General features: G+C 37.5%; 1 protein-coding gene across 5 annotated transcripts; it reads right to left on the bottom strand.

The window, feature by feature from the left end:
• Positions 1–19925: 19925 nt before the first annotated feature.
• Positions 19926–112562, bottom strand: TDRD3 (tudor domain containing 3). 5 transcript variants are annotated; one of them, XM_005516409.3, is made up of 14 exons: positions 112352–112562; positions 71504–71588; positions 67723–67788; positions 64292–64452; positions 62040–62181; positions 56811–56882; positions 56188–56337; positions 55354–55494; positions 54269–54425; positions 53513–53638; positions 44599–45437; positions 42530–42655; positions 23574–23710; positions 19926–20176 (listed from the first exon to the last, which is right to left on the bottom strand). In XM_005516409.3, exons 1-13 carry the CDS (start codon positions 112390–112392, stop codon positions 23591–23593), a joined length of 2226 nt encoding a protein of 741 aa, XP_005516466.1. In that variant the 5' UTR covers positions 112393–112562; the 3' UTR covers positions 19926–20176; positions 23574–23590. The 5 variants fall into 5 exon arrangements, with proteins under 5 accessions (XP_005516466.1, XP_014104827.1, XP_014104837.1 ...); XM_014249352.2 differs by having other exon boundaries at positions 19926–20193; XM_014249362.2 differs by having other exon boundaries at positions 23563–23710.
• Between the last annotated feature and the right edge of the window lie 31617 nt (positions 112563–144179).

Genomic DNA, 144179 nt, shown 5'->3' on the forward strand with positions numbered 1-144179 from the left:
TGTATACTTCTATATTCTGAAGAAGATGGAATCTGGGTGCACATTAAACATCCATACAAAGGTGAAGCCTATGTTGCTGTGAAGAAAGAAGGTCTGGGTGCTGATCTGAAACTCTGAAGTCCAAAGCCTCACATCTTCAGTGCAGCCAAGGACGCCGTGTACATTTTCCTTCTCCCTGCCCCATTCCTGGAAGTGTTCAAGGCCAGGCTAGATCGGGCTTTGACCAACCTGACCTAGTGGAAAGTGTCCTGACTCATTGCTGGGGGGTTGGATCTGGAGGATCTTTAAGGTCCTTCCCACCCCAAACCATTGTATGACTCTATACGCTCATGGCTACCTCATAATTCAAACTCTAGCCTTACACAGAAACTCTTAACAGCTTGGGACAGGAGGAACTGGAGATCTGTTATGGATTTGTAAGATATACACATCAGAGAGAATAGAGAATCCCTTACTTTTGAAAAAAACAGTTTTTATCCTGATCCTTGCCAAGAAAACATGAGATTGTTTGTCTGAGAGCTTGGGTTTTTATAAGGCTGGAATGAAAGAAATCCATTTCCTAATCAATCATTCACAGCACACAGAGCTAAAATGACTTACAACACCAACAGGGACAAGTAACTCTGGGACAGATCAGTCTCTCCAGTCATAGCAATTGTACTCAAGGAACTGATTTACAAAATCAGGATATTCAAATTATGGTCAGAGTTGTGATTAGGATTTGTGTTTGAAAGAACAAGGGGAAACCTAAACTTCCAACACATTGTTAATCTGGGTCAGGGAGCAATCAGGGGTCTGTGTAATAAGACAGGTGGTCTAGCCAGCAGTCTACCTACAATTAAATAAAATTTGCGTTAGGAATTGGACACCTGGGAAGTACAAAAATGTTAGATCCTCCAAGACCAACATGGCTAGGATTAAAGAACGTGCTGGTAGAAACAAGGCTATGGTTACCATGTCCTCATCTGACACCCAGGGGTTCAGCTGAATCAAGACAAGGCATGGAGACTGAATAGCCAGCAGGGGTTATACTGCAGACCTTGAGGCTAAAATCCACTGCCAGGAAGGGAGAGTGACTAGAAAACTCCTGAGATAGGAAAGGCACAATAGACTGTAAAGTTGTAGAATCAAGATTAAGTGTATCCATAACCTTCAAGACATTTAGGGGTCTGTGGTAGCCCTTGGCAAATTTCCCAGGGTTCAGAACGAACTTGAGAAGAGTATTTTGCTGGGCTGTTTCAAATAATTTAGGCAACTCCTGATTTTCCACCTACATGTATTCATAACCAATTTATATTAATTTGTTGTTGCATTCAGCTAATGATCCAATAACAAAGGAATCACTATGTCCATGTTCAAATTATTATGCAATTAAAATCAGCTTCTCACACAAATCCTGCTGAACTCTTCAAATCAGATGTCTGAGCGGGCTTTACTTACAGCCTGGAAAGGTTGTTTTGCAGCTGAGCCAGACAGCCGTGCACCAGAGAACAGCTCACTGGTCACTGCCAAGGGCTGCAGGCAGCAGCCCATGGCCAGCAGCACAGGTCTGCTTTGCCTTCTCTGGCTGTCTTCATTCCATAGGTAACACAGAAGATGAAAAGACCTGACTCTGAAGAGATGGGTGAAGAGTAATGAATTTCCCTTCACTTTCAGATCATCAGCAAAGAGGAAAGAGAGCTCAGATTCAGCAACTGTGTATTTCTCCTAGCACAGAAGAGAACCCCTTAGGCATCATTCAGAGAGGTGGATCTTTCTTAAAAATAAAAAAAACAAAAACCCACAAAATGCAGTTCTTCAGTTCTTCTAAATTCCAACACAAGAAATAAAAAATATAGGGGTGAGTACCCACAAGCAAGAACAGCTTCAGGGATAGTTCATGGAAAATGAAGCCCTCTCTGAGAAATGGAATGCAGAACAAAGACCAGAACAGCTGGAAGATAAATGCAGTTTTTGCCCAAACACTAGAGGCTGAATTTGAGCTTGTATATGAGACTGATTCCTTGTTGAAAACTCTTTTTTTCTTTCCTAAATGGATGATTGAAATTTGTCAAATAAGTATTTAGACATCCATACTCTCAATCTATTGTCAATTAAGCCTATTTGTGTTACTCAGCAATTTCAGACATTTTCTTTGATATTTAAAGGATTTCTATGATTCAGTCTCAAATATGTAAAAATTTCCCTTCCTACAAGTGAAACACCTTAGAGACTTCTGGTGCTCTGTTGTGTAGTTTCAGCTGAATTTCTACCACTACTGATGCCATCCTTAGATCCAGCATCCAACTGAAACAATCTCATTTCCAGACTCCCTTTGGGAACACCCAGAGGGATTTTCTAAGGTCAGTTGTCCTAAGGTCACTTGTATCTCTTTCAGAGAAAATTCTCCTCTATCTTCAGACACAGGGTTCAGGAGCTCTCCTTAGTAACTCCTTAGTCACTCCTGCAGGGCTAAAATCCAAGACGTAGTTACCTTGTGCTTAATCATCTCCAGCTTTCACAAAGGCTTCTTATCTTAATTCAAACCAAACTAGAATAGTTATATCGTTTTAGGAATCTCATTAGTTAATGATGTATCCCTAAATGGATAATCCGTTTCAGGGCTAGTTATAGATATCACAGCAAGAAGATTTTAATTTATCCACTGCTGTGAACACTCTCCTGTATATTGCAGATTCCTGTCCTTGCACCCACTTAAGGGCTCCCTTTCCCAGGAGCTGTTAGGCAGAACAAGAACTGCTGCTATAATTGTTACATAGGTCAAGGGCTGCTGCTATTCCTGTCATCACACACTCATTATTCATTACTCTGGCCACTGTGATTGCATTTCAGTCTGTATAAATGGCTTCTATTTCCTATTAACCACCAGAGTAAGAAAAAATTCAAGGGTTTGTTGTTTTTTTCCCACTCTAACAAAGGAGTGGGGGAGAGAAGGGGGAAAAAAGGGCATTTCTATACCAATTACATCTCCAAAGAAAATCACAGAATTACAAAGTAGTTGAGGTTGAAAGGGACCTCTGGAAGTCATCTGGCCCAACATCCCTACTCAATCAGGGCCACTTAGAGCTGGTTGCCCAGGACATGGTCCAGGAAGCTTTTGAATATCTCCAAGAACGGAGACTCCACAACTCCCTGGACAACCTGTGCTAGTGATCAGTCATCCGCATATTTCCAGATGTTCAGGGAAAGCCTCCTGTGCTTCATTTTGTGCCCATTGCCTCTGGTTCTGCCACTGGACTTCACTGAAAAGAGCCTGGCATTCTCTTTGCCTCCTCCCTGCAGGTATTTTGTACACAGTGGCAAGATCATCCTGAGCCTTCTCTGTTCCAGACTCAACGGTCACAGCTCTCTCAGCCTTTCCTCATATGTGAGTTATCCCAGTCCCTTCACCAGCTTCTTTGCCCTTGCCTGCCATCTCCCCAGTATATCTATGCTGGTCTTCTAACTGGGAGCCCACAGGAGGATGGAGATGTGGCCTCTTCTGTGCTGAGCACAGGGGCAGGATCACCTCCCTTGACATGCTGGCAGCCCAGGATACCCCCAGTCACCTCTGCAACAAGGGGACACTGCTCCGCTTTAAATGATAAATGCAGATCCCCTTTCTTGACTAATAACACCCTTTAACTCAAGGATTATTTTATCCAAAGCTTTCCTCACCTAATGTGGAGAAGTCTGAAACCTCTAAACTGAACTCCTGGGCTAACTTCTGTCAGCTGTACCTATTTGTTAGTCAACAGAGCCATTCCCCTTTCTGAGACTCACACAATGCATTCATACACTCTGTTCCATAACCCTAATTCCTTTCTGTCATCCCTGATAGGAACAGACCTATAACCATTTCCTACCCATCATCATCGCATTCTTAATAAATTTCTGAGTGATTTGACAAGAATGCATTTTCCTCTTCAATAGGCTGTTCCACTCATTACTATTTGCCATAATTACATTCAATCTGTCCTCATTTCTCCATTAGAATTGGAAAACTTGTCAAACTGGAAAATTATAGCTGGAAGAGAGCTAAATCCTGCCGTACACCCAAAGCAAAAAAACAAACAAACAAAAATCCCAAAAAAACCAGCAGCAGCACGGAGCTCCTGGCTTGCACCTAGTTTACTGACTCACAAGCACATTGGCTGAAACTGAAGGTCAGATCCATGGGTTACACACCAGGTTAGGTTCTGCCCAGCCATGTCTAAGGGCATGCTCAGCCAGCAGCTGTTAGCAATAATGAAGAGTAGATGGACTTGATCAGAGGTCAATCTCATCACCTTCTGTATCAAATGGATGCTGTCTGTTATCAGCTCAGGAAGGGCAATACCAGAGATGGACCTGGAATGAGAAGGCATGATCATGCAATTCTCCTTCAAGGCATGATGTTGTACCCTCAGTCTGTGGACAACTGCCAGAACACAGAAGGAGATAGCAAGAGCTAGTAGCTCTTGATGATCCAGCCCTGGAAAAAAATTCCAAGATAATGGGAAAACCTCCCTTTTTCCTTTTTTTTTTTCTCCCCCAAGGGGAAGAAGCTATATGCCACTCTCCTGATTCAACCCAGAATTGTCTTTTTCACTCTTCTGGTACTGTCCCAAACACAGCTTTCAGGTAAAGAGCCCTTTTTAGCACAGTTAAATCTGACAAGGCTCCATACAAATCAGGGGGTTTTCACATAAATATGAAGTCTGCACATAGCAAAAGGGTCTGGAGAGGGAGAGAGAGAAGCAGACAAAAAGATGGAAAGCAAGCAGTCCAAGCCCAGTACCAGGGACCTTGACCCCACTCACAGACAGACACTAAGGACAGGGGTAATCCTCACTTTATTCATATGAGGAAGTGAACCTGCCTCTCACACAGACTTCACCCTAATTCTTTCTTCCTAACGCTCTTAGAAACTTCCACCTTTAGTAGTAATCCTTGCTATAAGGCTCTTTAAATTGTAATGGCATCATCTACCAGTTCTGGGGGACTTTTTGTTCACAGGAATTTCTGGGAATTTTACTCCTATCTGATGAAATTCTTTGTACACTAATGTTACTGTATTTTATTTTCTGTCAAATTAAACTCCAAATTTATTAATAATGTGATCTCTGTGTGTGTCACTTTAGGAACTGGATCTTGACCTCCACATTTGCCACCCTAAACCTCATAGATATCAATGTTTATGTACCGTTCAAACTAAGTTCCAAAATCAATGTATTTTTTTCACTCTCTCTGTGTGTACACATGACCCTTACACACAAAAGCCCTACAACAAGATACTGCTGAAGCCACCAGCACAGGATGAATCCACATAGTTTCTAACCAGCATTGCTTCATGGAGGAAATACAATTGTACATTTGGCAGCACAATGATCCAAATGAAACTGTACATCTCAATTTTCTGTTCTAACCACAGAACTCTGTATCCTGTGTTCCCCAGACTAACAAGCATTGCCGTGTGCAGATTTATATACCTGCTGGTTGCCCTGCTCCCCAAAGGGCTGTGTTTCCAAAAAGAAATCAAATTATCTGCAAAGGCAGAACCCTGGTGAGAAAGAGAGGAGCTGGAGTTGAGCTTCACCTCTTAAGCATTGAAGTAGCTATGGATATTTTGAAGAGCAGAAAACAATACCTAAAGCTGAAGAGTATGCTGCCAGAGGTAGTAATTAAATGTATGGAAACTCATAGCAACTTGGATAGTCACATTAATACAATCAACTTAGCAAATCTTCTCTTAGGATTACTCAATTCCATTTGCGTGACTTGATTCTAACTCTAAAATTTATTAAATTATCTCCCTTCAAATGCAGACAAGAAAAGGAATATTAAACAAACAGGCAAGGTTTTCCCTGCAATATAGAAGAAAATTGGAACAGAGAAACAATTTTAAGATGAAAACAAGAGAGACAATGGGAAAAGTAGTCCTTTGTATTTGAATTTCTCTCTATTTAATAGATTCCTTGTGCAATAAAAATGGAAATAGGACAAATAGATTTCATCCTTGCAATCCATTTAACCAGAAACTTCTGCAATGTTCTGCAAGAAGTGCCTTCTCTCTAAGACCAGAAAGAGAAGGGATATAGAGAAAGACAAAATTCTGTGTAACAGAAAACCTGCAAATTATCCAAACTATATCTGGTTCCTGGAACTAACAATACCAAAGCAAAATAAACACACTCACAGTAAGACTTACTGCTCTATTACTAGAAAAGACAACAATCTTAAATACAGGATTGAAAAAGCAACTAGCAATTACATTCTATTAAACTTTCTTTAAATCACATCACAAATAGAATCAGTGTAAAAAAACAAATAAAAAAAAAAAAAAACACAGCAAGGAAAAGAAAATGTTCTATGAAAATACTGATCAAACTGACACCCCAAGGCAATAATGCAGTAATATACACCTCAGCTGGACATAAATACATTTATCATGTGTATTTATTCATGTGATGACATTTTGTCCATTACTGCCCACTGCTACAGTCTTGCTTTTCGCAGTAAGCTACCTCACTTTAGGAGGGTGAACCACTCTGCAAAGCCAGTCAGCCTCCCCTGCTTCCTCTGGGCTTTCAGGCTAACAAGTCCAGCAACACAAACATGGAGAGTGCGAAGCAGAAACTTCACAGAAATCTCTTGTAAGACCTGCCTTGGGGCCATCCACCAGGACCTTCTGCCCCACAGCAGGAACATCCAGGGAATGTACACCCCCCAAACACAACCCACTGCTGAGTTCCCATGGTAGGGGCTGTACTAACAGCAGGAGTCACAAACCACCTTGCACTTGTATGGCCCCTGGCTGGGCAGCCAATGCCAGCCACATTGCCAGAGCTGCTTCCACCTGGCAATTCATAGAACTCTCTTCCAGAAGTTCAAGCGCTTCACTCAGTACCAGCTTACGCTAAAACCTCCCTGTGAAAAGTCAGTGTCTTCTCCCCAGAACTGCACACCCTACAACAAATAAGCTCCACGTGGATTTGAGGATTGTTTCTTTGTTGTCAGACTATCCAAAATGCTGGCTTGCACTATTAATTTTCTATCCCTGGGATAGGAGGCAGGACAGAAGAAGGGATGGCCCTCAAGGTAGCCTTGTGGTTATATTCTGTTATATGTTATAGATTATATATTTCCAACTCATGTTTCCAAAGAAACTGTTAAATTTGCTACCAAAATCCAGGTCTATTAATCAACAACAATCTGTTATCAATGATGGCAAAGGACACAAAATGTCCTTGAAATATAAGCCAATTAAAAAAGGCAACTACTGTATTTTAACTGATACAATGACAACAATGACTATTTTTAGATGAGGCATAAACCATAGAATACACAAGGATTTGGAAGGAGCTTTCTAATATAGCAACAGACACAAACATACCGAGGCTGCAGACTGAACCATGGGCACCCCTGGTTGAAACATAATGCAATGCAATTTTAGCCAGTATGGACAGAGGTATAACGTACTGCATTTATTTAAAAAGGCAAATATAACTGAAATTTGAAATAAATAAAATTGAATTTTTTATCATGTTTTTGTTTCTTTGTTTTCACCTTCTATTTCAAAGAAGTTTTTTTCTGGAAGTGAGATGCCTTTACAAAACCATTACAGAAACAAATCATCTGAGGCAAAAAGGAAATTGCAGTTGCCAGACATATTCCTCTCCATCGCTTTAAGTAGCATCTGCTTGAAATTATCCCTAATGAACAAGCTGTATTCTTAAATTTCTGCACAATCTGATTCACTTTGGTTTAGACATTTTTCATTTAGAACTGGAGGGACTCAGTTTGAAAGATTGCCTGAATGTTTCTCAAAGTAATTACCAGGGAATAACAAAACTGTAAAGAGGTGCTGAAAATTCAAGTAATCAACATAAGCACTTTGAAGAACACACATCAGAGACAGCAGCTTAGATATTCTTAACACGAATACCACTGAAGAAAAGGATCAATTTTTTACTGACTTCAGAAAGTCCATTATTTCCCCTTCCCTTAAAGATGGAAAAGTGAAGCATACTGTGTTGAGAAGTTTGAGGCAGAATCTATGTATTTGCCTGACTATAAGTGCTTTCTGTCCAAATGAACATGACTACCCCTTTCTTCTAACCCTCAAAACACAGACTATCATGAGAAACATTTTGTCAATTTTCCATGTATCTTGGGAGAAAAAGAAAGGAATTTTGTAGGTTTAGATTAAGCACTTCCTAATTAAACGTTTAAAAATATTCTCATACATTGCTTCTCATACGCGCAGTCATTTTGCAAGTAAAAGATCAGAGGAAAAATATTTCTGGTTTTATAAGCTTATATAGTGGATCTATCAATATTCATTACCAGTGACACCTTTTTACTGTGTTTTGAGCACAGCACAAACAGAAAGGTAATTTCAAATGTTTTATTAGAACATATATTTTAAAAGTCATAAAATCAAGAAGAAGCCACAAAATGACATTACAGAAAATTGGAGTGGTTTCATTTCGGGTTTTTGGGGGTTGACTTGTTTCTTTGCTTGCTTTAGGGAAAAAAAAAAGTTGCTTACCTTTTTATCTACTTTTCTAGCTTGCACCACAGAAATGTGAGTTTTGCACTAATCGAGATCAACATATAAATTCCATGAGTTTCCTACATAAATTCCATGAGTTTCCTGTCATTCAAGTTGACCTCTTAAGCTGAGGAGTACAAAAGCCATTCAGATCTCCTTTCAGAATTTTTTACTATATAGATTAGAAACTTTCTAATCCATATTTCTGTATATCCTGGACAAACCTAAATTTCAGCTACCTTTAACAGATCCAAGTCTGAAACTTAGGGATATCAGCAGTAAGAGAAATCTTATACCCTAGAAAGAAGAAAATTATCCTGTAAATCATAGTGAACATCAGAATTACCAAAACAAAGTATCAGAGAAGCCATAATTCAAGACCATAGGTATGAAACTGGAGTATAACCAGTGTTAAAACTGATGCTAGAATCCAAAATCCCAAGTAAATGCTATTTCTGAAAGAAAAAGTTTTATTGTCATGTAAGAAGTGACGATTTCAACAATGTACTTGCAGAGTTCATAAACCATTTTTGAGACAGATGTTTATTTGCAATGGTGGCGTTCTTTTTTTGGTATGTTTTTTCTATCACACCATATAGCCTAATCCAGTAGTTTTCCTGCACTATGAAAAACAGTCTTTAGGACTTAGAGGGATGCAAAAGGAATTGTCTGTACTGCAGAGTAGCACACAGCCTTGTCCTTCCACAGGCAGAGGCACCCACCACCTGGGACTGGGTATCTTCTAACACTCCCTGAAGCTAGTGAGCCAGCCTGTTTCAAACATCACCCAACACACTCTCAAGAGACCCAGGTGCCCATATGACAGAGGACACGGACACATGTCACAAGGACACAAATAAAAATCACTCTGCTTTGGCTACACTGGTAGAGTCATAGTGTTTATACTACTGTAATCTGTTTCCATAAGGGAAAGAGAATTACTCTTGAAATTATGATAAGACTTTGCAGTAGGAGGATTTCTACCAATGTAACTACTCAGGAAGGAGGAGTTTATTAGGCAGAGAACATATTTCATTGTAGTCCAGGCTCATGTTTACCTGTGCTAAGATATTCATAAGGAACTATGATCTAGAAATAGATCTTCTTCGAAAAGGTAAGCATCACTAGGCTCCAAGTTGTGCATTTCTCCAACAATTTAAGTATTAAACAACTCTTAGGTGAATGAACAATGATCTTAATCAAATGTGTCCAATGAACCATAGCATTATAATTTGATCTTGTTCATTTCATATTATGTGCCATTAGATAAACTGGAAGTAATTTTTGAACTTGCCATGCACAGCTGAGTCTCTCCTCCAAAATTCCTTCCATAATTAAACTCATATAGATGTTGACTTTCAGATAGTATTTTGGGTTATTTATCTCCACAGCATATCACAGCTCACAATAAATGAACACACAGTATAAACCTCCATGCAAAGTAAAGTTTTAAATATGTTAACAACTTTCATACTTGGAGCACTCAAATAAGCTGCTGGAGGAAATGGACTAAAAAAGGTTCAATAAATGTAGGCTCTTAAAAATTTATTTTCACATAAATCCTCAGGTAATGCTTTAATTCTGCAGGCCACAGGCAAATATAGAGTAAGAGATGTACATAAAGTGATGTGGTAAACTCATAACAAATTATATATTCCAATCTTTGAGGTTACCCTGTGACTAGCACAGTCTATTCCAAGTTTTAAGGGATAAACAGATATATATGTTACAGTGCCTGCTAGTAACTGCTGGCAATAAAACATACCCATTGAGAGCAAATCCTGGAGGAATCAAGCATTTATTTTTCATTAAATGGGTACTTCAGGATATGCCTACCCTTATGATTTGTACAACTCTCTTTGGAGGCAGTTTGGAGCTCCCTGTTCCTCAGGTCCCACTGCTGGGAATAGACACATTAGCCCAGCTTCTCTGCTGCCAAGTCAATGCTCATCAGACTTTGTTAAACTTGTGCCCAAGGCTATCCCTGATCCTGACATTGTCCAAGACACTCATTTCTATTCCACATTGGAAACAAAAGTGGCTAGCTGAGAGATTTTATTCTGAACATTACAGTACTTTGCTTCTGGGTCCTACCATATCACATTACATATCCCCGTCAGTGGATGTCTTCCTTGTCCTACTTCAAACCATTCCAAACCATACCTAAGAGTATATTTAGGATTTTATAAGTTGCTTCATACTGACAACATCAACAACAGAATAAGTAACCTCTTCTACCCTAGGCTCAGTTGCTACTGTCTGAGTTTTTGTGTCAGGTGTGCTCACTCTTTCAAGGTGGAGTTTAACCACCACTCAGGTCAACACCTCATCAAGAAACATCAGCAGATTGACACAGAACTCCGATATCTGCCAGGAGAGAACGGTTTTGTTCTGTTGAGTGACAGCCACCTGGAATACATGCAGTATGAGTCAAAGTACTTTAGAAACATGTCAGAACAAATTCACAGTAGCAGCAAGATCAGCCAGGCTTAGAGACTGGCAATCCAAGTAATTCTTTCCATCACAATTACACCCTTATCTTTCCTTACTTTGAATAATTTTTAAAATAGCCTGGGTTTGGATACTCCTAATATTTTACAAGAAGACAAGACATTTTAAGATAGGACAAAATCCTTATAGAAACTGTAATTAGAATAGAAAATAGCATATAGTTTGCTGTAGTAGCACATAGTCCCTGCCACAGAGTCTTACTGCAGATCTGTTATATTGAGCAAAGGTTTCACTTGGATTCTCTAGCACAGATTACTACAGACTGAGACCCCAACTACTTGATTACCTCTTGTTAGTACATCAGCTAAGCTTTGTCCTACCAATGCTCCTTTGTGATCTCTGGTCACCGAGTGCTGATATGCAATATGTCTGCAGAAGGACAACAAACCTGCTGGCCTGGATGCCACTATCAACCGCAGTACCACAGGGGACTGCCCTGGAATCTGTCCCATTCAACAACTTTGCCAGTGACCTGAAAGAGGCAGTGAAGTGGTTGCTGTTCAAGTTTCCAAAATACCAAACTGAAGGCAGGCTGAGAGGAGAACAAAATAATATGCTCAAGGACAAAGCTACCATTTGGATGGACCTAGATGGGCTTGAGGAACGGACTGACAGGCATCTCACTAAACAAAGGACAAATGAAAGGTCCAATACCTGGCAAGGAGGAACCTCTTTCAATTGTACAGGCTGGGGGAGGACTCTGAAAAAGAAGACCTGTGGATCTCGGTAGACACTAAGTTGAACATGAGCCAAGTACAAGGAAGACATCAATAACTTGGGAAGAGTTTAGTGGAGGCCTACTGCAGTGATCAGAGCAGGGGCCTGTTCAGCCTACAGAAGACAGCTGTTGGGAGACATATTCCCATAGGGAGATTTATCAGGCTAGAGCCAGGCTCTCCACAGTGGTGCACAGCAGGAGGACAAAAGACAACCACCACATACTGAAGTAGGACAGACTCGTATGCGAAGACTTTCCCCTGAGGACAGCGAGTCAAGCATTGGAGCAGGTTGCACAGAAAGCTGTGCCTCCACACGCCTGAATGTTTCTGAGGCCTGACTGGATGAAGCCCTGAGCAATGAGCCCTATTTGATCTTATAGCTGACATGGAGTAGGAGTTTGACCTAGACAGTCACTTCCTAGAGGTCCCATCTAATCTGATGTAACACCACAGAGGCTTTTTCCCTGCCCACTAGAAGAAGGGCACAAAAGACTATAAGTTCAAAGAATTAATCAATTCAGTGAAGATATACACAAGTGAACAGAAATTGTTGCACACATTATAAGCATGAAGAACCATGTGAATCACAAAGCCTCCTGCAACAGCGTGGTACCACATTGCAAATGGCTACTGAGCATGATTCACAGAATATTGTTCTTCCACACCATTATTCAGCACAGTTCAGAAAAACACCTCAAGGGTCAGATAAGAGCTCTCATCATGTGAAGGTCAACAGTGACACAAGCTCAAGTGTGTATAACTGAATATTTTTAGGTCGTAATTAGAATATTCTTAGCCTTCTGGGGAAATAAATTCTGGAACAATCTGGTAATAGAAGTAATAGGAAAGTAGAGTTAAGTGCTTTCAAGAGCTAAGGACCTTTATCAAAGGCCTAAGTTAATCAATGTCCATTAAAAAAAAATTAACAAGGACCTTATATGCAGAGAACTCAGGAGAGTGCTATTTGCTATGCTGAAAAAATATCTGGATAAAGGTCTACATCCTATGTGATCAAAGTCAAATTTGCTTTAAAATTATGAAACTAAAATGCAAAGTAGCAGTGATAAGCAGCCTTTGATGAAAGGATCTGAGACAAAAGTACACAGTAGTATTGCTTCTGCACAGTCCATCCCAAATCAGAATATCTTCCCTGTGAAACAGTAGATTTTCTTTTGTCAAGAAAAAGAACAACATACCAAATCTAATCCAAGTATCATTCATATTCTGTACATCGGACTAAAGTCATAAGTGTTATGTCCCTTAGGGAAAAGTTTAAAAAATTACTAAATGCAGTGGTTAACAGCTTACAGATTGCAGAGCAGAAATGGCCCAAGTGAACATTGTGGTCCAAACACTTCAGACTGACATTTTCTTGAGAGATACATGGACTCCAAGGGAACTTGTTGCCTAAACAGACCATAATTGTACATAACAAAGACACAGTGTGACTCATCACTCATTAATGTTTTCTCCACTGCAGGTGGTGCAAAAATTACAGAAGGAGACGTCAAGGTTTTGGTCAGATGAGCACAAAAATTCAGATTGGCTGGCCTTCAACATAAGACCCACACTTCCTCCGAAAGAGACCACATGGTCTGCCTTTACTAGAGTGGGAAGAGTGGTCTCCAGTTGTATCAAGGGAACAACAATATATAGCTACTGTTATCTCTAACCACCAATGAAAAGGGAAAATAAATAATCTAGTGGCAGACTGGTTTTATTGGCCTACTAGAAAGCAACAGCAATTCACCTACATCTCAGGCAAACAGTTTTAACACCTGCCTCAAAAGAATCACATTGCTGCAAAAAAATGGTGCTGATATGGATGACAAATTCAATATTAAATCTGAGGTTCTTTCTATAAATACTGTACATTCTGCCCATTAGTATCTGCATTTCAAGATGCCAAGTACTTTTTAGATAGCAAATTCTATTTGTAAAAAATTGTTACCATATCAATTAAAGTTCTTTTTCCACCTGTCTTGTCCTTGTTCCAGTATGCACAACTGCACTTTGCAACACATTAATGATGCATTAAAGATACAACATTCACCTTCTACAGCTATTTAACCACAGTGTCACAGCTTCTTTCACATCTTCCAGAGTACAGCTTCTCACATTAAGTTTGGAGGAACTCACACACCAACATCAGTATCTTAACTTCTCTATCAGTCTGATACTCATGATCATCGTCTGGCTTCTTGCAAAGTGTGTCAGTGCCAGGGGCAATGAAAGCCAGGTTCCTCACAGGGTACAGAGACTGAATGAAATACAGGAATAAATTGGTTTCAAATAAAAGTATTCTATATAGGAATTGTCCAGATCTTCATTATTTTGGAAAAAACTGCCCAATTCCACATACACAAAGCATAGAGGTTTTTGGCTGATATGCGTGGCAAGTTTTCACATTTCACAACTCTTATAATTTTCCATTTCTTTTTAAAGAAGTAATAGACATCAGCTTCTTGTTTTAAATTCAGTCCATTTTCAGTAGTTTATGCACAGCTGTAAGAATTTCTTTTCTTTTTGAAAATGAGAGATCAAAGTTAAAGCAACAAAGCAAAATGGAGCAGCACAAGTGCATTCTATTGTCATTTCTGCAGCTGGAGTACACTACAACTGAGTTGTAGCTTCTACTTGTGATGAAAGTCAGTATAACATGTCTCATCTTTGCCATGTACAAAGTTAATTCAAGTCCTGATGAACATTTTAATGCAATAAATTGGAATAAAAACCACACTTAGTACCTGGCCATCAAGAATATCTATTATTTCAAGCATTTGATCACAAAACTTAAATGGCAAGAGCGGTGAAATGTCAGAGTAGATCACCTGTCTTATCCCATGAATTACACTGCGCTAAATTTTTTTTTAATTAGCAGACTGGGGAAAAATACTTTAAAATATCAGTTTTGAAGAAAGCTATTTTGCATTCAGATAGCACATGGAAAATGGACTTTGTATATGCTACTCTAGTCCCCCAGTGAAAAACCCCCCATGGTTTCCTTCATGGCTGATCAAAATGATAAGCATTCCTTCTTTATTCTGCTTTTCACTTTTATTATTATTTTAAACAAGTTCCTTTGCTAAATAGCTACAGAAAAATATCCAGCACAAATACAGTTAGACTGAGACTTAAATCTGTGCACAGTCAATTTAGATTATAGCTGTTTTAGCAGAGGCACAGCCATTCATCAAGTGACTAACAAAATATGCCTGGGATTATTTTGACTATAAACCAAATATAAAGTATTATTTATTTTCTTTAACCTTTGTAGTTTAGAAACACATTGTATAAATGCAAAGCATTCAAGATCCCATGACAAACTAAACTGTCTGAAAATTACATTAATATCTTCTGCACAAAACTTACCTATGCACTCATTTTATGATAGAAATAGTCAAGTTGCATGAAAAATTGCAAGGCACTATGAAATTACTATAATAATTTTCCATAGAAGCAGCTGCCAAATTTTTTTAGACATTCTATAGCTACTCTGTTGATCTTATACACCTAATCATTTGCCTCCCCACAGTTCCTGTTTATTTGAATACATGTAAGATTTTTTTCAATATATACTAGATTTTTGTTTCACTCATAACATCATAATATCCAGGATACAATTATGTCCATCAACAGGCCCATGTGCTTGTCCTGGGTTGATTATGATGTTAAATTGTATCCCCATTCGTCCACCTAACCCAGACACAGGTTTTGTATTCTTAAAATTCCATCTAAGAGTAAAAGTGAGTGGAAAAGAAGCACCGAGTCTGTTATCAGAGACTGTACTTGCTCCCCCCGCATCGGGAGTTTTGACTACAGCACAGACAGACAACAAGACACAGATCGCCTTGGCTTTCCAACTAGCCGGAGCAGAGAGGTCTTCCTGGACTGTTTTCTTTCCCTTTTTTGAAACGAATCGAACCTGCTCTGGACTGGGGACTCGGGGGAGCACCGGGAGCTTGCACCCGTGGACTACCGGGAGCCCAGCCTGGGCAGCGGCATTTTCCAGCGCCAGAGGGACTGATAACATAGCGAACACCCACAGGAAAGAGACCCTCTGAAGTTTGTCATCTCTTCTGAAGGGCGAGAGGTTTTGTAATGTGATATCATTCATTTTTGTGCTGGGTAGTGCTGTGCCTGTGAAATAAACAGGTTTTTTCCACTTCTCTCAGAGAAATCTCTTCCCGAACCGGTTGGGGGGTGGGAGAAAAGGGCCACGTGGGTTTGCTTCCCGGGGGGAGCCCCACTGGAGGTTTTCTCCCAAATTTTGCCCTAAACCAGGACAGTGCTTGAATGGTAACTGACTTTTTATGGCCTCTCTTGCGGGAAAATTAAGTACTGATATAATTTCTATCCCTTTACATTATTTTTAATCATTCTCAGAACAAAATTGCAATTTAAAGCAAGAACAGGCCAACATAAGTAACTGATGTGAAGTAAATACTGAAATTAAGAGTAATTATGAGTCTTTACCATTGTTTATAAGGATAGCACCGAAAAGCTTTCCACATGCATACCATGCTATAAGAAGGTCAGTGCCTACAAGTTTGGAGTATCTTCCCTGGTTTAGCTGCTCTACTACAGTAAGCTGCTCAAAAACATTCCATAAAGAAAAAAAAAAAAAACAACAAGATAATACCCCAAGAGTTGTATAGCAAGCACAAAGCTAAAGTGAACTTAATAGTGCAATTGGTCATTCTTCAGGCTTATACTCCTCTCAAGAAAGTTGCAGCATTTTACAGAGTTGGATCAAGTCATGTGATGAAAAGACAGGTGAAATAGAATTGTTCTTCAAGAAAGCATCTATAGAGAATCACTCCAAATGATATATTCCTGTGTCTCACTGGAGATTTCTCCTGCATGAAGCTCCTTCCAACCATAATGCTAAAAAGTGACTGTACACTCTACACTACCAGTTTATTTCAGCTACCAATGTTCATTAGCTACTTTGGCTGTTTGGGAGTTCTCTTGCAAATATCCCTTCAGATTTACCTCAAGCCAAATCTTCATGTTTTAAATTCATCTAATGACAAAGTACATCTTACAGATAAGATCTGTCTTTCTTGTGATACCAACATTTTGCATCCCAATGAAAATATGTTTTGCTAATACTGCCTTGGAAAGACATATTCCCAACAAGTTTCACCTGTATAAGGCTCAAGCCAAGAGATTCTGCAGAGAAAATTCCAGCAGTGTTTCTAGGAAAAGTGACCTTAACAAGTAGTCCTCAAAATGCTTTGCACAGTTGTTGCCAAAGACTTAAAAAAGGAGTACCTGCTAGTGACAAAAAGAAAAGCTAAATTAAAATACACATGTAAGTATCTATCAGAAGATGTTAGATCAAGGAAAATTTTAAATGCAAACATGACAATTTCAAACAGATTTTAATACAAAATTCTGAAAACCTGTAAGATAAAACCACAACATTTCCATTTCAACTTTTTGTTTGAAAATGATTTTATCTCTCAAGGATATAAAGGAGGGAAAAAATCCTAGTCAATGATAGCATTACCAACTTGGTATATACCTTTTAGAATAATTTAAACAAGAAATTCTGATTTTATTTTTCATTTGGTAAAAATATTTTACACGAGTCCAAGGCAAGAAAAACAACTCATTCGAATTGCACTCCTAATTTCAACACAGAAATTCTCAAAAGCTCTGTCTATAATCCTAGCAAAGGAAAGCCATGAACCAGGGACCTACTGGTACATAGGTCAGGAAGCACAGGTTGGCTCACGTCCACCTTGCAAAGGGCAAGCTTCCTCTGTGACAGGTTTGTCTCAGCAACAGCTAGCCAAGAACATTCCAATAGAGTCACAAATCAAGCTAGTAAATAAATAGTGTGCATGACCAGGATCCAGTGCTCCTGATCAGCTTTTTCCCTTTAACCACACAGATGTGGCCACACCAAGTTCAGGAGCTTGCTTTTGCTGTTGCTTTTGATGAACTAGAAGTTAACTTTCACATCAGTTTTGAAGATCCATCTAGACACAGTAATTTCTTCTGAACACAAAAGCTAAATAAATTAAGGTTGTTCTTGTGCATGCAAACTTCACTACAGTATGACTGGCAAATTATTGTCTTTTTGGTTTTGATGGACTATGCTAGTCAAGAATATAATTTATATATGTACCTACTTTATTGTCATGTTTGGAGTTTCCAGATACAGAAATCAATAAGCATGAATATATGAATTCTTGCTTTTCAAAACAGGTTGATGCAATAAGTTTTTAACTATTCCAACAACAGTTCTTCAGATACTGAAAGGCAGAACTTTCAGCATATATTATTTCAATTGAAACCAAAGCAGAAAATAATCATAAAACATACTAAGACTACATGACTTTTTAAGAAGACTCTGGAGCTGTTTGCTTACTCTGGCTTTCTAGATTCACAGCCCCAGTGAAAAGACCAGGAAATGGTCTTTACTGTTTCACAAAGAAAAACAACATTCTCTAGGATATTTCATTTGCCTACAGCTGCACATACATGTTGAATTCTCAGAATGCAACAGCCACTACAGAGGAATACTGCTTTGTATTTGTAGAGTCTTAAAATTTCACAACTTGGCATTATTTTTTGAAGCTCACTAAATCAGACTGTAGTTTTCTTTATTTTATGATTTACTTCACAGCAAGAATGAAAGCTCAAAAGAACATAAAAGTTATTTTAATTTCAGTAGTTGCTTTGGTACACTGACTGCAGGGCTTGTTTAATGCACACCCCATTTAATGCAAAGAAAAGTCAAAACGGCTTTTTTAAATGATGCTATGGCTGCATCTCTTAATGAAGCTGAATAGCTGCTGTTAGTGATCTTAGCAATAATTCTGGAAGTAAAGCATCCAACATGCAATGGATTAGAGCTACAGTTTATTTATTCGCTGGTACAATTTAGTAGAACTGACCAGGATGTTTCATACTATTTGGAAAGTGGTTTCTAATGTAAATCTAACAAACTTCATAAAATTGGTTGTGTATGAATTGATCATGAAGAACTTCAACATTGTACAGCTCATGTTTAAAACTTCCAAAATTCTTTAGAATTATTAGTAAGGTTCACTATAATTATGAAGAAGCTGCTTAGGATCCATTAAGACAGCAAAACAGCAAAACATCTGGCTCCTTACTATTCTGCAGAAATTTATGTGATTGGTAAGATTTTACTGCATTCAGACAATAATCCACATTCTGTACTGCAGATACATTCACTTACATCCTCAATATAAAAATTCTTATCATCCAAATAAACAAAGTTCTATTCAAACAGCTTTGTATGAGCACTCAGAGAGAAATTCAGCAGAATTAACTGTACAATTTATACTATCAATACATCTCTCAGGTATAATTCTATCTTTACAAAACTACCTCAAAACGTGTGCTATTTCAGTCTTAAATGATCTGCATAAAGCTTAGAAGGGATTTGCATGTTACCTAGATTTTGAGTGCTCCTCAGCCAAAGAAATAGTGAAATTTCAACTATTTGTCATAATCACATAAGACTCAAAGATACAGCTCAGAATGAAAAGTAGATTGACATAGATTCTTTCAAACATCAATGACAATTGAAAAAATTTTAGTAATATGAAGCAATAAAAGCATAGTTTAAAACTACAAGAAAGTTAGTACCGACTATCCAACAGCTTGCATATGTGCATGTATACACGTATTTATTCTTAAAATACCAATGTGCATATTTCAGTATTTTTTGTTTAAACAACTTTTCTCTACCCTTTAGAAATGTTTCTATTTCTTTAATATAAATATTCCTATAAAGAAAATATTTTCCTAAAATTATCTAGAAAATGACTATTGCAACTGATGATTTTTCTTTCATTCTCCCCTTTGACCCTCTGGTCACAGATCACGGAAATAATAAGCAAATTTGTAATTTATCTTCCAGCAACTCTGGAAAATAAACAGAGAAAACATAGTCAAAAACATATTCAGAATTTTACTGTACAATTAGCTGAATTTTTTTTAACATGTTTTCCTAATGCTAACCAAAAATCTAAATTAAATGCCCAACCCTGTCAGCTTTTGAGAAAATATGTTTTAATTTTACTTTACTAGAAGCATATTAGAAGCAAAATCAGTTCAAAATTAAGAAAAAATCACAATACATTATTATGTTAATTAACAGCAGAGGCTCAGTAAAAAGAATACAAGGCAAAGAATAGAATAGTGCACTGTGGTTTTATTGATGGCAGCAATGACAATTTGCCTCTTTCATATGTAAAAAGTATTCAGCTTCATTTAACTAAGAACTTTAAAAAAGTCTTTTGTGGTGTCAGGTCCAAATTCCTTCTGCTCACATGAGCATTCTTTGTTCCATCCTGCTGCTCGGAAAACCCCAGAATTTCTTCTAGAAGAAGTGTTCAGCAAGTTGGGAGCTGCCAGTGAATTCCCCCCGACTCCAAGAAGGTTTCTAAATGAAAAAAAAAACTAAAATAGAACAAATAAGAACAAAAAACATTGGCATTCAATAAACTGTTAAGTACTGCCCCCCCCACCTCATCCCTGGGCTTTTTGTGCAACATAGGCATCACTGTCACTTCATTTCCTTCCTCCAAAAGAGTGGATATCTGCTTTTCAGTACTTATGGAGACATAATTCTTTAAAAGAATAAATCAGAAGGCTGCACTTCAGTGCAATAAATATGATCAGTCTAATACAAAGAACACTTTCTGGTAAAGACTTCTTTCTCACAAAACCACAATTTCTCCACTGTTAAGGACTTCAATACAGATTTTATAGCAAATGTGACAAGGTGTACATTAGCTCTGTCACAAAGCAAAGGAAGACCCAAAAAGCATATAAGGGCCAAGCACTTACAGATTCATACTCATACGTTCTTTCACTCTCCTCCAAAAGGCCTGACTTCAAAATACTCATTTCTGATTATTAGCTCCCCTTTGATTTCAGACTATTAAGACATTCTATACAGAAAATGTAACCTGAGGATGTATTTTTATTACTGTTAGATTCTAATTCTTGTATCTTGACTCTCTAGGAGGAGTATCTTATCTTACAGACCTGCTAAACCTAGTATTTGACACATATCCACATAAAATTCCCTCTGATAAAATGTCCACCTCACACTGCTGGATAACAATACATAATAATTTCTATGTCAACTGCAACCACAGTGAGGTACTGACTATCCCATACTTCCACTTTATCTCTCTGTCTTTATAAAAATCACCAGGTCAAGACTTCCTGCAAGTCTGCAGTGTTTGTCCCTCTCCATGTTTTTTAGAAGTCCCCTTTTCAAATACTGAAATACTGCAATAAGATCCCTTTAGAGACTTCTCTTCCCCAGACTGAACAGCTCCATTGATCCAAATTCCACTTTTAAAAACAAACTTGGAATTTTAAAATCTTGAACCTCCTCCCATTTAAGAGCCCTTACAGTACAAAGACTTTGAACTGATTATTTGGTAATACTAATTCCAGCTGTGCATGCCTAAATTCAGCACCTGACTGAGTGTGCTGAACACTAATCCCGGAACCAGTACAGCCTCATTTGTGCATTGCTGCACCACTGCATTACAAAGTCCTCTTTGGCAAGTGATATAAGATTATACAGATAGATCTAAAAGGTTTTGGGTATGAGTTGATACTTTGACTGTATGGATCTCATGCTTCATCTTTGATACATCCCTATCATACCCAATACAAACATGGCCAGCAAACTCCAGTTTTAGTATTGTTTAAGTTGTGAACAAGATATCTTGGAATTTTAAATGTTACAAACTACAACATTAAGATTCTATGGAATTTACACATTTATAATATAAAATAATCATCATCAATGGTTTTCCATCTCTTCAGGAAAAAGACATGAAGTTACTTAATATAATAGAGAGATACCCCCTTTCAGTAAGTAAAGATGTCACTAATAAATGATCTGTTGAAGAAGTAAAGCACCCTGCAGCAGTAAGTTGTGGTAAAATTATATCTCACTGGATTCCTTAAAACTTCCCCGATAAATCTTGTTTTCATTTAACAGCTTATTAAAAACTTTAAATAAGAACAGTATGTCTTGATCTCAAAAGATCTAAGAAATGATAAGGAGGCAGAATCTATACAGAAATCCACTTCTAGGAACTGACATTTAATATTCCTGAACTTTTACATGTCAAGACATTAAAGCCATGTTGTTGTACAAGTCCAGGTAAGCTGAAAACAATATAGAAAAGGACTGTTTGATTCTCTGCCTCCTTTTAAAATCCTTAACTGATTAAGAATTGATTACACCAACCACTAATTTTTGGCAAAGCCCAATAGAAAGGAAAAGCTGTGAAGGCTTATTTTCTCTGCCAGATAAGTTTTGATAGCAGATCTGCTGACAATTTAAATCCAGATCCCATTATAATCTTTAAACTAAAGTATAGGAACACCTTCAAGGAAAAATCACCTGTGCCTTAGAAAGGTTGTTCCTTATCCACCAAGTAACTTGCTCTTGAGATACAGGAGTTACTATCACTCTTCCTGGTACCTCATAGCTGACCAAAGCTAAGTAGGGTTTTCCAGATTTATGTAAGATCAGAGAAATACCAAAAATATTACCTAAGATACAAAAAAATTTCCTGGCTTTGACTGCTGTGTACACTTCACATCTCTCATTCAACTGATCACCCCGACACTGCTCAGGGGCAACTGTGCTGGTTAAAATTCCGCTCAGTGCATATTCCAGAATAATTTCTGCATGAACAACCTTAGGACATGTTTACTAATAGTGATTGATACCTGTACTTAAAATAGAAATTCAAATTATATTGGCAAAATCAGAACAATTGTCACTTCTCTTACATTGCCAGTACTGCCATAAATGAAAAATACTTTTTAACATATACTCTAAAAAGTAGAATCATATGTTATTGTATGTCAGAAATATCAAAAGGTACAGAGAGCAGCAGCACATGTTAAGCCAAGAACATGTGGAGGACTGGAGTAATGAAAAGAACAAAAAAAGAAATTGGTAAAAATAAACTGGCTAGTAAAAAAAAAATCAGATTCAAGATAAAGACACACTGCAGGTGTACATCAAATATTATGACTTACCAAAGCTTTCTTTAGTTAGGACAGACTTTTGACCATCTTTTGTAAATGAAGGATTTAGAAGATCAACCAGTGAAATGAAAGCAGAAGAGCTTATGAGATTTGTTCAGTAAAATTACTATAACTGTTTTATCTGGTTGGCCTTTTAAACTTTCTGAATGTATGTAGCAGGTGTCCTTTCTAAGGATAATATATAATCCCTTAATTTCTGGTAATTAATAAAGTATAGGTGCAAGTATATCCTCGAGATTCATAAATATTCTTTGTCTTGGCACCTCCCTATTTAATGATGAGCTCACAAATTTTATATTTCTCTTTTTCATGCAAGAAAAACAACAGAAAGGATATTTATTCACATAAATGGCTTATAAAAAGTAGCATATGGGACCTTGGACAGAGCTAGACAGTCCTGCATTCAGCAGGGACTGCAACTGTATGTCTCAAATAAGCGGGTCTAATGTATGTGAACCAGAGAATCTTGGTGCTGCTCCCAGGTGGAAAAGCACCAGGAAAAAGCTTGCTGAGATGACATGAGTCTTGACATAAAGCAAAAGTCAAAAGCTATTTTTTGAAGTGCTTTTATTGCTTTCCCTTTTCCCACAAATATATTAAGTCCTTCTAAGCCACAAAATCCAGAGAAACAGAGATATCCAGCTTCTATCATCAATATATCAATATTCCTAAGAAAAGTATAGAACAACACAGATTTGTTTATCTTGAAATCTAAACCAATACATAAAGCACCATTACCTTATATTTACCTTTCTTTCCTTATTAATCAGTTTCTAGCTCGGGGGGGTTGATAAAATTGCTGAGTGGGTCGTGTGGACCGCCGTGGCTGACCATCACCTCCTCTGCGAAATTCTAGAGTTTGCTCATAGGTTTCTTCTTCCTCCTCCTGCGGGTAAATAGCATTGTTTTAAACAAAAGAGGTGGAAAATACATTATACATGAGTTGGTATATGCACACATACATACACACAGCACATACAGACAGACACATGAAAGGGTGAATCCATGCACACATAGCAGCTGCTGCTTCTGTGTTGATGACCACTTAATAAAATAAGTGAGGTATGGGGGTGGGCTTTTCAAACCTAGGAAAGCTAACAAAATCAAACTGGCAAATCTCAAAACTCAATCCCCAGGGCAACAGAAGTTTTTAAATATTTGCAGAGAAGAAAAAAAAAATCATATGCTTTAAATAAAAATTATTCCCCAAGAGTCATACAGGCAACAAACTCAAGAAACAAGATAACCTCAATAACCTGCCAGAGCAAGAGAAATATCAGCTTTCAGGAGTTCACAAATGTGTGTGGAAATAAAAGAACTTGGAAACAGAATTACAAGGAATCGCATCTGGAAATATGCATGCTAAATACATACATCTGAAACACTACATAAAAATCTGTGATGCAGTAATAATGAAAAAAGCCTAAAAGTAGAGTGAACAATTTAGAGATGTATTTTCTATGTGCAGCAATAACAAATACATGCTTTGAATAATGAGAAGGGAAGTAAATGTATTTGTAATATTCAGTCACTCCTAGGCATCTTCATACCAGAAAGATATTCACAAAGTATATAGAATACGAAGGTGAAAAAAGAATACATTTTAAAATAATCAAGATACTGGAGAATGACTTACAAAGATTAAAATAACTATGTATTTATTTTGGTCAAGAAATATCTAATGGAAAAACATTAATCTAGTGGAACATTTGGAGGTACTACACATTGAAGAGAGAGAAAAATTGTAAGAGTGTAAGACTTTAAATCAAAGAAAAAATTATAGGCTGAAAAAAAAAAAAGCTCCTGAGAATGAGTATGATTGTCAAACACTGTCTCAGAAAAACAGGTTTGATCTCTTTTCTTTAATATCTTTATACTGTAGCAGACACCAGGTCTAGTGGGAACTTGCTGGAAGAAATTCACTTTTGGGAAAAAGTAACTCTCAATCCCTTTTATTCACAACATAAGAATTTAAAGCAACACAAAGCAAGAGCATTGAATCATTCATTAGAAGTTCATCAACAATTCCAACACCCAGGAACTGTCAGAGTGCAGCATGCACATAACAGATTAAGCAAGTCAAAGCAGTAGAATATTTCACTCTAAACAACAGAAAGGAAAACCTTCTTTCTGTTGTGAAAAGTGAGATCTTACTCAAGAAACCTCTCTTTCTGAATTAGCATGAATGTCAATAAACATGCATTTTTAAAGCAACAGTTACAAACAACCACATTCCTCATGGTAAGGTTTCCTATTTACAGGGCACATCTGTGGTCACAGCTATGTTTCCAGATTAAGCATTACTACAGAGAGGCTGAAACAACTGTGGAAGAGAACAGATTTTTCAGCACTGAATACAGCATAACTGATTTATATCTCTTAGTTTCACTGTAGCTGAAGGCTGAGAAACAGAGTTCTGCCATAAAACTTTTCTCAATGTACTTCTTTTTACTACCTGTAGTACTATATATTCTGTCATATAAAGAGGTTCAGAGACACTGATTATCCAAATAAAAATCAATAGAGCATTAGATGTCTAACACAAAAGTCCACACAGTTTGTAATATTCCTAGTCCTAGAACAAACACTCAGTATAAGAGATCATCTCCCATCACTGACAATGCTAGCTGCGCTAGCAGCAGATGTTAAAAAGCAAGTTAAATGCCTGAAGTGGTCTAAATACCTTTAGCTCTTTCAGTATACTCTAAGCAACATGAATAGTTGAAAACAGCACAGAAATTAAATAGTTCAGTGTATAGCATCTCAACTATAATAGCCAACCTCTTTCTGAAGGTAAGCACATCAGAGTAAATTTCTACAGCAGCAAATCTTCATCAAATCTCAAAGTTAATGTTGTCGATCCTTTGAACTCAGTAAAGCCAAATTAAAACCAGAATTTATCCTACGCATTTCTATTTTGGTGTAATTGTCCTTACACAGTGAATGAAAAGCTTCACATGCATGCATTCCAAATTCAGAAATTTTACTGCAATAGGCAAGAGTGAAATGTGAAATCACATTCACTTTCTTGAGGCTCTGAATAATGTGGATGTGAGCAATGCAGCAAGTAATAACAAATGATTAACAGAACACGTTTCAAGCATTCCCTCATTCCTTTTTATGCACAGTGGCTCCACACACAGTTACTGACTGTCCTGTTGAATTCTGCCATCTTCTTGTCAGATGACACATTGATCCTAAATGGATCTAATGTTCTCCAAAATACCAATTTGCCAAGTCATATCTTTATTAAAAACGTCTTATATTACAAGTAAGTGAATTTCTTTTCTGTCATCATTTAGTAATCATTGACCCTCAATTCACTACTGCTGATCTTTCACTATTTATCGCCATTTTATTTCCACAGAATCACAGAACACATAAAGGTTGGAAGGGACCGCTCACTAGTGGTCATCTGGTCCAGCCTCTTGCTCAGGCAGGGTCATCCCAGCACACATGGCACAGGATTGTGTCCACACAGTTCTCGAATATCTCCAGTGAGGGAGAGTCCACAACCTCTCTGGACAATATGACCAGTGTGTGGTCACCTGCACAATAATGAAGTACTTTCTCATATTCAAGTGGAACTTCCTATGCATCAATTTCTGCCCATTGCCTCTTGTTCTATTGGCTGGACCACCAAGAATAGCCTGGCTCCATCCTCTGGACACCCTCCCTATGATGTTAAGATTTCACTCTCAGTCTTCTTCAAGCAAAACAGGCACAACCTCTTTATCCTTATTTCTATTTTAAGGAAATTTCTTACTACCTTAAAGAAACAATTAAATTTGATGGACTTTCATCTCAATTTATTTTAAAATTTCTCCACCCTACACTAAAAACTGCCATTTTCTGGAACAGCATGCACTCTTTGTAGGCAAAACTATGTGTATCTTATGTTCACTTCCTTGTTTTTCCTGTTCTTCAACCAAAAAAACTTTATCTGTCTATACTTCTTCCAATATAACTGCAGTCAGTTAGGTCACACATCTTGCCATCAATTCTACTTTTCCAATCTTTCTCACTGCTTACTTTCAATTTATCAGTTGCTTGTGACTCATTCTAAATTATTTTTATCCATATAAGATCTAGATTAGATTTTATAAAGCAAAGGTGACCAAAAATCTCTCTTAGAACATCTTCATTCTCCTTCGATTATCGGTAGAGGCTTTATATTAGTACACTGCTCTAAAAATTTATGTATTTTATTACCTCCATACTTCAGCTTATTTTTCATTATTTATCTAAAATTCCAGGATCCAGGACTCCATTAGTACTTACACAATGCCAACCTCAGACTATGAACACTGAGATTAAATGATAGCACTAAGCACAACTGCAAAAGACAAGAAAAAACTGGCAAATACATAGGAAAAAGCAAGGAAAAGTTCACAACGCAAACAATGAAATGCACAAAGAAATTTCTGCACCAACAGATTAGAATGAAGAGAGAGAGGGTGGAACATGCCAGCATTCCTTAGGTATTTAAAAAAAGAGGACAAACAGGGAAGGATAAGTAATTTGAAAATTCATCTTCCATTCAAAGTTTTGCTGTAAAAATCTACTGTTATCTTTGATGGCTTTTTTCTACTCATAAGAAAAATGAGAACTAAGCAAGGATAAAATGGTTGGACCCATATACTCTGAAGAGGTTCTACCACCACCATATTTGACCTGCTCAGCTTAATGAATTAGCAAGTAACTTCAGTCCAGACAGGTGACTACCAGCCTGCTTTACAATAAAAAATTCAACGGATTTCATAGCTGCAGAATACAGTTATAAATCCAGCATTTTAAACGTCACCAAACAATTTATTCTTCAAATGAACACTATTAGAATAAATTTATTCTTCATTAAAAGCTTAAATTAAAAAAGATTAAATTTATTCATTCTGAATTTCAACTGCAAGACTTCTATAATTGTATTCAAAAGAATTGTTTAGAGACTTTTTTTTAAAAACACAATCATTTGAAGTGAATACTTACAGCATAACTTCTGAGAATGAACAGGTGGATTACAGTAAAGAACCGGACAGAACTTATGCATTGACACAAAAGCTTTGCTGAATGATGTGCTCACATAAATTTAAGAAGCAGTTGCAAGTCACAGCTGATCAGCTCCTGCACTTTTGCCACTTACAAAGTAGTTAGCTCTGTCTATTACTGCTTACGGACAGAAAATTCTGCTCCATTCACTGGGCCCTTCTGCTGAAGCTTTTCAATTATAGCTCTCTGTGGGCTATTAAGGGATGAACACCCAAGCCTGTGCAGAGAGGCATAAAGAAGCAGCATGTAGAAGCAGTGTGGGGCCAGGGACTGTGGGACAAAGATGAGACAGAAGGCAAAGAAAGCAGAAGATATTTTCCATTTAGGTAGTGTCAAACCTCTGTTTCAGTTAAGCTGCAGTTTTAACTTCACCCACACTCTGAAGGCATGGGGAACTTGCTGGTTCAGTACAAAGAGACTGTTGGCTTGCAAAATGATGTTTTCTTTCATGTGCATTTCAAATTCTATTTCCTGATCCAGATTTAATGCCTCCTTGCATTGCCCACTCTGCAGGCAACAGCTGTCTCCTGCTGTTAAAACACCAAGTGATCTCTTTTTTCCTGGTTAAATTACTTTCTCAGATTTTGCTTCTTTTGCCTAATCATCCAGTGTTGAGCTCCTTGAGTACTTGTTTCGGTTTTTGCATTTTCTACTTACCAGTGCTTGGATCAATCAAAAACAGACTGCAAGATTATCCAGATGAATCAAAAAAAGAAAGCAGAGAAAACTCAAACTGTGTCCACACTTAGAAATTCACAAGTATTCTAGAAATAGCTAAATGTAATTATTTTTAAATTACTTTATATGCAATATATTATATATCCAATATTTGCAAGGGAAAAATAATTTGCTGAACTGTCTACAGAATTCTCTGGAACTTCTCCTTTATCTGAATACTTAAATGGATTCTTTGAACTCCATAAAAATTAAGAATTAAGCAGGATTTTGTGGGGGGTGAGGGGTAGAAACAGGTTTGTTATACAACTTCAGAGTGGCTTTACGCCACAATTTCAAAAATTACTATCAAATGAGGTGTAAAAATTTTAAATAAAAGAAGTATGGTTGATGTAGATTTTTCAAGGATCTTAACCAAGTACTGATTTTTTTGAAGTGTCTATTAGAGAATAATTCAACATATTTGTTCTTCATCAATTTTCTTTGCAAGATAGGCTTCTTACCTAAAATATCAGTTCCTTTCACAGAGCAATCTTCTCCCAGAATAAGCTCTGTAAGCCTGCAGATGCTCACTTTTTTTTTTTCCGCAGTGCACAACACATCTATATTAGATTGGGCCTATGGGCATTCAAATTCCTGGGTTAAATCATGATGAGAGAAGCAAGTAGAGTTCGAGGTTATACTGCAAGATCTGCATATGGCTGACCTCTCACTGATATCAGATCATTAATATAAACTCTTAGCCCTATTAATGTCTTATCTTCTACCTGTAAAGAACATGTAGGATAAGCAATTGTAAAGCACCTATAGGGTATACAAGTTCTTCTACTTGAACTTCAAGACCCAGTAAGAACCTCGCTGCTTATAGGACTTGGCAAGCATTAGGTAATTAGTGCAGATACATGAGTATAAACCCATATATGCTGCATATATAGTCCTCCATAGGTAACCCTGTTTTGACTTTCATGTCTAAACCATCAATAGCTTTGCTGAAGTTTTTAGCCCTAGCTTCACTCTGGTAAAATAGTTTATTAGGTAAAACAGTGTGACAGAAATTGAAATGTCAAATGTATTATGGCAACTATTAGAAAATTTGATTGTCCTCAAAGGGATAAAAATGACTTGATACTGTATGATTTACTAAAAAAAGCCTGTGATTTTGAAATGTAACTGCGCAAATATTGTTTGTTGCCATTCCATACGCAGGCAGAATAACCCCTACCCATTAACAAAATATTTTAATCTGCTATACTTGTGGTATCTTTCTCCTTCACTGTTTCTCAAATTTTATGAGATTTTGATGTACTATACAAATAAAATTCTATATTGTACTTTCAAGCTCTGTACAAAGCCTTTTATCCAAGAGAGAAAATCAGTTAATATTTTCCTAATGTAGAAGCAGTCGATTTCAACAGCCACATTACAACAAACTTACTGTAACAGCATTACAAAAGAAAAATAGAAAAACAATAAAACATATACCCATTGTTTCCCTTATTTACACTTAGAAAAAGAAAATTATCTTTCTGAGGATATGTCTTTTTCTCCATTGAACACAGATGGGCCACAAGCAAATATGCTCCTAACTATGGTATGTAAAGCTAAGTGGCATGGAACTATCCCATAATAACTGTTGCTTTCCCATGTTCCAAATAATATCTTCAAGACGACCCTTCCTTGAGTAGTCTTCTCTATAGCATCTGAAATAAATTAATGGTAATAAATATTTTCTGTTGACTTTAATTAACCAAACCTCAGAAAAATTTACATTTTCTTGGCAAGTTTTTGTAAAAATTTTATAAAGTACTCTCAGAACCAGCAATTTTTCAACTAATGCCTTATTACACATCACATAAAGATACTAGATTTATAATAAAATTATTTGGTAACCCTGAAAAATTTAATATACACTGTCAATTTTAATTAGACTTATCTCATTTTCCCTCTGCTGAAAATATAAAGAACCTGCGCTTCAAAACCAGCTAATTTTTAAATGATTCTGCTAGAATCATACACATCCTGAGTTTCAAGTGAAGCAATAAACATTGAAGAAGGCAGCAGAAAATTAGTAGATTTTTCAGAAAAAAAAAAAAAAGTCAAAAAATGGAAAATAAATGGATGGGCAAGGAAAAGAATTACATACTTAATCTGAGACAACTAAAAGCAACACAACAGTTAACTTGGAATCAGACATTTCTTTGTATTTCATTGTTTCAGCTGTGGAAACACAGCAGTCATTCATTTTCTAAATAGACAATTTTTCTATTACATTTCCATAAAACTAGGATAATGTAAACCTGGGGCATGATTATCCCACAGACATTGCTGACTTACTGGTTTCCCTTAAGGGAAATTCAGTTTATTCATACTTGCAGTCATTCCCTCTGGCACATGTGGAAATAAACATGTAACTCTTACTGTGCAGTTTGTGTCGAAATAGATGTACTGTCCTGCAAATTTGTCACTGTGTTCTCAATACAGCAAAAAGGAATGAATTAAAAAAATTCCTTACAAGTACATCTTTAAGCCATTCAGACCATACCCCTTTCACCTGTGAAAAGCTTCTTCACTGAGCAGTATCAATATCAAACAATAAATACTTAAAGGTTTATTTTTAATTTCTAAAAGAAAAGTTGATGCACTAAAGTGAGATATTCTATACAAATTAACACAGAACCAATGGACACATCAGGTTTTCTCCATTCATTCAGAAAAAAAAACACAAACTGGAAGTGTTTTTGCCTGGCAGGTAATATGACAGTCCTAAACTACTGCAAAAAAGAATACTTGCAGACTGGGAAAAAAAAATCAGCATTCAGTTTCTCTGAATGAAGTGCACTGGTGAGAAAAGCCTTACAAGTCCATAGAAGGGTGGGGGAGAGGGTAAGTATTTCCTGCATTGCTGAATCTGCTTTAGCACGTAAACAGAAAATCCTGACAACATAAATTTCAGAAAGAAAACATTCAGTGATGCCATGAGAATTTATCTAATGCTTTCCTGTTAGGACACTAAAAAGAAGGCTGTGTGCACAACCTCACCCATGACAGAATTTGACATATGAATCCCCCAAGTCCCACACAGAGGTGTATATTTAGTAAACAAACACCTATGTGAATTTATTTGTGAATGACTGACCGCACACAAAAAAATTAAGTAAAACATAGCAAAATTTATTTCCATAAATATACAGAAAAATTCTAAAGAAATATTAATTAATTAAACCAAAACACAACACATAGGTAGTGCAGGGACACAGTCAGTTAAAAGAGTCTTGAAACAGAATCTGCCCATGAGAGAACACAGAACAGCTCCATAAAAAAAGAGTTAACTTGAAAGTCAAGACCTCTACATTACTTATACCTTGTATGCTTTATATTTTAAAATAAAATTTGCCTAATTGCACCTATATTTTATCTAATAACCATGACTTAAAGAAAATAAGACCATGTCATCCTGCAATTTCTGCAACAGGTTCAAAAGACAATGATGGGCAAAATATGCTTAAAAACATTAGGAACTTTTTATACTGGTACAGGATAGAAAAGTTAGTGCCTGGTCACAAATGGTGTTCCCCAGGGCTCAGTACTGGGACCAGTTCTGCTTTTATATATTTATCAGAGATCTGGACAAGGGGATCAAGTGCACCCTCAATAAATCCGCAGATGACACCAAGTTAGGTGGGGCTGTTGATCTGCTGGAGGGCAGGAGGACTCTACAAAGGATCCTGGACAGGCCAGATCCAATGGGGTGAGGCCAATTGTAAGAGGTTCAACAAGGCCGAGTGCCAGGTCCTGCACTTGGGTTACAACAGCCCTAGGCAGCTCCACAGACTTGGGGCAGAGTGGCTGGAAAGCTGCCCAGTGGAAGAGGCCCTGGGGGTGCTGGTTATAGTGGCTGAACATGATCCAGCATGTGCCCAGGTGGCCAAGAGGGCCAATGGCATCCTGACCTGTATCAGCAATTGTGTGGCCAGCAGGACCAGGGCAGGGATGTCCCCCTATACTCAGCCTGTACTGGTGAAGCCACACACTGAGTGCTGTGTCCAAGAAAGACATGGCGCTGGAGCATGTTCAGAGAAGGGCAAAAGGGCTGGTGAAAGCTCTAGAGCACAAGCCCTATGAGGAGCAGCTGAGGAAGCTGGGGTTGTGCTTAGCCTGAAAAAAATGAGGCTGAGGGGAGACCTTATCCCATCCACAGTTACTCTGAAGGAGATCGTAGAAAGGTGGGGGCCAGGCTCCTCTCCCAAGTAATGAGTAAGACAAGAGGAAATCACCTCAAATTGTGCCAAGGGAGGTTTAGATTGGATATAAGGAAAAATGCCTTCACAGAAACCTTGGTTAGGCCTTGGAGCAGGCTGTCCAGGGAAGTAAGTGGTTGAGCCATCTCTATAATTTAAAAGATCTGTAGATGTGGAATTCAGGTTTAGTGGTGGACTTGACAGTGCTAGACTAATGATTTTACTCAATGATCTTCAAGGTCTTTTCCAACCTAAGCAATTATCCTAAAACTGTAATATCCAATCTTCAATAATTTTTACATCTACAGAAAAAGTTAGGAACAAAGTAAAAAAAAAGAAAAAAAAACCAAAAAAAACAAATATACAAATTTTTCTATGTGTAAAACCAATGCAAAATAACCCTGTAGCACCAATTTACTCACATTCACAAGTATTTCCCTTCCCACTTTGAAATGGAAGGAAGTCCACTTCCAGGTAGAGTGATGAACTTTTGTTGAGTAGCTCCCTCCTTCAGCTGGCCTGAACTTGTGGAAGATTGAGCTCTCAGTGGGGACTCAGCTTCACTCCTCTCCCTGGACACTGATGAAACTCTGTGATATATGGTGTGATTTCCACCAGCTGGGCCTCAAAATGCCCAGCTGTGAGGATTGCTGATGTAACCTAACGTGTGTCTGACATCACCAAAAAGAGGCTGATTATCCATACAAGGCAAAGAAGCAAGAGTGGAATGGGCCAGGAATGAATGCAAACAAGAGAAACCTCACAAGTCTGCATCCAACATCTTGTAAAATTTTACTGTCAGTTGTAGAACAATCAAAAACATTCAAACATTCATCAGCAGTGTCCTACATTGAAATGGGCCACTGGGGGACCTCTGTCAAGAAAGGAACAAAGAGTATGACAAAAACTAAACACCACTGCTTTCATTTGCTCCTATAAGCCTTGTGACCCACAGGGGATGAGAACAAATAGTCTAGAGGAAGAACAAAAATGACCACATTAGAAAAGATACGAAGAGAAGGAATAAATTCAAATATGAAGCTATTACATAACTATGCAAACCTTTTCTGCAAAAGATTCTATCACCATGAGCCTCCATGAAATAAGCTCTCAGGATTTTCACTAAGTAGTCAGAAGCAACACTCCTAATTAGGTACCAAAGGAAAAAAAACAAACAAAACAAAACACCAAAAACAAAAAAGCCCCACAAAAAAGAAAAGACAATTATAAAAGGGCTTCATAAGCATAGGAAAATCTGAACTGAGCAATGAGATAGTCCCTGATATCCACCTGCATAACCAAATTTTCCAAGTTGGAAAGTTAGAAGATTCTATCATGTTGGATATTCAATACATGTGACATACACATTAAATACATAAAACATGGATAAAAAGTCCCTCTGTATAGCCATCATATATTTATTGCTTTCTTATTAACCAACTCTCACTCTCATTAGAGAAACATATATTCCCCTTTGGCAAAGATCTCCTCAACACTAAAAAATAGAACCCACAGAAACATACAACAACCCAACTCCCCCAGCCTCCCTCCTTCTCCCCTTATCCTTCAAAAAATCAGCTCAAAAGAGTAATTTCCTACGTTCTAACATTTATGAAGAAAAACAAATCACCTTGCTAAAAAACATCTGCCTTCATGGTAAACTATTTTAAGTTATTATGTTATGAAACACTTCTTTTTTACATATTATTACTTATAATACCTGCAGGTCATCAAACAAGGAAGAAAAATGCTCAAGCAGTCCAGATATTAACTATCCCTGTACAAGGAAACTTCAGTACATCAAATAACGTATCTATTGAACATGTGCTGTGTACATAAGAATGAGTAAGATCTGGGATCACACACACATACCCCACATACTCCACAGATTTCATTATCACTTCTATTCTGCAATACTAAACCAACACTATCATGTTTCCCTTCCTTAGAAAGCAACCAGTTAGGAATACTACACCAATTCCTCTAATTTCCTCTTTAATTACAATCCTTTGAATTAATCTATGAAATATGGACAAACTCAGAACACGGAAAGTGAAGACAGGGAAATCAGGAGAGAAATAGTGATGCAAGAACAGTCCAGATATTTTTACACAAATATCTTCTTTTACTCAACATATTCAATATCAACATGGGCAATATAGAAAAATCCAAGCATAAAATCTTTCAGAATTCTCAAAATGAGATTCTGAAGAACTTTAATCACACCTGAGCACAATCAAAAACAATACTTTTACCAGGTAAAGCTATGCTATCTCAAAACAAAATTGCAACTGAGTTGAAAGGATGAGGAACAGTCTGAAAATAAACAAGGAAGGAGCCCATTGCAGCCTCCAAATAATGAATTGCCGTTATAAGCAATTACAACTGATAACAAGGGGAGAAGGAGAAAAACAGCATAATGTTCCAAGTGTGCTGCTCTGTCACGACTATTTTCAATAATTGTAAACCGCAAGAATATGTTCTTAATCTGATTTGTACAGCTGGTAATAATTTCTAACAATATTTCATAGTCTGATTAATATGAAATGCTCAAGGTGAAGACTCGAATATATTTCATAATGCCTAATGATACAAGCAGAAAATTGAAAGCTCCTAGTTTATGCACAACTGGTACAAATGACGTCCTCAATTGAAATTTGACTGCTTTTAGTTTATTAAGTAGAAGTACAGAAGTAAAGAATTAAGAAGTAAAATGCTTTAACCACCTCTCAATGTCAGTTACCACGTTTCAGCTAAGGGCTAGTAACTTTCAGAGGAATAGCTAAATTGTGAACATCTGTCTACACGGATACAAGTTAAAGTCTGAAAAAATATGTAGTTTCTCAGAGAATAAAGGTGCTAAAGAAAAACATCTACTAGAAGTTGATCAGAGTAAGTAATTTCCAAAAAGTTTGTCTCTAAAAAACTCAGCTTAATAGAAGGCTAGGGAAATAAATAATTACATAAAAAATTATCCTGAGAGAACCTGAAGGTTAACTGTGTGTAGGGCATGTATGGTGCTGTACTGTAAAAGATGTAATGGAATTTAAGACAATATTTACAGTCAGTACAAAAAGTCTCCAGTAAGAAAAAAAAAAGTTTAAGACAGATAATGGAAAGCAATTTTTCATTATCTTAAGAGGACAGGGGGGACTGAAATCACCACATCTTGACAAGACAGAAAATAAGGCACATCCCAACAAAATTACTGCCTACATCTCAAGTGCTTTGATAAAGCCAAAAAATAGCCTTTTGTGGAAACTAAATTGACACTAATAATGTTTTAGATTAATTTCAACAAATGCCTACCACCACTCTGGAAAATAAGTAGTCCAAAACACTCAGCCTTAATTTAATGAATTGAGTCACTGAATTATTTTGAACTGTAAAATTATTCTAGAGATTTTCCTAACAGTACAGAAGCCGAAGAATTAAAGACATGGAAGTCTTCTCTGATGCAACACTCAGGGATACTTTTTCTATGAGAATCTTAGATCCAATTAAGTAAACTGTACCATTCTCTTTCACCAGCCTTGGTTTTTTGTGTAGTCAATGAGGACAGAAACTAGATAAGAGATCCAACCAGGAGACATTTATCTACTGCACCTACTTAGTTATTCAGTGGGAAAGATTTCCTGCTTGACATACAACACTGAAAGACCACAGTGTGACACCAAGGGCATCCAGGCCTAAGAGCCATAAAGAAATAGCATCCAATCCTTCAAGCAGTTATTAGCCTGTCATAAAGACATTTGAATGGGTTTAAAACCTCCATAAAACAGGTAGGCAAAAGTCTTCTCCAGCTTAAAGAAGCAGCTGTAACCCTTTACCACTTAGCGGTTTTCAGCGCTGCTCTTTATACTGCTGGGGAGAGGTTCAAACACCTTCAGAAAACTAACAGGAGTTTACCTCTTCACTTACCTGAAATGGGACAGGTGTGATCCATCCCTGAATTACAGTTTAAGGTAATTCAACACACACAGAAGCTCTTAAAGCTCTGTGACAAGACACAATGTTATCAAACTTGAACTCTGAACTGTCTGCCAGCAAGAATTAACTGTAGTCCAAGATCCTGTTATTTTCTTTCCTCAGCTCACTCCTCACTGAAGAAACAAGTTGAGAAAACCTGCAAAGTGGATTTTCAGTCTCCACAGAACAAAACAAACTATACAACAACCAGGAATATGTATATTTATGCCTTAATAATAATTTTTGCCTTCTTATATCTTTATGCAGAAATACAGTGCAAGATACTGTAGAAAGAGGGAACTAAGCTAAACTATAGGCTTTACTTCATAATTTGAATTCTTAAGGAATTAGAATAATTGTAAGCAAAGAATCTGTAAGAATTCCAGCTTGTTTAGAGAACAATCAGTTAAGGCCATGACATATGTAAGTGAAACTACATACATACATAGGGAACACTAGAATCTTTATTTCCTTCATACAGCAGCAGAAAACCATAAAAGGTAACTGTAGTGTAACTCAGGTGGAAAAAGGCCTATGACATTACTAAGGAAATAGAGAATGGAAAACAAACCAAAGACTTACTTGGCTTTGGGGGAAAATGTCACAAGATAAACACTTAGACTACACATTTTCATAATTTATTAAGGTAAAAATATCCTACAGATTAGAGAATAAAATTAAGACTTAAGAGTTTAAAGTATTATCTTGACTTTATTTTTTTTTCCACAGAACAAATTAAGTGACTCAGGAAGGTCCTTTCAATGCTTTTCAGTTGTTAGTATGATTTTACATCGTTTACAAGAAAAAACAAGCAGTTCTTGTACAATGGTATTTCGGTGACTTTTTTTTTATTTGGATTAAAATACTTTAATTAAGTGACCCCTACTACATTGAGGGAACTAGTGGAATACAGTATTGTAGTGTTACATACAGGACATTTATAAGAACTCTAGAATAGTGGAATCCAAATGCAGTTTTATTATTAAAAATATTTATGACTTGCATACCAAGGACATATTTTTCAGGCACTAAGAAAAACAATAAACAGTTCTAGTGTTCTTAAATGCATTTATATTGGTATTGTATATGATTATTGAAAAAAATTCCCCACTACCTTTTGGTTTACCTAATGTAAAACTCAGCTTTATCTTCTAGCCATCAGAAAGATATATTGCTGCATGTCAGACAGACCGAAAACCAAAAATCACTTATAAAGGTTGCCAAAAGCAGAACAGAAGCTCAGATGCTTAAATAATATGTAACATCATTAAACATCAAAATAAGGTCACTGTGGTACTTCGGCTGTTCTTTAAAGTGACAAGCCAAGCAATGTTTTGCTTTGTTTTTTTTTTCCTCCCAGTGGTATACTTTCATCTGTTTCTATTTTTTGGGCAAAAAATTAAATTCAACATGAGTACTAAACAAACAATACTAAGTATTAAGGCTAAATTTATGCCTTAATAGAGTTCACTAAATCTTCTCTCAATATCAGCAACTCTTTCAAAATGGAGTGTGAATTAGACATCAGGACTCACATACAGCATATTTCTACAAGTTTTCAGTACAGATAGAGAAGAAAGATTAAGAATCTTGTAATCACAGAATATACTGAATGGAAGGGACTGACAATGATCATCAAGTCCAGCTCCTGGCCCTGCACAGGACATCCCAAGAATCATGCGCATGATAGCATTGTGCAAATGTTCCTTGAATTCTTTCAGGCTTGGTGCTGTGACACTTCCCCTGAGAGCCTGTTCTAGTGTTCAACTATCCTCTGGGTGTAAAATCTTTTCCTGATATCCTCCCCTGACTCATGCCATTTCATGCCACTTCCTTGGGTCTTGTTGTCCTTGCTCCTTCTCTTCCCCTCACAAAGATGTTGAAGACCCCAACAAGGTCTGTCTTTAGTCTCCTCCAGGCTGAACAAACCAACCTACCTCAGCCATTCTCCACAAATCTTCCCCTCAAGGCCCTTCACTATGTATTGTTTCCCTCCTCTGAATGCTCTCTAATAGCATAATGTCTTGCCCATACTGTGGTGTCCATAACTGCAGACAGGTGAGGCCAAAACACCTCGAGGTGAGGCCACACCAGTGCAGAGCAGAGCAGGACAATCACCTCCTCTGAGTGGATGATGATGCCTGATGCCTCCCCAGGACATGGTTGGCCCTCCTGGCTGCCAGGGAACAGTGATGACTCAACTTGCCGTTGACCAGGAACCCCAGGTCCCTTTCTGAAGCACTGCCTTCCAGCCTCTCTTTACCCTTTCTAGCCTAGTGTATACACTCAATCAGGATTGCCCCATCCCAGGTGGAAAATTCAGCACTTGTCCTTGTTAAACCTGATACATTTGGTGAGGGCCCAGCACTCTGATTTGTCTGGGTCTCTCTGAAGACCGTCTCTACCCTCGAGGGAGTTTACAGCTCCTCCCTATTTGGTGTCATTGGCAAACTTATTCCTTTGAGACTTATGTCTAAGTTGTTAATGAACACAGGGCTGAGTATGAAGCCTGCAGAACCCCACTAGTGACAGGTCACCAAAACTCAGATGTCACCCTATTCATTACAACCCTTTGCACCAGATCTGAAAGCCGGCTGTTCACCCAGCACATGATGTGTTTATCCAGCTGTGGGCTGGACATTTTGTCCAGGAGGATACTGTGAAAGACAGCATCAAAAGCTTTACTGAAAGTCAAAAAAATTACATCAACTGGCTTTCCTAGGTCAGCTAGGTAGGTTACTCTCTCATAGACGGAAATCAGATTTGACAAGCAGGACTTTCCTCACACAAAGCTGTGCTGTGACTGATAAGTGCATCGTCCTCCAGGTGTTTTTCAATACCTCCCAGAATAATCTTTACCAGGCTTTTACAAGGCACTGAAGTGAGACTGAAAGATCTGTATTTTCCACGGTCCTCCTTGCCCTTCTTGAAAACTCAGACAGCACTGGCCAGCTTCCAGTCAGCTGAGACCTCTCTAGATTCCCAAGACCACTCAAACATCATTGAGAGAGGTTCTGCGATTCCATCAGCCAGTTCTTTGAGGATTCTTGGATGAATCCCATCAGGCTCCATAGATTTGTAGGGATCCAGCTGGACCAGCAGATCCCACACAATTCCAGTGTCAGTTGGGAGTTGATGATTCTTACAGCCATGGTTCTCCAGTTCAGGACACTGAGACTCCCTTGGCCCATCATCCATGTTGAAGATGGAGGCAAAGAATGTGCTAAACCCCTGTGCCTCATCCCTGTCCCTGTTTGTGAGGTGACCATCCTCATCCTGTAATGGGCTGATGTCATTTATACACTGCCTATTTCCATTAATATATTGAAAAAAAACTTTTTTTTTTATTGCTCCCCACATTTCTGGCAGCTTCAACTCCAACTGAGTTTCAGCCACATGAATTTTCTCCCTACAGTGGCAAGCAGCATCTCTGTATTCCTCTCATGCCACCTGATCCTGCTTCCACTGCACATAGACCTTCCTTTTTTGCTTATTTCCAAGAGAAGATTGCTGTTCAGCCAAGCCAGCCTGCTTGACTTTGGACTTTAGGGAAATGCTTGCTCCTGTGCCCTTAGGAGCAGGTGATGTTTAAAAAGTGACCAGCACTGATGAACCCAAACACTTGCAAAAGGGACTTTACACTTAGCTAATCTGAAAATTATCTGGAACAATTGAAATAAAAATCAGCATACTATTTCCAGTAATACATGTTCCTTGGAGCCAATAGCATTGATCAGTGAAAGAAAAGTAATTACTGAAGTCAGTTTAAAATCTGTTTACTTCTCTTGTAAAGAGAAAATACAACCAAGTTACTTGAATCTTAAGTCAAAGAACTAAGCAGCATGATTTTACATTTTACATTTTACATTCATGCATGCTATCTAGACTTATATACTAATAAGAACACTGAGACAAAGAAAATTGACCAACAGTGTTCAGATTAAAAGACAAACCTGTGTATCAATGGGTGATAAAGAACTGCAAATGCATAATGAGGATTATGCTTAGCACCCAAACACAAAGAAGCAAAGAGGTAGGTCCTAATCAACTTTCTTCTGCAAAAATCCTATAGCTGCAAGGACCTTCTAGCAACAAAAGAGTAATTTGTCAGAAAACAACCCATTAAAATGATGTTCACTATGAAAATGTTGATTGGCATTTATTTTGTGTAACTGTAACGATCTGAAATTTCTTTGTTTGAATCTATATAATTCAATCAGGCTACAATGAGAGAAAAAAAGAACCTTGAAAAAGGTATTTTTCACTTCTGAATGGACTGAAAGTCCTTGGAGATTCCTCTTTTGTCTCCAGTAACAACAGAGGAAGCCTCAATGACTTGATCAGGATGCAGCATGATGTCAGGACTATGGTATTTACTGTCAGAATCACCTCTCCACAGTTTGTCCCACCCTTGTATCAGCTTTAACAAACTAACTCTGAAATAAAATAAGCCAACCTAGGTGAACAAAAATGTGATCTATTTCATTCAACTCATCCTGTGGCTATGTGACTGACAATCCAACATGACAGGAGAGGGATGAGGAGGAACACATGATTAAACATAGGCAGGAGAGGCAGGGAAAATGATTACCTTGCTACTAGGATCAAGTAGGAAATGGCACCTCACTACCAGGATCAACTTAGTCTTAATACTAGGCCAAGTTCTTAGACTGTGAATGCTAACACTCAGTGGTTTAAAGTAAAATAAAAGCCACTCCTCAAAACTGTAATCAAATGAAGAAAAGTATGATTATTAACCCAGAAAAAGGGTTTAAAAATTACAGTCATACAGTAAGTAACTAGCACCTTACAGGTCAGCTAGTAGGAAAAAAAAAGGGGGGAAAGAAAAATTTTCATACAAACAGCAATGCATCAGCTGGGAAGAGTTTCAAGTATCTTTTTAAGCACAAAAAGGCCATCTTAGAGACATCTGAGAGCTACAGGCAACAATACATGTTAAAAGACCACTGGGAAAAAACAGGAGTTGACTGTTCAGCCTCTGCAGCAGAGGCAACACGGTTCTATGACCCGAAAGCTAGAACTTAAAGCACAGCCAACTCATCATTAAGGAATCAATATGCAGATGTATATTTTTTGTGCAGCCTTTTATAGTAAGAGTAAACAGCAAATAATTGTGCATTCCTGATATATTTTTTTTAATCAAAATGTATCTCTGCTTCCATGATATTCACTGGTACAGCCTTTTGAAATTTCCAACTTCCATAAGGCTAATACATTCTAAACTTCACAAAACAGATTTTGATGCATACATGACCACTACAGTATTTGGCAAAGAATCATTGAAACAAGAATAAAATCATGATACAAAATAAAGGGATACAGATGTCTATTTTCAGTCATACATACACATGTAGTGAAAAGCCTCAGAACATATGTTTTAAATGACTGTTTCCTAATCCTTACAGAACAACATACAATGTACATGAAATAAAACAAAAAATTGGGTTGAATAGAGTAAGTAACAACTTTTAAGAGAGAAAACATGCACAAAACTGTTTGGCTGACAGATCAATTATTCATTTTCAAACAATACAATTGAAATTTATTATACAGGAAGAATACCACATTGTAATACATGTCTATCAGGTTTCATATAGACAACTAAAATCTGAGATTTTGATCATGTATTTGCGCAACTATTTTTCTACACATGTAGGTAGCATTCTCTGCACGAGTAGGCATTAATTGCTTAAGAGTTACATATTTTGTACAGACTATGTAGTTTATACTTTTTAATACAATTTGTTATCACATACCCATGTGTCTGCATGAACAGGCCTGATGTTGCTGAGAAGCACCTCCTCATAATTTCCATAATCACTGAATTTAACCACTGCAGTTGTCCCAGAAGAATGGAGCGCTTCAATTTCTGCCCGGTAGAACTTAAAAGAGAAATTTTCAAAGGTCATAAAATACACCCAGAAATACCACAAATACTTAACAATTTCCTTTTCATATATGTCTCTGTGTGTGTGTGTGTGTGTGTGTGTGTGTGTGTGTAATTAGTCTTAGTATTATATTTTGTTTTAAACTTGTACCAGATATGAAACCAGATATCTTAAAATTCTCATGGCAGACTCCAAGGACATGGCAGAATGTATTTAGAATACTCAATGAGAAAATACACAGCTTGTGTAAGTAGACCGTGCATTTAAAAGACCTGTTTTCATCTCTCTAAAAGCAGAACAAATTCATCACTAACACAAATGCTGCTGTATATAGAGAAATGGTATTGTAAGATGCTTACTCAAAATATACATCTATAAGTGCTTATCAGCCATATACTGATATGGCTTGTATGTATGTACTTGTATACCTACCTTATCATATAATAAAACATGCCAAAAATGTGATGAAAATATGATAAAACTGTCCATTCATAAAGTCCTTTTTCTAAACACAATACTTGGTTTTTTTTTACATTTATGCAAATATAGTTTTCTTGAAGGTATGCAATCATTTCTATCTGACTGAACACAAAGAAATCACTGCCTCCTAATATGGTTAAGCTCAGTACTGCATTTTATCATCACATTTCAAAATTGTCCGAAGTGAGCAGCAGCATTTACTTTAACTACCAAGAAATCAGTTACTTCCCAAAGCATATCTTCTAATTTGCTGAATACGTAAGAGTCTGGGATTATCTCATATGTATTTCTCTTGCAAGGTTTGTACTTTCCAAAATTTCAAGACTTCATTTCACAGTAATGCAAGTATGCTTCTCAAAACAGGAAACAATTCAGTAGTATGCCATTACACTTCATACTAATCCATCCACTCAAGCTACATATTCCTATTTAAGAAAGTCAACTGACTATATGCTGCCACTACCAAAAATCCTGCATGGCCTATCATTGGTTCAAGTCATAACAGCAAAAAAGAGAAAAATAAAGTTATGCTGCTGAGCTAGTACAGACAAAAAAAAAATGAGGAAAATGCTTCTAGTAAATGACAAAGTAAACAAAAAATTATCAAAAAGGAAAAAAAGGTGTGAATAAAACATACTTAAAAGAATAACAATATTTAAGGTAGTTCTCAGTTTATCAGAAAGGGTCAAAACCCAAAGAAGAGTGGCAGACAACTCTTGAACAGATGACAACAAATCAAAGAAAACAGTCTAAAACTTCCTTAGTAAAGGAGCAGAAAACAAAACGTCCTGCTGCAGGAGAAATCTTATTAATGGGAAAAAGAGCTGAATATAAAGTATTTAAACTTTTAAAAAATCAGTAATATAAAACTGTCATGCAACATAATTAATTTGTCCACAAATTCTTTAGTTAATAGCATACAAGTGCTAATCAAAATTAAGCCTTTTGTTGTTTCTGTTCTGAAATGATTAAAAGAAGACCAGCAGGTTTTTACAGCCCCATTCCTGCAAACTTTATTCTTCCTTTGTACTGCTAAAGGTTGTGTGCTGACTTGTTCCAGAAAAAGGTATTACACATTTACCATTATAGATATTCTAGACAGCACAGCATCCTGGTTTTGTTCCTCAGCAAAGAATATGGGCACCTAGATTCATATTCATCCCTTCAAATTTTTGGCACCTAAGTCAAATGCTTCAGTGAGGAGCTTAAGTCACCCTAAACTCCACCTACATGAGACAAACAAGGACTGGATTTAAGCACTCAAAAACTTTCGTGCAATGAATATAAGTGACGTATCATAGATATAAAAAACAGAGCATGAAGCTAGGCAAGAAGCACACTACACACCTATGAACAAAGGCCATGTCTCTGTATCAGTGTGCTAAATATCTCCCACATGTGCATAAGGGAACATTAGAGGTACAACTTGAGATAATTCTCATTTGTCAAAGGCATACCTTATTGTCTTCCCAATAAAGAGCAAAACATTCATCCCCTGGTCTCCAACTTTTTCCATACTCCATGTGAATCGATGGTTCCACTACTTTCTCTGGTTTAATGGGCCCAGTTCTCCTTTTGGGACCGGTGTTGTAATACAACATTTTGTCATCAAAAGATGGGATCGCAGTGGGTCCTGATGATTTGATAGGTCCTACTCGTCTTCCTTTCTGATGATGCTCAGTATCTCCATTTGGTACAGCACTAAAATTATCAGTCCTACTGGGATTTTGGTAATCATTATTAACACCAAAATGTTGCTCACTTTTTACCATAAAGGCTTCACTACTTATTGTTCGTGCCCTCCTATCACAAAAAATTTCAGAATTGTGTGTTTGGTTTTCCCTTTTCCCACGTTTCTGGTTATTGTTGTCTGTCACATCTTGAGCAGCAGAATTTTCCTTGAATTCTGTGAAAGACACTCCTTTTCCTACTCTGTTTTGCATGTTGTTATCCCTTTTTTTGAAAGTAATATCACTCTGGTGAGTGGTTGTGGGATAACCCAAATCCTTTGACCTATCATTTCTAGGATAATGTCTGTCACTTTTATTTTTTTCATCTGTCCAGTGTTCTAAAGAGCTATGCCTTTCAGGACCTCTGTTCCTTGGTAACCCACCACTTTCCAAAGCCTGCCTTGAATTCTGAAAATCCTTTTGAAAACGAGGGGGTTTCTCATTCCTTGGTTGTCTCATGTCATTGCGAGAAACGTGTCTTGAATGATTCTCTTTGATGCCATTCTGTTCTGTATTCATAACTTTGTGCTGTACTTGATGTGTTGGCTGAAATTGCAATTTTGGTTCTACAAAGAAAAAAATTATTTCAATTAACATATTTCACACAAATACATTTTAGAAATACTGTTTCAAACTCTGATAAAGCAACAGTATTCTTTAAAAATATATGCATCTTTGTGACATGAAATGGAATGGTACACACAGAGAATTTAGCAGACACATTTGAAATGCAATTCCTAGTTATTGGAAAAGATACAGTACTCTGGGCTGTACTTAGAACCAAACCACCTATGAGCAAGAGAAAAGCCAGGCATAAATTTCCAGGAGATTACTCGTTCCTCCCCATGGACATGAATAACCCACTTGAGTAAGAGCCATTTAAGACAGAAAAATAGAATTCCAAGATGGAGAAAGGAGAAGAGAAGAAAATGAGGAGGAAAAGGGAATACTTCTAATCTGAATTGAAACTTTCTCTGAAAGTACCTTGCTAACAGCTATTCAGGATGAAAGAGAAAAGGCAAGAAACAGAAGCAATAAAATTAACACTGCTGGCATAATGTAGATAACAAGAATAGCAGCAAAACCCAGGACTCTGGAGACTCTGATCAGTGAGCCATAACAGCACCTGCTCACACGTCACCTTTAAGAGCTTCAGCTCTTAACTGATAAGAATAAAGACAAGATTTTCATGAATATGACTAAAAAGAGGAAACATGCCATGGCCTGCTGGAGAGGAAGAGAGCTGTGGGTATCTGTGAAACTTTTTATGGAATTACGAGGTTTTTAGGCAAACATGGTTGTTTAGATGAAGAGCAAAAGGAGGGCAGAAATGAAGATTAACTCAGGGGAACATGAAGAATAAATGAGATTAAACAGGAGAGCTGCAAGAAAGTAGATTCCTGGTCAATACAGTCCTGCGTGTCATCACTGTAACCTGTCTCACCTCCTTATTAAATTCTCTCTCTCAGTTCTCTGTTATGTATGTGAGGGGACATGTTTTTAAACCTACCAGCGAATTTGAGGTAGGATAAGCTGGTAATTGGGACAAGGAAGACCTGGCAGCTAAATACTGGAGAGACCACGGGTCTTGAAGGCCATCTACCAGGAAGGCCCCAGGTCTGGGCTCACTTAGTGACCAGATCTATATAAAGGACATATATGTACTGGCCTGCACCAGCCAACAAGCTGGACCAGGGGTGTCTGAGATGGGTACCAGAGGTCAGGGGTCTCTGTGTGCTGGAGGCTGGGTATGACATCTGCTAGCAGACTTCCCTGATGGGAAAGGAAAACATAAACCCATTGAAGGGATTCATGTCTACATGAGCAATTTTGTGCCATGTGGGCAGCTGCAAAGGTGTCATTCTCTTGCTTGTGTCCATGAGCCTGAGCCTGCATGGGCCTGGTGGGGCTGTGTACTCAGGCTCTTTTACACTCCCATGAAAAGGAATGTTACCACTAGAAACAATGAATGCTGATACCCGACAGCAAATGTATCAACTTTCACAATTACATACTAGATGATAAGTTAAAATTAAAATGTAAATTTTACCTGTTTTTTTTTTAAAGAAAAATACTTCCAAGCATCACATTACTTCTAGTAGTTCACAGAATTTTTATCAATTTAATTTACTAAATTGCCCAATAAGCATCTAGCTCAATTTTTACATATACTTGACATAGCATAACTTTTAGAAGTCATATTTGTTTTACAAAAATGATCTAATGTTTTTGGTTTTTAACATGACACAAGCTTAAATAAGGCTTAGCTTGAACATGATCTTGGTAAAAATACATCTTACTCTATAATTTGTTACTTTGAAACCCATCACATTTTTAATGCATTAATATGTAAATATATACTACTCAGAAAGATACAAGAGGGTCATAAATATGCATTTTCTTTTTAAAAATGCAAAGATGACTTTAAATCTTGTATAATTCATTTTTTGTTGTTAGAGTAAAAGCTTAAAAGACAGAAGTACCTCCTTATTTCTTCTTTACAAATGAGACATGAAAATACTGTTTTTCATTATTTTATATCTGTAACTTTTTACTAAATATCTTCATTCCACTTTTCCACTTCTGTATAATACCAATTTTACAGACTTCCTATCATCTAGAAAGATTTAACTTCCTAATTAATTAACAGCCTTTGATCACAACATTCTTAATTTATACCTCTTCTCTTCTGGTAGTAAAATGCTCAGGCTTCCACTCCTCCTATGCCCAACCTAAGCTCTTAGGTCTATTCCTAATGTTAATTACACACGAAATGACTTAACAGTTCGATGACCCTTGAATGTTTTCTCCCTTGTACATACCATTACAGAAAAATGCATATAAAACTCTAACTTAATTCACTATAAACCATCTTATTTAATATTCTGTAACATTAAATCCATTAAATTAAATTTCTAAAAAGTCTCTGTTCCAACAGAAAAAAAACCAGGAATGGGTTCATGACTAGATTGGGCATGGCAATACTCTCCTAGGTGTCAGGATATTAGGTTTGGCTCAAAACATTTCCTCTTAAGGGCTGTTCTTTGCCCTTTTTATAAATGAATAAACATTTCCTGAGCTGAGATGGGTAGTGACAGCACTTGGTACATGCAAGGTACAAGGACTCTATACAACACAAATGCATCCAAAGCAGTTAAAGTTTAGTTAAAGCCTCAAGGAAAAAGCAAAACATAGACATATTGTTCTATAATGCAAAAAAAGTTTACTGAAATTTCTGTTCAATTTCTTAGCATGTAACGAGTAATTTTAGTTATTGTCTACACAATATAATGTGATCATAACATAAAAGCTGCAAGCTGATTTAGAAGTGTGTTGCATCCTTTGATTACAGATTTTTTTTAAATATTAGTGGAAAGTTATAATAATACTACATGTTAGACAGCAGGTAAAGTGACTAGAGAATTTCAAAACAGTGAGCACGTTATTTTTTTCTGTGTTTCTTTACTGTGACATACAAAGGCTGACACAAAACACCTGACTTATTTTAGTTTAACCTTAAGGTAGGCAAAATCCAATAAACTTATGTTTTCTACAGAGGTGCAGTTCTTGTGCTGAAAGTTTCCCTGGGGACCACATCATACAGGGCAGCCTTGAATGAGCAGGACACATTAACTGATTGGCTGACATTCAAGCACAAATCACTCACAAATGGAAACGGCCAAGTAACAGCAACTGTTACTTTATAAACAGTAGTCAACAAAAAAAGCCAGAAGATGAGAATAGTACTGGTTCTTCATGTATTTGTGCCATCTGGCCTGATCACCACAAAAATGAAGGGATTCTAAAGTTTCTTTATGAGAAATAGGGATCAAGAAAAGCATCAAGGGATCCCATTCACAAGTTGTCTACCACAACTGCTTCTATTTCCTGCCCCAACTCCAAGAAAACATTAGCAACTGTCCCCAGAAAAGTAATGCTTCCTACAGGGCTATAACAAATATTAATTTGGACTTTAACAAGCAGATTTAGTAAGCTACTCTCAAAGAGCAGGGTTAACTCAGTCATAATCATTGTAACCAGAGGTTTGGGAAGATAGTCTGGAAAAAATACACTTAAAAATTAATGATAATGTTCTTGTCATCTACTCGGAGGTTTAGAGATGATGGGTAGCATTTTGTCAGAAAAAACACACACACTCGCTCACTCACTCACTCATGTTACCCATTTTGGCTTTTGTATGTGATGACGCAAGAGAACCATACAGGACAAATCACATTCCCCTGATTACAAGAAACCAGCAGGACCTGCTGCACTTGGAAATTCCAGCCAACACAATTTATAAAGCACTGCTCAACACACAATAGAATTTAAAGAGTATGGTTTCCCGTGGTCCTCTCCTGTGGATTGTATCATATTTAATAATGCGGCTAAATTCAATGACCATGGCCCTTCCCACACTGGTGGCAATGTTTTGGGTTTCTCCTCTCAAACTGAATAATACTTTTATGTAACTGTATGGAAGTACATCTTTGAGACAGCTACCTCCAGGGCATGTTCTATCTTGTACTGGCCAAAAGATTAAAAAACTAGAAGAGAATTAGCAATACGTTTGCAAATACTTTGTGTCACGAAGCAAAATTCCCATTACTCAATAGCATTGTCAAGTTAAATAAATATCAATATAATTCTTTCTAAAATGTAGCAACACTGAGGAACAGGGATGAGTGCATGTTTCTGTTGAAACAAAACAAACACAAGCTGAGAAGAGTGATAATAAACAAGTGGACAAAAAATCTAAAACATTCTGCATTGTATTCACTACAAATTTTAACTGAATGGATTAAAGGACTTGAGCAAAAACTGATAGTTTTTTATTATTCTTTAAAATGTATGAACTTTATTATATTTGTCTCCTTTATATTTAAAGACAAAATGAAATTACAAGCTTTGTAACATATATCATCAATGCCAACATACCAATACAACAAATATAAGCCATTTTCTTGATAGTCACAATTAGCTCTGACTGAAGTTGAATTTTTAGAATTAAGGCTGAATGAGAAATATGACTATTATTCAACTTGGATCTCTTGTCAGTATCCATACTTGTTGAAAACATGGCTACTTCATGGCAAAATTCAAATGTTACAAATTTCTTTTAACTCCAAAGAGTCAGACTATTTTTTCCCCCTCCAAGCAGCCTCCAAGATATTCAAACAAATTTTGTGACTACAAAATGAAACAAATATTCTTTAATTACATTGTATTGTATTACCATTTCAAACCTTTAATTTATTTGGGACTAGATAAATGATAATGTTCATTATTCCTTAATACAATAGCCAGAGCTCTCGGTATCATCTTATTCTCTCTGATAATCATTGTGTTTACTTATTTAAGCTGGCAAAGATAGATAGCTGTTTCTCAAAACAAAAGATAACAATAAGGAGATTAATGGAAAAAATCTTTTGGGTTCAGAAGCAGAATTTAACCAAGTGCAAGCATAGGCAGCTAATTGAAAGCAATTTTGTCTATTTGTGTTATCTCTTGCAGTCAGGAGGTTTCTCTTGCCAAAATTCAAACTACTTAATTCCAATACAGAAATACTTCTGTAGGTGCCACCAACCATTCACATAAATAAATAAATAAATAAATAAATAAATAAATAAGCAAGCGGTTTAAAGCTAAGGATATGTTTGTTTTAATTCTTTGCATTTCATTTGAATAAAGCATGTTTGAAGTATGCTGTGGTTTACAGTTAAAGAGCTGGCAGATCATGGAGTCATATATTTAATACTTTTGATAGCTGTAATTATTTAAAACAGTATTTCCTTAACTGAAAAAAGAAGATGAAACACAAAAAACCAATCACAAGATAACACTTACAGGGCAAAACACTAACATGCTTTCTTATAACTAATATGTACTTCTTTAATAAAAAAAATCAAACAACAAGAAACTTAATGTGCTGTCTTAACTTTTAAAAGGAATGTAAGTACCTACTAAAAAATACAAAGGTATTTAAATGTTTTTCTACTTGTTCCAAACACAAGTATGAAAAGGTACCAAGTCAAAGAAAAAAATTCAACAGTTCTGCAGTTCCTGTTCAGCAATAGAACCACCCAGCCAGAAGTGAATTTAGAAATTCTCCACACTACTAAGGTTTAAGGTACAATCAGAAACAGTAGATAAGAAAAACAAGGAGGGATGCACAAAGCATATCAATCTTCTGTGTACTTGAAAAGAGAAATAATTCTTTTTTTCAGACACTTTCTCTCCCCACATAAGGATCACCTAAGATTTTGAAGAAAATTTGGAATAGTACAGCATTAAAAAAATATTTAGCTCAGTTCAGCAAAATCGCCTTTTGTTTTCTGGATATCACATCAACTCCCCGTCATTTAGAAGGAATTACACTCTGTCTGAAATGTATAGGACTTTAATGCTTGCAATAATGATAAATATGGCCATTCCAGGTAATTATCTGCTCCCGGTCATATACAAACATACAACAATAGGGGCGTGCTCATTTATTCAAAACTACTGTCCCTGCACAAACCCCTTTCTTTCTGAATACCTAAAAAACAGTATGAGATTTCAGAGACCACACAGGACAGCAAGGTGCCAGAAATACTGCAGAACAATTTATCTTCTTTTTTATGTAGTATAACACAGTGTTTGGTGAATATAAATGGAGAAAAACCTGCCAGCCTGGGAGCTCCTTAGTGTATTACTGTGCAGGAAAATCAATGAAGAGACATTTTTGGCTTTGTAACATTATATATTTGAGTTGTTTCCATCAGTTTGTCCAACGTGCCTTTCATTTCTGACCAATACTTTTCTAATTCTAAGTGAAACTACATGTCTCTACTGCTCACAGATGACAGAAACAAATTAAATTTAAGAGGTACTAGTAATACATATATCCTGTTGTCTGCAGACATTTGGATGCAGACTTAGTGACTGAAGAGTTCACAGTGCTAAGTATGGTCAATGCAGATAGATCACTCAGCAAATACTTTTAAAACTCCTGTCATCTCAGTTTGAAAGGAGCTTAAGACAAGTAATAATCAAGAATTTAACTGAAATTATTTTCAAAGGCTGAGGCAATAAAATTGCAGAAAATTAACTTTCTATATATGATTTTAAGGATGTGTTTGAATTCATCAGACTGCAGAGTTTTTCTCAAATTTGGCAAGGAAAAAATCACTTTTGAAAGGAAAAAATAAATACGCCTATGTATTTCTTGAAATATCTGTTTAAAAGTCTCTGCAAGAAAAAGTAAAACCTGGCATAGAAACAGAGATGTAATCCTATGGGCTATAAACTCCCAGTAAGGAAAATAAAAACTAAGAACATGAAACTAAGCAACCGCTTCAAAGCCTTGCAAACCACAACGTTTACTTTTTTTCAGAAAAAAAAAAGGTAAAAAGATTGAAAAGAATTTCACAAAATAATCAGAAAACTTTCTGAACTCTTCAAAAATGCTAACAAGTTGGGTTTGGGTTCTTTTCAGGAAAGCATGGTTCAGGAATAGTATGCTAGATTACATATTGATTACTCAGATAAAGCGAGAAAAACCAACATAGTGGTAAAAAACATAAAAGCAAAAACCCTGTGTGTCATGCTATGAAATATGCCAGAACCTTTGACAACTGAAGGAGTATAAAAGCTTTAAAAAGTTTTAATAGAATTATGTTTTCCTTATGATATTAATGGAATCTTTTTATATTTATTTAAGAGAAAAAAAAAACTCATAAAAGCTATATGTATTTATCTTTAAAAGACAATATTCAAGATTATAAACTGAAGTAAATAATATAACTGAAGTAATAAATATATCTATTTTTTTACTCACATAAAACTATGCTTTATTGTCTGCATACATGTACTAAATCCAAAGGATCATATAAGTCCCCCTAAGCAATCAGTAGTATCATTTTAAAAAAGCAATTCATTCATTCAGAAGTCTTGATAAACTACTATTACCTACTTACTTCAAAATCACTGACAATAAGAAATTTATATAACCTGCAGGGATTATTTCTTTTATTTTCCTTTAAATGTCTTTCAGTCAAACATAAAAGCCTTCTGTAATATCTCAATATAAACAGAAAATGGATCCAAAGAAAAATCAATGTCAGCAGTGTAAGCCAAAAACACTACCACTGTTTTCATTTCTGTTCACTGTAAAAAACCTAATGCATCTTTGGTAAGTAAAATGAGTTGCCAAGAAATATTTCAAATATCATTCCCTATATCTGCTTTCTGAAAATGTGGTTATACTCATTATCTGACCAGTTTACAAAATTTTATCAGCTAATGCAGAATGCTGGTGTATTTAAAAGTTATTTTCTTTGAATATTTAGATTTTTGATAAATACAGTGAAGAGTTATGATATCATGAATGAAAAATCCTGATTCAGGAATAATCCAATCATTAACAAATTGTGATTTATGTCATCTTATTTCAAATTACTGACTTTTAGACATCTAACCACCACAGAGCAACTTATGTGACCTTTCCTGAGAGGAATAATTCTCCAAGCACTCTTTTCTTTTTTAATGACTGGCTGTGGAGGAAATTCTAACAATTAACTTTTAGATGACAACTAGAAAAAAAGAATTCTACCTACATTATCCAACATTTGTTCCAGACACATTAGTTTCAGTAACTCACCCTCTACTGTTAGAGTACCCATTTTGGATTCCAAGAAATCAAACAGTGTACTTGGTGCAGATGGTCTGGCATTTCCTAGCTCTTCTTCATCTTCTGGTCTTATTCGGCCTCGGCCTTTCCCCTTACCTGTAAGCATCAAAGCCTTTTTGTGAATGAGTAATAAAATAATAAAAAAGCACACACATGTTTTCATTTGATTTAGAAAATGTTTGTATTTTCTGTCTTTAAAAAATTCTGTCACAGAAAGGCACTGACAGGACAAGGGAGAACAATTTTAAACTAAAAACTGGAGAGATTTAGATTAGATGTGAGGAAGAAATTCTTTACTATGAGGGTAATGAAGCACTAGAACAGGTTGTCCATAGAAGCTGTGGATGCTCTATCCTTGGAAGTGTTCAAGGCCAGACTGGATGGGGTCCTGAGCAACCTGATCTAATGGGTAGCCTCTCTGTCTGGGAGATGGAACAAGATGATCTATCTTTATGGTCCCTTCCAACCCATGTTCCTCTGTGATTCTGGAATACACATTTCCCATTTAAGGCTAATTAAGTATCTGACTTCCAATTCAAAAATTTTGACAAGAACATAATACGCAGAAACCTTTCTTAGGGATTTGCTTTCAGGTCTGCAATGCATTCTAACTTGCAGGAAAGAAACATGCAAATATACCCTTCTATAACTACATTAATAATCCACCATACACAAATTCTTTGACTTGTAAACAGTTTTAAAGCATCTCTTTAAAGCAAGTTTTACCTCTAGGTGGTGGTCCCTGAATAGGTTTCTGTTTACTATTGTTCAGAAGAAAATTTAATGCTGCCTCTAGGCTGTTACTGTTATCCATAAGTGCCTGTCTTGCTGCTTCTTTGCTAAAACCCATCTCTGTTATGTGTTTCAGAGCCTTTTCATCAACCTGAAATAAAAGGTACACACAAAAGTAATAAATACAACAATCTATAAACCCATCAGATTTTACATTAATTATTAATTGAAACAATATTTCTTGTTTAATTGATTATAAATATTCCCATTTTATATAAAATCTTTGCATACAATTTCAAAAGAACCTGGAAAATCAAGGGATATTTTTATTAGTAGTATGGTTTTTCATCCATTAGTTTACAGTTCTACTATGACAGGCTTTCAAGCACAAATTCTCCTCATTTCTATGAAAACTAAAAAGAAATATTTCAAAAAAATATGGATATTAAAACTAGCCATCTGTTCCAGTTTGAAACCTTTCACAACTTTTACAGACAATGCAAAACCCAGTTACTTCTTAAAATACAGAGTAAATATAATAGAGGCTAGAGGTTTTGCAGAAGAAAGCAAAGAAATGCAAAGAATTTGCTTCTGCAGAAATGCAGGCTCCGTTATTCCAAACTGTATACAGCATGATGACAAAAAGCCAAAACAGGAATCACAAAGCATTAAGTACAGAAAATAACACTGCACCTGCATCCAAGTCATACCATTTACCCATCTACTTCAATAGCTGCAATCAAAACCATTCTTAACTGGAACCCCATGAATATAACATTCTGTCTACAAGTTCAAATATAGCCATATCAAGACCCTACAAAAAGCCCAAACCTAATGGAATCTAACCTCTGAGATAAATATTTAACTTTTACTAAATAAATGTTTAGCCTAGAATCACAATCAAACTCGTAACTATCTCAGTAAGGTACAAAAGCAGCATAAGCATTCTAAGCAGACCTCAAAATTAATTGAAAGGAAAGTCGTAATTCCTCAAGGTATTTTGATTTTATTCTTGTTATATTTGGGCTTTTGTTTTTAATATTACATATTTAAGACTCCATTAAAGTCTTCTATCTTACCAATTCTCGGTAGACACCTTCATTCTTCCCCTCTGGTTTTGCTATCTTCTCTTTCTGGAACAGTTCCCTGTTTCGATTCCCTCCAGCACTCACACTGAGATTGCTTCTGCTACTACCACCACCTCCTCCAAATGTCTTGGTCTTTAGATAAGCACAAAATAACATTTCAGCAAACAGAAATAATGAAAATAAATCTGAATATTTAGCTGGTAGAAAAAGTGCAGTTCTTTTGTTGTTGTGGGTTTGTTGTTTTTTTTTTATTATACTATGGGTCAACAAATAAACCACTAATTTACACACACACAGAAAAAGATTAATTTATTAGTTAGGATTTTCTTTCCCCTGTGCCCAAATGAGGCTGTAAAAAGGGTATATAATTCCAGCTGTTGCAACTTACTAAGCAATTTGAGAAAGAAACTAAAAAGAAGAACAAAGGAGAACATATAAACCTGACACATTAGAACTAAATTTCCTAGCTACTTTTTCAGACTAAGTTCAGGGAATCATGGGGGCTTTGAGAATTAAAAAGAGCAGATTAAAATTGATAACCTGCATTTATTACTTAAATCTTATTAGCAAAATTGTAAACTCCTCATTTTTTATTAGTGATAGCAAAATCATATCTACAATAAAACATTATGATACATTTATTAGCTTTATTAAAATAAGAACATAGCCATCAATTCAAAAGGACTCTGATTAATCTTTTTAAAGATACAGGAACAGAATTATAAGCAGGCAAATATCAGAAAGCATTTGTCATTTAGGAGAGAAATACTTAACAAGAAAAAATCAATCACAGTAAGTAAAATGCTGCAACACATGCATTCTAACCTCTTTGCTCTTTGCTACTTCTGCAATAGCAGCTGTTCTCTGCTTTTCAAATTCATCATTGTCCGCAACAGTTTTTACAGTATTTGTCATTTGCAGAGTCTTTCTGCGATCAAGGTCTCTGCTATCCACTTGCACATAAGATGCACATTTCTGAAAATGCAAAAGAAATTTTTAATTAACTCTTCTGCCTGCTCTCCTTTGAAAAAAGACCCACACAAGTTTTATTCCATTAGAGTAGCAGACTCATAGATAAAAAATATGATAATGGAGCTAAGACATCGTGATTTAATCATGATGATTCTTGGAAATTTGCTGATCCTTGCCAAATTCCCTGGCATTTAAGAAGGGACTGAATTAATGCCTACATGATCTGACTAACAAAATCAAAGGCTCCAAACACTAAAAAAAGTTAAGTTTGAAATCGAGAAGAAAAATGTTACTGGAGACTGTCACAAGAAAGAGACAGGATTAACACAGTTTTGGGGTTTTTTTTAACAGGCATTTTTTATATCCAAGTTATCAAGATCTAAGGTGTTTTGATAGCCTTTACTTAACTGGAACAAGATACCTAGATATCATAATACAGGTACTTTTATGAAGTGATAAAGAGAAGTACACTATACCTGCCCAAAAGGTACAAAAGGAGGAGGGCCACCTTCTGTTCCAATGTTACTCCTATTGTGTTTTGCCAAACTCTGTAAAAGAAAACTGATAATTAATAAATTGCAAACAGAAACCAGATTATATGATACATGTCTCTATTTCAGGAAGAATATGAAATTTGCAAGATTAATATTTTAAGCAGAAAAGAAATTTGTATTTTTAAATCTTGGGTCACCTAAGGTACGAAGAGGGTTGGAGGAGAGGCAGAGAAACAAAGAAAAGTATGGAATTTTGCATAATCACTATGGCAATACATAGAATAAATGTAGAAAACTCAATTTTATACCAAAATCTACACTAATAGAAGAAAGCACACAAATAGGCAGCAGATGTTTCTTCATATAATGTCCAATGAACCCGCTGCCAGTAGAGATTGTAAAGGCACACAGTACCTTTAAAAAGGGTTCAGCCTAGAGAAGGGAAGGTTCAGGGGACCTTATTGATCTGTATGATGGAGACAGGCTCTTTTCAGTGGTGCCCAATAAAATGACAAAGACAGTGGACAGAAACTGAAATACAGGAGATTCCCTCCATCTCAAAAGACATTTTTGACTGTGAGAGTGACTGAGACAGGGAGACTGGAGAGTCCCCATCCTTAGCAATACTCAAAAGCTGCCAGGGCACTGTCCTGGACAATTGGCTCTAGGTGGCCTTAATTGAGTCAGATGACCTCCATCCTCACCCATTCTGTGAAATTCATGATCCCATACATAAGCAAACACAGAAACGATGAATCAGAATTGTATCCTCTGATATATAGTAATTCTGTATGTCAAGTCTGTATAAGTGCTCAGACTGTGATCTCTCCCTAAAATTAATCTCCTTTTGCCACTGCTGGAAACAAAATGCTGTGCTACTAGGAAAAAAAAAGAGCAGATCCTTAATGCAGCAAAAATGCATAAAAATTGCATTTCCTATAATGTATCTTTTTATTATCTTCATTTCTTACCATCCTTTTCACCCACTGGACATTCATGCATGACTACATACACTCTGTTGCCAGATACAGCCTTAATTACTTAAGGCTATATATGACATTTACCTATCTATTTATTACCCTGATGTAGAATTGATTTAAATCCATCATGTTAGAAATGGAGTATAAACATGAATAAGCTTTAAGCCACTATGTCGTTAGAGAATTTCTTAAACTAAGTAATAGATTAATTTAGTCAATACATACCCAAATTAAAACTTTTGGTCCACTCCTTTCAAGTTAACTACTTTTATTCAGGAGCCAAAGACTGTTTTCTAAATCATTTATAGTTATTAATTCCTTTCAAGGTGGGAAAAAAGAAGAATAATCCTTTTTCTCATGCCTTGGAGCAAAAAACACTGATAAAGTATTCAATAAATTATTAAAAAAAGCACTTAGAAGTGCAGAAATAATGAATTTTTTTTGCTTTTGTTTCAATCAGTTCACTTAGAAATATGAGCTAACCAAGGACTTATCACTGCAGCATGCTCACACCCCCCTGTACCTATTAACTGGAGCAGCACAGTACAACAGTGATTTCATGGCCAGGCCACTTCACTTCCCCAGAGCAGGCACTCCAGGTGCAATAAACCCTGCACTTATTCTGCCATTTCTATTTGTTTGCTTGTTTGTTTGTACCTAGAGAAATGCAGGCAATTTTGGAATGAACTCCCATGCTGAATCAAATTATAATTTAAAGAAAAAAAATTATACGCTACACAAGAACTCAAGCATCAGATTAATTCCTCATGTCCTATAATCAGGAAGAGCATGCTGAATTTACACTTTTTTCTTTCTTTCCCAAATCAGAACCAAGAAACCACATAGAAGAAAAAAATTGTTCCAATCTACTGCTCAAACGTGCAATTGGGCAAATGGCAAAAAAGCCCTTAAAAACTGACTGCCCAATTACCAACATTTACCTACATAAATTTTGAATCATAACAAATTATTGCATAAAACTGTTATCCATAATGAAAGAATTCTAATGATCTAATGGTAAATAAGAGCCCTGAAACCTTCTTCTCAAGGAACACTCTCTACTGAGAAGTGAGAGCAGCTGCTTTAGAAACCAAGTTTCACACTACACTGAATAAAAAGCAAACTGCCAACACACACAATCGTTTTTTAACTTACAAGTAAATTTCCTCATAACCCAGCAGTAACTATAATTTACAATAAACTTTGCTTTAAATACATTTAGTGTACTTCTTTTACCCTTTTTGCTCTATTTGCATCATGACATTAAAACTGTATTTCCTAGAGTATCTTTTAAAAAACTATGGTTTACAATATGAGATTGCTAGGCATTACGTACCATTGTACCCTTGCCGTTCTTTATACATATATTTTGAAGTATACATAAAACTACTCCCTTTTCCCATGAGGTAATCTCAACATTTAGCCTCACCTTCACCAGAAGAGAAAAGTCTTAGTATACTAAGTATACTTAGTATACTAAGAGTTTTACTTTTAGATGATCTGTAATTCTTAGTGTTAAAAATTTAAGAACCTAACAAACAGTCTCACCAATCGTCTCAGTAGATTTGCTTCAGACTTCTTTTACATATTGTCTGGTGTTTTGTTTAATAGCAATACAAAGTACTCTTCCCTCATAAGAGGGGTACCAGCAATATCTTACAGATACTGATCCTTCATGTTTGGAACATCAGTCACCATCAGAACACACCACAAAGCAATAATTATTTGTAATTGCATTTTTCCTAAAGATGTCCAAGACACTTTATCTTATATTTCCAAATAGTCTAGAAAAAAAAAATCTCACAACAACAGTCTCATTTATTCCTTCCTTATTTATTTACTATTGCTTAAATAGGGACACTTAATAAGACCTGAAATTTCCAGGCAAGAATTTACCTTATGATAAAATTGAATGCTACAAGGAAGAGCATATTTACTCTTCATCCAGTGTGATTATGCTGGTCACATTGCTGTGATATTTGTTTAATGATGTTCAATGCTGTGATAATTCATTCCACATATGCTACAGTATGAGTCTTTTATTACTGAAACTTGATTCTTCCTGAGAGCAATTTCAAAAACTGTTCTGAATGGAACAAACAGTAATACAACTGAACAAGCAGAAGCTGACAAGCAGGTGCAAGGGCAATACTTTAAGAAAGGAAAAACAACTTTTATTCTAAAGTTTCATAATATCATTTGGCTTAATAATACTAACTTTATATTAAGTACAACATCCCCTTATTTCATCATCTACACAGGATGATCTACAAACTAACACATCTCAGACTTTCTAGTGGAGAGAAAATATAAAACTGCCTTTAAAAATAAAAAAACTAGCTTCAGAACAATTAATTTGAAATAGTTACACAAATAAAAGTTTTATGTCTTTTTATGCGAATACAATTCAGCATTTTATTTACGCCTTCGTGGCAAGATTAGACAAGGAGTGGCAATGTCCTTATCACCTCTCAGATATTTTAGCAATTATGCTTATTTGTCAGCTGTATACTTCTACAAAACCTTTCTGAGCAGAATAGAACCATCAGGCTCTTAGGGAAACTGCTACCATGTAGCATCTGGCTTCTAGAGCCCTATCTGTCTACCTGTCAGTGTGGATATAGAACTGGAACTAGAATTTCCAGTGGCCATGGTTCATCTGTCCAAAATGATTCCTTGTCACCCACAGTTTTTCTGACATGGTCACATTCATGTGCTGTTAGCTAGTCAACAAGAAAAAGAAAACAATACTCTGGCAAACTCCAAAAGTTTGAGAACCAGTGCACTGAGGGTATAGCAGCAGGCAATAGTTAACTTTCTGTACCATACCAGAGCAAATCAGTGACAGCTACCACTCTGTTAAATGTATTGCATACAGCCAAGAGAACTGGCTAACAAGTGCTGAAAGTTGCAGTCAGCAGCATGCCTTTGGTTATTAAATGCTTTGCTTTCTTTATTTATGTAAATAGAGCCTGTTGCAAGTTATTTCTTCATAGTGATTTTAAAAACCAATTATTATTTATAAAGCAAAACTTATCTGTTGACATCCAGGTAGAAGAAATATGAAAACAAACTGTCCAAAATATCACCAAGAAAGCGAACTAGTTCTATTCTTGTCTTGTGAGTTGCACAACATTCTTAAGAATGTGTTAGCTCTATGTTCTCTCTTCTGCCCCATCTACCTTAAAACTCAGCATTTTTTAACTGAAGAGAGAACTCACAAGACTTAATACTAAGTAAGAATAAAAATCATAAAATGGGATGTTTCTGCTGTTGGCCCCAGAACCTTTTTTATTTAAAAGCTCCATTTAAAACCAGGAATGCTTTTGTGTCCTAAAAAAACCTTTATTTTCAGCTGTAAAAGCTGAAGGATGCCAAACAGAATCTACTAGAATGCGTACCTCTAAAATTCAAATTAATCTTGGTCCAGTTTGCCAAAATCTACTAAGTGCAACCAAACACCAAAGAAGTCCAGTTCTTATAAAAATTACTGAGCCCAGCTTAGCAGGAGCAGCAATAAAATGAGTACTTCATACAGAACTAACCATCATGTTCATAAGCAGCTACTCTGTTTCAGAGATGTGGTTGTAGCAGCAATAGTTAATCTGGCAAGTATTTCAGAATATTGGCAGTAGGGTCACAACTCCTGCCTTAGGAAATTCCACCTGTTTGTGAGAAAATGTATGGAAAAATATTCCTGCAGCCACTTTTGTTTTAATGGGACAGGAACCAAAGTAAAGGAGCTTACATGTATTTATGCCTTGCTGGAAGAATTTTATATTTCCAGTTTGACTTTGTAACCACAATTTATCTACACTACTGATGAAATGTGGAATACAGGGCTCATACCAAAGGTTACCAACTTCAATGTTTTCTGTACATTTATTCAATTATTTTTGCCTCAAAAAGACACAGTCTGCAGACAGTAATGGTAAAAGGCAGAACTCCATAGTATTTTGGTACCAAACACACTGTTTAAGAAAGCAACCACCCATGACTACCAAAATAAATTTACTGTGTTTGATTAATGTTTTCAATCCCCGCAGAAATGAATCAGTTCCCATGAAAAGATCACTTACTGCCATACATTTAGCTGCAGCCCTAAAACTATTTGGACAGTACAGTTCTAAAAGCTTATCATACCAAAGTTCACAGTCAACAGAATAAGCTTGACATTTTTAAATGTAATATGCAACTTGTAAGACAAGCATTGCCAGTGGTGTTACCTCACCCTTTGTAATTCCCACTTTTCTATAAGATGCTCCACTTCACCTCCAAGAACTGCTGTGTTACTGTCATCCAACAGCAAGAATCCATTTCTCACTTCAACAGTTCCTGAAAGCTTAATTTTTGTTCCAGGTGGAGTGTTCAGGCTAGAGGTAGAAACAAAGTCAAAAAATTAAAATACATTTATTGATATTCTGCCACAAAGAAACATATAAAAACCACTCTTATGATAATTCCATTATATTTTTATACAATATAATTATTCCATAATTATTACAATTATCATATGCCATAATAAAAAAATAGCATCAAAAAGCACAGTACTTTTCAATAGCTTTATTGGAACACTTCCCACCCATTATACAAAAATGCCATACTTCAAATTTGATTCTAACAGAGATGAATATTGGCAAATTGTCTGTTTGGTTAATACCCAATTTCATAATACCAAACTAAAGAAACTATTTGGTTTGACCATCAGATGATATTCTTAGACAACTGACTTTGAGGCAGCTTCCTCATATTTACAGTTAAGAGTGGATTTCCAAATAGTTAATTGTCTCTTTTGTTTTTGACATTAAACTTAGTAGACACATAGAGTGGTTAGAAAGGAACATTGCTAAGAGGCAGGACTGCATAAATAAATATAAAAAAACATGCAACTCGTAGTGCTTCTTCTCTTACTACTCTGTAATTTAAAAACATATAAATACTTTCTGTCATCAGCTCTCACAAGGAGCCAGCTTATCTTCTTCTCACATGAATCTACCCTAGGAAAAGCAACAGCAGAAGCATAAAAGAATCACATATTTCCAACATGTAATTGAAAGACATGACAAGCAGTGCAATTTGGAAACTGCTTCTTTTTGTGAGAAGCAGGACACAGCCAGTTAAAACCTTTCAACTGAGAGACAATCTCTTTAAAATATACTAAAGCTACTGTTGCAATCACATGCCCATACCACATGGTGAGGAACATTCATAGTAGAGTCATCCAATTACAGTACCACCATACAGTGGCATTTAACCTTAGCAATGTTAATGGATTTTTGGATTATTCTGATAAAGGCAAAGAAAATGAGATCAAAAAATAGACATGAAATAAATACAGAAAAAATTAGGCAAGAGGAAAGGGGTAAATGGAAACCATAGTAATGAAAAACCTATAATTTAAAAGAAAATTGTGATTTTTATTTATGTAAAATAACACTATGTACAGAAACAGCAAATTATTGCAATTTAATAGTCCAACATCAAACCTGAAACAATTACATATTACACAAATTAAATCTTCAAATGTTACGTAAAAAGAATAGCTCACAACATTACTAAAGTGGTGAGTTCTCTAACATTTTTGAGATTTTATCAAAAAGTTTTCAAATTATGTCTTGTACTGGGTGTTCATCATTAAACATTTTGTGATCTAGAATCTACTAACACAGGAGTCTGTTTGCCTTTCTTTATTGCTCTCTTTATATTCGCATTGGAATATGATATTCCAAGTTCTGCTGGCTCAAGCTAAAATTAAAATATCATTAAATGTTCTGACAGCATCACTCTAAACTGCAAGCTGGCTCCTGCTCAGAAGGAACAATTTAACAGTAAAAGATGATGTTCAAAAATTAAGTATCTATGTATATCTAACAGTTGCAGCTAGCTGAGAAAGAAGAAGGGTTTTTTTTTAAACCCAAGTTATCTGAACTAGTAGAGTGCAGATCACACCTTGACTCTGCACACTAAACACCAGAGATTGTTTTTAGCACCTCCATAATCAAACACACAAAACATCTCCATGTTCAGCAGTAATCAGCTCTCTTACCCTTCACTTTTAACTGAAGAAATACCCAAGTTAAAGGCCAGCTCATGGTTAAGTAGCATTAGTTGCACTGGCTTAGGAGTGTCAAGTCTGTGGCATTCCTGCTACAAAGGCAAGGCAAAAGATCTGCTACTACTAAAAATTGGGAATTTCGCCCAAGTTTACACTCACCCCCAAAATGCTGTGTGTTGTGAAACTACAACTCAGTAGATGGCTCCAAAAATCCACTTTCTTCCATTATGTAGTTCAGCAGAAACAGAACTGTAAATCACATTCATGTATACCTTTGCATGCTGAATTTAAATTTCTCCTTTATATACAAATCCAAGATGAAAGCCTCTTTTGTCAAGCAATTTTTTTTCATGAATTACTAAGGACACTTCCATTATTTCAAGGACAGTTAAGTATCAAAGGAAAACATGGAAAATAAAGTTGTTCACCTTATTTTTGACATGCTACTGTATTCTATAGCTGTGCAGCTTGTGTGTCCATCAGTCATCTGTAAACGTAACATTCTGGGAGCAGCCTGAGATTCTTCATTATCCTTTGGTGCAGCAACATTGCGAATTTTCTGTATTTGCAGGACACACGGCCCTTCCAGCTAGATAAGTCAAACAGAAAAGACAAAATTGTTAGCACTGTTAAGCAAACACACTGCAATATCTAGACACACCAACAGATGCCCCCAGGCAAGGAAAAGTGTAATTTGATCAGGCAGTCATGTTGAATTTCTATCACTCATGTAGTCTATGTTCTAAAGCATGATAAAAATGGCTTTTTCAGAGAAAGAGTTGTGATGCTTCACACATCTCTGAGATACCAATTATAAAATAAAAGTGAATGAGAACAGTTGAGGAGGCAAACAAACAAAAATACAGATACTGTCACTTCGAACATAGCATGGAGTCCAGATAAGATTTCACTGCAGGGTATCACTGACAAAGTCTTCTAAAGAACAGAAAACACAGCTGATAAGACTACCTGGATCAAGAGGAAATTTCAAGTACAAGTGCTTTGTAAACATCAACTATCAACATAGCTTCTTTGAACAATGGTACAATCAAAATATAACAAACTGAAGGGACATCACTTGTCTATATTGATTATGTTAACATTGGTACCCTACTAACCACACCACAATCTGTGTTAGAAAAAACAAAATAACTGAAAAAAAACCAAAAAACAAACAAAAAACACACAAAAAGAAGCACCAAAAAAACCCCACCATAAACAAAAAACACCAAAATAAAGCAAAACAAACCCACCTGAAAAATCCAAGCCCCAGTCAACCATCTGAATAATTTATCACATTTATTATATATAATTTATTACATTTCAGCTATGGCTAAGTCATTTTAATTTCTCTGAAAAAAAAGTTGTCTGTGGCTGTTCAACTGATCTCTAGCTCCTAAATGACAGCAAAAATAGGAAAAAGTGCACAGTTCACCAGCTTCTAACCTTGAAGAACAGGTAGCCAGAAGAATACAAAATGAGAGCAGATAACCAGTAGGTGAGTGTATATATAAAAAGAGAAATTAATAAATAAGAGAACAGGAGCACAGTAGCTTTGCTGTGATGGCAGTAAAAGATCTGATGTGGCAATCACTCTCACTGACAGAGGCTTTTTTAAATGCAGATCAATTTTAACTGGAACAACAAATCTGATCATCATTTTGACAAAAAAAAAAAAATAGGCTGTAGGAAACAAAAATCCACAATCAAATAACCAATGAAATAGAAATTGGGAAGCATATGATTAACCTTTAACAGGAATTAAATTGCTGGCACCTTATGTTTTCAACTGCTTACCATCAATTTGCCAGTACTCAGAAAGGAACTCTCAGATCACAAATCCTTTCTGAATGCTACTTCTGCAATTAATGTTTCCATTGTAATGACAGAAGTTCTCAAAAGAAAACCAGTAACACCTTAAATGTAACAGCTTTAAAATTATACATTTTAATTTTATACTTGTTTTTGCGCTTTAATTCCTTCAAAAATACTTAAAGTATCTTTATGGTATATAGTCCTCTAGATAGAAATGGGAGGATTCAGTTCTCCCAAATGCTATGCAAATGTGGCCATCTTGTGGTTAATGCTGGTAATATAGATTTTTTTTTTTAAACCCCTACAAAACACAGATATTAAATGAGACAGCTCTTTGTACTGACTGAAGTTGATAACCATCTATAATGGTCAAATACCCATGTTTCATACTAGGACTCTCACAGCTTTTATGCAACTATTTGCCTATTATAACTGGCAAATAGTTGAATAAAAAGTTATTTTTTAAATAAATAAAGTTATTTTCTATGCAAGGTGGAAATACATCATAGGTTCTTAAGATACAGATAGATAATACCGATATTAGTCTTGGCTGAGAGGAACAATAGTAGCAGATATTTTCTATTTTTCACTGAAACATTTTTGAACAACATATTACTACTTTCTACTGAGAGATTAAGACTAGTAAATTGTTCCTCTCCCATAAAGCAAATATTCTTTTTTTTTGTAAACACATAGCTCTATAACATAATGTATTTGCAGACATTAAAAGCTAAACAGCAGCACTAATTAAGGAGTCAGATTTGCCTTATGCTACTCAAAAAAAAAGGAAATTACAGTTAAGAAAGCAAGGATTCAGCACAGTATCTAATACCTTGAGCTAAAAATTATAAATAGGAGTCCTTCTCAAGCAGATTTTTTTTCTGTGCAATTTTTTCCAAATCCTGAAGGATTATCCTCCAGGAAATTATTTGCAAATGTCAGGTTTGGGTGTTTTAGAATAATTTTCTGAAGATCTATGAATATAGATAAAGTTAATAAAACTCTTCCCATAAAGTTAGTTTATGGGGTAATATGCTGCATGCATAGACTGCTGCCTAGCTAAAATCTATGATCCTGAAATGGACTCTCTAGGAAGTGTACTTTGCATAAACGGCAATAATGTTTGTGCTTTTTTTCTTGTAGAAGTCTGTGCTTGCAGCAGCAACAACTCCATTTAGACAACAGAATAAACAAATCCAAACAGTTCTTAACAGCCTCTCTCATCAGTCAATCTCACCTTCTTAAAACAAACCCACCTTAACTTAGCACTATCTGAATTTGAACAGTAAAGAAATATGTTTCTCCCAGAACTTTCACATCAGTGATAGATTGTCAATATTTGAAACAAGGGATAAAGAATGGAAGTGAGAACCACTGCTAGGTTTAAAATAAAATTATTTAATTTATCCACTCTCTGAATTGCATGTATGGAAAAAACCAGGAAGGGTATATAGAAGGGGACAAACTTCATTTTTACCTAAACACACAACACACATTAAAATCTAGCACACCAAGTTAGTATAATAATACTCTTCTCCAGCACATAAAGCGTCACATCATCTAACATATTTTTTCCACATAACCTGTAGGATACACAGCCATAGGAAAATTACATAAAGTGCACAGCTATAGCCATGGATGTCAGTAGGTAGGTAACACAGCATTAACATGTATCGTGTATCAGAATCAAAGGGCTACTTCCATTTATTTCTGGCCTGCTTTGTTGCTCTCTCAGGATAATGAGGGGGATAAAAAATGGAGTTCTGATAAAATGTCAAGCCCAAATAAGTTAAATGACTTTTCAGAAAAAAATGAAGATGCCAGGATTGTTCAGATTTTTATTTAAGCATTTCAAAGTTGTGAACTAAAAATCAAAAAGCCCTCTTTTCTGAAGCTTATGTTCATATATTTACACTGTAATATATTCAAATGTTGGGGGTTTTTGTATATGAAGTAATGACAAAACCACACTAATGTGCCATAGAAGGCTGCCATCACAAAGAAATCACAGAATACAGAAAAGTGAAGTAAAAATATTGTCTACCTTTTCCACCTTTCCACCATTGATGTCACTGGGGAGGAATTTCTTGCCAATCGTTCTTAAATCTGTCTGAAATTATTACAGAAGACAAGAAAATATTAACTTAAAATATGCACTTAAAAAAACCCCAAAACATAAAATAGGAAAAAAGAGTAGCTTTTTTTTCCATAATGACAACTATTTATAAAAGAAATCCATTCCTGTGTGTGATAAAAAATTCAACTCAAGAGTTTACAAAAGAATTCCTTTTGCTTTTTAAATTATATTCTTGTTTTAAGTGCATTTTCAACATTGATTAAAATGCTTTAAAATAGAAAAAACCAAATGACTATGCAGTATTTAATGGTTAAACATAACTGTGAGGTTTAATAGAGGTGAAACACCTTTCTTTGCTCTCCATCTGGCACTTAGAGAAAAGTATTTTTAGTTCTTGTCTTTTTACATGCACAAATCCTTACTTATTATGATCATAAACAGCTCATTCAAAAGAAAATTGTGTTAAATGTAATTACTACAAGAACTTAACCAATATTTTGCCATTAATATATGTCAAGGGCCTACTGTTCTGGCACCCTGATCTAGAATTGAGCAGGACTGTATTTTAGTATCTGAAATATTGTAAACAATTGATTTATTCTGGTTTTGAGTGAGAAACACTGATACATTACAAATAAAAGAACAACCATAAGAATGTACTTTTAGTATATTTACTGAGTATCTATAGAGGGAATAAATGCCCAATCTTCCCTCTATTGCACAAGATAGCCAGGTAATGATACAGAAGCACATTCAGTTTTTCAATCTGAGCATATCAGAGGAAACTCATCTGTTGGTTGTGTGTCTCTGAATAGCACACAGGCTCCTATAAACTGTTCCTGTGTGTTCCATACCCATATCATAGAATCATCATAGAATGTTTTGGGTTGAAAGGGACCTTAAAGAACATCTAATTCCAACTCCTCTCCTATGGGCAGCATACACATTCCACCAAGACATATTGCTCAGAGCCAATCCAACTCAGCCTTAAACACTTCCAAGGATGGGGCATCCACTCTCGGAGACTTCTCTGAGCAATCTGTTCCAGTGCCTCACCACCCACACAGTAAAGAATTTCCTCCTAATACCTAGCTTAAACCTACTCTCAGATTGAAGCCATTCCCCCTTGTCCTTTCAGATCCTTGTAAATAGTTTTTCTCTCCATCTTTTTTATAAGCTTCCTTCAGGCACTGAAAGGCCGCAATTAGGTCACCCCTAAACCTTCTCTTTTCCAGGCTTAACCATCCCAATTCTCCCAGCCTTTCCTCACAGGAGAGCTGCTCTGTCTGATCATCTTGGTGTCCCTCCTCTGGACATGCTTCAACAGGTCCATGTCCTTCCTGCACTGGGGTCCCCAGAGCTGGATGCAGTGTTCCAGGTGGGGTCTCACCAGAGCAGAGCAGAGGAACAGAATCCCTTCCCTGACCCTGCTGCCCATGGTGCTCTGGATGCAGTCCAGGACAGGTTTGGCTTTCTGGTCTGAGTGTCCATGGCTGGGTCATGTGCAGCCTCTCATCCAGCAGCACCACGAAGTCCTCAGCACTGCTGTTCTCCATTTGTTCATTCCCCAGCCTGTGCTGATATCCCCAACGGAGATGCAGCATATCGCACTTGGTCCTGTTAAACCTCACAAGATTCCCATGCACCCACATCTTGAGCTTGTCCAGGTCCCTTTGGATGGCATCCTGTCCTTCAGATGTCAACATGTCTGCTCAGCTTGCTGTTACCTGAAAATTTGCTGAGGGTGCACTTGGTCCCTTCATCTGCGTCATTAATGAAGCTATTTAGCGACACTGGTCCCCATACATATCCCTGAGGGACACCAGTCCCTACTGATGTCCATTGGGACTCAGCCATTGACCATTACCCTCTGGATGGGATTGTCCATCTACTTTCTCATGCCTCTAACAGTCCATTCATTATATCCATCTTTCTCCAGTTCAGAAAGAAGGATATTCTTAGGGACTGTGTCAAATGCTTTACAGAAGACCAGATAAATGACATCTGTAGCCCTTCACTCACCCACCAATGCAGCCACCCCATCACAGAAGGTCACTGCGTTGCTCAGGCAGGACTTGCCCTTGCTGAAGTCTCCAGCTTTGCAATCAGAGCAGCAGGAATGGGACATAACTTTTACAAATTCTTTTTAAGTTCTCAGACAAAATAAAAACATTTATTTTTTCATGAAGGACTGAAGATATATTTATGTGTACTTTATACTTATTTAAGCAATTCACACACACGCACACACAAAAAAGGTAAAAAGGGTCAGCTGATTCCTTGATTTCTTCTGCCTGAAACGTGCCTCTAGCAGTCAAGAAAGAATTTTTAAGAAGTGGAATATAAATTCACTGTTATCTTGCCGCTGCAACTCTCTACTTACTCAACAGACAAGTTAATCTTCTGGGCACAAAAACAACTGACTTAATAATAAAAAGTGATAAGCCATTAATTCTGGCTTTGGAGTACTTGTGCAATATTTCTGGTTTATTTTTATTATCTATCAAACAAACCTGAAATAACAACACAGGCACAAATAATCATGTCAGTACTTCTTCCAGCACATGACTACATGCAGGGTAATACCCAGCAACTCACAAGTATTTTATTTGGGCTTTGTACAAAGCAGCAATGCATTCTCAAATATATGGACATGCTTCTCTGGTCCAGAAATCAAATGCCTGACTTCTGCGTGTTTTGTATTACATTTTTTGCATCTTTGCATTACGATTTTTTTTTTTTCATAATCCTTACATGAACTGACACCTGCATACATGAGTGATTGAACACATGCTTTAAAGAATAAGTGAAAGGAGCAGAGGGGACGCTCTTCCAGAGTATCATCAAAAACCTCTAGTGGTTGAATCTCGAGGGTGGACAAAAATAATCCCCAACAATTCTCACATAATTTCATTATTTTATTATTTCTAATTTCATCATGGAAGAATACTTTTCTCTTAAGCACTTGACTACATTGTTTTTCCCTTTGAAACTACATATAGTTATTACAAAGTTTATATTAAACCATTTAAAACATCTAAGTATGAATTTGATAAAATATGTTAAAATAAAATAACTAATACATGAATTAAGAAAGGCAGCAGACTTATTAATGTTTACCAACAATGTATATACTAGAATTCTAAAATACAGGGATTCATATGCACACTTTTCTCATATTTTTAAAAATATTATGGTTTATTGCTTCAAAGATGTTGCTCTATCTTGTATATTCCTTGCTAATTTTTTGTCAAAATTATGACTACTAATCCAGATTTCTAGAGTAAAGAAAAAAAGAGGTTTTAGTTACATAAATATGTAGACAACAATGGATATGTAGCCTGAGTATGCTTTAAGGCTTATCACGACCAGAAGTCAAAGTAAGGGTGTTTTATTCATCCCTACAAACTTGTACTAAAACTTCACTCATGTCATTACACAGCACTTCTGATTGTATTACTGCTTGTAGTTTGACTTTAGTTTTACATTTCATAAACAAAAATACATTTTCCTACTTCTAACTCTGTTCATTTTTTCTCCTAGAGGTTTTGTAGTTTGGAATAGACGTTTTTTCCAAATAAAACTCAGAATTCATACAGGCAAGGATAGAGGTAAATACTCTGTCCTTTACATAAAACACACAGACAATAGTACACTGAATTACACACACAAACAGATACTTGAGCCATTAGATCTATCATTTTTAGCATGATTTCTCCAAAAAAACATTTTCACTACCATAACTTACATTAAGGGCAACTAGGATAATATCATTCGTATTAACTTTTTCAGATGAAGTTAAGCAAGCTTCAATCCCTTCATCTGAAAGATACCTGTTAAAGAAAAAAAAAAAATTAGAATATCACATGATGTATCAATGAGACAAACATTTCTTCTGTCAATGAGATTGTCTTTAGTTCCTATCTTTTGTAGCAGTGAAGCATAGATGCAAAAATACTTGAAAAATTATTTAATGTAATCAGTTTCCTTACACTGAAATGAGGTTAAGAAAAATATTTCTTCTTTCATAATTTCTAAACAGAAGAAAATTTTTAAAAATGCAAACAAGGAAAAAGTTGCACTTACAAAGTAATCAGAGTCATCACAAACAGGGTAACCCTCATGCCCACCCCCCAAATTACAGGAACCTGATTTCAAAATCAACCCTTGACCTTTACTTGATGGAAGAAGAGTATTTTCACTCATGCATTTGCAAGGAAAAGACCAAATCAAACCAAAACAACCACCTCCCACCCTGCTCAAAGCACAACCACATGTATTTGTAAAGAGCAAGTCTGTTTTGTAACTCCCTCAAGGGCTGGGGCACACAACACTCCCATCCTATAAAATGTATTTTGGTTGCCTGGGCTGCAAAGAAACTGGTTCTACAAAGAAACACTTGAAATGTTTCAAATTGTTTCAAAAAAATGAAAGTGCATTACAGTGTAGGAATAGTCAGATCTGGTGAAGTGTTAAATAAGAATAAAAATTCTCCTCCACAACCACATTTGGAAAAAGTATTTGACACTGATGGTTGTAGTGCAAGATCAGTATTTTGCTGCAAAAATTCTGTTTGTATACAATAAATTTGTTAGCGTAAACACTAAGTTTTGAATTGATTACCTGAATCCATTTTAAAGGGCTGCCCTATTCTAACCTTCAAAAGACACTTTAAAAAAGGACAATTTTAACTTGAGTGATCAGAAATCGTGACATTTGTTGCTCATTTTGCATACTCTAACCCATTTGCAATTCGTTTTCAATTTTATGTAGCTGGCAACCTGCCTTCTTCTGCACAGCTCTTCATTTTATTTAAATACATCATAGCAACCATTAAATAATTGATAGACACCCGGTCTGAAACACAGTTCTTCCTCAACATTTAAATAACTACCCACCAAGAAATCACCATTTCCCAAATAATGAAAGAATTATTTAAGAAACAAAGAGTAATATACACTAAATAATACTAAAAATAAATATTCTTGGGTGCTTCAAGAAATACTTCCTTTTGAAGAAAATAACATGCACAGTGTAACATACAAAAAAAAAGGCTAAATACCTGAAGGGAAGTACATTTGACAGACCTTTTTGATTCCAGCCCTGGTAATTTTAACATTGCCTTTTCCAGTCCCACCAGTGCTCCCAGACTAATTACTGGTCCCAGCTGTGCTCTAACCCAGACATTGATGGGATTTATATGTTCATGTCAGACACTGGGATCTAGCAAATCCCAAGTCTCTAGCCCACCATCACCAAAAAGAAGAAAAGCCAATAATGAAACAATTTAGACAGCAAAAAAATGCATATATATATGTAGAAGCATATGAAGAAACAATCCTATTTTTTTAACAAAAGACAGATGCTTGAGAAGAATAAGGTAGCAAGACATGTTGGCTTGCATGGGAATACAGGATTTCCCAGCTGAGTAACTCTAAGCTTCAGTACTATGATATGCGAAGATTTATGCAACCCCTGTGCATTACCAGATCTCATTAGCTGGAGTCAGAAGGTAAAGCAGAACAGCATCCCCACTCTGTGCCAGGGGAAACAGATACATCCAACAGACTATCCTGCTCTTGAGGCTTCAACTGTGGCTTAATTACACCAACAGACTTCCTAGAAAGAGCAATATCAAAAACTCTACAGGTTTACCTTCTGCTGTCTTCAGCATAAAACTGAACATAAGTTGAACAGCAGGGGCTGGGGGAGTACAAAATCCATAAGTTGAGTTTTCGACTGTTGGCTAAGTCATGGAAAGAATCTTCTTTTTCTGCTACAAATGCAAATGAAGTCATTCTTCATTCTACTAAAGCTAGAGGGACTGCAGTTCTCTTACAGATTAATTTAAGCTGAGTACTTCAACATAAGCACTACCATTTTCCAGCAAGAAAAAAACGTTTTTAAAGAATGAGTAAACAAGAATCTGACCTACAGTTAAACTTTATACAGGACAAGATTAATTCTGCTATTACAAAATTCACTGCTGAGTCATGTTTTACTTTCACACCTCAAAGTGCAGACTGAATCACAGCTGTCAAAATAGCACTCTGGTTTAGTCAAAATTTTCAGTTTATAACTTCTTACATATAAATTTATATATGAATTTTCACTTTAGTTTCTCTCGTTATTTAGGAAACATTTTGAGATAGAAGAATAAAGAGAAACTCACTGGAGAAGACCACTAATTTTTGACTTGTACTAATTTAAGCAACAGCACTTAGCAAAAACATTGCCTATCTGACCAAAATCTCTGCCAACTTCACAGAGACACCAATCATGAAATATCACTGGGGACATCTGTTAGGTTGATTTAAGCAAACATCAAAGCTTTTTAGCAAAAACCTGATTGACTTGGTTATTTCAATAGTTTTCAAAAACCCAGAATCTGTGAATATCAATGTAGAGGGTATATTTTATAGTTTAGGGTTGGTTGGTTTGGTTTTTATAGATCCTTATTACATGAAAGCACAAATTAGGTAAATGCAAAAGATTAGGATCAAAGCTACTTTTAAGAAAAAAGATCAAATCAACAATTCTGTCGGCAGAATTTTTGCTAAAGAAGTTCAACAGAAAAAAAGAGCTTTCCAGTAATGTGCCAGGTGCTGCTTCTGTGCAACAGGATGCACAACAACAGATTTAGTAAAAAATGGTCAGAAATTGGCCAGAAAGCAAATTGCAGCCAGGAGACATTGTACACAAGACTTAGCCAAAGCACAGATTTCTCCTGCTTTAACAGAAGCTTGAAACCAGTGTGTATCAAGTTAGTCTTTTCCATTTTTCCATAATAACATTGTTATACAGACTACTTCATACAGCAATGAGTACTCCAAACATGTTTATATTTTCTTAACAAACTTACAGAAACTTATTTTAAACAAATTATTTTATTTTTTCCTGTTTTTATGGTCTCCTATAAGAACTATCTAAGTTTTAGCTTTGACTATTTCCTGCTACAGGCCTGATCCACAATGATTTAAAAAAAAAATTAAAAACTATTTTTATTAAATTTATTTTAAAATAAATGTATTTATACAGAAAAAAATACATCTACCTTTCCCAAGTATGAAAAGGGAGTTACAATAGACAAAGCTACTTCTTCAGATGGTATAATCCTTCCTCCCACAACATGAGGATTATTAAGTCTGAGCTTTTTCCAGATTCTGAAGGAATCAGAGTCCCTTTTTCATATGTTCTTAATGAGGGCATGTGATATGCTGAAGGTAGGACCTTTACAGCATAAGGCCACTCAAGTCTTTGTTCTCTGTATTAGATCAAGGAAGAAAAGAAAAAATCTGACCCTGAACAAAACCAAAGACAGTAAAAACCTGCTCTGGAGTCAAAGAGAACAGCCCTGCAGCTCTGTGTCTCTATTATACTCACTCAAGTGCCTCACATCATCTGCATTACCTGTTCTGCCCATTTTGCAAAATACCATGACCTTAGATAACTAAAGGTGACCTACAGGGTGATCCTATTACATTAATCCAACACAACTTCTATTGCCAAGTGGTAGGAAGCAAGCCCTAACCACCCATGAACCAGACCACACTGCTGGAAGTGCACATAAGTCCCCCAATTCCCAAGATCCACCTGGCTTTGCTATATAAGCAGTGCCTGTCAATTCTCTGTCTCCACACCTCCATTCCAAGCTGTCTACCCCAACTTTCCTTTATAAAAAAAGGAAACTGGGAATAACCTGGAACAGAAATGCCGCTGCCACAATCAACAAGCTTCCCTTTCTTCCTTCTGTAAACAAACATTTCAGAATTTGCTTAATGTGAAGCAGCAAATAGATAAAAGGTAAAATAAATGGGTGAGAAGCATAGAGTGAGCAGCAGACAAGCTCCACAAAGCTCTCCAAGGAGTCCTGAGCAAGCCAGTGGCTGACCACTGACACCTTACCATGACACCAAAAAAACCAACAACACACACCCACAACATAACTTCCCACTATGAGGACTAGTAACCAGACTAAGATACACTGAAAGTACCTTTACTTTCCAAGAAATAAAGTACTCACTACACTTCTTTCTCACACATTATAAAACAATCTTAGAAGTTACATACTGAAGTTATGAAAACAATTACATTGATTTCAAAGGAATTTTAGTAAGTAGTGCTGCAGGAGTCACACAGGGATTCTGTGGCCTTGGAACATTAATACAAATTAGAAGAAAAAGAAAATCACAGCTTACAACCAAATGGGCATAAAGCTTCCTCAAATGGTTGAGATGGTTATTTGTGAAGCATTCTCGAGAGAAAGAAGATCAGAAGAGAAAGAAAAATAAATGTTTCTACTGCAATTCTTTTGCATTATGATTGCTGCAACCTGAGGGATATCTCACCTATACCTCCCACTCCAGCTCCATTCGTCTGAAACATGAAGCAGTACAATCCTCTTAGCAACAGCTTTTGTCAGAAAAAACATCTCCTAGAAAGTACCTGCATTCCCACCTTCAAATGAGACATTAAAATAAGACCATCAGTAATGAATCAGCATTTTCTACATGAACCATTCACATATAAATCCACAAATCTGCAATTTTTCTGTCAAAATGTTCTCAACAAGCTTCTGTGAAAAACAGATTTCAGTAATTCTTCCTTTTTAATACACAAGAAAACATATTACATCAGTGACAGGCAGAGCTGTTTTCCCACTGCTCCTTCATATCAAGTATAACATCAATTTAATAACCCACTTTTGTACAGTGTAGGTGTGCATTCTCCTTTTCAGTATTTCCCACTGCTATGGGATATAACCACAGTACCAATCTTGCCTATGCCTCTACTTACCGTGCTTTATGTTCTGCTTTACCTCATAAAGAACAAATTACACCTGATGTGGCCTGAATAGACAGATTTCTGTATTGCCACACTATTGCCTATGTCTGAAACACTGAAGAAATTGGCGGTATCAAAGCAAGATGCATTTTTTATCTGCTCTGTACAACTGGATCAAACACTTCATCTGCAGACAAACACACACGTGTATACACCCACAGAAAGGTTTTAAATGAGAGCCTTATTCTATAATTAAATCCACCAGGTAAACAACTCTCCTAATAATATTTCTTTTTCATGAGCAGCTTTCTTGAAAAACATGTTTTCTCTCTTTGTAATTAACAGTTCATGCACGAACACAAATCTTTAATCTTCCATCCTTTTTCTATCACATAATTTTTCTACAAATCCTCTGAAATTTTCTTCTACTATCTCTAGAATTAGCATTTTATTAAGCAGAAGTTTTCTTTAAGGAAAGAATAAGGAAAATTAATATTAATGAACACATTCTATAAAATTTATCCATTTCAGATTCCAAACTCATCCAGAATCAGTGTGATATTAGCATCAGACTCAAACTGTACTACCATTTCTAATTCAGTGCCAGCCACACAAATCAACATTTGAGTTTCACAGTAAATTTTATATAGCTATTTTCACTGTTTATGCAAAAATACACATGTTCCTTACATACCTTTGCTACAGAAGCAGATTTATATAATCGTGGCATAAAACAGTATGGTTTTCAAAGGAAAAAAAAATTACAGAAAGCTTTCAAATTTTTCTTACTTGATAACACCTCAATAGAAAACACTTGAAGCAATCAAGCAAAGAGCATCTTAAAAGACCGCAGTAGTACAAGACCACCACTGGGTGTCAGTGTTGTTCCATAACAGAAAAACTATATGCCAGCTATTTTAAAAACTTTGGATTCTCTTAATAGGGCTTCAAAATGTTTTGCTGAACTTCAGTTGTGTGAAAGAATTACAAAGAATGTTAGAAATTTCACTGAGGAGCTATCCACTACAGCTGTTTAAAAAAGAAAAACAAACTACATATTAAGACGTTATTATCCACATATGAAAATCAGATTTCCAAGAAAGTTTTTCCATATCCTTTAACCTGTATAACTATTACTGGGAAGCAACTGACACTGTTCTTCTCTTCAGCTTCTGAGCTTTTAGTTTAAAGAACTAAATGGGAAAAATTAGGGTCAATTGTTCCTTTATCCACAAGGCAAACATCTGCAAGGGATGACAAACATAGATTCAAGTGGCACTCTTGGCAATTTCACTATTAATATTCTCAAACCAAGAAATGCCTTTTCATTTTGCAATTGCATTTAAAGATTTACTTCCTACATCTTGTTCTTGTCTTGTACATTTGGTGTATCTTCCTCTGTATTTTGCACATACACCAGTGTACACAATATAGCTTATTGCTATGAGCAGTATTCTTTTCCTATCACTTTTTCAATTTGTTAACAACACTCTGAACTGTGACCTAAGCACTCACAGCTTTGCAGTTTTAAGGAGCTTTATCTCATGTTTGAGCTTAGTATTTCTCCCAGGTAGTTTAATGATAGTGTCAAATCAAGCATGATCTAGAAGATGTTTTCATGTAGCCTCAGGTTTTGACAGTGAATCATCTGTAGCCGTACAGATCCTAGTACAGTCAAACTACTTTTATAATAACCCTACAGAAACTTAATCTAAACTGTTACTGTATTTTACTCCTTAAAGATGCAAACCCAAAACGTTAAAATAACAGAATGGACTCTATTGTATCACTATTAAAAATCCACTAAGTTTTAAGTGCACTTATGCAAGCAAAAGACAATTTGAATCATCCAGAAAGCACACTGAGAAATACGGAATTTTGGGTACAACTTAGTAAGCATTTAGATGAAGAGACACCAAGGTATTTAAGTCTACCTTTAAAATATTACTGACATTTCTAAAACTGGTGCACAGCCACTACATCATCTTGGTTCCCCAGGCAGTTAAACTTGCATCTCAGCTACCTAATTCTTCACTCCTGGGAATACACCACTTCCTTAAGTGCAGTCTCCAACCCAAGCCAAGCTGAAATCCCAGAAAGGAATTCATAAAATATACATTCACAAGCTCATGTTCTCAGATGTTTAGCTGACAAAACTTAAGGCCTAAACTTCTCTCAGATGTCTATGACACTTGACTTTCAATAAAAACATGAAATAAGAAAGTCAATGTATTTTTAGAACAAAAAAAAGAAGGTTGGGGTTTTTTTACATTACATAATAAAATCAGAATGATTCTCATTACTACCCCCACCTTTCTTTTAATCCGAGAAAGCAAATCCAAGTTAATTAGCACTAAAATAAATTTTGACAGTAAAATCCTGACCTAAGGATGGCAAATGCTCAGTGCCAAGGAAAAGGAGAAAAAACAAAACAAAAACAAAACCCAAAAGTGCAGTACTTAAACAACACCAATGCATTAGCTTCTTCTTGGCCCACTTCTTGGCTTCTTCTTGGCTTCTTCCCTGAAACTTTGGGATAAAGGCCAATAATTTAGGAGCACTACAATTCTAAACACATGCAGTATCAAGCACTACAAATATTATTTCACTGTATTAGCAAGAGTGGTCCAGCAGCTGAAAGTGAGGCCCAACGCAAGCACCCACTGTGCTTCCCCTTCAGGAGCCTCCTGTTCCTCGGCAGCCTACCCCATCTTGATGTGGAATCACTTCCTTGCCCTCATACTAAAACTAGAGAGACAAAGAGCCCAGATGGAACTGCTCTCCCTACAAGAAGCTTTTTCAGTTTCTCCCACAGTAACACAGGAGAGTTACCTTCTCCAGTGTACCTTATCCCTGGATCAGAAAGCCCTGAGACAGGATTTGATGGTAAAGAGGTTTCTGCTTGGTGTCAGAGGCAGAGGACACCCCAGCAGTCCATCAAGGGCTTCCAAGTCTTATTTCTATTATGATGTTTCAGTCACCTTTATCAAACCAGCCTCTTATCCATTCCAAAGGATGAGGACTATTGTCATACAAAAGCTGGAGTAAACAGTGATAGTTTTAGAATTAATCTTTAATGTGTTTGACATGCAAGGAGAACTCTAAGTATTATTGGGTTAGCATGTCATTCTCACACCTCTCTAGACCCACACACCACTCTTCTCTTTTTAATTACTAGAATCTGATCTTGAAATCACTGAAAATCAGGGAAAAAACTACAAATTAAAATCTCAAATCTACATGTGATAGGTTTTTAAAAACTGTACTGCTGCAAATTCAGGTCTTATTTGTGATATAGTTTTAAATTGCACTAGCAGCACTGTGAGTATATGCAAAGGTAACTACTATATAAGTAAAGAGCCATTAAATTTTCCACCTTAAAACAACTGCAAAAGTTACTGATAAATACTTTGACAGGTAATTTACATTCAAAATGTATCTGATAAGGTATGAATTTTTGGTATTAAAGATGGCAAAATCCAAAGCACTAGTTAGGAAGCGGGGAATGAAGGAGATTGAAAGGAAGAAAGCAAATAGAACTCCCCCCCAAACAAAAGATGAAATCACTGCTGCTTAGCATCAGTCTAGAAGGAACTTTTGCCCATCACACTCATTACTTTATTTCCACTTCTTAAACCCTGCATAAACACAGCAGACACAGAGCATAACTTTCTCTACTGGAGGTAACCAACCAAGTTCCATAATGCAGCCATAATCATCAATCACATCAGAATGCAGGCACAGGGAGTTACTTATTTCACCACCATGTATGTAAGACCAGGAGCACCTGAGTCAAACAGATTGCTATGCTGCTTCAGTGGCTATACACTCTTTCTGCAGTGAAGATTAAAAAGGTATATAGCTCTCACTTTACCACATATCCATATACAGAATCTTTGAGTGAATGAATTGGTTAAACAAGTTCAAAAAAATCATCAAAAGCCCAGGACAAATCAGAAACTTTGATAATAATAAAAAAATATTTAAGCATGTTGAAGGTTAATTTTTCACAAATGGGATGGCACTGCCGGATGACGTGTCACAAGCTTTTGTTTCAGGCACCAGTCTCAGGCACAGACAAGGGAGATGGCACAAGCTCACGTCTACCACGAGCAGCTCAAAATCTCTTTGTTACAGAACATTTTGTAAGTTTTTCAGCCAATATCATATTGCTAAAGCTTGTATACAATTGCTCTATCCAATCACTAGAAATACACGTACACCTTCTTCAAACAATGCTTGCTTGTTTGCTTTCTATTAACAATACACAATACTCTGCTATTAAGCTTAAAACCTTCTGCTATCTTGGTAAGCATATTTTTCTGCAGTCTTAAGGTCTATTTTGGCCAAGCTTAAAATCTCAACTATTGTTCCATGTCCTTGCATATTGTACTATTGTATCTTCTTTACCTTCAGGCCTTGCAGCTGCAGCTAACTTTAAGTTCTCTGCTTTTTCTTGGGGCTTATTTTCATGGCTTCTGAAAGTCTTCTTACCTTTACTGTTTCCCACAATTTTACAGTTCTAGATGACACCAAAATCTATAGCTTACTGCTCTCTGTGACCATAGAATAAGCCATCAGGTGAATTTCAACATTAATAAACAAAAAGCACTAAGAAAAGTGCTTCAGAAGAAAAGATAATTAAAAAAACCTCATGCAATGTGCACAGTCCTAAGCTCTAATTTAGTTATCATTAATGAAAAATATGTAGTCATTCTGGACAGTAAGTTGTGGCTTAGTAGCAGTCCAAATCACAAATACTAAGATCTGTTTTGAGAATATTACAAGAAACAACATTATAAAACAAAGCAATAAAAAAATTACTAAGTAACAGTATTGCTGTTGTGTATGTAACTTTCTACTATAAAATTTTAATTTGCTTAATTTTTAATGCAGATTTCCTCCAAAGGTCACACTGTGCAGCACAGATTCTCCTGACTAGTTCCAGAACCTCCAACCACAAACTTCTTCCAAGATACAGCTAAGCAAAGCTACAGCTATCTAATCAAGAGTCCTTCTTGGAGCACAAGTTTTAATTAGGACAACTTTCAGAGATTTCTGAGAATCAAACTTTCTGGTATTTCAAGAACTTAATGCAATTTGTAACTCTTGAACATAATTACATATTAACATATTACATTTATTTTAAGATAAAAAAGAATAGGCTTAGTTTTAAAAATCCTTAAGTTACTCTGCCCTTGGTTAACACTCTTTATTCTTACTTCCATGCTAGTTTTATATATGTACATTTATTTTTATTTCCACTGGTTTAACATCAACTGGAATTATAGCACAATTCCATAGATTGTTATTGGCCGTTCAGTGTTTTGTTTGTATGCTTTTTCATACCTTAGATCATATTAGATACCTTTAGCTTCTCAAAATTGAATTGCGATCCTTTAGCAAATAACCCAATTAACATATACATTCTACATTTAATTACAAGAGAAATGTAAAGTCTGTTGCTAATACTGGTAAAGAGAGAGAAAGATACCAAATCCCAGTTTAGAATACATTTAACACTCTGTGTGGTAGGCTTTCCATCCTTCTGAGTGCATGAAGTGTTATTGTTTGCACTGCTGCTTCAGCATAGGTTCAATGCATATGCTTTCAAATGTTACAATTCTTTTCTACTGTAATGTCCCAGCTCACTAACCTTTATAAGACATACAGCAAACAACTGATACCTGTGTGGCCTCTGTGTAACCAAGCTGATTATACAACAGATTAGAGTCCTCAGCTTCTTATAAAAAGACAGAGAATTAACTACGACCAGCTCTCAGCATACACAACAGAAACAATGGTGATTTACTGTACAGCAACTTAGCATGTCTTTTGATCAACTAATAAGTGAATTGGGAAGGCGTTGAGAATCAGTAATGCCTCCAATGCTAAACCAGATCTGTAAGAAACTACCACTAAATGCAGGAAACTGAGTCTTTGTGTTACCAGTATTGATTTGTTCTCTTCTCCTCCAAGAGTCCTAATTACAAGTTCTAAGTGTTATAAAAACCACTTTTAAGAATCTGAATGCAATTTTGCAATTGATATTTGGAGATTTCGGTTGGCTGGATCTTTTAAGATGACTTTGCTCAATCCCTGGCAGGAACACAGCAATTCATTGTAGTCTACAAACACCATCAGTCATCCCAAGTTCCCACTACCAATTAATTAACCAAATGATGGAAGTCTGCAGTTGGATGACACACAGCACCCTGAACATCACCATCTCTGATGTCTCTAATTAGATGTCAGCACTGAAAAACTTGACCAGATACAAGTCCGTCATCCACAGAAATCTTTTTCTTACGCAAGACAGGCACAAAAAAAAAGCAATATTAGAATTAGGATGAAGAGAAGCATGGTAGTAAGGGAATCAAGTAATTAATTATTACCAGCAGTAGCCTCATGACATAAAAATTACTAAAAATCCCTCTTGATTGGGCATAAAACCATACAATTAAGTCATTATCTTACTGTCAGATTCTGGGTTGCATCTTCATAAGCACAAATTTGTCGATACATAGTTCCAGAACCACCTTGGTGACTTAATTTTTTAATGGATTTAGTACTGTTTCTCTTTTCCTCATGTACTCAAGCTGATGCTACTGCCTCCTAAATTCATGTAATTTATAACTATGTTTTTCCAGCTTACAAAATGAAGGTAAATACAGCAATTATAGTGTTTATGCTAAATTATTATTACAAGGTACAAAGTGAGGCTGTGATGCTTCTGGCATTCCAGTGCATAGAAAAGCCAAGTCCGCCATAAGACAACAATTAGTTCTCTGCCAAAACAGAAGGAAACATTTAAAAATTTGAAACATAAAAGCATGGCAGGAAAGAGTAAATTCTATTAACCAAATCAAAACTCAGACAAAGGAAAAGCAGCTCCAACATAAACACACCAGTAACTGTTTTTCATTTCTATTTCTTTCCCTTTTCTATCTTCCTCCTCCCCATGGGTCTACAGAGTTCTTATCCTTAAACTGCAGAAAAAAAAGAAGCTGGTCTTATATAATAATATGCAAGAAGGCATGCAAGATACCAGGGCTTTATGACCAAGATATGACCTGACAGCTTTCAAGTGGGTAGTTTACAGTATTCTGAGAGAGAAGATCCACGACATAAATGCATTTCCGCGAAAGCAGACCACTCTCCATGTCACTGCAGTATTATTACACTCTTAGATACAGAACTCATGTTCCAGCCTTTAAGTCATATAGCAACTGATCTACTCAATGTTATTTTAATTTTCAGAATTGAACACACATTAATCATACAAGCAAAATTAATTTATCCAAAGGTATTTTGTAGATGATGATGCAGAATTAGATGCAGAAATCAGGTGTACGTTCCTGGGCCACACCTCAAGCATTATTGCCCTTCAAATATTACAACATCTATGAGAAGAGATTATAGTTTTTAAATATTAGAAGACTTGCATTTCTTAGGCTTCTCTTTTTCAACTAAACTACCAATATCTTTTAGCCTTTCCCTAGAAGGTCATGCTGTTTTCTACGTAGACTTTTTTCTCCCCTTCTCCCCACCCACACAGCTTTCATGCAGTGCTGTACTCAAACTGGACACCAACTCCTGCTAATGCCTTACAGCACTGACCAAGCTTAAAGAACCTTTTCAGGTATCTTACAAACACCACAATTAACAACCAAGATAGTTGCTTTTTATACCCCATTCAACAGCAGGATACTGCATCATACTTTCTTGGTATACATCAAAATATAAAAAAGGAACCCTCAAAATGTTTTCCTGCAGAACTGCTTCTCAGGAACCCTCATGATATGCAGGTGACTACTCCTACCTACACCCACAAAAAAAATCTACATTAAGCCTCCTGAAATACATTTGTTTCTCTTCTATTCCAGATCCTTTTCAAAGTTAATTTTAAATTCCAAAGACTTGCTGCTGAAGTGCTTGCAACCCTTCAGGTTAGACATTGTCTCATACTGTAAGTAATCCCCCATCTCACAAGCAACTGTGTCTGCTGTATATAAACTACATTTTCTCGTAAGTACCTTAAAAAAACCCCAAAGCTTCATTAAATAAACAAGAAAGCATTGCTTTTTTCCTTGTCAAAACTTGTCATGCCTTGTTTCTTAAATTTCTGATTGGGGTTGCTTGTCATCCTATTATGTTTGTCTATGAAAACACTGAAAATTATTAAACTGTTTACAGAACACCATGTTAGTCTGAGTGTTTTAAGATTCTCATTTTTACAGGGGAAAAAACAAAAGGAGCAGTAACAATAGCGGAAGCCCACTAATCTTTTCTCACAGCATTCTTCTGCTGCCACATTTACACAAGTGTGAAGTGTGAATCATTCAATTTTACATGAAGGAAAAAGCAGGCATTTTGGAAGTAATCTTGTTACCCAACTACAGGCATATAATTTTAACCTTATCCTGGATGGAGATAATGCAGATGAATAGATCAAAGACACAAAATGAGAAAGGAAAAGTACTTCACAGACTAAGACCCCTGTCTTAACCTGTTCCCTGTCATGCTTCTTTAATACAAGGGGACATAAAGAATTATCTTCTGGAAAGAAAAGTATATTTCTTAACCCAAATTAATGTAAGTTTAAATAAGGAAAAAACTAAAATCACAACACAAAATATCCACCAAGCTTTGCCTCAAAAAATTTGTCCTACTGTTCAAGATTTTGAAGAACACCAGTAATTTAAACTTTTCCTCTCTGCTAATTGTTAACAGCTGGAGCTTTACTCTGTGTTAAGTGCTGGCATTCAAGTATGGCATCTGATGTCAGCTTACAGTGCCAGTGTTTATAATCCTCTCCTCGCACGACGTCCCAGATCACAGGTCAGGACATCTTTCTCTTAGGTGTTACCACTCATGTCACATGCCAGATGGAAGTGAACAGGCAGGAACCGTAACTCATTCCTACACATGACACTATTTCAGAAAGAGACACCTTACTGATACTTTCATATTCAATGAGTCAATCATGCGGAATCTTAAGCTGAAAAAAAGATTTACTTTCTACAAGGGTAGTTTCTCACAGACATTGCCTCACAGTAGGGAAGCCTCTCAGCAACAACTGCTAAAGGCCTTAATTACATAGTTTGCATGCAAGCTATCGAATACAGGCAGAGTATTCCTATAAATAGACCAGATTTATTCCCCAGAGACAGCACGTGTTGATTTGAGATGGGGTACAAAGGTTAACTTACACATGATTTGGCATCAGAACTTGGATGCAGTCTGTTCTTGTTGTGGGATGGCAGCCAAGTAGCTGCTGGCAGCATCTTACAGCAAAATTTTTGCTATGACTAATTCAGGTGACTGTAACAGTACAATAGAGAAGAATGAATATATCTTTCCCAGGGAAAAAAAAGGAAACTGTCTATCTGTAGTAGGGAAGTTCAGGGCAAAGATTATCTGGAACCTCTCAGTGGCAGTCACAATCCTTTCTATAGAGACATGGTATGCTTTTGCCATCAAAAGAGCAGCTTGCAGGTAGTTCCAGCAGCTACAACCACCTTTAGCTACAAAAGGTAAATCCATTCCTTTCCTTCATTGAACAAAGCAACATATTTCTGCAATAAAAATACTTAGCTTGTACAAACACTAAGCTTGTTAGGCAATTCAGTACCATTTCCCCAATCCTAGTCCCTGCAAGCTACCAGGAATTGCCTGCTTTTAACTAGAAGTACAGGGGCTTCACAACCTTTTAAATACATTTGTCATGCTTTTTAATCAATATTTATGAAATATGCTGGTTCTAACCTGCCCCGTTGCAACCCATGAAGAAAAATGTTCATTTGTTAGTCCAAGCTGTGTTAGGGCAAAGGTCTGTTTGGATTCTCCTACTAAAACACAAGGGTATAAAATAAACACCAATTCATTTTCAGCATACTTCAACATCTTTGCATTGCTGGAGATATGCAGCTGTACACCAATATTCTTCTCCTTCTGCTAAGTAGAAGATAACATCATGCTATGGCAAAGCAGAGTATCCTAATTTTACCCACAGATGCAGCATTCATGAAGATTTATCAATTGATAAAGCCAAGCCACACTAAGCATAGGAGTAGTCGTATCTGAGAGGCTCAACATATAGAGAAATACTTCCTAGACAAAAGTAAGCTAGTACAGAAGGAATTCAAACAATAAATAAGCAAAACTCCCAGACACCAAGAAAAACCTTTTTTATATACAAAATAATACACCTTAAAAATCTCTGTCACAATCTTCAAGGAAAGAGTGTCCCTACTTCCACCTCTTCCTCCCTTTGTCTACTGGATGCTGAATTCCCTTTCCCTCACTCCCCTACCTGACAGATACTAAGTTTAAAAGTTTAGCTGCTGATCAAGAATAATTGCATCTGTGTTGATGTACCTAGACTGAGGTACCTAGATTCTACCCTAGAGAGCTGTTTCTGTCACGCATTCTCACTCCTCTCTGTGGCTGGTATTTGCTCTGGCACAGTAATTTCCCCCTCTACTTAACTCTGATAATGCTGGTGCTGCCACTGTCACTGATGGACTTGGCCTTGGCCAGCAGCGAGTGTCTCCTGTTGCCGGCTGGCATTGGCTCTGGCACATGGGGGAAGCTTCTGACAGCCACCCCTGTAGCCCCCTGCTACCAAAACCTTGCCACAGAAACTCAATAAGCAAGCTGTCATGCTTTAAGTCTAAACACAAAAGAATGCTAACATGCTTTTTACAAATGAAAAGAGCCTATGTTTGTAAAAAATGTTTTCTTTCTATAAATAGCTGTAGTTTTCAAAGTTTTCTACTTTAGAAAGAAATTTATTTGCCAGCTCATAGTAATCAACAAGTCATACAAAAAATTGCAGTTCAAAGTGAAGATTTTAGCTTCCCAGGGAAACTGGAGTATTCAGAAATTACAGAAACATGCCAAAAAGTAAGGTACTCCAGGAGCAAGGACCTTGAAATCTTCATGTGCTCAAGTTAAAGAGCTGTCTATGGAGGTACCTAGTAGCGGCATATGAGACAGCACTAGCTTCCAGCAGGCCAGGGTGCTGTGTGACACCTGGCAGCCCTCAGCCTCATCCAGCATTAGGCACCTGCCTGTCAGGTAGCACGGCAGAGCCCTCGCGCCAGAAGGATCTGGCAACTTGGCTCACACGGGCACGCTGCCCACTCCACTCACAATGGAAAAGCAAAGCCTCTGCCCCAGCTGCCATCCATAAAAGAGTGATAACAACACCTCTGCCTCACAAAAGTACTACAGGGAAAATTGAATTTGAGGTGGGAAGCATTCAGAGACAAAAAGCGGATATTTTTATGAGCACATTTGGAGTCTTTTTAATCAACAACTAAACATTTGAAGCAACATAGTTATTATACCTTGCATTCAAAAATACTGCAAGGATCACATACACAAACCGACAGTCCTTCCTCTGTTATCTTCCTCCATATCCTCCAAGGAAATGCCACACAGAAAAGCACATTTATTTTATATACAGTGATATATTGTATGTGATGCTATAATTAAAAACATAATTAAAAAGCAAAACCAATTAATATTCTCCACTATGGTAAAAAAAAATTAAATCACTGGACTGTGTCATACATCCATCTTAACTATAGCTAACCAACCTAGAAAACAAATACTACTTTAAAAATGGCTCAGTTGAAAAGGAACATTTTATGAACTACCACTGCCCTTCTGAACTGGGTCTCTAGAACTAAAAGGTGAAGCACATAACAGGAACTCATCCAAAACTCCAGAGCTTCTAACACACAAACAGGGGCCTTACACTCCAAAAACAAATAAAAATTTATACAATCATTTCAGTTGGAAGAGACTTTTAAGATCGAGTCCAGCTATTAATGAAATACTGCTAAGTCCGCTACTAAAACATATCCCTGAGTACCACATCTTTTAAAAACCTCCTGAAGTGGAGACTCAACCTCTTTCCTGGGCAGCCTACACCAAGTCTTAATCAAACTTCCTGTGAAGAAAGTTTTCCTAACATCCTAAACCTCCCCTGGGAACAAACTGAGGTTTTTCCTCTTGTCCAACAACTCATTACTTGGGAGAAGAGACTGACCCCCACCTTGCTACAACCTCCTTTCAGGCAGTTGTAGAGAGAGACAAGTTCTCCCCTGAGCCTCCCCTTCTTCAGGCTAAATAACCCCAGCTCTCTCAACCACTCTTAACACTTTTACCCCAGATCCTTCACCAGACTCATTCCTCCTCTTTGGACATCTCCAGCATATATACATAAATAGGTAAATATATAAAAAATACATACAGAGAAAAATAAATTCTACACAGTTAAAAACAGGAAAAAGCAATCTGCAACTAAGCAGTGCCATCTGAACAGTTCTGATGAGATTCAGTGACCCTCACTACAGAGGGTAGGCTGGATATTTGAATCTGAATGAGTCACTGCCCCATTTGCAAACACCACAGCAATTTATCTTTCTTATCCTGGACACCTAGCTTAGAAAGAGATGAATGGCCTTCTGGAGGTAATTATTTCTGTAAATTTAATGGAGATATAAGAGTAACCAGCTCAACACAGGCATCTAAATTTTAGGCAATTAAATCTGGACAGAGAATTAAACATGTGTCTGCTGTTGGACCATAACTCCGAGACTACATATTCCTGACAACAGGCGTCAAGACAAGAGCACAAGAGCTACATTTTGAAATACACAGGCTAGTATTTACCTACTTTTTGAATGTAACTGCAAGAAGACCTTTCAGCATTGTCAGAAAAGAAAGCTTCTGCAAAATAGACAGAATAATAACATTAGGGAAAACAAAACTGTGTCCTTATAAACAGCAATTAAAAATATGTATAAACACATTCAAACTTTTCTGAGAAGCCTAAGAAATCCCCTAGTTTCCTAAATATCAAAGAAAAAGTCCTTCTTAGAAGGAACTAAACTTGTGCTTCCTCCCCTTTCTGCTAACAGGAAGACAGAAACAGCTACTACAGTCAGTCGTGTAGAGGACTTGTCCAAGAAGTTAACCCATCATTTTACCACCTTTCACCAATGTCTGAATTTCTTGACTTGGGAATATGACACAAATTGATCTGGATGATTTCAGGGAAACAGCTACTTCCAACACTAAATTACTTTTATGCCTAGAGCACCAAAGGCTGCCATAGATTGCAGAAATATGCAGAAAGGAGAAAGCGTTTATTGGGATGACTAAATTACGTCCTTCTATGCAGGAGCCCAAGACCTCTGAACAACGAACCAAGATGATTTGGCAGAAGCCATTTATTGTTTACATTATATATTTATTTATACATTATAAAGCTACTGTTCACGTGAACACACATCTTTTCATTGGTGCCCCTATCCTGTCCACACGCTCTGCACACACCCCTCGGAGCACAGGGTTGGTCACAGTTCAGGTGTTCAACTGCCCTCTGTTACCTGGCTCTTGGGGTCCTGTTTTCTTGTTTTTCAGCCTCTTCTTTCTTATTTTTAGAATAGCTTATGTCTCTGCAACCTTGAGAAATTTCAGAGGGTCTGATAATAAACTCTAAATACGGTTTGGCTGGAGGACATCGTGGCCCAAGCTGCTCAGATGCATTACTACACTTCTAGAAGTCACCATCTCGGAGCACATGCAGCACCACAAAAGCCAACAGCACAACAATAGCCACAGACTGCTTGCACAGTCCAGCACAGAACACTTTTACACCAAAAAGTAAATTACTGCCTCAACATTAAAGAAACACCTGACAAGCAAATAATGTACATAACTGTAAAACACTAGAAGTCTGCAAATTCAGGTATCTGCTTTAAAAAAAACTGCTTTTAATTTCTTCATTGAAGACACCCCCATAAACTTCTAATTTGTTTGACTCAAACTTACAACAAATGGCATGCAGACAGTTCACAGCATCAATAATGTGAAATCTTACAATTTCTACTCTGTTTCATCCTATGTGCACCACAAAAACTCTTCCATCTTGCACTGCCTCTAGAAGTTTCTGAAGTTGATTTTATAACTGTAGTTTCACATGGAGATAGAAAAATCAGGAATAGGAAAATAAAGCTCTCAGTAATTTCTCTAACAGGTTAGACTGAAAAAGAACATGTTGTTTTCAAAACCTATATTTTTTACTACACAAAAATTACATTAAAGACACAAACAATACCAGAAGAGGGAGAAAATATGAACATTAAATGTCAGACAGGTTTCATAAACAGTATTTTAATGTGTATTTACTCATACCACTTCAGGTATAGGCAATACCATAATAAGGCATAACTCTTATCTTCAATACCTACCATTTTCAGTCCACACTGAAGACAATATTATGCCACCTTTAGGACTATTTTTTATTTTGCTCTTTTTTGTCACTTTTTCTTGAAGGATATTGTGATCACAGAATCCAAGCGAACAATATGAAATAATTAAACATGCCTTAAAGGGCTTCCATAAGGTGAGATGGCATTACCTTTCTCAAAATGGAATTACGCACAGATTTTAGTTTAAAGTATCAAAAAGACAAGCTTTGACTTTGAATGCCCTGCTTGAAATAACTTCAGTGTTTCTGGCCTGAGTAGTTATTCTGGTAAGAATTTAGAGATGTGCACTGAACGTGCAACCCACACTTTTGAAAATCCTGACTCCAGCTTTCTCCAATGCTCTGCTTTAATTCCCAGTCAGAATTCCCACCCTTTCACTTCTCAGCCTTCCCTATCTGATAGAAAACAGTCTTTTCTCAGACACCATATGAAAATGAGGAGAGTGACAGTGAACTGTTACAGAGATACTTAGTAACACATACAGGGAGACAGACTACCTGTACTTCACTGAGCGTGCTCAGGCAAAGCACCTTGGCATCTGATTTACCATTTTTCTCTTCTGGCAGCACTAAACTGAGCAGTGCAGTCAGCACACCTGAGGGACAGGATGCCATCCAGAGGGACCAGCTTAAGAAATGAGTCCGTGGGAACCTCATGAGGTTCAACAAAGCCTAGTGCAAGGTCCTGCACCTGGGTTTGAACAACACCCACTATCAATACAGGCTGGGGAATGAAGGGATTGAGAGCAACCCTGATGAGAAGGACTTGGGGATGCTGCTGGATGAAAAGCTGGATGTGAGCTACCAACATGTGTTCAGAGCCCAGAAAGCCAATGGTATCCCAGGCTGCAGCAAATGAAGCAGGACCAGCAGGTTGCAGGAGGTGATTGTGTCCCTCTGCTCTGGTGAGACCCCACCCAGCTGCATCCAGTGCAGCAGTGCAATGAGAGCTGCATCCAGCTATGCGATCCCAAGCACTGGAAGGATGTGGACCTGCTGGAGCAATTCCAGAGGAGGAACACAAAAGTTATCAGAGGGATGGAACCTCACCTGTGAAGAAAAGCTGAGAGAGAGCTAGGGTTGTTCAGAACGGAGAAGAGAAGACTCCAGGGTGACCTTGTTGCAGCCCTTCAATTTGTGAAATGGCTTATAAAAAGGATGGGGACAAATTTTTAAGCAGGCCTTATTGTGACAGGACAAGGAGTAATGGTTATAAACAAAAAGAGGGTGGGATTACAACTAGATATGAGGAAGAAATTTTTTTTACAATGAGGGCGAGGAAACACGAACGGGTTGCTCAGGTGGTTGGTAGATGCCCCATTCCTGGAAACATTCAGGGTCATGAATGAGGTTCTGAGCAACCTGATCTAGTCGAAGATGTCCCTGCTGAGGGGAGGGGGGGTTGGCCAGATGTTCTTTAAACATCCCTTCTGACCAAAACTATTCAATTATTTTATTAATGGCATGTAGTTTCATATGCATGCTACAAAATTTGTTCATGACCTTAAAACTTCAGAAATATTTTTCATACACCAGAGCTCTTTAACTCACACTGAACACAGGGAAACACTTTTAATATACTTCACAAAGAGATTCGAGAGAAGGCATCCCACACTCCCCTCTCAATATTCCACTGACAAATTGTGAATGCCTAACTAAACAACTCAGTACGTGCTTCTGTCTTGCTGTACATTCAGTCTAGGCTTACCCTTTATGGCCAACTATTTATTTTGTCTTTACTGATTTAAGGATCTAGACATTATCTCCTCAAAAGTAAAATTTTTAAAAATGCTTCTCATGAGACCATTTTCATATCCCTCTCCACAAACATGATTTGCTCCCTTTTCTTTGACATTACTCATAACTCTTTCAAAGATCAAGTCACTGCCTACACTTTGGCAAGACTATTGCTCTGTTTACTAGTGAGAAGTTAGGAGAAGTTAATGGTTTGACAACAGAAAATTTGGCTTTCATGCAGACTGGTCAAATAGTCATGAGTCTCAGTGCTGATCTCACAAAGTTGCTTTGCCCATACAAATTTGATCAGAGAACTCCCTCTTTATTCACAGACTTCTTCCTCAACCAGACACCACGTGGTTCTTCACAAGCCTTTGCTATGCATTTTGCATATCTGCACATACACCTGTATCTCCTCTAAAGTTTGGTCAATGGGTAGACATAATTCCTGATCTCTGTGCTAACAACTGCAATTACAAAATTCACCGTGAAGAGTCCCACCTCACAAAACTGCACAACAGCACACATCCAAGTATTCTTGACATTAATTAAAAATTAATACATTCTGCTCCTAATTCCAGTAATTTTAATGGGTCTGAATTAACTCCAGCTCCAACTTCTATAGGCAAATGGCAATATATCATCAAAACTTATGTAAATAACTACAAGTGTATTCATAGCTCCACCTACTTTATCAGTGAGGTGAGATGGGGTAAGCCTCAGGATATAGAGTGGTGTTCTACAAGCACTAAGGCTTGAGATGTTCACCTCTAGCCATGAAAAGCGTTTACACACTCCAACTTTCCCTTTACCAAAAACATCTCTTTAAGCTCACAAAACTGCAAACTGCAAGCTTTGGTACACAGAAATGCAAAGGACACTGATAAAAAATAGTGACAGAGGAGGAATAAGGGTGAAGAACAAACGTAGAAGAAAAAGACAAAATAAGTAAACTTGTCTCTGCTTTTTTTTTTTTTAACAACTTACTTCAACTAACACCATTATTTTTTCTGCACTCTGATGTTCTTCCAGCAGAATTCAGAAAGGATAGGAAGAAAAAATGGAGCAACATGAGGCATGTCTTTACTGTCATGAACAGGTAACTAGTATGACAGCCATTTTGTCAGATAACTATCTGCCTTTTTAGAATGCTTTTCCTTTTTCTCTTTTTGTTTTAGGGTTATTTGACTGGATCTAATATGTTAGCACATGTGAAAACATTGTAAGACAAGATTCATGTTCTTGTTATCTGTTCAGTGTACTGCTGATTAACTGAAAGTCCTAATTACCAACAATTCTGCCATCCTTCATTAATACAAACCCACCCCTGCTCAACTACTTCAGGTTCTGTTATCCTTACAAGTTTTACAGGTAGTTAAATTCCAGTCTATTTTCATCTGAAGTATCAAAAGCTCAACACCTTAGTACACACCTGCTCTTGATCTCAGACAGCTGAGGGAAATGTTAGAGAGCAAAAGTAATGCATCAGAATAAACAGAGAAGTTAAATTCACAGCTGCTGCATTCTGATTTCCAGGGAGAACAGAATACAACTAACTTAGAATTAGAACATTATAAATTAGAATTTATAGTGCCTCATCATTAGAATTAGGAAGAAGTAAAATTTTAAAAATAATGCTCAGGACCATCATCTTCCTTATTTTGAAGAAATCAAGATAAGTTCAGCTGAATCTATGAAGACAGTCCCCTTCAAAAATTATTCTCTCCTGTTCTGCAGGATAATTATCTGCCAATAATCATATACAACCTATAAAATAAATCATAAGAGAACACCATTCCTCTCAGTCATTTTCATTTTGGACAAATGCTGATAAAATCCTTCCTGCACCTGCAGAAATTTTATCTCCCTCAATATTTCAAGAAATGGTCACTTTCAACCTGTCTTGAATGAAGAGCTTAGCTTCTGCTTTTGAAAGCATGAAGGGATTAAAAAACATTTTACCACAGCTGCATGGTGTCCTAGCAAAGAACACACAAAGGGGAAAAAAACCCCAAAACAATCAAACAGACTGACTCACTAAGCCTAAGGGGTAATTTGCCAGAGATCCTGAGGCAACTCTGAAGTTTGATTATATATAAATTGGGGAATGGCATCAAAGAAGAATGACTATTCACAAAAGTGTGTATTATAGATTCACAAAGCAGAGGAGGCAGAATACACGTCTCAAATCCCCAGGGCCTGAGCTGGTATCCATTTTACCTAGACTGAAACACTCCAGCTGCTAAACTAACGAGCATAAGGCAGAGACAGGCACTTTTGCCAAAATTCTCTCCCCTCCTTTTGTATTCAGCATTTGGAAAAAGCAAACATCTCAGAGATTAAATAGATAAACCATTTCACATGAAGTCTAGTTTATTCGTTTTTGTTTTAGTCACCAAATCCAAAAGTTTTTAAAATGCAGTTCAATTAGTCTTAGAAAAACAATGATTATATATTATGCAGTTTGTCCAGCAGCTATGTCATACAGATGAATTCTAATCATGCAAGCCAATTTTAGCCAAATTTGACAAAGAAACAAAGGTCTCAAAGACACCTAAGTTTCCCTTAAGTTTCCCAGAAATCAGCTGCCTGGTAGGAGTAAGACATACAAATTAGCAGTTGCATTGTGGAAAAAGGAAACAGAACTTGGCTGTCATCCATCTCGAGCAGGAGCAATCAACTGGTCAATTGAAGCACTCGCCTAGCTCCAAACCAGCCATAACACAGGCTGGTGCTTGCCAAATGCAGAGGAACGTGAGAGGAAGCCAAATGTGTTCTGGGGTAGGATGGGCATGAAGGAAATTAAGGCATGATAGTACATAGGTGCTGGGGAATACCAAGGGCACTGCAGCAGCCCCATCTTGGGAGTCAATGCGGAAAGTTTGCAATAATCAGTTTAGTATTTGGAGCTTGAAGACAACCACAATTTCAGATTTCCATAACTCTGAAAAGCTTATGTTCCACTTGTTTTTCATTTCAACAATGGAGCCAAGTAACATGATGCTATGACTCAAAACTGGACTATTTACTTTCTTTAATACAAGAGTTGTAAAGTTTATACTCTAATATTCTGATTAAGAAATAATGAACTCAATCTATGCCACAATATTTAGGAAACAACATTAAGCAAAAAAAGTACATAGTGAAATATACATCTGCATCCTGTAGAAAAATAAATTCACAGGATATGATGGGAGCAGGCAGGCTAGCAAGAACCAGCAGAGATAAGACATTTCTAGCAATAACCACCTCTCAGCTGAGAAGGAGGAACTAATGACACCCTCCATCTGTCAAATGGTAAAACGGGTATATCATCACACAGAGATGGCATGATAATGCTAAACTTTTTCATTCTGCATAGGAACATACCCACATCCAGCCACCAATTCTCACAGAACTGTGCAAGCCAAGTCCTACCTCATGTAACTGCAAATGACTGTTGTTCCTACACGCAACTCTTCTACCCAAAATCACAAGTACATGACAGGCATAAAAGACATAAAAGGCACCATGCAAAGGCAACACACTTGCAATTTTGAAACTTTCATGTAATTTATCATGCACTATATTTCGCTTAATAAGCTGGTAATTAACTTTTTTTGAGGGGTAGTAAGTAAATTGAATAATACCATAATTGTATCACATCACATTTTCTGTCATGTGGTACTGTCCTCTTTAATGACAGGAGGATATATACGTATCTCCCTTCATCTTCTTCTTTCTCTTTTTCCTCATCTGCTTTTCCTAAACTCTCCCTCCTTCCTGCTCTTCTCCACTTGACAGTAACAAAGCAGATGAAAATTACAGAACACCTTTCTTTTGAGGACTAACTAGAAAGACCAGATTTCTTCACCATCAAAAAGACCAAAGAGGGTATTTAACATATCCATATGGTTGCAAGTGACATTACTAAGATAAAAAGGGATTGGCCACTCACCATCCCTAAGTCAGCAGGTGGGAAATTGAGCAAACTAAGGAAAAGGGTGCTTCATACAACATATGAAGGTGTTACTCACTATTCTGTGGCTGCTAAAATTTAAAACAGGTTCAAGAAAGAACTGCATAGATCCATGCAAAAGAAGTTCATAGAAAGTTTACTAGAAAGAAAACATCTAGCTGAGGAAATTGATGAAAAAAACCCAACAGTTGAAAGCTGGGGAAACATTCTGAGAATGAGAACAATCTCTGCACATTTGTCACACTCTCAGGCTTCTCTACAAACATAAGTTACTGCACTTGATTAGAGACAGTTCTGGGACAGAAACTTTGATCAACACAGTAAATGACAGCTGAAGATCATCACCTGTAGAGACTAAACAAGGAAAGATGTGCATGAACAGAATGATTCAAGCTTCTTGATCCTGTAGCAAAGTCAACTCAAAATACTACTTCCACTTAAAATGAAGATATCATTCGTGCTGGTCTCCACACACTCCAGTTCAGAAATTAAGAGATATCAGAAGTTTCGGTAGCAGCCATAACAAAAAAAAAAAAAAAGTCATTCTAGCTATTATAATAAAAGGTTATTATAAATTACTTACTTTCCATTTAATACATATTCAATAATGTAGACATACATTATGGTTTTTTTCTACATATCACCATAGCTTGTGCTGGCATAAGCATGTCAAAATTTTATTAACTTTTTTAACTTCATTAACATTAAAGTTTAAAATAGATGCACAACTTTTCATAGAAAAAAAAGAAAAAAGAGAATTTTTTTTGGGGGGTGTGGGGGAAGAACGTAGAGGATAACATGCTAGTAAATTTCAACGCAAGATGTACCACCATAGCAATTCCTTGTCCAAAAAGAACATCACAGAGCTCAATAAGAGCCAAGCCATGCTCCTCCTTCCAACCACTGAGACTAGGAAGTAGCTGAACAGAAATCAGTTCTGTGGGTTCATGGTATTGAACAATTTGAACACAAACCAGTGTCCCTGTACAGCAGTAAAGCCTAAGAACATGCTGAGCTGCAACAGCAAGACTCTAGTCAGCAAATCAAAAAATATCATTATTTCTCTCCCCATAGCACAAAGCCATGTCTAATGTATTGTGTCCAGTTTCAGGGGTCCCCATTATGAGAGAACATCCCCAAACTGAAGACAGGCCACTGAGGTGTTTTGGGGTCTGCAGCCTATGTTGTTAGGAGGAGACACTGAGGGCACCATTGTTCATCCCAAAGAAGAGCAGACAAAAGAAGGAAGTTGTTGCGCTGCCCACCATCTGAACATGGCTTAAGGAGACAGAGCCAGTTCTGAGTGCTGTGAGGTGAAATGAGAAAGTGCAAGAAACACATGCTGAAACATCAGAAATCTCAAATGGACATAGAGAGAAAAGTCTTCCCAAAAAGTGGCTAAGCACTAGAGCAGGCCACCTTGGAGATATTCAAAGCTTAATTAGTCAAGACCTTGAGCAAGGTGACCTAGCTTGAGTTAGCCCTGCTCTGAGCAAGGGCTGGGACTAGGATGGCTTCTTCAGAATGTGGCCAAGTAAAGTTATTTTTTTTAATTATATGTTGAGCAAGAAAAGCAAAACCTGGCATCTTTATAATAATTAATTCCCAAAAATACTTTCTCAGAGGAACCTTTTTGACATTTTTTCCCAGCAAGGATACTTAAAAGTTGGCTTATTGAGACTGGAATAAGCAACATAATATTCTTACATATAAATAACAAAAGGCTCAATCATTAATAGACCAAGTATAAATTTGATCATTTTTAATCACTTTATTTAGCTTATCAACTGTACTCATGAAGGAGGCTATTAATATTTCTCAATTCAAGCTGTAAAATCTTATTTTATTACCACACAAAAGCAGCACTGAACCATAAAACTATAAAATGAAACTTGGAAACATTATTAATTGCTGTTTTGCTATTAAAGCATGTCTTCCATACCAGTGTCAAAGACCTGGACTACTTCTGCTTCAAGACATTTCATATTAATTTCAAAAATAATAAAAGCTTAAAACGCCCAGTGTTTGCTGACTCAAAAAGCAAGATGCTAAGAAAATACCTTCAGTTTTATTTGTAACATTGAAAGCAGAATTTCATGACCAACACAAAGATGCCAAGGATAGCTGCTATAGTGGATACTGGTCTTAGAGAATCGATTCAAGTACTGCAACTAAAAAAAAATTAGCTGTTCAAGACACCCAAGGCACATCCATCCCTTCTACATATCAAAATTGGCACAAACAAAAAAAAGAAATTACAATCTGCTCAGAAGACAAGGATGAAAGATGAGGATTCTACTGAAACAATGAAGTACATTAAAACTGAAATGGCAGGCAGAAAGTAATTTCTTTTACAGCTGTGGTCATCAATGCTTAAAACACACACACATCCCTATTACTATTACTGTATAATTTTAACTCAGCACAGAAATTTTTTCTGGATACAGAGCAGTTACTTTCAACCCTGCAAAAGTGTTCTGTTTACTTTTCTTCTACTTTGTGCTAAAATAACCATTTCTACAGACCTTTAAAACTAGATTTATAGCATATTTACAAAATATGAGTCAAAAGTAAGCAGCATGAGGGCATGCACTCTTGCAATGTTAAAGAACACACATGAAGACTTGTTTGCAATCAATTTGAAAAGCTCTACAGCAACAGAAATTCATATATTCCTAAAACGATAAAAAATACTACTGCATCTATGTGGCATTCCAAAGGGCTTACAATGATTATATCCAAGCTGCAGTTCATCAGTGTTGTGATGTAATCCAGCAGGTGAATAAACACCACACTCACCAAAAAACTGAACATTCACTCCCTGCCCTTGTTTGGGGCAAAATTGCAAAACGTAGAGGTGACCACAAGACCAGGCACCTGGCTGTACCATCCCACACACACAGCTGTCACTCATAGCTACCCGGACCTGGGGGAAAATGTGTGTGCCATATTCTTATATAGTTGTTTCACCCTGAGCAAGACCTGAAACACATTCAGGAGACACAGCAATAGGAACATGCTGGTTTGAACATGCCGAGGATACTGAAAGCTCCTCCAGAGCTACTGCAATTAGCCTGGAGGAGAGGGGGAAGGTGGAGGTGTGTGTCCCCTGCAGCCAAGACTGCCGGGGGAGGAAAGGTGCACAGTGCAATTATTACTGGTTCCCGTAGATGGCTCCCGAAGCTCGGAGATGGAGGCAGTGCGAACACAAGCACCACAGCAATCTCACAACTACAATGTTACCGGGAGCCAGCGCTACAAAATTCAACACAATAAAAACCTCGACCCAGCCCCCAGAGGTGATGAACAGCGCAACACGAAACATATACAGCAAGTATTGTTACTTATACAACATATATACACTTCGACATTTAAAGCAAGTACTGTCGATGTACAATACAGCTCTGCACACACAAATCAATACTGTAAACTAAAAGAGGGTAGATGTAGATGAAATATTAGAAAAAATATTTTACTGTGGTGAGACACTGGAAGAGATAATGCAGAGAAGCTGTGGATGCTTCATCTTTGGAAGTGTTCAAGGCCAGGCTGGATGTGGTTTTGAGCAATCCAGTCTAGTGGACTGTGCCCCTGTCCATGGTAAGGGGGTTGGATGGAACCAGGCAATCATTAAGGTCCCTTCCAACCCAAGCCATTCTATAACTCTACAATTAAAACGTATTTGTTTCAACATGCTCCAGTCAGATCTTCCACTATTTCAAACCTTTTTGTGCCATACATAATGGCTCCTTTTTGGGTGTCAAAAAAGGACTGTCATGATTTGACCCAGCAGGTAGCTAAACACCACATAGCCACTCACTCATTCCTTCATCCACAGTGGAATGGGAAAAAGAGCTGGAGGTAAAAAAAAGTAAAATTTGTGGGTTGAAATAAAGATGGATTAATATGACACAAAAGGAAGAGAAAATAATGGAAATTACAATCATAATGAAATAATATATACATAAGCGATGTACAATGCAGTTACTCAACACTTAAAGGCCGCAGCCCAGCCAGTTACCAAGCAGCAGACCCTGATCAGCTTCCCCCTAGTATATACATTGACCATCATGCCATATGGTATGGAATATCCCTTGGGACAACTGGGGTGCGTTGGCCTGGCTGTGTCCCATCCCAACTCCTTGTGACCACCAGCCTCCTTGCAGTGTGAGGAGTGAGAAGCTGAAAAATCCTTAACAATATAAACACTGCTTGGCAACAACTAAAACATCAGCATGTTATCAACAGTATTCTCATCCTAAATCCAAGTACAGGTCTGTAAAAAATGTGAAGGTGATCATCCAAACTACTGCAAAACCAAATTAAGCATCCATAAGTGCAGTCTAAAGATTCTACCAGGAGCATACTTTTCCTAACTGGCAGTATTCTTTCATTAAAATGTTTATAGTTATACCCACAGAGTTGTAACAGAGAAAATATTTTTCAAAGTCAGTAAAAATTTAAAGACCACTTTGTGCAAGAGAAAATATGCATTGCCCTTCACTACTACTGCTATAAATAAAGTGTAAAAAAATCTGCAATGGTAAGACACCAAATGATGCTCCTTTTGATACTGTTTACTTAAGTGTTCTTTGAAATAACAGGTAAAAATCAGGTGCTGAAGTAGCTCACTGTTAAGATTTATTTTCATATTCCTTGGTTTAATTAATAATTTCAATTAAGTATTTTGGCACTGCAGGCTCAAGAAGAGAAAGGATTTAAATTAAGGGTTCTAACAGTCAAGATTCAACTAACCTCCCAGCAGATGATACGTAATCAGAGAACAACATGTGTTCTTTATTCTCTTGCTTTTTTTGAATGAACCTCTAATTCAAGCTTTTACTTCCTTTCCTTCTCAAGTCAGTCACAGAAATGTTTCACCTGACAGATAATTATTTTCTATTCTGCTATTAAAGATGAAAATTGTTATTATTTTAAGAATCAAACAACATAGACACACAGTAATTATTCTGAGCAGAGAAAAAATACTGGAAGACGTTTAAGAGTAGAATTATGCAGTTACAAAGCACTAAGTTCATCTCTAGTGCAACAGCATGAGGAAAATATGACCACAGCTAAAGCATAACAGCAATTACTCTTCTAGACTAAATTAGGTTTTTTACTTTTCATCATGTTATTATCATATTGTGGCATGGTTTAGTTAGGAACTAAAATATAAATTATGAACACAGAGCATAGACTAGTGTAGTGTTCAGAAAGACACTCTCTTCCCCATTCCCAAACCTAGAGAAAATTACACACTGGTAAACCCTCAACAGCATTCTCCAAGGAAATATTTTCCATCTCAAAACCATGAACAGAGAATCTTTTTGCCTAAGTGTCCAAACTCGTAAATGAGCATCAACTGCAAATTTCTGCAATAGTTATTTGATCAAGGCTGAAAACTCAGTAGATTTACAAAACTTAACACCTCAAGCATAAAAACACCTTCAAGTTCTTATTTCCTCATTTGCTTATTCCATAGCAATTCTCTCTTTTAGACAATTCTTCAGAATGAAATTCTGAAACATATGCCATAAATTTTTCAGACCAAACTCAGAATGAGAGATTTCTTTGGCCATTAAGAAGGAGATTACCACAAACTGTTACTTACTATTTAATGACACAAAAATTGATTGAAGTAATTTTACACTACATATTCAAGAATGATTTACCTATTAAACAAACCCAAACATCTTGATCTTAAAATATTAAGTATAAGCAATGATGCATCCATTTCCTTCACTTTTTTCATAGTTAAAAAATCTGATGTTATTTTTTTATCAAAAATTCTAGCTAGCACTCAAGTGAAAAGTTGCAGAGGTATTTGGCAAGTATTTGCCAAAAGGCAGAATTCCAGGCCTTTTCTTACATTAGGTGAACTGTAATTCTCTAATCTATCAAAACCTACCTGTGTATCACACACGACTGTGTATAGTACCTCCCATGTGAATTTAAAAACGCAACTTTAAATAAGTTTTTAACCAAGAATCATGACTGTGCTCATTATACATCCTGTTCTCAATGAAAAGAAGCTTGATGGATCATATTTTTACATAAGGATACTTTCAGCATTCCTTAGCAGCTCATTACTTCAACACAAAGCGTGCCTCATTCAGAAATCACTACTCTGCACAGTCAGAACCAGACCCTTGAAAATCACCCATCTTCTCTTCATCTCCTTCACTGATGTTTTCTCCCCTCATGTTTTTCTCCAAATAACAGTCAAATGGAAAACTTCACACTCAGTAATACTTTCAACTGTACAACAGAAAGTGTGCTAAGATTAAAAATGTAATGTTCATTAGCATTACAATTCTGAAAAGTAGTTTAAAGTTCACCTCTGCTTTGTATTTAAAACTGTCTTGGACATGGTATCACAGTTACAAAAGTAAAAAGAACAGTACATACTTGGAAACTCTGAGTAAACTTAACTGCCCTGATGCCTTTTAAAGTCTTCCGCATTCCCACTGTACAATGAACCTAACAGAAATTATGGCAACATCAACCAAAAGAAGTGGAAATTTGCTTCCATAATAAATGGTAATTTCCATTTCTATCATTCTAACAAGCAATGAAACAAGATGATCCAGCTGTTGAAAGATGTATTTTACCTATTCAGTACACTGCCATCAATATCAGAGCCAAGTGATTTCAAATCCTCATTAAACAGGAGAACAGTATTACTAATGCCTTTCATAAGGGTACTGGATAGTGCACACTTCTAGCCCATGATTTAATGCTGTATCCTGATTTACATCTGTAAGTATTTAAACACTGAGATCACGCATATTGTATTTTACAACAGTAGAATATAACACAGTGAAACTTCAGCAGACTGAAATAAACAAGTGAACATGAATCTCTAACAACTACTTAATAGAAGAGATTTAGTGATAACACATGCACACTCTTATCTAACAGTAATAGCTGTGATGCAAAAATGTCAAACTTTTCCAGGTAACACACAGAGATGTGCCCAAGATAACCTCACTAACTCCAAACTTTGATAAGATAAGCTTCTAGCAAGCAGCACTGTTGTAAAACAGCAGATGCTAGAAACAGCCCCTGCAGTCAGAAACTGCTGGACGGAAGCTCTTGCAAGCTTTCTGCTCCTTGAGAAGATTTGCTACTCCATGATTCATAACAGGCCAACAGGCCACAGCAATTTGACATACGAAATTCACAACACTGTGGCTGGTTTACTTTGTTCACGTAACAAAATTCTTAAAATTCTTTCCTTTTTTTTGTCTTCTCAGATACAAGCTGTGAACACTCTCACTCGTTTTCTCAAGAAAATGCTGGCAGCCACCCTAAAGCATTAAATTGAACACAAATACACTAACTCTGGGGCTGTGCCAAAGACACAGCTGCCACGCCACTGAGAGTATCTTGAAGCTGTCTTAACACACATGGCTTTTTCTCTTCTGGCTTTCTTCAACAGCTTTTTTTCGGATATGACACAGCACTAGAAGCTCGAGCTGCTTTTGGAGCACTAGGAGACAAACAACATGAAAGAAAAAGCCAGTCTTGACCACTGCCCCCAGACAGCACTCCCTCACATAGAAGCAAGTTCAGCAGTCTGTTCTCCACTAAGTCTTTGCTTGCTGTCAGTTAATGCAATCATTCCCATTTCCAAAACCTAAGCTACATTTCCCAAAGTGAAGGGTTCAAAATTATGCCAATACAAGAATGCCTGCCATGCTTTGATTACTTACTAGTAGTACAAAGATTATTTAAACCACTTTCCTTAAATGTGCAAAAAAGCTCAAAGGTTGCACATCAGTCCAAGAGCTGTCCAGTCCTCCTAAAATCTGACACCTCATGACTATGCATTACATTAAGTACATAAAAAGTGATTAGAAACATGCATATACTATTCATCCCCTAGAGAGCCTTTCCTTCTTCCTGTCTGCTCTACTAGAATTACTCTTACTGGAATTAAATATGCTCTTTTTGCTCTAAAGAAGTAGAAAATGTACTATTCCTGAAAGTATGAACAATTTGCACAGCTTGGAGAATTAGTCTTAAATTTATTTTAATTTTATTGCTATGACAATCACAGGGAAAAAAAAAACAGCCTGATGTATAGGATATTTAATATCCAATGTTCAAGTGTAATTCTCTCTAAAACTTCAGGACAGCTTCTTACTCCTATGTACTCCTACATGTATTACTTACATAAAGTTGTATTTTAACCAGCAGTAGCACACAAAATATACACATAGAAAATCCCAATAAATATCACTCTGTTATCAGTATGAATGATAACAGTACCTTACTCCAAAATCACCAGCTACCTTCCCACCAGCTTGCTGCTCAAGTACTCACTGCCTGGGGAGTGTGAGCACACAGAAATTGAAGAGATTTTTAAAAACTGTCTCAAGAGTCCTATAACATGATTTCAGAATGCAAAGTCTTTGCAGAGGTCTTTCTCCTGAGACCTGGTTTATCTATATGCAACATCTACTCCAAATGCCTCAAACTTCCACATTCTAGATGACACAGGCTTTCTGACTAGTAATTTAAATTACCAGGAACATATAAGTTTAAAAGAACCTATTTTTGCTCAAATGGTAAGATACTGACCTTCAGACAGCTTTAGACTTCTTAAACACACCGTTGCTTTTATTATTTCACCCTTCCTTTGGGAAGTTCATTTGGGTTTGTTGGAAAAGGCAAATAATAGTCAAGCATGTTGCTATTCTATCCTTCCCTCAAATCCCTACCAAAATCCCATTTACACTACACTACAAAATTTCTCTGATGGAAGAGGTAAATCAAATCTCAATTGTGTAACAAGCTCCACCCCATCACCTTGCTTATGTGATGATATAAATTAGTTTAACAACAGAAAAATTGATAGAAAGTTTTATGAAACTCAGAGGACAGGAGATAATATCACAAAAAGAGGTAGAAAGAAGGAAACTAGTATGTCACTGAGTCAAACCCATTAAGTAACACTTGTCCTAATGAAGTATTTGCATTCCATAAAGAAGGTTAAGCCTAAGAATTACAATGCTAACTAAATAACTTTTGAGACAAGACTCAATACATTAAAAATTCCAAGAACTCTGAAAAGGAGACTAGCTATGGGAAACCTACACATTTCCAGGGAACTCATTGATTGGAAAGAATCAACATGAGACATACTATACCAAGAAAAGTCAGGACACTGGAAAGGTGGGAGTTAAAAAGAGGTCTGCAGTGATTTAAAGGTCTTTAACTTTAGATGAGCTGCAAGTAGAGTAAGCTTTTTTCTTTCCTCCTTTTTTGTTTTTTTTTCACTGTAGCAACAACTTTGTTCTAAGTTGCAACAATTCTATAAATCAAGGACATCTTATATTAATGCTTTAGCTTCCTAGCAGAGAAACCAGTAGGTGAAGTCTGCATCCCCCAAGACAGTGCATAAATCGATCAGAGTTCTCACATAAAAAGATGCAGGGAGATTCTTTCCCAGCAACTGATGAAAACCAGAAGGGTGAGCTGCAGCAAGGCAGTGGAAATCACAGCTGAGATGGAGTGCATAGGGGACTGTCACACTTGCTTTGCCTTTTCTCTCTGTTTTCAACAGTTCGGCTCATTTCTCTCCAAATCCTCACTCCCTCTTCCCTCATCTCCAATCAAGGGGAGAAAATCCTTTCCTCAGAACTACGGTGTGAGGACACTTACCTAACAATATAAAAATAAGAACATAAATGGTGTTCTAACTTATGCAGTCTAGGGCTGTCTAACACGGTTCCATTTTTGTCAAGGGTGACCAGAGGCAGATGATCCATGTCAAGAATGCAAACCACAGCAAATATCTAGACATAAGTGTCCAGAGGAATTCCTGGCTATCAGCCATTTTAGAGCTGGTAGTCCAACTTCACTGTAGAGTTCAGTACTCAGTGCACCTATCCCTACCTGGCTTTGCCTAATTACAATTTTAACTCGCTCACACTTTTTCTGCTTCACAATATCATGCGGCAAATAAGTTCCACAATTTAATTACACATTGCTTGACAAGCTACTTTAATTTTCATCAGGTAACAAGTTTAATTCACCATGTGGCCTAATTCCTGTCCTAAGAAAAACAGCTAGTCTTGCTTTTTATTCATCATTTCTTTAAGACCTATGGATTTTATAGATCTCTATCATCTCTCCCCCTATTGTTCTGTTTCTCAGAGCAAAGATCTTCATCTTCCCAGCACAGACTACCTTCAACACCTCTCATCCACTTTTTCAGTGTCTATGAAACCCTTGCTGTGCTGGGATGATTACATTAATGCACACTTTCAATGATTTTGACACACCTCTGATGAACATAATGACCTAACAATGATTAAATTCTTTGTGAACAATTCCCAACAACTGTCTGACCACTGCCCTTCTCGTGTATGTATGTAACAGAAGCAAATTTAGAGCTCATGACTGTGTAGATAGGTCTGCGTGATTTTCCCTGTATGACCATCATTTGGCATTCACCAGAACTGAACTACACTTGCATGTGAAAGAACTGCAACACAGCTTTGGAAGAGTTTGCTGCAAGTACCCGATTAGTTCAGATTTTACCAATCCCCAAAGATCAACAAACTGCTATGGTGCCACAGTAATGTCACCCCTTAAGGATATTTTTTAATATAATGAACCTTTCAATCCTAGCAGAAACCTACTGCTAACATTGTTCCAAAATAAAGCAATCGTTTATCTATCTCGTCTCTCATCTTTTAACCAACCATATTAACTGACAGGATAACCATTTGTCTTCAGAAAATAAGCTTTGGTTGAGGTCTGTACTGAAAAAATTTACCCACTTTTAAACCAATCTGCTGCTATCTTCAGTAAGTGCTTTCCAATTCTAGAGTTGCGGCATTCAGTGAATGATAACTGTGTAGGATTTGGTGAGTAAGACATCTACTTTCATTTTATGTCCTGCCTGCAGATTATATAAACCTCACCAAGTTCACCTCCTTCCGTTTTCTCTTCTGCAAAGTGAGGTGTTCCAAACATGTTAGTCCGCTACCTCCTTCCACCTCCTTATTTTACCCATCCTTTTTTTCACCTTTGATTATAGCTCTAAATTTGTTTCTTGTAGTTGTAACAATTCCAGCTAGTAACAGTTCTTTTTCAAACACCTAATATCTTCTTTCAAAAGAAAGGGGAAAATGGCATATGAATTAGTTTGTTGGGGTTGCTTCCCTTAACAGACTGAAAAATGCTGGACCTTTTGCAAAGTGAAAATGACATGAAGAATTCAGGTTCTAACTACCCATTACTTGTGACCCAGCAGGAATGCAAACTGAGCAGATCAGCCAGTAAGAGATACACCTGAACAAATGAAAAATGCAATGATATGAGATTTTGTTTTGTACTGGCATTTTGAGATTTCACTGTACCAACCAAACTTCACAAGATTTTGTACATCACAAAAGAAGTGTCAAGAATCTCAAAACAGATGCATCTCTCCTGTGACACACAAGATGTGTGTTATGCTTGTGTCTAAGGAATTTTTTTTCTCCTGCTTGAGCTTGCTCAATATGCAGGAACCAATTTCAGCTGTGATTTCCAAAAAGGTTTTATAGGAATAGCAAAAAAAAATTAGGAAAAAGCAGATCATCTTGCAGAATTCTGAAACTGACTGCTATGCCAAATGCCTGCTGTGCTCTTAGAAAGTGGTGTTAGATTCATGCCTTTGAGAACTTCCTTGTGTTTCCAGGCATACACCTACTTTTGCTTTAGAGTTTGGATCGTATCAGATGATTCATCCTACAAGAGGTCACATGCAAACAAACCAATCTTAAACCCAGAGTTACCCAGTATGCAGCACATCACTTTCTGAAATACCAAAAACTCAGTCTAAAAGTTTGTTGTAGATCAACGATATTTTTCACTTACAAAGAATATATAACCACAATGACTTTAATATAAAGGTTTTCTCAGGAACTGTTAAGCAGTATTCTTTTATTTCCAAACAACCAGTAAAATTCCATTTCCTCTTCATCATTGGGAGTAACTTTCCATAGTCACAACATTGTCACAACATAATCTTCAAAATACATTATGTTTTACAAGACTGTATTTTTTGTTGCCATTGAGTTACTAATTTTTATGTCACACACACTGCAATAAAAAATATCTGTACTACTTGACAAAGAACTTGCAAATACATTTAGCTGTACTAAAAAAAAATCTTTCCTTGTCCAGTTTGCACCTCTTGCTTTCCCACAGAGATCAATCACCAGACCCAAGATCAGAGAACCACAGGCCTGCTGTAGGCCATGGCATATTGCTCATTTATGACAACATGTTGGCATTCCTATGTAATAAATTCCCAAGTTCCGCAAAGATCTAGGAACAATGCAGAGGTCCTGGCTTGTCATATTCTCTTGTGAAATGCCACACAGGAAATTTTAAAAAACAAACAAATGAAAACAAAAACACACCACAAAAACTTCTGTTGCAAGCCAGTAATAAGTGCTTTGCAACTCATTGTTTACATAAGGGGATGTATTCTGCAGTTCTTCTGGACTTCACTTCTAGTAACAAAACTGGATTCACTAATTTGTGCTCCATTAAGATCCATATTTTAATAAGCACACTGGAAAACTGGTTCTGAAATTCATTAATGTAACTGTAACAACACAAAAAGGTAATTCTGCCACTTGGCCTTCTTCCTGTTAGATAATTAAATAAAAATACAGAACTTCTGTTCCAAGATAGAATATCTTTTTCACTGACATGTAATACAAACACCTTATCTCTCCCCTAGCTGGAGCCAATATCTCATTCCAAGGAACAGCCTAGTGTGTAACAAAAAGAACTAGCACCAAAAAATGTAGGCTTTCAACGAGAGCTGCAGGGATCTGTCTTCAGAAAAACTACAATTCTGCACACAAACTACAAGGGCCTTTTACTCATTTTCATAAAACACCAGCATCACCAGGAAAAAAAAAAAAGAAAAGCTCCCAGCTTTACCTACCACTATTACATTTACTAGGTAGGGCTACTTTACCTTTCAGAAGCTTACAAAAATGTCATTGATATACTGAAGACAAACATAACAAATTCCCAAACAATTTTATAACAAATTACTCTGACAATACCTGGTTGGGGGAGGGAAATAGATATATAAATTACTGTTCAGTATTATCTACACTTAATTACTGTCTTACTTGAAAAATAACTTTATTTTTCATTCAGAATCATAAAAGGTAAACACTAGTTGCAGAAACTCACATAAACAAATGTCTATCTTAACTCTTCTAACTTTGTAAGATTTAAGAAACTTACTCTAAAATCCAATCAGTACAGACAGTATTTTACAAGCCAGTAGATTTTCAGCTAAGCAAGGACAACTTTTTTTTTTTTTAATTTGACATGCCATGCAGTGCTTCTGCAGTGGGGACAGATTTTAACATATAAACGCAGTTTTGGTTTTGTACCAGAAAACTTACCATTTTGACATCAGGTGACAGCAACAGTAACAACCAATTAAGTACTAAACATTATTTAATCACCAGTGTAGCCAGACACATAATACTACATTAAACACCACTGAAGGCTCACTCACAGAAGTCTTAAATAACACTAAGATCTAATATGAGAAAAATCGTAAGTAAGAGCAACAGCAAAGCAGTTAGAAGCATGGATGTTCAGGGTACTATTCTTTTTTAAAGTGCATAAACACAGCTAAGCAAAATTTCCAAATCATTACTTCTTTTTCCACTCCACCTCACACTCCTCAAAAGTATATGCATTTAATTCCTCTCTCTTTTATGCTACCCTTCTCAATGCAAATAGGTCAAGGCATAATTCCAGTGGAACTGATAATCAGCCCATTTCTTGCCCAATCAACTTTGAGGCTCTGGCTCCCATCCTACAGGACAGCAGGAATAACAAGTGTATACAGCTATTCAAGAGTCTACACTCAAAAGGAGGGCAGCAAACACTGCAGAGTGAAAGATTGTTTCAGAGGCACCTCATATTTGTACTGCCAAAACCTGAAAGCCATTTACCGATGGCATTCGTTCAGCTGAAAAGGCAGTAAAACAACCCAAGAGCTGAAAACTGTGAAAGAAAAAAAAATTGAATAGGCAACAGAAAGCCAGAAAAGCAAACTAAGAAAATAGAACTACTTTTATGGAAAGCTTTTTCATTTTCAGAGAGGTCGAAGTACAGAAGAAAAGAGGGGCTAGTGTCAAGTCACAGTCCAAAACTCCCGTTAAATAAGCTAACGTTATGAAAAGTAGCAAAAATAGCTATGATTATTTCAATTTAGCAATAGCCAGGAAGCACAGGATTATGCACTCGAGAGACACCTGGAACAGTATTTTTGGATCTTGATATAGTTATCCAAGAAGCATACCAAAGGACACCTAATTACTCTACTTGGTTACTATTACCACAAAGTAGCACTCACTGCAACAGCTGGCCCAAACACAGCATCACCAGGGGGTTAAAGGAAGTGATTATCCCACTTCAGTCTTGTGGCCTTACCTGGACTACTTTGCACACAACTGGAAAACTATGAGAAGGTCCTTAAATATGGAGGCATGCAACAAAGCTGATGGTATGTCCTGTGAGGAGCAGCTGAAGACTTTGGCTTGTCTCGATTGGAGAATAGGAGGCTGAGGGGCAAACCTCACTGCTCTCTTTCTACAGCCTCCTGAGTAGGGGAAGTGGAGAGGGAGGTGGTTCATCTTTTCTACCGGGGAGCCAGTGATAGGATGAACAGGGATGCTTCAAAGCTGTGTCAGGGAGGGTACAAACTGGACATAAGGAAGTATTTCTTTATTGAAGGCATAGTCAAACACTTGAAGATGTTTCCTAAGGCAGTGGGCAATGTCTCAAGCCAGTCAAATGTTTAAGAGGCATTTGGCCAGTGCCCTTAACAACATATCAAGATTTGATCAGCCCTGAAGTCATCAAGTGACTTGACTAGATGACTGTCATAGGTCCCTTCCAAGTAAATTATCCTCTTTTATTCTATATCACATGACACCCACTTTAACCTTTTCCATCTTAGACATACATGAAGCCACAATCCAGGACAACCACTAATGTAAACAGTAAAACAGAAATATCCCCCAAACGCCATTGGAAATAACTTTGCATGTGTCACTTTGTGCTTTAGCAGTTAGCATTGAACTTTAGCGGTGAAAGACTTTCCAAGTAGTTCTGGAAAAAAGTCAGTGTTGACTAATAAGTGAATCACTTCAACAAAACAATCAAACAAGCCCCAAAACAAAAACTTTCTACAATGCAAACTCACCTCTAGGCTAGCAAATAAGCATTTGCAGTAGGTATTTAAAAAGCACAACTCGTTAAAACACGTTGTTCCAAAATGGATATTGTGTGCCCAGCGACAGGGACTTGGTAGAAAACACAAGTACCCGAGTTCAAGCCTCACGTGCGCCTCATTTACCCTACCCTAACCCCACTTTTTTCATCTTGCCTTCCTTACTGAACGGGCGCACAGAGCAATTAACAACACCAGCACCACGGGCAGGCGCCAGGCCTCCGAGCGAGGCCTGTCCCGGGTCAGGGAGGGAGGCCGCCGCCGATCCCGAGGGAGGGGGATGACCCCGGGATAGGGGTACCGGCCCGCCCCGCAGGGCCGGCGGGACGGGCCGGGAGCTCCTCTCCAGAGCGAGCCATCGCCAGGCCCCGAGCGCACCGGGGTCGGCACAACCCCCTGCCCGCCGCCGACGGGCTCCGAGCGGAGCTGGGGCGGGGACGACCCCCGCACCGCACGCTCAAACACGGCGCACTGCCCACCCCGCTCCGCCGCTCGGAGCCACCCCGGAGGCGGAGGCGGCGGCGCGGCCGAGCTCGGCCCCACTTACCAGCCCGACTCGGAGAGCGCCGCCCGCGCCCGGTCGGCCATGGCGCCTCCCCCGCCGCTCACCCGCAGCACTCGGGGCCGGCGGGCGCTGCGGGGACCCCCGGCACTCGCTCGGAGGGGGAAGAGGGACGCGGGGCCCGCTCGTTCCCCTGCCCCGCGGGCCTCTCCGGGCGCTCGGGCCGGCCGGGGGGAGGGAGGGAAGGGGGGAGGGAGGGAGCGGAGGGAAGGAAGGAGGGGGCGGAGGCGGCGCAGGCAGAGACGAACAAAGCCCGCGACCGGCGGCTGCCTGGAAGCTGCCGCCGCCATGGCGGGGAAGGGCAGCAGTGAGGGCAGCGCAGCCGGGGACCTCCGGCCCTGCTCCTGCGGCTCGGAGCCTGCCGCCGTGCAGTGTCGGGAAGGGTTTGCTTAAACGGGTTTGAAGTGCTTATAAAGGGTTTGCTTCCTCTATAAATAATATTATCAGTAGTAGCGTTGTTCTGGGCAAGGCTCTCCTCCGTGCCCTCAAAACGCGTGTTGTAGGTGAGAAGGGGCTCTTGGAAGGCTCTGGAGCGCGCGTCACATGAGGAGCAGCTGCGGGAGCTGCTTAGCCTGGAGGAGGCTCGGGAGGGACTTTCCCGCTCTCAAGTCCCTGTAAGGAGCTCGTAGCCGGGGGCGGGGGGGTCGGCCTCATCTCCGTAGTAACAAATGGTAGGATAAGTGCAAATGGCCAGGGAACGGCCTCAAGTTGTGCTACAGGAGGTTTAGATGGGATATCCGGAAAAACTTCTTCACAGAAAAGGTGAAGCATTGGAATATGCTGCCCAGGGAAGTGGTGGAATCACTGTCCCTGCAAGCGCTCAGAAAAGCTGTGATGTGGTGCATATGGGCATGGTTTAGTGACAGAGTTGGCAGTGCTTGGTTAATGGTTGGGTTCATTGTTAATGGTCTTTCCCAACATTAACAATTCTTTGTGACTGTTCCTATGTTTCTTTTATATTTGGCCGTTTGTTGTTTGGGTTTTTTTCTTTAATGATTTTCCCTAAAATGCTGGGCAATGATAGGAATGTTTTATACCTTAACAGAATAGCACTATTTCATTATTGCTGTTATAAGTGCCCACGGGTGCGGGAGGAGCACTGTCCCCCTGTTTACTCTGTTCCAGTATTCAGAGAAATGGCTAGAAGCTGAACATGAGCAGATCAGGAGTTAAGAAAATGCTTATCAAGGCCTTGGTGCTCAGGGTTTCTGCTTGCAGGTGAGGTTAGCTGCTCTGCAAGAAAATACTGACCATTTGCATTAGTGCATCGTGTCCAGCTACTTCTGTAATCCATTAATGCTGTTTTTCAGCACTGAGGTTTTGAAATTTGTCTACCTGATATGTTTGTCTATTAAAGATGGTCTTTTCTTCATGGGTCATTTTTATCTTTAAGATGTTTCAGTTTTTATGCATCATCTTCAAGTCAAAGCTTACAATTTTGCTTTTTTTGAGGGTTTGTTTTTTGTTTTTTTTTTTTGTTGTTGGGGTTTTGGTTTTTTGTGGAGTGTTTTGTTTTGGTTGGTTATTTTCATCCACCTGAAAACCTCTCTGCTATACTGGATACAAATCACTCAGGATCTTTGCACACAACACTTTGCTGTGCATTCATGGTATTTTCTTTTGTGTCTATGGGTTATATACTCTAGGACAGAGGTTTTGTCTCAAGTAGGTATGGTGTCGTGCATGGCTGCTGTTAAGAAGGTACATATATCTTTAAGTTGATAATTATTAAAAGCTTAAAAGCGTGACACAGATGAAGGAAACAAAACCTATATTATTCAGGTTCAGCTGAAGAATGTATAATGCTACACATATCCTTGAAGTTTTCCTGGTAATGAGCCTTAACATAAACCTAAAAAAAAAAAAATAATTAAAAAAGGCAGCTTTAAAATGGAAGACTGACATGATTTCTGCCTACAAGATCTCAAAATAATGACTATAGCCATAGGAAAGTGTTAATCCTTCTGGTGGTCATTAAACAACCAAAAATTAGCAGAGGGAGCATTAATTGGGAAAGTGGATTTTCAGAGGTTGTGCAGTCCTATGTCATGACAAAACTCCAGGTGAACATGAGCTGCCAAAGTAGTAATGTCAAGGAGAGCTAACTAACCCAAGAGCCTTGAAAGAGACCTACTGTATGTCTGTACTAAAGAAATTCTTGAATTAGTGATGAGAAATACTGTAAAGCAGAAGAGTCACACTGAAATGTCAGTGGCCAAGTTGCACCCGTGTTGCAACAGTAGCAGCCACCGACATGGAAAAACACTAGCAGATAGGTGGAAGTGTGGTTCCAGTTCAGAACTTACTATGCAAAAGAAATGGGAATAAAAACACCTTGTGTTTGGAATATGACCTGTCTGCACATTATCAAGAAAAGGTTGTAAACATTGTAATTCAAAATGGGATGCCAGTAGAGGCAATTAGTAAGGGATGGAGTATGACCTAGGAGAAGATAATGAGAATTACAGACTTTATGCATTGCCTTGTGTTAGTTTAAGACATGGAAGGTTTTGCTTACTTAAATCTTCATTGAAATCACCAGGCAATTATACCAGCAGCTTATGCCAGCAGAGGGCTAGCTGTTGCACCTCATGGCACTAAACATCATCTATTATAAAGAAAATGTAGGTGCCATCCTTCTTAAAGGTCTGCAGGCATCTGCTCTAACAAATTCATTGCATGCAAGCTGAGATGTGTGTATATATATATATTCATGTGTGCCTCCTTTTGTACAGGAGAAGTCCCCATTAGTGGGTGTTTCTCTGCTCACAGAGGGCACTGCCTGAGCTTTGCAGTTTGTAGCTGCTGTTGGCTGTGCTGCACTGAGGTGAACAATTAGCTCCACTGTAAAACAGAAGGTGATACAGTGCCTGCCAGGCAGTCAGAAACCTGCAGATAAGACCCTCTGTACCAACTGTTTGTGATAAAACATTCTTAGAGCATATTCTCTGTATCGATCACCTTTAGAATATATGACACTGCTGAAGGTAATGAGCACCAGAGTACCTGGGGCTGTACAGGGACTGACCTAAACCCCCACATGCCTGTAAGGGGCTCTGTGCCTCCAGAGCTTTCTCTGAAAAATGCTTGTTGCTCCAGATAAATCTGGGCATCACTGTCCACAAAATTCACATGGACTTCTGTCCAAACTGCCTAAAATGCAGTTCTGTTTGACTGTTGTCCATGTGCCCTGGGGTTATTTCACAATGTTCTGTAATTTTAAATACCTGAAAGGGCTGGTCTACTCAAGCATCTCTGGTGAGACAGAGCTCTAACAGGCAGAACTAACACACAGCACAAGACAGCAAGAGACAGTTTATGAAGCAGCCCTGCAGGCTCCTTGATTCATTGGATTGGTTCATCCTTACTCCCTTCATCTCCTGCCAGTTCCAGGCCCAATCCTCTTGGTCAGCAGTCAGCTCACAGAACTGGGGAGCTGAAACTTTTGACCACACTTTCCAGAAACCTGTAACACTGATAGTGAGTTATGGCATTGTTCACCCCAACCTGATGTCCTGAAAGCAACAACAAGACCCTGAACACCACGTCCAATAAGAGGTCCTCACAACATCAGAAATGCTGTTTTGGTCTCAATTTTTATTTTGTCTTCCATAGAATATGCTTTCTTTGTTAATTTATCTGAAGGGAATAGGTCTAGCTTACTGAACATAAAAGCAGATGATCCTTATCCTGGATCCACAGCTGAAAGTTACTGGGCACTGAATGGAAAGGGCCTTCCCTTCTGGCCATTTAATTTCTAGGAGTGTGCTGGAGTTTCAACAAAAGCAGTTATCTCTTCATGTCCTGTGGTGGACTAGGTCCCAAAATGATTTGACTGGAGTTAGAAGGATTAGCTTTTCTACGTGTATTGTTGCATGCCAGCCAAAATGTTGTGTATGTTTTATCTGAAAGAGAAGGATAGGACTCAGCACTCAGTCTTTCTTATATGTCAGCTGGAGAAGGGATTGCCTTTTCACAGGCTAAAGAGAAGAAGGGAAAATTACAGAAGTAAAGATTTTCTTCATGGGGGAGAGGCTTGGAAAGGAGCAAGATAAAGGAAATGCAAACAGCAAGTACATATCCTACATGAGAATGGTAAAGGATTTTAAAGTCTTGGACATAGTACCACCACCTATAGCCACAGACTGTACTTAAGGTGGTGTTGCAAGGAAAGATAATTTCCACTAAAGGCCAAAGCTAATGCCAAAGCTAGCATATTTGTCAGGTGCTCTGATTGATCATATTACCTGACTGTCCTCTTCTGGAACCTTCAGTTTGATCACACTCCCCACTTTCCCCTACAAATCATTATGTGTATGTCAGGCCACAGGCATCTTAAAGGTATAGTTCACACTGGCACTCTATTAGTCAAAAAGACAGCATCACACTCAGCCAGGTACTGTGGCTGTCAGGATGAGGGCATTTATATATGGCACAATGATGCTGTTGTCAGCTCTGTGCATGGCTGCTTATCAAAATCTCAGCAGTTCAGACCTGAAAGTGCAGATGAACCACTGCAATGATCACTAGGGTACAATGGATCACGAAGTACTGCAGAATGTAATTCCATATAATTATGATGCTTTTAGGGCCCCTCATGGGCCAGCAGAAGGGCTGGTGTTTGTCAGCTATTCTGGCACAGCTCAACCTATTGCCCCTCTGGACGCTGACTTGGTGAATAGCCAGGGAGCAGAGGATCAAACAGCATATGGCTTTGCAGACTTTACTGGGCTGCAGTAAACATTCCAGCCCTGAACAGCTGTGCCTTGTCTCTAACAAGATTACTTTTAAGAGACTGGTACCTTCTGGACTGGATGAAAATCTGGAAATAAGCATGTTGTTGTCAAGGCTTTGAGTGCACCAAGAGCCTCTTCCCTGCTCCCTGGGGCTTGGTTGCCCATCCTCCATTGCAGCTCTGATATGGTGCAGCTGTAGCCTTGGATCAGGGGCTGGGGACAGAGCTGTGTGAGGAAGAGCTATGGGAAGCCTCATGGGAGCCTCCTGCTCTTTGCTTGGGAGCTGCATTGAAGCTCAGGCTTCCATCTTTGAGACTTGTCTTAGGTCTGCCTGTGCCTGTCCATGCACCTTGCTGATCCTGAACCACTGGTTTGATTGCTGACTTGACCCTGCACCTGCTTCATCACTTCAGACATGCCTGGTAACCTTGAATACTGGCTCACCGTGCTCCCCAGTGTGGCACCTGCTCAGGTACTGTGGGATTGTGCCTTCCTGGCTGGGATCATTGCTCTACCTGCCTTGCTATTGCCCTCAGCTCCTGGCTTCCTTCTCTTGTGGGGTAGCCCATGATTGCTGCTTCCTGAGAGCTCCTATCCCAGAGCCATGAATGTGGTGTTATTGAAAAAGTTAGTGGTCCATTGGCTATCACCTGGTGTCTGAAATCAATACACATGCTGCAACTGAACAAAGTAGTGACACTGCAGGAGGCCAGCTGCTGGCCATACAGTCCCTCAGTGTACAGGCTAGAACAGTGCCCTCAAGCAGGTGGAGAGCAAGTAGGGAATGCCTGGTCCTCTCTGCAGGCTCATGCGTTTCCCCAGCTTTCAAGCTGAAAGCTTGTCTCAGTAAAATTAAGGTCAATACTTATGAGCACTACTGGTCAGAGCAGCTCATGAAGGGCTGGCTGCATGCTGAGAAATGTGGCCTGTATATGAGCTGACAATTTAGGGACAGCACTTTTACTGTGGAGGCTAAAGGCCTTGTGGAGCAAGTGGCATGCAAGAGGACACCTCACACAGTGTCAGGGAGCTTTCAGCGGGATATAAGGAACCTGCAGGGTGGGGATGGATGGAACATTGTAGGGTTGCCTGTCCAGCCACATGGCCATCCCTATTAAAGCTAAGCTAAATTCTCTAAGGTAGGACAGCAACACCCCAAACACCAAGGTAATGGAAGACTGTAGATCAGTCTGTCAGAGCCACACAGGCACAGACACCGTCATCCTGCACAGTACACAAACAAGGTACGTCCTTAACTATAAACACAGATTAGATTGGACAGTACAGCTGTGCAGCAAAACAGTGGCTACAGTGACCACCTATTACATGTACTGCCTATTACCTATATACCACGTGTTTGTGGCTATGTAGGAATTCTGTATTTTATTTTTTTTTTGCTGTTATTACTATTAAAAGTCATAAAGGCTGTATTTTGTATATCCACAATACTAGAAGACATCATCTCTGTTGAACAGTTTGGGGCATAAATGACCCAGTAATCTGTGTCGGCACTTGACTTAATTGCAAGGTGAGAGAAAAAGACTGAATAAATAAGTGCTGTTTTCTCATGGAAATCTAAAAAGATTATTTTTGGATTATGAAAGATTCACTCTGTGGTTTTCCTCAAGTGCTTGCTGTCATATGTTTGTGCTTGAGGAAAAGCGAGTTATTGGAAATCTATGCTAGGCTCCGGATAAGCAGTTGACTTTCTATCCGTGATTTAATACCCACTAAACAGGCAAGAAAGCTTCTTTGTTATTTCCTGGCAGTGAAAATATACTGTGTTAGGCATCTTTCCTATTGAGGTGTGGCAGCTTTTGTCTACCACTGCTCTTCCTGTGTAGTCTGCAGGCCCAAAGCAGTACTGTTTGGAAAAATAACTAAATTTATTAAGAACTTTCAAGAAGCAGCAAAATCGGTGCTTCTAACAATCAAGGTATGGCACTGGCACTCACCATGAAAAATTACCAAAAGGGGAAAAAAATGGAGGCATGAGAGATTAGAAGAAGTTGTGGAGGAAGGCCATAAAAAATTGAGAGAATAAAGAAAAATTGGCAACAACTGGGCCATAGCACAGAGCAACAATTTGAGCTACCTGTATCAACTGTGACTCAGACCAGTAAAATAAGATGCCACGAATGAAAATAATTTATCATGGAAATAACACATCAAGTAATACTGCTAGTAAGCTAACCAAAGTAGACACAGTATAAAAATGTATAGAGAGGTCCCTTTTTCTTCTATGCAAATGAGGCTTTTGGTTTGGAGAGTGAATACAGATTTTATGAGTTTATCTTTTTCCCTCATCTGGCCACAAAATTAGAAATAATCAGTACTCTTTTCCACCCTCTATGAAATACACTGAGGCATTCCTTTAATGATATTTACATATGCTTATGCTTGTGGGGCTGTTGTGTGAACCAGGCACCTGGCTGAAAAAAGGGAAATTGGAGAGAAGGAATGCTGAAGTTTTTACTTTGAGGTAAAGTAAAGGATCTCTTTTCAGGTCTGACTCACATTACAGTCTTGCACCTTGTTGACATAGGGGTAGAAATTAATTAAGTCAGCACTGATGCTGGAGACAGTATATCATCAGATCATTGTCTCTCTGGAAAAAAACAAACCCATTACTTGTGGAGCAGTGTAGCTGCAAATTAAAGGTAACTGAGGGACATATGAAAGGCAAATGTGAGAGGGACAGGAAATGTGTGTGTAGGAAAAGCATTTGGAAAACAACTGAGGGATAGGAAGAAGAGGTATAATATATGGTAGCAACACTTTGACCAACTCTCTGACCATCTTTATAGAACCTAATTAAAACTTTCAAATTTTGTTTGGTTTCTCTTATTTTCAGTTTTTCTGCAATTATTGCTGTAAGTTGCCAGTTTACCTCAGCAGAGCATAAGTATGGGCTAACACTTCCTGCTAAAAATGAAACATGTTGTTTCCCATCAAAGCACAAAAAGCAAAGCAGCAGAGGAGAATCCACCAGCAGTTACTTACCAGCAGTTTGTTATCTATTTCAGTGCTCACAACCATGTTCTCTTAGCCCGATAAACAGGGTGGCCTGCTGTTAACAAATATTGCCTGAAGCAAAACACTAAACAATCTAAAAGAACCTTTTATTCCTATTTTACATATTTATTTCCAAACAGTTCCTAACAGCTCCAGTTAGTGCATTAAGGTGCCCAGTCCTTACTGGCTGCACAAATCAGTTCTTCATGCTGACGCCAGCAGTATTGCCATGGTTACATGATTAGAGTGGCTTAACCTGGCAGGTGGCTTAGCAAAATGCTGAGTGCCAAAGCAATCCTAGCACGCAATCTATACTTTTCCATCAAACAAATTAGTATATCACATGCTCTGTTGTCCATATCATGGTAGGGTAGTTTGTTTCTTGTTTGCCATTTGGTCTTTTTTTCCTGGATAACAAGGCTGTTCTCAAAATTTTACCACTTTTCAGCTATAACATTGAAAACAAACTGTTTTCTAAAAGAAACGCCCTGATTCCTCTACTCACAGTTTTGTAGATTCAACAGTCTCAGTAAAGATAACAACCAAGGAATAAAAAAAGATTGCATGAATCACAAAAATTCAATGTGAAGTTTGTTTTTTAACTATATTTAGCATTGGACTAAAAATCTGGAAAGATCCCATACCAGCTGAAGGCTGGCCAGTTACTACGTATTTGAGGGGATTCTCTGGGAGATGCAAACGTCTGTATTTTTTTTATTTTTTTGTTTTAAGTGTTGATTTCAAAGCTGAGATCCAGAAGCATTAGAGGTAGATTCAGCAGTTCAGCTGCGGTTGACGCTACCAGAACTGCTTCATCAAGGTATGAGAATATTTGCCTGTCAAGTATCCAGACCAAGTAATTAACATACAAATAGCAAAATGACTTAAAGCAATGTGCCTTCTTGAGAGGAGAAGGTATCAGGAATATAGAAAGTGAAAATGTCATGGACAGATCAAACTTTGGGAAGCAAGGTACTGCTAGCATTTTCTTAGGCAGAACGTACTAGACTTTGCAAATTGCAAACTAATACAAAGCCTTAATACCTCAGTTGGTATGATTTTAGCTTTAATTATAAAGATATTATAATTATTATATGTGCTACATGCAAAATCTTCCTTTTGTTTCCTTCTGTTGTGTCCGGTACAGTGCTAAAAGAGCAGAGAGAGAGTTTTCATTCTTAACACTTTCACACTGCTTGCCAAGATCCACTTTCCGATCTCAATATAGGACAGTGTAGTAGCTTATATAATACTTAAGGTATAAAAGCACCTTGGAGTGTGTAGAAGTTTTATAGCTGTTTCGTAGATTCATTCATACTATTTCCCAGCATATTTTCTGTCTCACCTCCAAAAAAACTGACGTGTTGTTTTTCACAGCTTGTTTGCCATCTCCCCTTTCTCATGCTGATTTCACTGCTGTGTTGATGAAGCTCCAGTCCTCTGGTCTTTATACTGTAGCATTCAAGTTTAGAGTTTCTGAAGCCTTCCTTAGAAGTGACTCAAGTAATTTTTCGCGTTTAGAGGAGAAAGCTGAAAAGCCTTCAATATTTAAATAGAAGCATAAGTTTCAAGTGTAGTATAAAGGCTTCAGATCTCTTAACTTTATTCATCAATTAACATATCTGCAACAGCTGGGGTTTGATCCATATTTTCAGAGAACAGTAATGTTGCTGATACAGCATTTCCAGTTCAGTCGCAGGAATACTGAAGTGGTTTTCAGAAGATAATTTAAAAAGCACTCAGTTGACAGGATGTTTCTTCAGGGAACCATTGATCACATTTTCAAATTGCAACAGAGCCAGAGATTGTCTTCATTTTAATTTCAATATCAGGAATGCCTTAAGTGACGATCACAGCTAACCCATTTTAATGACAACCCCGAACATTTAGAAACTCTTATCTATTCAATGTACTTCTGTGCAGAGAAACAAGAGCAGATGGATACTTCCTTAACACCTGCTGCTGTGGGAGTCTTCTGAAACACTTGCAAGTAAGAAATTATTGCTGCTATAAAGTGTCTCTCAATTTTATTTGTTCAAAGGATTTCTACAGAACATGCATACAATTTATTTTAGGCTTCTCCACTTAGTTGTGGCTTTTGGAAAGCTGAGGAAGGATCACTTACTGAAGGAAAGCTTATTTCTATGCTTCATAAAAAATAAGGGTTTAGGATAATAGATCGGAGATTTACTGCAGCCTGTTGTGTAATGCACATGGTACTGGTTCCTTCCAGCAGTGAAGGAACAGCTCCAGGAACAAAGAGCCCAGGCCTACAAAACAACAGGAGTTCCATTGGAGAAGAGAGGGCTTTCTAGAGAAAACCATGGCAAATTGAAACCTAATGCTTTTCTGATTATGAACTGAAAGATGAAGTGCCAAAGTTTTAGCTCATAATTGCCCTTAGAGCTTTCTATGGGTGATTTAAATGTTTCTCTGCTTCCACAAGTCTCCAAAAATAGAGAGACAAATTATTTCCTAGATTTGGAACACTGTTCTCTTCTGAAGTTATATGCATTGGTTTTGTTTGTTTTGTAGATTTTCATATACAGTAGATTCAAGAAATAACATGTAAGAACATGTAAGTCCAAAAGATATGAAAGTGAAATGTTATTAAGGATTCTAATCCGCCTAGATTATTAAATGGGTTTCATTTTCATTATGCTTAGTGGTCAGAAACTGCCCTAAAATAAATCTAGTTAATTGCAATAGGAGATACAACCCAAGTTGAAATACCAATTTACTGATTTTCTTCCAAATTACCATTTGGAACAGATGTTGCAATAAAGAATGCAGGTGATAAGAAATTTGCAAAAGTGAGAGGATGGCAGTATCTAACACAGAAGGAAAGTGTGTCTTCCAGTCTAGGAAGCCATTGGGGATTGACCTTGTAACACATCACTTTGATTTTCCATTTTATAGGACCATAGACTTAAAACTTGAAATAACTATGCAGTTTACTCTGAGCTTTTGCATAAAGAGGTCACAATACTCCTGGTAATTTTTGAGCCATGATTTCTGACCGGGCTGCAGGATGTCTCTTAGAAAGACACACAGTCATAATTTAAAGGCTTCACATTGTGATAAATTCCGTAATTCCCAAGGTGAGTTGTTTTGGTTGTAAATTGCCATCATGCTAAAATGATGTAAATTATATTAGCTTGAATTGATATATTTGTCTTCCAACTACAGAACTTTTTTATGTTGTCTTACTGATTCCACAATTCTCTAATCTGTACAAACAAATCAAATAACCCCGACTTTCCTGTTTCCTAAACTTATTAAATGAAACTCATTAACTTCTTCTGGCTTTAAGGTATGGATTGCCAAACCTTACCAAATTGAAAAATATTCCGAAGAAACTAAAAGTATTTGGTGTATACTTTTAACAACTAGACAGAAGAAAATAATGTTATTCCTTACTTTTCTCTAAAGTAATGCCATATATAAGCATAGAAATGTGCCTTTGTTAATTTATCTAAGGATCACAGCAATTAATTCAGACACTTTAGATATTAGGTTATCCTGTCAATTTACATGCATCTAAGATAAATCTTGTAATTTGTTTTGGCTCCTCTGTCTCCTGAACACAAAGATAAATTTGCTATATGTCTAGGACGTGAATTCCAAGAGCTGAACTCTATACGATGTTCAATGCACAAGTTTAGATAAACCATTTATCTACTCTGAGTAATCAAAACCTGAAGTATATGACTTATGAGGAGAAGCTTAAAAGAACTGAGTTTGTTTAGCCTGAAATGGTCTTGGGAAGTTGTCTACAAATGCCCGTTGGGGGGTGTAGGGAAGATGAAGCTGAGCTCTCCTTGAGGGTACAGAGTGAAAGTGTGAGGCAGACTGAGAGCTAACTGCTACAAAGGAATTTCTGGTAAAATATTAAGAGGAAAAGAAATATTACTTTTACTGAGGGTAGGCAGCCATAGGTATCTCCACCATTAGGAACCACCACCCTTAGAAATACTCAAAGCTCAACTAAGTGATCTGATCAGCTTACCAGACCTGCTCTGAAGGGTGAATCAGAGCAGATCTGCTCCAGAGGAAAGTTCTTTCTAGTTTACATGGCTCTGACACCATGACTAATTAATTAGGTCTGCTGGCCTAACTCAGTGGTATAACTGAATCTTTACTGTAATTAAGGCTTGAAATGCAGACTTTTCTTTGCACAAGACCTTACATGATATTTGACAGGAACAGGGATTTTTTTTGTCAGGGTGCTGGTTCATATTAAAAAAAGGCTGCAGCTGAATGTCTACCTTATCCAACCATCCGTTGTGTTTGTCTTGGCCATCCCTGTCTTTCTTGCATGAACTAAACTACTTCACTTAACACCACAACCTGATATGATAAACTAGCATAAATTCCAGTTCTACACAATAGACAAGTTTTAATTCCTCATGGTAGACTATGCCATAATTTCCAGCAATGTAGTAGTAGCTCCTGAATAAAACACTGACTTTCTCCCAAGGCAGGTGGAGAGCAGATGATTAAGAAAAAGTAGAACTATGGGCAAAAACAATTTCTGAATCAGCAGCCTTCTTTTTTGCTTTCATTGCAACTAAAAATTGGTCCTAAGAGTTATGTTCTTGATGAAGCTACATGCTGTGCCAAAGCTAAATGTTATTGAGCTTGCTTATCAGACATGATAAGCAATGCAAGGTATATAATATAGTTAACAACTTAATTTGTACCTGTTGTGTTCAAAAGAATCATCCTATTATCTTTACTTAACATTCTTTTACACCCAGTTAAACTAATCCAGTGAAATACACATACATAAGGCCTTTGATATGATCAGTAAATTAAATTAACTTGACTCTAGGAAGAAAAAGATAAGAAAATGCCTGTCCTTATGAGAAAGGTCACAAAGAAAGAATAAGAAGAATGCACACTTAAAACCAGAATTTAAAGAAATAATAGCCAGAGGGATAAGTGGCCTGCCTTTTTTGTAGGTCTCTGTTTGAAAGAAATCTTTTTCCTTGACACTTTACTGTATTCCAGATTAAGGACACTTTCTGATTATATGTTCTGATTTGATATGCCTTACGTGAAAAGATGACTGGGGGTTAAATTAGAGGCAACAGAGAAGTTACATTTGCATCCTAACAGAAATTATAACAGTACAGAAATTGTATGATAAAATGCAGCTGCTACTCCTTGGATGGAATGCGATTGGTATGCCCAATACCTATTCCACGAGGATTCTCCACACACAGAGTTTGCAACCCTAAGCACCTGCTGAGGGGATGGAAAGGAGGATGGAGCAGAGGGGAAACCCTGTGGCCAAGGCTCTGTTGAAAGCCTTGCAGGGAAGAGAACTCGATGGTGCTTTGCAGCTGATAAACCCCATAGCAGCTGTCACTCAGGGGAGGTAGGAGAAGGTGTCTTGCTGCCCAGCCAGCAACTCTGGCAAAATCGCTCTCCTCAGATGAACTTTGTTCACTACAGCCTAATTATAATAGAGCACACACCTCCATCCCAAAGTTACTGCCCCCAAGGTATGACCACCCCTCACTGAGCAGGTGTCTGTATTTTATTGACTATACCTTTAATATTTACACCAATCAGTAACAAAGATGTGTACTACTAGAGTTATTCAAGCTCCACCAAAACATAAAGAAATACTCTAAAAATATGTTGCGAATGGGGAAAAGCTAGGGAAGTCTCCATAGTAACTGCTGGGATCAGTCAATGGGCTGAACCTGTCCTCTCACTCATAGGGACAGGTAAGAACCACACTCGGTGTGTACTGAGCACTTCTACTGGGGATTAGCATTTGTCTGTGCATTGCTTTGAATATGTTTCTTCAGTCAAATACCACCACAGGCAACCCTCAAACCTTAACCTGTCACAATTTTATATTAACAAAGAGTGTTATTCTGTAAACTCTTGGTGTGAGCCCTTCATGGGTGCTGACAATCACCAGCAGAGTGGAAATAATGGAACAGAGTGGAAGACTCACTGAGAGGTATCTGTTATGGTGTCTGTGTGTGTGTCCCTAAATAAGTCAAACCACCCTCCCACCCAGCAGGATTGCTCAGTGAAGGGTCCCCATAACAGGACACTGACAGACTGGTTGGACACGAGGATCTTGGCTTTCTTGGGACTCTGACAGACAAATCAAACACTAAGGGTTAAGAAAATCTCCCCTTTTCATGTGACTCCTGAAATGCTGCACTTTTATTGCAGAAACCAAACATGCTCTATTGCAGTAAAAAGTGAGAACAAATGTGTTAATGGTTTAAACAAGAGCTACATTGACTAGTAGGTTGTAAAAATACACCTTTTCTTTGTTGTTTTCCTCTCTAGTTTGAGGGTCACATCAAAGCTGTGTCCCTGTATTGACAGGAGAAATCAATGCTTCAAACAATGGGGAAAACAGAATATGTGAATGTATGTGCAGTGCGAGTTGCTCAGCTAAGGCTGTAGATATGGAAGAAATGTCTTGCACAAGGATGACAGCCTGGGAAAAAGTTGTTTTCTGAAATATACTTTTTGCCTTAAGGAATATGTTTCCTGCTAATTACTCCAAGATCAATTATAATTGAGGAGATGAATGTGTAAAACTAATCTCAGAACTTCTTCCTGGTCTTTCCAAAAGCAACAGTTTCACCTCAGCTGTCAAAAGGTCCAGTCTGTAGGACCATCTGCTCACACAGCCAGAAGTTTTAAGTGGTGTGAATATGTCCTGGAAAGGGCAGCTAAGTCAAAGTTGGGAAACTTGACTGAAAAAACAAACATTTTCTGCAACAGATGAAATATTCACTGGTCTTAATGACCTGTAGTGGCCGCAGTGAGTTTGTCCAGTTAACTTCTTTGAAATATATTGGCTTCAAAAATAAAACAAACAAAAAAAATCTTTCTTCCACTTTTTGAGTGGATACATCAGTCACCTGCTGGAATCCAGCCTGAGCAAAGGAAGACATAAACTTACTAAACTCCGTCAAGTGTCTTTGTAGACTGTGTGAGGTGTTTCACACTGTAAGTTAGTTTTTCTTTAACTGTGTATAATAGTTTAGTTTTCATTCTTGGCACGTAATAAGGTGATCACACCCAAACAGCATTACCAGAAACCTCCTTTTGCTAGGACAGCTCACCCACGCCTTCTAACAGTCTTGTTCAGTGACTCACTCACTCTGTTGCTACACAGTTTCTCCCTTTCTTCTGAGAACAAGGAACAGCAATAGTTTCATCTTGGGCGATTTGACTCGGAGCCCTTTGCAATTCTATTCCTGCTTATCTGGTTCGTCTCCATTTTCTTAATTGAAAACTGAGATTTTTATTTTTTTTTCCATACAATTCATAACAGTATGTGGGCTTGCCTTTCAAATCTATTGATATGGTAACAAATGTATTTGCATATAGTTTTAGCAAAGATTCTGCAGCCATAACAAGACTTGTAATTGCATTACAACTGAAGGTGTGAGATGTGTGTATGTCTGCGTGCGTATACTTGTCCCTGTCTCCTCACACCATAACTTAATGTAAAATTTTGAGTGTTATTTATGTATCTACTTAAGGTTCTGGATTAATTACTGTAGAGTAAATTAAAAAAAAAAAAAAAAGAGCGATGCAAAAATTATAAATCTTGCTTTATGTTTGGGGGTTGTACTAAACATAATTTGCCACAAAGCTGCATCTTGTGTTTGCAGAGTGTTTATCAGCTTTCACTATTTATAACAGATGGAACTAGAGCATTCTGAATGTTTCTATTAAACAGAAAATGGCACTACAACATAAACACAATATTGTGGAAGTTTGGTCTTGCAAATTAAATTCTACAACCTGGCAGCTTACAAAATCATCTTATCCTCTCTTTTGCAGAATATAACTACAGCAGATATTCCTTGCCACATGCCCAGAGAGGGCAACATTATGGCTGCATACTCTGAAACAGGAAAGGGAGACTAACACATATATTTCACACGGGCCATTGCATGATTTCATGAAGCACTAACACATATTAAAATAAATGAATGGACAAGCAACAAAGACAATCTCTCCTTGTAGCTAAATAAATCTTAGTCTGATTCTGATCCTTAGGCACTTATGTCCCACCATATTACAGGTTAAAATACTTTTCCAAACTGACTTTTTCTAAGTTAATAGACAAAGTAGCACCATAATCATAACCATCCCACACTGAACAAATGGCCATTGCCAATCTCGCAGAAACATCCTCTTCCAATGAAAAACATGTGTTTCCAAACCTCTGACTTTGGCCATCTTCAGAGACTTTGAATAATTGTTTATTTGTGGGTTCTTTTTTTTTCACCCTGTCCCACTGAGGAGAAGCAGGGAGAGAGCAGCTGGGTAGGACATTGTTAGCCACAGTTAATCTACCATACCAGTGTATTATCTTTGTAGCATCTTTAATTTGATCTGTATCAAATGAGAGTATTCAAAAAGTCACAGTTCTAGAAAAATATGTGAATGTAACTTCATGTTCTGAAGCTAAGTGCATGAAAGATTTTGCTTGCCTCTTTGTGGGTAAAAGTGGACATTCCAGCAAAAGACATGTATATAGGTCTTAAATTTTTTTAATTTCTCAAAAGTGAGTCTTAGTAGTTTTTCCTCATTCTCATTTTTAATTACAGAGAAGGGGTGGAAATTAATTCAAATTACCCCAAATAACTTTTGAAAACTAATTCCTATTCTTCCTACATGTTCAATCTGTAAGATGTATGCACAAAGTAATGTTTGTCAAGATGTGACAACATAACCATAATGACATTAATGTCTTATCCAGGAGTCCCTGCTGGATAAACACTGCTGGAGCATCACACTTGCCAAACAAAGCCAAGGCAGTCTTCTGTACCTTCCAGTTGCTTTCTACAGCTCAGGCTCTCTGCCATTACCTCCTCCAATCAAGCATGATTACATACATGGCTTCAGCTGGCATTCTGGCAATTCAAGACATGAGATAGTGACAAATATAAACAGTGCTCTTAAATTTGGAAATCAGTATCTAAGAGGTGGTATGGTTGAATTTTGGAACCAATATAAGCTGTCTACACATAATGCAAGGAATACTGCAAGTGGTATTAGACGTTTCAATATCTATATTACGTACCTTCAAACATTCCAAAATATATTTACAGTATCTGGAAGTGTTTCTAATGGATCTTATGTACATGCAGTGTTTAGTCAAGTGGATTGTCCCTATAGAGATTATGAACACATCTGATCCATAAAACTCAGCTTCTTCATTGACTTGTGTTTTGCCTTGTGACACCTAATAATTTGAACTATCAGATCTAAAATGTGCTTAATAGATTTGTAATTTTATCCTGAGTGAAGAATCAACTCAGCCAAACTTCTACCCAATTTCAGAACAGCATTAAAAACATTTGGCAACTGAAAATCTGCTACGATGTTTTTTATCAAAACAGTTGGGAATTATACTTCTTAAATTGCCTGTGGCTGCTTATAAGACTTTTTTAAAAAAAACAATTCTTCTATATTTATGGCAGTAGCTCGTCTATTGCTACAAATCAAAGCAAAAAATTTCAACATGATGCTGAAAATGAAGTTAAAGTTTGTAGCTGAGCTTCTTCAAAGAGGTTCTGAATTTGGGGTTAGAATACTCTCATGTATTTTTATTTCATGTTTAATAACTCATTTTTGCCTGTGAGAGTCCTTTCTTTCTGAAACTTGGTATGACATAATGTCATTTTTACACACTTAAGTCTTGATCTTGTTGGCTGCCCCAGGTGCCATAAAAATGTAAGGAAGGCAAATATCTTAATTGAAAATCTTAAATTAATGTTTTGTCACAATTCAGCTGTTATGCAGGAAGCTGAATAGCTTATAATTCTTAGGTCTTTAGCCTAAGGACCACTGATTTTAGGAAGCTGATGTGGCTAGCAAGGCCAGTTATTAATTTAAGCCAAACAAGGAAGCAGTACAATTTCTGACTATTTTACTAATGTCAGAGTGCAATGGAACCTTAGAATAGGACAGTTCAGTTGGAAGGGATCTAAGACAATCATCCAGTCCAGCTGACTGACCAGTTCAGGACTGACCAAAAGTTAAAACACACTATTAAGGGTGTTGTCCTAATGCCTCTTAAATGCTGACAGGCTTGGGACATTGACCACTTCTCTAGGAAGCATGTTCCAGTGTTTGACCACCCTCTCATGAAGAAATGCTTCCTAATCCAGTCTGAATCTCCTGTGGTGCAGGTTGAAAGTCCTTTCTGTCCTATCACTGGGTCATAGGGAGAAGCAATCAGAACATCCCTCTCCACTTCCCCTCCTTGGGAAGCTCCTCCAGAGAGCAATGAAGTCACCCCTTAGCCTCCTTCACTCCAAACCAGACAAACCCAAAGTCCTCAGCTGCTCCTCATAGGACTTGTGTTCTAAATCCAGATTGTTAATAGATGACCAGCGTTGAAATTACTAAGAATGCATGTGTGTACACCAGAAGGAAAACACAGGAAACAGCAAGAGAATTAAGTCAGAGAGCAACCCAAACAAGAGAATTTAGAGTAAAATGTTATCAGATGAAAGATGTGTCTCCTATTTCTTATTTGCCACCATATTCAGGAAAATAGGATTCCATGTACATTTTTCAAGAGTAAACAAGATTACAACAAAGACATTTCTGATTGCAAAATCAATTTCAGGGGAGAATAAAACAATCTGAAAGGTCTCAAACTGCTTAACTTCTCAAGCTATATCTCTGTGGAATTGTGTCTTTCTATTCTTATTATTATAGACCTGTAAGCGAAAAGAAGGGTGTTATTTCCAAAAAGTTATAGTTTGTGAGTTACAAACTGAAGGGAAAACAGAACTATATTTGTGAGGCAATGAAGGATTATTGCACACTCATTTAAAGCTAAAACATATAGTTTGTAATTTAATAGTAAATCATTCTATATTTAAATGTTATATTTTTCTTATGAAGTGACTTACCCAAGCGAAACAGCAATGCTGATTTGTCATAAGAAAGCTGTTTTGCCATACAGAAATGGAATATTTTTCAGTTAGAGTTATTTTCATCATTCTGTGATATAGCTATTTCTTCTTACATTATTATTTTTAACTGTTAAAAATAATCCTGCCAGTGGTAAAGGAATAGAACAATTTTTCAAAGTTTACATTTCTGCTCTTATGAAGACAACATGTTCAAAAAGAAAAAAACACAAACTGCCCAATCTCCTTATGCTAAAATAGGAAGTGTTCTAGGCATTCTGCTAGAATATGGGAAGGAAGCTTTGGTCCTTGCTCTGAAGGTTGCTGGTATTTTTAAACAAATACAGTTTACTGTAAAAGATTCCTTTCAAAAATTCCTGTTCAGGAAGCCTTGTCTGGAAATTTGTGCACTTTTCCCTCTTGAGTGATTCCTTTATCCTTTATCCACAAACCTTTATTTAGTCTTTGCTTCTCTGCTTTTCTACATGGTCCTTGTATGCTGACCTACACAATGGTGCATAAGTCATGATGTGCTCGTGTCTGAAAATCAGAGTATATTGAGGGGATTTGGGTTGAGTCAAATGAATGCCTGCCTATGTGGGGACTGCAGTGGAGGATGAACTGACAGGCAGGAGTGCACCACCATCAAATTAGAGTGAATGAGGGATTAGACCAGGTTGGAATGGATGGCTGGGGGCAACATAACTGAATTTTAGCCTCATTTAAAAAGGGTTTAGCTAGACTGCATTCTTTCTGATCACATCAGCATCCTGCAAATGTACCTATTGATGTACATAGTCACATAGTCACTGCCTTCTTCCCACAGATAAAATCTTTTTACTATTTGTTGTACAGTAACAGCAGCCATAAAGCAGGAGTGGCCCCAAAAGCCAGGTGATGAAGTGTGTGGCTTAGAGGCATTTCCAAGGCAGATTAACACTCCTGGAGTAAAACTGGCCCAATTTTGACAAAGATTTTTCCTACAGAGTGTGGCAATGCAGCAAACAGTGGCAATACAGGAAAATAACACTGAGAAATCATCGTTCAAATGTCACCAAGACAAATGTCCCCTGTTGTGGCAGCCAGAGACCACAGCAGTCTAGATACGCTGTAGCAATTCTTCAGGGCTTCTGACAGTGGTAGGAAACAGCTCTTACCTTTCCCTCAGGAAAAAGATTACCACTGCAACTCCCAAGGCAACAGCTCCCAAGCATGCTGGGAGTGAGAAAATCCAAGTCTCTTTATATCTGCTCTTTCAGCTTTGCTCAGAGGTTTCCTTTTGTATCAATGGTGAAAGGTAGGAATGACATCCAGATGTTCTGAAGTCTATTTGGAGCCCCTCACCCCCTCCAGCACAGACATCTTGCACGCCTCACAGCACTCTGCTGTAAGTAAAGGCTGGGACTCTACTTTTCAAGCACCACAAAGAGGTGAAGGAAGGAGCCTGAGAGTGGACCTATGTTTCTCAATCAGTGGAAGAGGTCACAGCACTGCTTAGGAATGACAACACTCAGGCTCAAAGTACTGTGCACTTTTGAAGAACTTCTAATCAAAATTTAAGTGTATCCAACAAGCAAAAATTTGGTTTCTTTCCTATTGTACAGTAAATCATTACAAGCTTTTACTCAGTGTCTAAAACTGAAATAGAGTTTGGTTTCAAATGCAAGATAGTAATGAAAATAAAACCGAGATATTCTTTGTGAAGACTGACAAATTTCAAAGAATGCAAAGTACAAACATTCCAAATACACAATTACATAAACTATTTCATTTTGCAATAAAACTCAGTAAAACATTAAATTTTTAATGCTTCTTTACCATAGAATATGCAAATCAACTTTTACAAGTCTACATCTTCCAACAATAGATGGCACAACAAATTCCTATGTTCACCACAACATTAAATGATGTTATAGCATTTTAACATTTGTGAAACTAATCATAACTGCCTAAGTAATATATGATGATCAACTTAGCTCTAAAACATTACATAGATTTTTTTTTTCTCACAGCAAAATGTAAAGTTACGATAGAAGGAACAACATCTCAAAAATATTTTACTACTTACACTGATTTATCTGAACTGAGGACTAAGAAAATATTCCACCATCGATTACAGTGGTGTAAGTCATAATGCTCAGTGTCAAAGAATAAGAGGTTTCTGTTTATTAGCAACAATAAGCACAAAGCCTGTTGCCTACTTATAGGAGCAATAGGCTGAATTTTACGTTTCATTTAAAAATCAGTGAAGTAATTTTAGGCACAGGTCTTCCTTAGAAAAGTACAAAAGTCACTTTTAAATGGACAAAGCTTGTTGATGTTTATTTGTGCAACAGGAACACACCTGCTTCTTCAGGACAGGAACCACATGGGTTTTCCTTCACAGAATCAAGCCTCAGGAGCTGCTCAGCATGAGGAGTACTTCAAAGACAGTGTGGTATCTGAGAATGCTGCTGAAGTAAAGGAAGGGTCTGGGCTGTGGTGTGCACACCTTCACAGTCCCTCGTCAGACAACCAGGCTGTTATTTAGCAACCCCAGAACGCTATTAATCATTGTATAAGATGTTATATCAATACATTCTCAGTGCTCTTCAGCAAGGTAAAGGTAGGATTGAAATCAGCTGATTAGCAGCTGGTGAGAGAAGAATAGGCACAGATTTATAGGTCTGAAGTAGTGAACAGAACAGAGGACAATTATGGCATATACGGATTCATGTATTAGCAGTCCACAAATTTGTGTTCTTGCGCCTGTGATTTCCACAATAGAACAACTCCTTACTACTATGTGGATTATTGAAGTGTCTTCTGCAGAACAAAAGAAAAGGAGGAGAGGGACAGGAATGTGAACTTCACATCAAAGTGAAGTTGCTGATATCCATATGCAGGTGTAAGAGAGGGGTAAGAGGTATAAGGAGAGCATGGTAATAACTGACCTCTGTCTAAACTGGAATAGCCCACTCCACACTCTACTTGCCATCAAATATCTTCCTTCCTATAGACCAGCATTGGCTCAGATCCATTTTTAAAAGATTTTAGGCAATAAAAACCATTACTTCAGAAATGGGAAAAGCAGTGAGGTAGCAGTGTCTGCTTTGGCGTTTGTGGTGGGTATAGTTTCAAGATTATCTGCAATTATCTCCTCGTTCAACCATTACCAAAACACACTGTTGTCCATCAGTAGTTAACAACTGTTGAATCTCAGTGACAGTCCCTTGGAAGGAAATGCTATCAGGTAAGTCAGGAAGCCCTGCATGCACCTCTGAAATGTAGTCCTCCTTCTTTAAGTAAGAATAGTCTGTTCCATGTACCATGGAAAATCTCCAAGCACCACACAGGGCTGAACTTTAGATGAAGCTGGCATATTTGCAACAGCCAGCCTAAGTCAGTCTCATTGTTTGGATCAACTGTCTCTAAACAGAGCTTAGAAATAACCATTCAATTTCTCGTTTAATATCTTCATTTTTAATTGGCTTGTTGCATTCTTTATATGCATTGAAATTCTAGTACACTAGCTCCTGTGGGAAAATAGTACTCAGCAATTTGAACTTGTTAGCTGCTCTGAACATAGGGGACCTGATTTTCATTTATGTTACAGTTGCTTTATATTGCTCAGGCAGTAAATTGCATTTACACTCAGTAAATGAGCAACCAGAGTAGTGTAAAGTAACTTTAGCATGAATGAGAATTAGGCCCAAAGCCTTCCTAAGTTTTTATAACAACTCTGTTATTCATCTCAATTGGTGAGATAGGGATTGATTGACAAACAAATAGCAACACAGTATTGCCTAGTTTGGACAGAGAATTGAGCCAGGGATTAGAAAACCCCAATTCAGCGAAGGAAATCAGACTGGCTATTAAAAGCCTGAAGTCCAACAAAGCACTAAGGCCAGATGGTTTCAGCATACATTTTTACAATCAGCTAAGTATAAAAGCTGAAATAGCTCCCCTGCTGGTTAAAGTATTACAAAATTATTTACAGATGGGAATTAATGTTAATGAGTCATGTAGCTAACTCCCTACATACCATGCTGAAAATTTACCACCCTCAAGTTCAGTCCCAGCCAAAGCACTAGAAAGTTTCATCATTTGAAAATAAAAATAGATATTCCTTGTTTTACCAGGTACAACTAACCATTTCAGTTTCACATCTAAGAGGAATAAACAGAAGTAAGATAATGAGGAACAGAGCTAGTATCAGAAATGCCCTAAATGTGAAGATTATTTTAATTGTAAATTCCTGTGGCTGGAAGATTTACTCATAAAATATAACATACAGTATGAGTGTGCTATGGAGAGGACTGATATTAAAGATATGTGTAAGAGTGGTTGAGCAGAATATGCAGCTCCCTCTTTGGGTGAGTGACTCAGAGCCAAAATGTTAGGCCAAAATGCAGATTTCACCATTTGATGCTCCCATGGGGCAGCCACTCACATGATAAAAGTGTTAATGGGCCACCTAACTGCACACCAGTGCAACGCTGAGAATATTCTGCACTTTTTATCTGAATATATGTACTTTTTGTTTGCACAGATGCAATTTATTAGATCTAACCCAATCAAAAATTTATAATATACAATAAAGAACACAGAAAATTTCCTCACAGTGAACTTTTAGTCAGCTTATATGAATGCAGATTTTCTCCTGTGTACAAATTTAAGTTTTTCTCCTGTGTACAAATTCAAGCTTTTTCCTCACTAAGTGGCACAGGTGAAGTAGACTGGAATCTGAATGAGCAGTTTCAGATTTCTCTCCTCTCCACAGATAAAAATCTCCCTAATCATTGCACTCCCTTAACATATTAATTTCTCTGAGGTATAGCTAGCTTACTGTTTGATCTCTCTTCTCTCATTAAAAAGCAAACAATTTAAAAATACTCCTTAATCAAGGTCCTTTCAATTGCTCATTTTACAAATAGGGATAATCCAAAATGAATGAGACCAAGAATAAATTTCTGCTATTAGTCAAATATAATTACAGCCAGACAAATGATACTTCTTAATTTTAAGATTTCATTCAGGATCTGGGCTAGCAAGGCAGGTTAACACAGCACTCAACTTTCAGCTTTTCCATTGTTTTCACTTTGACTTTAGTTATATTTATTTGGTCTGTAATAATGACTGACTAACCACTTCTGTATACAAAGAAACTACTATCAGATACATTATTTCAATAGTCTGGGTTTAGAGGAAGATGAAGACAGGTAAAGCTTCTGCAGAGATCATCAAATGATTTAGACCTGCAGAGGGAAAACAAACAAAAACACTCAACTACCAGAGAAACAGGTTTTAGAAACACATCTATAGAAAAGGTAAGAGGTTTCCTTGTGGTCATTCCTTGAACAACCTTCTTCTGACTTTCCCTTCACTTAGATATTTTCCTTTTTAAATCAATCTTCAGCCTACTCAAATAGCCAATGCTGAGATATATTTGATGCTCTCCAATATTGGACAGTGGTGGATTTTATTTTTTTAGCTCCAGCAATGCCTAAAGTGCAAAAACCATCCCACTCCACCCCCCCACCCCCTCAGCAAAAAAACCCTGAACCAACAACCCAAAAAACAACAACAAAACCTGAAACAAAAGCGAAGGGCCATTGTTGAAGGAAACAGGAGTTCCCTTTGGAGGGAACCCATCATCATGAGGACTTGTGGCAACTCTATAATGGGTTTGCACCATTTCCATGACTTCTTTGTGGGCTGCTCCATGACCGATGGCAGTGCTGTGGGAGAAGCCAGTGAGCGCCAAGCAGCACTGTCGGCCCCATTGTGGTCCAAATCGTCAAAGCTTGGCTAACAGCTGATTCTCTTATGTTATGTTCACTTGTTAGTTATAAGGACTGTCACTGAGAAGCCCAGGGGCAATTCTGTAAAACCCAGTTTATTATCCAGATCATGAGAGGTAATTCCTGATGGCCCCAGTATGCACAGAGCTGTTGGTCAGCTGGCACTAACTGCAAGGAATCACACATGTGCCACAGCTTGCACACAATACATAAAGGCACATTTCTCAGAGATATCCCCTGCCAGTCAGTAATATGTACCCTAACTGTCATTAATACTAACTTGCCTAAGTTAATGATACACTCATTAACTAGAAAAGTATAGTAAAGTATAGTAAAGCATAGTAACTAGAAAAAGAATAGGAAACTCATACTAGCTGTTGGGAAAAGTCCATTTCTACATCTGTGTTTTCCATACAACTTGGCTTAAATATCTGCTCTGCTCTTGCAAGAACCCCATCTGGAATACTGTGTCCAAATCTGGAGTCCTCAGTACATAAAAGACATTGACCTGTTAGAGAGAGTTCACAGGAAGGCCACAAAGGTTGACAGAAGGCTGGAGTATCTCCTGTATGAGTACAGGCTGAGAGTAGAGGCTGTTCAGCCTGGAGAAGAGAATGCTCTGAGGACACCTTGTAGCACCTTCTAGTACCTGAAGGGTATTCTGAAAAAGAGGGATAGGGAGTTTTTACATGGGCAGATATTGATGGGACAAAGGAAAATGGTTTCAATGGTTTTAAACTAAAATAAGAGGGATTTCAATTAGAAATGAAGAAGAAATTCTCTACTGTGAGGGTGATGAGGTAGTGTAACAGGTTGGCCAGGGAAGCTGTGGATGCTCCATCCCTGGAAGTGTTCCAAGCCAGGTCAGATTGGTCCGTGAGAAACCTGATCTAGTGGAAGGTGCCCCTGCCCGTGGCATCCTTAAGGTCATTCCAACCCAAGCTGTTCTATCATTCTGTGATTCTGGTTCTATGTATCCTGTCAAATCAAATACTCAAATCTCAGCAATTCCATTATATCATCTATTTTCTATGAGAGAGAATTTTCCCCAAAGCCATCTGAGTTAACTTTTGTCTGCTGATAATCTTATTTTTCACTGAAAACTTTTTCTCTTCTCCCCAAACTGAGAATTCCTTTCTCTCAGCTTTTCTTTTTGAACATTTTCATTATAAGGATGAGAAATAATGGGTATACAAATACTACAGTTGTTATATTTCAGTCTTGACATGAAAAACTGTATCTGAAACAGATACAGTTTGAAAGTATAAATGACTCTCTACAGTTTTCCTTATTGCATATTAGAAGAAATTTAGATTGCAAGATAAAGATTTAATGAACACATTAAGATGTAAAGACCATTACTTATTAAACTAAAACTGAGATAATGCAACAAACAAATTAAAAATACTGTTGCAAATAAATCAGCAAGTTGATGGTTATTTGATTTAGATTATCAAGTTATTCCAACTATGAGTCAAACCCTGCTGTGAGGTTGAGACAAGAAAAAAGTGAGATTTTTTTTTTCTAGTCCTGTATTGGGAAAGAAATTGTGTTTGTGTCTCAGTTTAATACAACTATTTTGTTCACATTTTTTTCCATAATAATAGGGATTTTCTGACAGCAATTCAACTGTCATGACTGCTTTAACAGAGTAGTACATAGGCTGGATATTTTCTAGCAAGTACAGCGACTAAATAAGCTTCCTTAGCTACATTTTCACTGCTGTTTTCCCTTTTTCTTAAATGTCATAATTGTTCTAGTAGCTATTCCTTTGCTTTTCTTATTACCTTCCCTATTGCACATAACAACATAAAAACTAAGCAACACAAATAAAAGAGTGTTTACTATGACAGGTTTCTACATAACAGTTGCTCTAGAAAGCACTTCTGTAACTTTGACAGCACTTACTCACATAAAAGACCAATTTGGGAGCTCATTTTAAGGTTTCAGAAAGTATTATCAGAGGGTTTTTTTTCACAAGCACATAAATTCATTCTTTGTGCTTTCATGAGCTGGCAGGACACAAAAGGACTATTCCCTTAACACAAGGTAGTAGAAGGATACACTTTTACTTCTTGGCCTACAGATCTTTGATGTATGCAGGGGCTGCATAGAGTAGCTGATACAGTACTTTGCTTAATTTTTTAACACCTGCATCCACCTAATGGAAAACAGATTTGTCATCTGTCACACCCAGCTCAGACAGTTCTTGCAGAGTGTGCAGTATCCAAAAGGAGAGTGGGACACTTCTTTTACCTGCTCTGTGTCCACCTTAGATCACTCCTGGAGGTGATTCTCATATGCAGTCTCTGGTAATAGCTGCAGGCTTCTTAAATATCAGATTAAATAGCACAACCTTAATATTGGGCTGCATGGCCTATGTACAGCTAACATAATCCAGTCATGTTTCCCACTTGATAGGCTTTAGGACTGAGATCACTATAGGATCACAAAGGCACCCAACAACCACCCTTGGAAAAATTCTTTCTTCCATCTGCCAATGTTGAAAGCTCCAAAAATATTACAGCTGAATTCTCTATTACCTGGGGTAAATCAAGACACACTAATGTCGATCCCCCAAAATATGATTAGTAGGAAATACAGTGCTGGGATACTGAAGAAGCACCACTGAAGTCAGCCAGCATTCAGCATGAGATGGAGCTGAGAACAGAAGAGACTCAGACTCCTTGCTGTGCCCTGTAGCACCCTCTGATCAATGGTTTCTGGCACACGACCGCAGATCTGAGCTGGCTCTGTCTGCTCCCAAAGAGCCGCTGAGGGAGTTAATAAGCCTCCTGGAATTCACTGCCCTGAGAGGAATGATACAAAGCCCTGAGGTTGGCTCTGTGGTGCTCAGCGGGGTGCTGGGACCGAGCCAGAGCAAATGAGCCCGGCTGATTCTGCTGAGGACAGTTAATTGCCTCTGAAACAGGCACCCCAGGACTCTCGGTTCACTCTAAGGAGCAGGCTCGGGCTTGTAGGAGTCATGAATTGATCAATCAGCCATGGAGAAGTAGCTAAAACTGCTTTTGAATTACTAGTGCTGACCCTGGAAGCAGTGCAGTTTGTGATCATGCAGTGCTCTGTCTGAAGCGACAGCCTCTGCACAGAGCCAGCTCCTGCCCTGCTCTCCCTGTGAGAGTAACCCACCCGCTGGACACTCACCCACTTAACCCCCTGAGCATTAAGTGTATCAGTTGCATGCAAACCCCAGGCAGAAAAGGTGGCATAAATGTTTCTACCTTCTCTTAACAAATAAACCATATTTGAATAATTCTTTTAAAATGGCTAATCACCTTGTGAACACTCAACACTCACACTCATTCACCTTTCTTTTTATCACGAGATGCCAAGTCATATATATATCCTTGCATGAAGGGAAATTAGGCAAATGTGTTGTAAGATTTTATCAAGGAGTATATTCCTGATCTGCTCAGCAGAAACTGCTTCCACACCTTCTTAGACTAAATTCTATTTAACATTGCTTAAATGTAAGGTATTTAACAGACAGTTTTCCCCACCCCTCCTCATGGTCTCTCAAGCACTCGTATTTACTGCAACAGCTGGTAGCAAATTTAATAGAACTGCTGGCAGCAGTTTTTCAGCAGAAAGACACTTGTTGCAAGATTCCTCTTCCATTTCCTTTCCACTTTTCTTCTTGTTGACGAGGATGGCAATTTAGTAGTTTCCCCCATGCCTTGCAGTTCCTTCTCTAGGCCACCTGCTGGACGTTATTACACCACCATTACCTCTATGACATTGATTTCTGATGAATCTGCCTTAAAAACTGTGACTGTGGTTCTATTTAGATGGGAGTCATTCTGCACCTGCAGTCTCATTGACATGAAAGTCAATTAATTTTGTATTATGATCAGAAACATGAAATAGATTTGATTTTGCAGAAAGTTGACATTTCAGCCAAGAGAGATGTATATTATACTGATTTATGTGATTAGGAAAAAACACTCTGAGATGTTTTTCCATTACAGTACTCAGCTGCAAGAGAGAGATTCCTTATTTATATGAGCAGAGGGAAAATGCTTTGACCTAGGAATGAAGAAAGTTGATTGTCCCCTCTTGTCATTGCTATGCTCTACGTCTGTACATCTCAGAAAGCTCATTGTGTAGCTAAACCTCAGACTTTCCCTCAGAAAGCTGCTGTCACCTCCCAATTCATCATAAACCAGCACCGCACACTAACTCTTAGCTAACATTTTGTCAGAGCTTGACAAAATCACTTTCTTTCAGGAGCCTCACTTGCTTGGGCAGAGTCCTCTTGGAATGAATGTGCAAACGGAATTGTGGATATTTGCTAGAAGGGCTAAAAAGCATTCAGTCTGCTGATGGCCTGAGAAAATGAACCCTGTGGTCATATAATAGTGATTTTCCCCCTCCAGTTGTTATTTAGATAATATATTATGTATCTCTTGGTTAGCTATTAATTTAAAAAGCGTAATCAGTCACTGATGGCAGCACATACCAAGAACAGACACATTGCTGACATTGGGGGATATATTTTTGGATCTCCTTTATAATATATAACAAATCTATAAACAAATCTGTAACAAATTACTTTGTTAGCATTTCACACTTGATTGATACATCTTATCACATAGTGACAATATTGGAAGTTGAGGTATATATATGTATATAGGGCATTGGCATTTGAACAGCAAAGCAAATACTGTGAATATCTGTCTGCTTTTTATGCCACCTTCATTCTAGAATATTTTGTTTTGTTACAACACTTCCACAAGTTTTCATGGGATTATGCAAGAATCACAGAAAAATGTGACTTTCCATTGTTTTCCATTTTGGTTTGGTCAGTTTGGTTGGTTGGAGTTGGCTGTTCCTGATCTGTGTCCTCTCCCGACCTCCTACCCAGCCTCAGCCTACTCACCTTTGGGGGAATGGGGAGGAGGGGAGAGACAAGAAACAAGAGAGGGCCTTGCTGCTGCAGGAGCACTTCTCAGACATCGCCAACACGTTGGTGTGTGTGATCTGCACTGGTTTAGCCACAGATGCAAAGCACGGGAGCCTACAGGCTGCTGGAAGAACATTAATTCCATCCCAGTTAGACACACTAAGTTAGCCTCTTAAGGACCTCTCTGGACATGAAATCTCTTATGGTTTGTCCCAAAAGATCTGGTGTTTCCTCCTCTTTGTTACAACCTTACTAGGGCTGGCAAACATTTTACGTCTGCATCTGGATTTTCTTATTCACTGTGCCATCAGATGTAAATTACTTCACTTTAAAAAGAATAGTATATGTTTTAAGTAATTTAATCCAAAGATAAAGATTTAAAAGTTTTCCCCAAGCCAGAATTATTAAAAAATACCTTGAATCAAGAGCTTTCATTCATTTTAGGACTTCAGTTTGTACAGTCACCTGTCAAAAATAACGATTAAAAACTACAACATATTAAAAAAGAAAAGTTTGGAAACAAATTTTTTTGATATGGCAAATAGTTCTTGGCAGTGAAAAAAAGAAGCTGTGATGTGAGCAGTCCTCTTATTTTTGCTTGTTGCAATAAATGCCAAGCTACAGGTGGAATTCAAACAGTAATTCAAGACTATTAAATTATCTACTTTTAAAAAATGAATCAAGTAAGTCCTCCCTTTTTAAAAGCTGTGAAAAAAATAATCTTTTTTTTTAACTTGCCAGTAGAAAAGGGGATAAGTGGGAAGTACAATTGATCTCATCTAAAATCTTATAGTTGAGAACATTTATTATGGCATAAGGCAGAAAGGGAGAGAGGCTTATAAATGAGATCCAACTGTCTCTCCAGATGCATTTTGCTGAAAGACTATTCAGAGTGAACCTTTAAAATTTGAATTTGGAAAGCATAAGCCATGCTAAAATAAATCTAAGCTGATGTATTCATTTGTAACAAAATGAATGTGACACATCATGGGTATGACAATATGCAATTTTGCCCTGAGAATTCAGTTTTCAGAGGTGATTTAATTTTCTTTAAAACATTATTGAAAACTACAAGACACGGATTAGAATAAATATCCTTGTCTCATATGGGTATTAATTTTGACAATGCTCACCCAATGCTACAACTAAGATACAATAGGCAAACCTGCTATTTGCTAAGTCATCTATGATAGAAAGGGTTGGTACATAATTATCTAAATGCTCAGTAGGACTATCATTGTAATGTTTAAAAAGTCTGAGCAGGAGATAGGATAAAGGTTAGAAAAATTAGATGATTTGTAAATGCTTAATTAAATATTTTTCCAGGCATTAACATACCCCAGAAGAAGGAAACTAAGTCAACCTACCACTCAGTAAAGTTTGTACATACCATGTAAGGCATAGTAGAGTCAAACTGCAGTAAGAGATATGTCCATGGTATGGAGCTGTTTGATAAATGCTGTTGCAGGGTTTGTTGTAACACACCCTAAACTGTGCCTACTAAAGTCAATAGGAATTTTTTACTGTACCTACAGGCAATGAATAAGGTCTAGATTCTTTACATTTGCTTTTACAATGTGCTGTGCTCCCTGCAATTGTGTGTGTTCACAAATGCACACGGACACGCTTGCTATTACGACGTAGATGTGGGATAGAATTCTCTGCCTCCACACCCACACATCTACCAGAATGAGTTACTGTGTACCTTTCACATGTCAGGACGTACAGCCTTCGTTATCCAAGCTGCATTAAAATCACAGCTCCAACATTTTGATTTAGAAAAGAGTTTAATCCTGTGCCAGCTCAGTGAGTTATTGCCGCTCCTCACATGATTGAATTTGAACATGTGCTTAATTGCTTGATTTGGGGCCACAGTACTGAGAACGCTGTGAGTAAGAGCTGCAGGCAGGGGAATTTGCCCTGCTAAGGCAGGCACCACTCAGGTACTAATGGCTTGGTTGAAAACTCCTTCTTTCCAACTTTGAAGAAGCCAAAAGTTTTTGTGGCTGTTTGAAAGGATCATCATAGCTCAAAATTCAAGGCAATAGGGGGAGCAAGGTGGCAGTACGAACTGGATATAAACCAGAAAAAAATAGGATCAGAAAGAACAAGAAGCATATGAGATATAGAAAAATGTCAAAACTAATAAGAGGAGATTTCAGCTACCCAGACACACAGGAACAGGGACACAATGAGAGAAATAAATCAAGCAACAGTCATGTACTATATCCTCGATGTATTAAGAGGTGACAAAAAAGACGAAAGTTCTGACTTTCAACTGTGCAGCTGTTAGGAGACAGAGGTGGAGGACTCACTAATGACCATAATCCAGTTGGATTCATTACTGCAGACTAAACCTACAAGAGGAATAAAAAACCCCCAAGGACTTTGAACACAGAAGAATGGGGAAGTGCTGGAGGCAATCCA

Source organism: Pseudopodoces humilis, chromosome 2 (assembly GCF_049639895.1).
Source record: "Pseudopodoces humilis isolate 2021_Gansu_Grassland_sample_001 chromosome 2, ASM4963989v1, whole genome shotgun sequence".
Lineage (NCBI taxonomy): Eukaryota > Metazoa > Chordata > Aves > Passeriformes > Paridae > Pseudopodoces > Pseudopodoces humilis.

Coding starts and splice junctions, on each gene's coding strand:
- TDRD3 (XM_005516409.3), bottom strand. CDS start 112,392: ATGGCCGACCGGGCGCGGGCGGCGCTCTCCGAGTCGGGCTG. Junction 56,883..62,039: donor AAAAGTGGGAATTACAAAGG/GTGAGGTAACAC, acceptor TTTCTTTTACAG/AGTTTGGCAAAACACAATAG. Junction 45,438..53,512: donor GGGTACTCTAACAGTAGAGG/GTGAGTTACTGA, acceptor TTTTCTTTGTAG/AACCAAAATTGCAATTTCAG.